General features: G+C 45.0%; 2 protein-coding genes and 1 non-coding gene across 3 annotated transcripts; all 3 read left to right on the top strand.

The window, feature by feature from the left end:
* The first annotated feature begins 27,742 nt into the window (after positions 1 to 27,742).
* Positions 27,743 to 27,813, top strand: trnag-ccc (transfer RNA glycine (anticodon CCC)). The gene has a single exon. It is a non-coding gene; the product is annotated as a tRNA-Gly (tRNA).
* A 13,618-nt stretch (positions 27,814 to 41,431) lies between these two features.
* Positions 41,432 to 109,094, top strand: fbxw10 (F-box and WD repeat domain containing 10). The gene is made up of 14 exons (XM_078225982.1): positions 41,432 to 42,081; positions 55,467 to 55,628; positions 64,210 to 64,413; positions 69,833 to 69,960; positions 80,882 to 80,992; positions 84,212 to 84,315; positions 86,128 to 86,331; positions 86,448 to 86,569; positions 91,000 to 91,148; positions 94,191 to 94,333; positions 97,592 to 97,750; positions 102,555 to 102,832; positions 103,675 to 103,877; positions 108,917 to 109,094. Exons 1-14 carry the CDS (start codon positions 41,538 to 41,540, stop codon positions 108,980 to 108,982), a joined length of 2,577 nt encoding a protein of 858 aa, XP_078082108.1. The 5' UTR covers positions 41,432 to 41,537; the 3' UTR covers positions 108,983 to 109,094.
* Positions 109,095 to 121,057: 11,963 nt separating this feature from the next.
* On the top strand, positions 121,058 to 143,223 carry LOC144501583 (Golgi apparatus membrane protein TVP23 homolog B-like). Its single transcript, XM_078225446.1, has 7 exons — positions 121,058 to 121,156; positions 121,564 to 121,646; positions 131,069 to 131,213; positions 133,596 to 133,685; positions 137,780 to 137,911; positions 138,558 to 138,686; positions 142,497 to 143,223. The coding sequence occupies exons 1-7, from the start codon at positions 121,145 to 121,147 to the stop codon at positions 142,527 to 142,529; spliced, it is 624 nt and encodes a 207-aa protein (XP_078081572.1). The 5' UTR covers positions 121,058 to 121,144; the 3' UTR covers positions 142,530 to 143,223.
* The last annotated feature ends 956 nt before the right edge of the window (positions 143,224 to 144,179 follow it).

Genomic DNA, 144,179 nt, shown 5'->3' with positions numbered 1-144,179 from the left:
CACGGGTGATTCACAGGGGGGTTTGCACGCACATTCGCGCGCCCACACGTGTCTCCCAGTGCCGGATTTCCAGCGGCGTCTGCTCTGTATCGGAAATCGGCAGGGAGGCACAAAGACCATTTAAATGGTTATTTGAATATAATTTATATGAGATTAGTGGGCCCAAGACTGAAGTCTCTGGGTCCGCTACCTCTCCCCGCCCCCTCCCCCCCTCCCCCAGAGTGATTCACTCCAGTGGGGATTACACCAGCTCGCCACTAATGGGGAAATAGCAGCCCAACCCCGCTGGAGTGAAAGAAAGGCAATCAAGGCCCCCCAGAGGGTCAGGCAGCAGGGCAGTAGGAGGGGAGGGGGGTGTGCCGCCTGGGCATTGGCATCCTGGCAGGGCCCAGGGAAGCACTGATTTCAGCCTCTCCAGCGAAGATAGGCCTCACCCCCTGAAGTTTAATGATATTCACGCTGGTGGCCTCTGAAATGCGCAGAGTGTAGGAGATTCTTCTCTGAACTCCTACTGAAAAAAACCAGCGTGAATTACTCCAATTTTCACGTCAATTCGACACTTTGAATTTTTTTGGGAGAATTCCACCCTCCATGTTCCCACCCCGACCATGGCACTTAGACTCAAAATGGGAGAACTCCGCCCCCTAACCCGCAGCAACTCTGAGGGAGGTAGAAGGTAGAGGCAGTCTAACGAAAATGCTTTCTTTATCTTTAATTGCTCATTCTCACACTAGCTAGGCAAACAGGATCAGCATTCAAAAAACTGTCTCTTAGGTTTAATCGCATTAATTTGTTAACGTGCTCAGAAGGCACAATGATACACTCACTGGTAATACTTGGCTGCTGTCTTATTTTAATACAGATCCATCTTTGATAGAATTGGTATAATATCCATGTATTCTTAGGTAAAATTCCGCAAACCAGGCTTATAAAGCAGGTAAAATACATAAAATATCAGAGAACAAGGAATACTCAAGATCAAACAAAAGAAAGCAACTGGCAATATCAAGAAAGATTACGGGGCAGGATCTAAATTAGTAGAATAACAATCAAATTTTTGCTGTAGCATTGAGCTTGATAAGAAAAGATGTTACTTTGTAGTTAATTGAATTCGAATGAAAGTAGCATTCAGTGTAATGTTATTTAAAGGATTTATTTCCCATGTGTTGCCTCTGATTGCAAATGGCATTTAATGTTCAAGGCAAGTTATGTATTCGATGTTACTTAAACTTAATGTACACCTACCAGATTAAATTAATGCAACTGTCTACTACAGTTGATGCTTCTGTCACATCTCTGGCAGACACATTCCGCTGGTAAGCATGATTCACATGACAGTAGTTGTAACTGTAGTCATATCAGTGCCTTTGTATCTCAGAACAAGTGAGCAATTTCTATTAGTATGACAGGAAATATTTTACCCTCAGAATGTTCTCATGTGCGTGTAAATTGATGATGTTTTAATTCATAGGCCTGAATTGTTATGGTGGCAGGGGTTTCACCCCCCCCCCCCCCCCCCGCAATTTGGAGATTCAGCGGGGAACACAGCCCCACCAACCCGACAGACCCACTGCCATTTAACACTCTGCCCGAGATTCTCTGGCCTCCCTTCGGCACTTTTCTCGGCAGCGGGAGGCGGCATGCCGTCACTCCGTCTCTCCTCATTCTGTCCCTCCTCACTCTGTCCATCCTCACCCCATCACACCTCATTCTGTCTCTCCTCACTCAGTCTCTCCTCATTCAGTCTCTCTCTCACTCTGTCTGTCCTCACTCTGTTACCGCCCCTTCTCTCACTGTCACTTTTCCCTATGCAGGCGCTGTTTCTATTTTTCATGGGCATTGAATTTGTGTTATTCCCTTGCTTTCTACAATCTGCATATGCTTTAATTGATTTTGCGTTTCTTGCCTTTGTTAGTGTCGCTCTTTTATTTGCCTACTGAAACCTTCATTCCTTTAGCTGAAATTCTCTTACACTCTCGCTTTCTCTCCTGCCACGAGTTTCACCATTAAAATTTCTGCTTTTTAAAAATATTGCCAGCAGTTCTAGATATTAATGTTTTATTTTTCCTCAGTTAAGATTTAACCATTTTAAATTGCTTTGGCCACCAATGCAAATCATTACCCCAGGTTGTGACCAGCAATGGCGACACATGTGCCTTATCCTGGGTGATTGGACTGACTAATACTTGTTCTGGTCACTTAAGCATTGAGACAGTCCATGGTTCACATCGACATTGGGAGCGTTAGTATCAGAATGAATTGCCTCGATTGTTCTTGTCTTGCTCTCAATAGACCTCCCGAACTAACTGGCCTTGAATGTGGCTTCAGGCTCTTATTTGGAAGTCCTGAACACAGGAAGTAGATGGGCTGTCGCTCCAAATTTCTGCTCATTCAATGATTTGCCAGTGCCTGGCAATTGAACCTGCAATCTCCTCTTCCTCTGCCATTCCAACGATTAACCGTGTGGATCTTCAGAGAGAAAACCTGAGACAGGATAACAAATTAAACAACTTTTACAGATGCGCCATAGAAAGCATCCTTTCCGGATGTATCACAGCTTGATATGGCTCCTGATCTGACCAAGACTGCAAGAAACTACAAAGGGTTGTGAACGTAGCCCAGTCCATCACTCAAACCAGCCCCCCCATCTATTGACTCCGTCTAAACTTCCCGCTGCCTCAGAAAAGCAGCCAGCATATTCATGGAAGCATAGAATCTCTACAGTGCAGAAGGAGGCCATTCGGCCCATCGCGCCCGCACCGACAACAATCCCACCCAGACCCTATCCCTGTAACCCCAAATATTTACCCTACTAATCCCCCTGACACCATGGGACAATTTACCATGGCCAATCCACCTAACCTGCACATCTTTGGACTGTGGGAGGAAACTGGAGCACCCGGAGGAAACCCACACAGACACAGGGAGAATGTGCAAACTCCACACAGACAGTGACCCAAGCTGGGAATCGAACCTGGGTCCCTGGCGCTGTGATGCAGCAGTGCTAACCACTGTGCCACCATGCCACCTGATCACACACCCCGGACATACTCTCTTCCACCTTCCACGTGGGCATATTGGTTTTTGGTGCGAACTGGTTCTGAAAAAAGGATTTACGTCTATGGGGCATGTTGCTTAAATTAGAACTACAGAGATTGCTAGCTGTTAAGAATTATACTCACTAAAAGACAAAAAAAAAGAATTATACTTTGTCATGTTTAAGTATTTTAATTAGTAAAAGTTATGCTAATTATTTTTGTTACATTCTGTGTTCTTAAAAATAAAGTTTGTTTTAATAAAAGCCCTTCCTAGTGGGTCAATTGAATTATACCTGGAACGAAACACCTAATGTTCACACTAATGTCAAAATCAAAGAAAAAGTTAGGATCTGGGCTAACTTCATAATAAACCTTGGAGTTTCTGATCTGGTCCCTAACAACTGACAGGAGTCTATATTAATCCTTTCAGTGACAAGGCATTTACAGTTTGCGGAACAATCTTTTGAAATCTTCTGATTTAAATCTCCTGATCTTTTGATGGGGCGGCACATGGTGGCACAATTCCAGCCTCAGTCACTGTCTGTGTGGCGTTTGCACATTCTCCCCATGTCTGTGTGGGTTTCCTTTGGGTGCTCCAGGTTCCTCCCATAGTCCAAAGATGTGTGTGTTAGGTTGATTAGCCATGCTAAATTAACCCAACGTCAAGGGGATTAGCAGGGTAAATATGGGTTATGGGGATCGGGCCTGTGGGGGTGGGGGATTGTGGTCGGTACAGATTCAATGGGCTGAATGGCCTCCTTCTGCGCTGTAGGGATTCTATGATTCTATGATGTTGATAACTAATACTTTACATACATTTTTAACATCGAATATTAATATTGTTCAAATATTGACTGTGAGTAGAAATGAAAAAAATGCAGAAAGATCCCTGTTGTGATATGAAGAAAAAGGCACAAAATTTGATAGCTCCCATCAGTATTTGAATCATCCTTTTGAACATGGGTGAAAGATTTCTAATGAGACAAATTGAGATGACCTGGAAAGAAATAGATTTTAAAAACCTGTGATTTCTGAGGGGACAAAAATGAACATTCCTCTTCATGTTTATACATGTGGTTATGTCCATTGACTACCGACTCAGCATTTTAACTAATCATTTAGTTAGCTGCAAACAGTAAGTTAAAGATGACAATAAAAAGGGAAGAGAATTCAAGGAGCAGGAAATAGCCATTTGACTCGATAAGTTGTACCGTTTTAGATTGAATTCACTCACCTCCTCAGCAAATCTTTCAACCACTTCTGTCTCCAGAAGCAAACCCATTAACGTCATAATTCCACTTCTTTCATTGGTATTCATTAATGGTCTATTCTAGGTTTCTGGAAAAAAGTTCTACTTGACTCATTTCTTACTCTTGGAGTTGAATTATCCTGTCCCGCCTCTCCACGGGAATCATAGCGGGCGAGACACGGACCATGCAAAGGTCGGTTGACCTCAGGCAGGATTTTCCGGCCTAGGGGCGAGCACAGCAGGAAAATCCAGCCCTTGATTTGCATTTGCTTAAAACCTCTGTGCAGTTATCCTAGTATTTGTGACCTTTACTCAAGTGACAATGTTCCTGGATAAGCTTTGTTCATAGCATTGACTTGGATAAGGAATAGGAGCAGGAGTAGATCGTATGGCCTGTGAGGCTGCTCAGCCATTCAATACAGTCATGGCTGATCTTGGGTATCAACTCCCCCACTTGCCTGCACACTTCTCATCTTCCTTGGTTCCCCGAGGGACCCAAGATCTGCCCATCCTCACCTTAAATGCACTCAATAATGGAGCGTCCACAACACTCTGCCAGAGAATTCCAAAGACACACAACCCTCCGAGTGAAGAAATTTCTCCTCATCCCAGTCCTAGATGATTGGCCTCTTTTCCTGAGACTGTGCCCCATGTTTTAGATTCCCCAGCTATGGGAAACAACCTCTCAGTAATTGCCCTGTCAAACCACTTTGGAATCTTGTATGAGTTCACCTCTCGTTCTTCTAAACTCCAGAAAACATTTCCTCAGCCCCTCATCACAGAACAACCCTTTCATCCCTGGGAACAAGTGATGCAACCACTGAACAACAGGCTTGTCTGGCCATTTCAGCAGCTTTGAGTGGGTTGCGTTTTCCAGCACCTTTTGAACTTGGAGCACATTGGAAAATTGGCATGCCAAACTGAGGGGCAGGTTAAAGTGACTGTGTGCTCCCGATTCCACACTCTCAATCAAATAGACATCTTGCCCAAGGACTCAATTCAAACTGATAACATTGCTGTGCAGGAGAAGCCAATTGCGGTCGACAAATAACACGACATAAATAAAATAAATAGATTTGAACTTTAGTTACTTGTTGAGAGTTTAGCATCAGAACAGTGATTGCTGATGCCACGATCCTTGTAGAGACCAATAACTTCTTAAAAAGGGATGAATTTCCCAAATGACCAACAAAAATAACTGTTGGACAAGATGGTAACTTTTAAGACTTTTACTGTATCAAACAAACTAGAATCAACTTAGATCAAACATTAATTAACAAGCAAATAATGCGCCAAACTAAAGAAAATGTCCTTTCCCACTCATTTATAACTGCTTTCACTGTGCATCACACTCCTGCCAGTTCTGTAGCATTACAAGAACAAGTCCAATGTTACTTGCAGATCTCTAGCAGCCTCACCTCTCCCTGCCATACCAGGTCAATTTCCAGTGTTCTATGGAAGTAGTTTGACTCAGCCTTAGTCTTCCAGATTTGATTTTCATGAGCAGGGCCCACCTTGGTGACTCCGTATTCCAAAAATCTTAGAATGTTCCATCAGTTCTATACCCTTCCTTTTGAAGAAAAATAACCTCTCACATGCAGTCCTGCTTGGTTGTTACCCACAAACAATACTATTCTACCCATCACAACGGTAGCTTTGTCTCTCTTTTTCTCTCTCAGTGACTCCAACAGAAGCTGTCCCTTTACTGTGGAAAGGTGTCAAAGCCGTCACTTAATTTCTAGAGGTTTCTTTTTGAGTTTCACCCCCATAGCGACAAGATTACATGGGCCTGTTTCTAAGTGGGGTGCTTCTGTAACTCCCAATTTCACATTAAGTTAAAGAAGGCAGTAAGCCTTGCGTTTGTTACACAGAGTCAAAAAGCATTATTTGTACATTTGGCGCTCAACTGTCCGGGCTCGTTTGACTTTATGGTTCTCTCCAGCGAGGAAAACACCTGCTCCCCATGAAGCGGGAACAGTCGTGTTGGCCTTGTCGGTGGAACCAAAGACCATTCAGGCCTCCGGGGAGGCCGAGTGCCAAGGCAGTGCCAGACTGGCGGTGCCACCATGGCACTTTGGCAACGCCAGCCTGTGGGGGAGTAGCCAATGGGGGTGGGGCCTGTGTGGGGAGGGGGGCCGCTGCCACTCTGCACGTGATCGGTGGGGGAGGGAGGGGGCGCTGCTATCAGTGAGGGAGGGATGTGGTCCGTGATCGGTGAGGGAGGGGGGGATTGCCGTGATTGGTGAGGGAAGGGGGGGGCCGCAATCGGTCCGGGCAGCTGCGGGGGGGGGGGTTGGCGGGGGTTACATCTTGGCTCTTGGACCATGGGCCCCTGCAATTGCAAGGAGGGGCTAGTTGAGGCTGCCTGCAGTAGCAAGGGTCTGACAGCTCTCTGTCTGTCTGCCAGACCCCTGCTACTGCTAATGCGCCTATGCAGCATCAAAGGTCTGCACATGCACAATATCTCCCTCTACAGGCTGTCCGGTGAGTTAAGCCCCACCCGTAGCCTCTTTGGTCAGAAACAGGCTAGTCCAAAATTTCAGAGATAGACTGCATAAGATTGGACCTGAAAACTCGCCCAAAAACCAGATCTGGAACTCTCCCAGTTTCACGCCTGCCTGACACTTAGATAAAATCTTGTAAAATTCTGCCCTAAGAGGCAATTTAGCATGGCCCATCCACCTAAGCTGCATATCTTTGGGCTGTGGGAGGAAACCGGAGCACCCGGAGGAAACCCACGCAGACGTGGGAAGAACATGCAAACTCCACACACAGACAGTCACCCGAGGCCAGAATCAAACCCGGGTCCCTGGCGCTGGTAGGCAGCAGTGCTAACCACTGTGCCACTGTGCCGCCCTCAGATATTTGTCTATTTTTATCTTTCATTTGTTGACACCTCTCATGGATTTAAAGTGCTTCAGTTAATGAATTATTCAGTATCAGTCCACAATTTCAGAACATCCATTGCTAACAACATGTGGTGAACCATCGTTGGTTACCACTGGGGGTTGTTATTATGTTACTGTTGGGCTAGGGTGTTGTCGCTGTGGGGGTTGTACAATGTTGTTGGGTTAGGGTGTTTACCTGTTATAAGTGTTATCATGGCACACCCGGTGGGGCCCCGCCTCCGGTGGCGAGGTATAAGACCCTCTGCTCCGGCAGGACCCCTTCAGTCTGAACTGGTGTATTCGTGTTAGTAGTTCCATTGTTAGACAATAAAAGCCTTCAATACCGAAGCCTTGTTCCACGTGCTTGATTGTCGCGCATCAATTTTATTGTCTAACAGAAAACTCTCAGCTGTACAAAAAAGAGTATGGAACAGATCTTGAAACCAGATCGTCTGGCGCTGGACCCACGTGCGGTCGGTGCCGCTAACACCTTCGACCACTGGTGGAAGTGTTTCGAAGACTACCTGGCTGCCTCTGTAGCTATTACTACAGACAGTGACAAACTCCAAGTCCTCCACGCAAGGGTAAGCGACACGATTTATCTCGCGATTCGTGCGGCTCCCACTTACCCGAGGGCCGTCGATCTCCTGAAGAAACGATACACGAAACCACCCAACGAGATACACGCTCGTTACCTCCTCGCTACACGACATCGGCAGTCGGGCGAAACCATGGAGGACTACGCCAATGAGCTCCTGCAGCTTGCCAGGGGTTGCGATTGTAAAGACGTATCAGCCGAACAATATATGTACGACCTCGCCCGAGACGCGTTCGTAGCAGGGGTAGGGTCCTCGTACATCAGGCTGAAATTGCTGGAAAAGGGGAACCTCGACTTGACCCAAGCAATGGAGATGGCTGAGATGCTGGAAGCGGCATCGAAAAGCTTGGCGCTGTACCCCGAGGACCACGTGCAGTCAACGTGGTTGGAGCAAGCTCAGCTCCCTCCTCGCCCCGCAAACCCGCGCTCCCAGATCGATCCGACGACGGCGGGAGCTCCAGGTGGCCAGCGATGCTATTTTTGCGGTGGGGCCAAGCATCCACGGCAACAGTGTCCGGCAAGAACGGCTATCTGCAGCCAGTGCGGTAAAAAAGGCCACTACGGTAAAGTCTGCAGGTCGAAGTCTAAAAACGGCAGTGCAGCTTGTAACCCTCCAGAACGGAGACAATCTCCTTCGGCGTCGCAGTACCCACGAGGTCCGACCACGTGCGAACCCAGGACGGCGCCATCGTGGCTGACGGAGGAGGAAGAAGACCACCAGGAGTCGCTGCGTTTGGCGCCCTCGCCCACGTGCGATTCATGGGGGCAGCCATCATGGTCCACGACGACTAGGAGCGACCAGCAGGGGTCCTCAGCATCAACATCGGCGGCATGCAGTGACGCCCAGGGGCCAACGGTGGCGTCGATCTCCCTGGACCAGACTAAGCACCACAGGCTTGAGAATTCAATGATGGATATAAAGGTAAATGGTTGAACTGTGAATTGTCTGTTTGACAGTGGGAGCACCGAAAGTTTCATACACCCTGAAACTGCTAAAAGGTGTGGACTCCGGGTTCTCCCTGCCAAGCAGACAATTTCCATGGCATCACGGTCCCGGTCTGTACCGATCCAAGGACGATGTATGGTAACTCTTGAGGTACAGGGCACAATTTACGAGCAATACAGGCTCCTTGTGTTACCTCACCTTTGTGCGCCAATTCTCCTCGGACTAAATTTTATGGTCCACATGAAGAGTGTGATCCTACAGTACGGTGGGCCACTCCCTTCACTGGCAGTAGGGAATCAGCCGCAGCCTCCAAATTGCCCAAAGCGCCCCGCATGCAATCTTTCCACTCTGAAAATCACTACACCATCCCTATTTAAGAATCTGGTACCAGGCTGCAAGCCCATCGCTACTAAAAGTAGGCGTTACAGCGCTGAGGACCGGATCTTTATTAGATCTGAGGTTCAGCGGCTCCTCAAGGAAGGGATCATACAGGCCAGTGCTAGTCCGTGGAGAGCGCAGGTCGTGGTAGTCAAAAGCGGGAACAAACCTCGGATGGTCATTGACTACAGTCAGACCATTAATCGTTATACGCAGCTGGATGCGTATCCTCTCCCGCGCATTTCTGATATGGTCAATCAGATTGCGCAGTACCGAGTGTTCTCTACCATAGACCTTAAGACCGCCTACCATCAGCTCCCCATCCGCCCAGAGGACCGACAATACACGGCTTTTGAGGCGGATGGTCGTCTATACCAATTCCTCAGGGTTCCATTTGGTGTCACCAATGGGGTCTCGGTCTTCCAGCGTGCTATGGACCGAATGGTGGACCAGAACGGGTTGCGGGCTACCTTCCCGTACCTGGATAACGTCACCATCTGCGGCCATGACCAGCAGGACCATGACACGAATCTCCAACACTTTCTGCGCACCGCATCTCGCCTGAACCTGACCTATAACAGGGAGAAGTGTGTATTCCGTACGCGCAGGTTAGCCATCCTCGGATACGTGGTGGAAAACGGGGTCATTGGCCCTGATCCAGACCGTATGCGCCCCCTCACTGAACTTCCCTTGCCCGCTAGCACGAAAGCACTGAGGAGATGCCTCGGGTTATTTTCGTACTATGCGCAGTGGGTCCCCAACTACGCAGACAAAGCTCGTCCGCTCATCAAGTCCACGACCTTCCCACTTACGCCGGAGGCCCAATTGGCCTTCAAGGCTTTGAAAAGCGACATCTCGAAAGCCACGATGCACGCGGTGGATGAATCCATCCCTTTCCAGGTGGAGAGTGATGCATCTGATTTCGCCCTAGCCGCCACACTAAACCAGGCAGGCAGGCCCGTCGCGTTCTTTTCCCGCACCCTTCAAGGCCCCGAAATTCGGCACTCAGCGGTGGAGAAGGAGGCTCAGGCCATTGTGGAGGCAGTCAGACACTGGCGCCATTACCTGGCGGGGAAGCGGTTCACCCTGATCACGGATCAACGATCCGTGGCGTTTATGTTCAGCAACACGCAGAGGGGCAAGATCAAGAACGATAAGATCTTGCGGTGGAGAATTGAGCTCTCCACCTATAATTACGATATTATGTATCGTCCAGGGAAGCTCAATGAGCCCTCGGATGCCCTCTCGCGCGGAACATGCGCCATCATGCAGGAGGACCGCTTGAAGGCCCTCCACAATGACCTGTGTCATCCTGGAGTCACCAGACTCTACCATTTCGTCAAAGCCCGCAACCTGCCCTACTCGGTGGAGGATGTCAGGTCAGTGACGAGAAGCTGTCGGATTTGCGCAGAATGCAAACCACACTTTTATCGACCAGACCGGGCACAATTGGTCAAGGCCACTCGCCCTTTTGAGAGGCTGAGTGTGGATTTTAAGGGCCCCCTTCCCTCAACGGACCGGAACGTCTATTTCCTCAACATAATAGACGAGTACTCCCGGTTCCCGTTTGTTGTCCCCTGTGCGGACACGTCGACTGCCACCGTCATCAAGGCATTCAGTGAGCTTTTTACCCTGTTCGGGTACCCCTGCTACATTCATAGCGACAGGGGCTCATCGTTCATGAGCAACGACTTGAGGCAATTCCTGCTCTCATTCGGGATTGCCTCTAGTAGAACCACGAGCTACAACCCTAGGGGTAACGGACAGGTGGAAAGGGAGAATGCTACAGTCTGGAAGGCTGTCCTACTGGCACTGAAATCCAGGGGCCTTCCAGTCTCCCGTTGGCAGGAGTTCCTTCCAAATGCGCTCCATTCTATCCGCTCCCTCCTGTGTACGGCAACCAATGCTACTCCCCACGAGAGGATGTTCTCATTCCCTCGGAAGTCGTCCTCGGGGATCTCGTTACCAGCCTGGTTGACGTACCCAGGACCCGTCCTTCTGCGGCGACATGTGAGGGCTCGCAGGTCCGACCCCTTGGTCGAACCGGTCCAACTCCTCCACGCCAACCCTCAGTATGCCTATGTGGCATATCCTGACGGGCGAGAGGACACTGTCTCCATTAGAGACCTGGCGCCCGCAGGGGACGTAGCAACTCCTGTCGCTCCTATTCCCCCTGTCACGAATCCACTACTCCTCATTGCTTCCCCAGACGTGGCGCGGTCAGCACCGGGACCAGTGCATAACAGTTCTACTCCCATGTACAGCTTGCCTGAGACTCGGAGATCGGCGCCACCACCGAAGGTTCCAGGATCCCCTGCACCATCGCCTCACCAGGGCCAACCGGCCCGGGAGTCCTTGAGGGGACAGCCGGACGTTGTTTTGGAGAGAACGCCACCGCAAGCACCTGCTCCGGTTTCGCAACCGGTGTTGAGGAGATCACAGCGTCGGTGCGGTCCTCCAGACCGTCTGGACTTGTGAATTCTGTACATATGACCTGTTTTTTTTTTGCACCCCGCCGCCTTTTGTTTTTAAAGGAGGGGTGAATGTGGTGAACCATCGTTGGTTACCACTGAGGGTTGTTATTATGTTACTGTTGGGCTAGGGTGTTGTCTCTGTGGGGGTTGTACAATGTTGTTGGGTTAGGGTGTTTACCTGTTATAAGTGTTATCATGGCACATCCCGGTGGGGCCCCGCCTCCGGTGGCGAGGTATAAGACCCTCTGCTCCGGCAGGACCCCTTCAGTCTGAACTGGTGTATTCGTGTTAGTAGTTCCATTGTTAGACAATAAAAGCCTTCAATACCGAAGCCTTGTTCCACGTGCTTGATTGTCGCGCATCACAACAACCAGGACAGAAGAACTGATTTCAACAGAGGGTAAACCAGGCTGGGGTGGAACCAAGTTTGTTAATGTTCCGACAGGCGAATTCGGTCACAATCGCATGTTCCCTCTAAATTCTGTTTGCTCTCCATGGCTGCTTTCTTGCGCTTCATGGATCCTTTCTGACTGACAAGCAGCTGAGTATGTGCACACCTTAAAGGAAACTTTGCCTGTGAGGGGCCTGTTTGCTCTCAGTGTGGTACAGTTCTGATTGGTGACAGCTCAGAACGAAGAACGAAGCCTTACCTTACATAATGAAAGTAATTTGAAGCGTGTGTTTTCCGTGATTGATGCTATTAACTGGACACTTCCCACAGCACAGTATTTGAGCTACAATTATTAACTGTTCCATAAAGGGTGATGAATATCAGGATGACTGGTTTCAATTTTTAATTAATTTATTAAATGATTTTAGAAGTGTGATTTTGTAATCAGATTTCTGATTAGAAATTCTAAAATATCTTCACACTCCTTTGATCTGATTTTGGAGCTATTTTGGATCTTGTTATACATGTATGAGATGAAAAGTGTTTCACACGCGGCAATGAATTGCGGCTGGTATTTTACTGTAACTAGTATGCAGGTACAGCAGGTAATAGGAAGGCAAATGGAATCTTGGCATTTATTGCTAAAGGAATAGAATATAAAAGTAGTGAAGTGTTGCTGCTACTGTGCGAAGCATTAGTGAGATGGTACTTAGAATATTGTGTACAGTTTTGGTCCCCTTACTTGAGAAGGGGTGTAGTTGTATTGGGGGCAGTTCAGAGGAGGTTCACTAAATTGATTCCAGAGATGAGGGGTTTGTCATACGAAGAGAGATTGGGCAATTTTGGGCCTATACTCCCTGGAGTTTAGAAGTAAGAGGAAATCTAATTGAGGTGCACGAGATGATAAGGGGGGTTGACAAAGTAGACGTGGAGAGGATCATAGAATCACTACAGTGCATCAAGTCTGCACCGACCACAATCCCACCCAGGCCCTATTCCTGTAACCCCACATATTTACCCTGCTAATCCCCCTGACACTGGGGTCAATTTAGCAGGGCCAATCAACCTAATCCATACATCTTTAGACTGTGGAAGGAAACTGGAGCACCCGGAGGAAACCCACACAGACATAGAGGAGAATGTGCAAACTCCACACAGACAGTGACCTGAGGCCGGAATTGAACCCGGGTCCCTGTCGCTGTGAGGCAGCAGTGCTAACCACTGTGCCACCATGTCACCCCTCTTGTAGGTCAATCTAGGACAAGGGGTCATAGTTTTAAGATGAAGGGTAGCAGAGTTAAAACAGGGCGGGATTTTCCAGCGGCACTTGCCCCAAGACCAGAAATCCTGTTGGAGGTCAACAGGCCTTTGCATGGTCTGCCCTGCCCGCTACCATTCCCGTGGGGGTGGGACAGGAAAATTCCACCCCTCTTCTCTCAAAAGGTCGTGAGTCTGTAGAATTCACTACCCCAGAGTGCCTTGGATGGTGGGACTTTTAGTAAATTTAAGGAAGAGGTGACAGATTTTTAATTAGTAAGGGATTGAAGGGCTATGGCGAATGGGCAGGTAAGTGGAGTTTTGGCTGAGATGAGATCAGCCATGATTGTATTAAAAGGTAGAACAGGTTTGCGGGGCTGAATTGCCTACTCCTGCTCCTGGTTCTAATGATACCTTCTTGCTCACTGGTACAAGTAACAATTGAGTTTAAAATGAAGGGAGCTTGGATCAATCTGGATGTAGATGAACTGCACTTAAACCAATGCCATTTGGCAGATCCATCTGTAAAGACCTCATTGGTGACGTCATCAGATTGAATACTCCTCATTGAGATTGTTTGCCGAGCGATGTGTTTCCAAAAATTACATCAACAAGTGCAAGGATTTCAATTCTCTTCCACTTGCACCCTGAAAAAAAGCCATTTATTTTGTATTTTGCAATCGATGACTGCAGCTCCAACAACACTCAAGAAGATTAACACTTTCCAGGAAACAGAGGCCCACTTGACTGGCACCCCATCTGCAAACATTCACTCTCTCCACCATCGATGCACACACAGTGTATACCATCTACAAGATGCATTGCAGAAATTCACCAAGGGTCCTCAGACAGCATCTGGCAAATCCACGACCGCTACTATCTAGAAGGACAAAGGCAACACAGACATGAAAACAACTCCACCTGTAAGTTCCCCTCCAAGTCACTCATTATCCTGACTTGGAAAGATATCGCCATTCCTTTACTATCGCTGGGTAAAAATCCCAGAACTCCCTCCCTATCAGCCCAGTGGGTGCACCTACACCCCATGTTCTGCAACGGTTCAAGAAGGCAGCTCACCATTACTTTCTCAAGGGCAACTAGGGATGGGCAATAAATGCTGGCCTAACCAGTGATGCCCACATCCATAAATGTTTTTTTTTAAAAACAAGAATTTGAATTTATATAGTGGTTTTAACATAATAAAATACTCCAAAGTATTTCACAGGAGCATTATCAAAGAAAATCTGATATTGAGGCTCATCAGAAGATATTAGGGCAGGTGACCAAAAGTTTAGTCAAAGGGGCATCTCAAGCCACAAAATCAAGGTAGAAAGGAAGAAAGATTTAGGAAGGTTTAGGTCTTGGCAACTGAAGGCATGGCCTCCAAAGGTGAAGTGATTAAAATCAGGGATGTTCAAAAGGCCACATTGGGAGCACTGATATCTTGGAGGATTTGTGGTTCTGGAGGCAATATCAGGGATTTGGGGGACGGAGGTGAAGCCATTAGGAATTTAAAACCTGATGCATAGCTTAACTTAGAATAGGTCGGCGAGTAGAGGGGTGATAAGTAAACGGGGAGTTAGGATACGGGCAGCAGAGTTTGGGTGCTACGATGTTTAGAGAGGGTTGGAACCTGTTGAATAGTCAAGCCTAGGTGTAACCAAGCTATAAATGAGGATTTCAGCAGCAGATGTGCTGAGTGAGACAGGGGTGAAGTTGGGGAATGTTTGGCAAATGGAAATGGATGATCTAAGTGATGGTGTGGATATGTGATGGGAAGATTATCTTGAGTCAAATATGACGCTGCAAACAGGTTGGTTCGGCCTTGGACAATAACCAGGGAGAGGAATGGAGTTAGTCGTTAGGGAATGGAGCTTTGAACCAAGGACCGAGGACAATGGCTGCGGCCATCCCAACATTCAGTTTTCAGACATTTCTGCTCAACCAGTACTGCATGTCTGACAAGCAGCGCGATCATTTAGACACAACGGCAGCTTTGAGAGAGGTGATGGTGAAGTAGAGGTGGCTGCCATCAGGATTGGTGTGAAAACTGATGCTGTGATGGGATAATGTTTAGAGGGGCTGCAAGTAGATGAGAAATAGGAGGGAGTCAAAGATAGATCCTTGGGGGACACCGAAGGTAATGGTGTGGAAGCAAGAAGAGCAGTCATTGCTAGTGAATTCCTTGGCCGTACTTTGGGGGTTTAGAATGGAAGCAGGAGGCTGCACAATGCAGAATGGAAACGCACAGTTCATTTTCTGAATGTAAAAGCTAGCTTTTGAGGGTTGGGTGTGAGAAAAAGGATTAGGAATGAGCGTACCATCATCTTCAATAATTTCAGTGCTGCCACTGGCTACAGCCTCTGTCAGGGCCACTTGAATCGATGGACAGGAACATCTCTTCATGGGAATGAAGACAAACAGGCGCACCTTTCCCTTGGTTGATCAGGCTATGTGGCACCTTGTCTTACAAGAAAGAGGAAAGTGTGTCGGAGACTATGGGTGTAATGTGTTTGGGTGATATAGGTGTCATGGTTGAATAAGTGGCCAGTATGTGCAAGCTGTGAGGTGTGGGTGTGGGCGGCATGATGGCACAGTGGTTAGCACTGCTGCCTCGCAGCGCCAAGGACTTGTGTTCAATTCTCGGCTTGGGTTCACTGTCCGTGTGGAGTTTGCACATTCTCCCCATGTCTGTGTGGGTTTCCTCTGGGTGCTTCGGCTTCTTCCCACACTCCAAAGATGTGCGGGTTAGGTAGATTGGCCATGCTAAATTGCCCCTTAGTGTCAGGGGGACTAGCTAGAGTGAAATGTATGGAGTTATGAGGATAGGGTCTGAGTGGGATTGTGGTCGGTGCAGACTTGATGGGCCGAATGGCCTCCTTCTGCACTGTAGGATTCTATGATCCATAAAATATGTGGCAGTGGTAACTGTTTTCTGAGGATTTGCCTGGAGTGTCTCCAGCAGACAGATTACATCTCTCTCCTTTGCACCTCATTGATCAAGGCCTCCAGTGCGGTGTTGGTAAATCTTGGAGCCTGCTCACTGCCATGCTGTACCATTATTCAGCATTGTTCTTTCTGACACTCCTCTTTACAATCAGTTTGAACAACAGATCCAGCCAGAATGCATCTCCCCCTTTAAGTAGTGTAGGCTAGATTTATGTGGATCAAAATACTGCAAAATATTGGGAATCTGAGAAAGAAACAGAAAATTCTGGAAATATTCAGCAGGTCAGGCAGCAACTGTGGAGAGAGAAACTGAGTTAACATTTCAGGTCAATGATCCTTCATCAGCTTTAAGTTGTGCGAGCCTTTCGCAACATTGCAACATTTGCTCAGACGTACAGTCCCTCCGCAGTGAGCTTAATGCTGGATGCATTTCTTCAAGCATTCAAAGTAGCAGGCAGCATGAAGACTGCATGCTGTCCGAATCAGAAACAAGATCACACATTGTGATCCCGAAGCCTGCCCTTGTGCCTTGCTGAATACTGTGGCCAAGTGATTGGCAGCTGAGCATGACTCTCTCCCTCTCTCCATCGCAGCTGCACTCATCCTGGCAAATTCAGAACATAGCATCAATATCCAAACCCATTCCCACCTCCTGACTTGAAATTATGACTTCATACTAATCCAGGAGTCACTTAATGTGGAAAAGGCAACATTGACACAGGCAGATGCATACACATGCACAATAACCACTCTGAATTAGAGGAAAGCAACATTGCCTCAGTGACAGCTGCAATGATACACACTGATGCCAAAAATCCTGAACGATGGGTAGAAAATTAGAAAGATGGGATGCCAAAGACAAGTTAATGAATCTAGATCTGAACAACAAATAGGGACAAAAAAAAAACACTAAAGTTATCTCTCCACCTCTGAAAAATATAAAGAGGTTGCTAGATTCATTGATGATATAAAGCAGACACAGTTATGATGTGAAATGTAATACTGACAAATGCAAAGTATGGAAACATAATACATGACTTAATTAAAATATAAATGGAATTGAATCAGCTGTGGAGGACTCAGGAAGTGGTTCAACATATTAGTGGACATGTGAAGGTAAATGTCAAAGCTATTATAGCACTTGGGTGTAGATCCAGAAAAACAGAAGTCTCAGACTGCAAAATTATTGGTGAGGCCGTACAATGCACGGATCAGATTTACATTTCACAAAGATAATGTGCAGACCGAATTTAGGATAAAACAGCAAGTGTGGATATGGGGTAAAATAGTGAGTGAGGATATGGGGTAAAATAGTGAGTGTGGATATAGAGTAAAATAGCGAATGTGGATATGGGGTAAAATAGTGAGTGTGGATATGGGGTAAAATAGCGAGTGTGGTTATGGGATAAAACTGTGAGTGTGGATATGGGGTAAAACAGCGAGTGTGGATATGGGACCAAGCAGCGTGTGTGGATATGGGATAAAATAGCGAGTGTAGATATGGGATAAAACAGTGAGTGTGGATATGAGCTAAAACAGTGAGTGTGGATATGGGATCAAACAGTGAGTGTGGATATGAGCTAAAACAATGAGTGTGGATATGGGGAAAAACAGTGAGTGTGGATATGAGATCAAACAGCGAGTATGGGTATGGGATAAAACAGCAAGTGTGGATATGGGATAAAACAGTAAGTGTGGATATGGGATAAAACAGCGAGTGTGGATATGGGATCAAACAGCAAGTGTGGATATGAATAAAACAGTGAATGTGGATATTGGGTAAAACAGCGAGTGTGGATATGGGGTAAAACAGTGAGTGTGGATATGGAGTAAAATAGCGAGTGTGGATATGGGGTAAAACACTGAGTGTGGATATGGGATAAAACAGAGAATGTGGATATGAATAAAACAGTAAATGTGGATATGAAGTAAAACAGTGAGTGTGGATATGGGATAAAATAGCAAGTGTGGATATGAATAAAACAGTGAATGTGGATATTGGGTAAAACAGCGAATGTGGATATGGGGTAAAACAGTGAGTGTGGATATGGGGTAAAACAGCGAGTGTGGATATGGGATCAAACAGCGAGTGTGGATATGGGATAAACAGTGAGTGTGGATATGGGATAAAACAATGAGTGTGGATATGGAGTAAAACAGCGAATGTGGATATGGGATCAAACAGCGAGTGAGGATATGGGATCAAGCAGCGTGTATGGATATGGGATCAAACAGTGAGTTAGATATGGGATCAAACAGCGAGTGTGGATATGGGGTAAAACAGTGAGTGTGGATATGGAATCAAACAGTGAGTGTGAATATGGGGTAAAACAGCAAGTGTGGATATGGGGTAAAACAGTGAGTGTGGATATGGGATCAAACAGTGAGTGTAGAAATGGGATAAAACAGCGAGTGTGGATATGGGATCAAACAGCAAGTGTGGATATGGGGTAAAACAGTGAGTGTGGATATGGGATCAAACAGTGAATGTGAATATGGGGTAAAACAGCAAGTGTGGATATGGGGTAAAACAGTGAGTGTGGATATGGGATCAAACAGTGAATGTGAATATGGGGTAAAACAGCAAGTGTGGATATGGGGTAAAACAGCAAGTGTGGATATGGGGTAAAACAGTGAGTGTGGATATGGGATAACAAAGCGAGTGTGAACATTTTGTCACCTTTGAAGTTTCTCAGGTTCTTTCTCTCCCACTGTGCTGTTGATTTTCAGCTGACCCCAAGTTACATCTGTTAAATCTCACTTGTCTGTGGATTAAAAATCTCGCCTATTTCACAATGCTGCACCTCTTGTTGAATAGATTGCAATCGATCTCACCAACCTGTTTTTTTGGTTATCTGACACACACATTACAATGCTGTGACAGCAGGAACTCTGATTTAGACAGAGATGCTGTAGGGTAGATGAGGCATGCTACTGCCAGGGAGGAATGCAGAGCCACCTGAAGCGGTGGTTTCTCAAGACCTCCGCGGGCAGCAGAACCTTGGAATGAAAACAGAAAATAGCCAGCGTTTCAGCCTGCCAACGTGGAGAGAGAAAGAGTTAATGTTTCAGGTTGTAATACGTCAGCAGGCCTGACTGGAAAGGAACAGTATTTATTGTTAAACACTAAATTAAGCCATTGCACCGTGGTGGACACGCACATGCGTGCATGTGCACACGCACACACACATGCACACACACATGCGCGCATACACGTGCACACACATACACATGCACGTGCACACGCACATGCACACACACATGCGCGCGTGCACACATACACACACGCACGCGCGCGCGCACACATACACACGCACATCCCAGCCGGAACACAGTTCTACAGACCCTACCCGATGTCTACATTATAAAAGGTTCAGGTGATGAGTTCCACCACTGCCTGTTACCAAGGGAACTCATATTAAACGAGCTCCACAGGAAGATCAATTAGTGATTTCCCATGGAACTCATGGGTGTTATCACACAGGCTGATGAAATTCCGTTGGCATCTCCAGCATTTTCTGTTGTTTTCCTGTCAGATTCCAGCATCCACAGTATTTTGCTATTGTATTAGCATCTCAGGCTGTGGCGGGGGAATTGTAACTGGTTACCTTGCAGTGACAACAGCCAACCAATTTCCAATCATCAGCTGGGCTGAGCTTCCATTGTGCAGGGTAGTGTTAGCCCTGGGCTGGTGGGCTGGGAGATGGGGAATCCAGGAAAATAATGGGAAGCAGGGGTGGGTCGGTTCCCCAGTGCAGTCCCACCACCAAGGGATTTTCCCCGCAGCAAGACCAACGACGGATTGGGCAAGCAGCCTATGTAAATATAAAACTCTATCAGGGGCAATTTTCCTCAATTGCTGGCATTTTGATGGTAATGGAATAGCACACTGCCTCATGCTGGAGTCACCAGCTTCATGGAGGTGGGTCACGAAGGCAGGAGGGGCGGGGCGGGGGGGGGGGCGGTCGCGGTGGTCAATGGAGCTGAAGGCTGCTCCCTCCCAGAAAGGGGGCTATAAGAAGGAAAAGACCAACCCTCGATGCCCCAGTGGGCCATCCGTAGGGCCTCCCTATTTGGCCCCTCAGAATTTGAATTTAAAAACTATCTCCCCGAGGAAGCCTCCATGTTAAAGTGTTTTCTCAATCTCTGACTTGCCTCAGCAATACTTACCTCTCCTGCTGGGGCTGCTGAGGCTCCAGATCTGCTGGCCCTCCGATTTGGTTGCTCACATCTACACCTTGCCCTTTGTCAATAAGTAGACGGGCCAGAGGGAATAGCTAAGCCAGCCTGTCTATCGACAAGTGTGGGTCAGGAACCCCATTTCATTCCGACATTAGAAGTTTCAAGGCCGGGGTAAAATCCTGCCTAACGTGTACATAAGGCCCAGGGAAGAATTTCTCACATTCCTGCCCTGTTGGAACTCCTGCAGCTGTCAGCTCATCTGAAAGTCAGAAATTAATATCGCAACCTTTTATCGGTGAGGTTCTGATAAGAATGTATCGGATTTGGGAGCAAGGATTCTTAAAGGTTATCAGTGCATTACAAAGCTCACACACGTCCCTGGTGTTAAGAACTCATTGCAGGAGAGTCAAACCAAGACAGTTCACAATATTAAAGCAGACAAATCTTGCAGATAAATTCATGGGGTGGTTCAACCAGTGTGACAGGTTGCGGTTGCCCTGGGCAACTGCATGTGAGTTGAGCTGATTCAGGTTATAGCCCTTTCACTTGACATTAGAAACACGTGTCATATTTATGCACACTATATGTGTGCATATCAAGTGTTTAAGAACAAGCCTTGCAGCTGAAGAAAGATATCCTTAGAGTACAGACGAGCTGAGTGTTGATGGTTATGAGTTGACATCAAGCCTGCCGGGGATTCAGGAGATGTTTCGGGCCCTCGGACATATCATCGATACTGTTTGGAAACAGCAATCAACAAAGGCAGCAGAATAAAGGTAAAATACTGTGGATGCTGGAATCTGAAACAAGAACAGAAAATGCTGGAAAGTTTCAGCAGGCCTGACAGCATCTGTGGAGAGAGAATAGAGCCAATATTTTGAATCAGAATGACCCTTCGTTGGCTCTATTCTCTCTCCAAAGCTGCTGTCAAAGGCATTAGAATGTTGAACTTCAACTGCACAGTCAAAACATTTGAATACAAGTCTTATGAGTTAAACCCAGGCCCTGTCTGCCCTCTCTGGGGTATGAAAGATCCCGTGGCAGAGGGCAGCATCCAGTGTGTCATGGATCTCTCAATAAATATCACATAAACAGATGTTCCGGTTATTTTCACATTGCTGTTTCTGGGAGCTTGCTGTGCGTGGATTGGCTGCTGCATTTCCTGCATGACAATAGTGCCTAAACTCCTCAATTGGCTTCAGAGTTCTTGGGGTCTTCTGAGGGCATGAAAAATGCTATATAAATTTAAGTGGCACAGTGGTTAGCATTGCTGCCTCACAGTGCCAGAGACCCGGGTTCAAGTCCAGCCTTGGGTGAGTGTCTGTGGAGTTTGCACATTCTCCCCGTGTTTGCGTGAGTTTTCTTCATGTGCTCCAGTTTCCTCTCACCATCCAAAGATGTGCAGGTACGGTTGATTGGCCATGCTATATTGACTCCAGTGTCAGGGGGATTAGCAGGGTAAATGTGTGGATTTATGGGAATAGGGCCTGGGTGGGATTCTGGTTAATATAGACTCGATGGGCCGAATGGCCTCCTTATGTACTGTAAGGATTCTAGGACCTGTTATATGGCCCACTTGATTTTTCTTTCCACTGATCTGAGTGGAATCCACTCCATTAATTGTCTGACTGGGCTTTCAATCTGTGAGATTGGTGTTGATTTTAATTTTCACTGCCTCCAATGTTGAAATTACTTGTTTCCCGGAGTAGCATGTGCAGGGGAATTTGGTTCATTGACGGCAACAATCAGAATTGGACCGAAATCTTCTTGCAACCAAGTGGGCTCCATGACCCAGAGGCGACCGGCGCAGAGACCATGTTGAGTGAATTCATCTATCGACATGATGGCGGACAGGCAATGGCTAATATTTGAGGAACAAATGCATGCATTGCAACAGTTTTACATTCCTTTCTGGTGCAAAAACCCAACGGGAAACGCGGCACAATCATGGCTAACAAAAGAAGTTGAGGATAGTGTTAGATCCAAAGGGGAATCAAATGAAGTTGCTACAAACGTGGCAAGCACAAGGATTGGGATCAATTTAGAATTCAATAAAGAAGGCCAAAAGGATTGATCAAGAGGGGAAACATAGAGTATGAGTGTAAACTTGCGAGGAACATCGAAGTAGACTGTAAGAGTTCTGTAAACATATAAAAAGAAAATGATTGGTGAAAACAAATGTTCACAGTCCAAAAGAGGAAAATTTATAGTAGAGAACAAGGGAATGGCAGAGTAATTGAACAATTACTTTAGTTCTGTCTTCACTGAAAAAGACACAAATAACTTCCCAGAAATGCTAGGGAAGCAAGTGTCTCGTGAGAAGGGAGAAATGAAGGTAATTAGTGTTAGTAAAGAAAAGCATTGGGGAAATTAATAGGACTCATAGCCGATAAATCTCCAGGGGCTGATGATCTACATTCTAGGGTATTACTGCAGGTGCACAAGGCCTTGGTGAGACCATGCCTGGAGTATTGTTTACGGTATTGGTATCCTTATCAAAGAAAGCATCTACTTGTCAGGAAGTGCATGATTCCTGGGATGGCAGGATCGATGTAGAACATAGAACATAGAACAGTACAGCACAGAACAGGCCCTTCAGCCCACGATGTTGTGCCGAGCTTTATCTGAAACCAAGATCAAGCTATCCCACTCCCTATCATCCTGGTGTGCTCCATGTGCCTATCCAATAACTGCTTAAATGTTCCTAAAGTGTCTGACTCCACTATCACTGCAGGCAGTCCATTCCACACCCCAACCACTCTCTGCGTAAAGAACCTACCTCTGATATCCTTCCTATATCTCCCACCACGAACCCTATAGTTATGCCCCCTTGTAATAGCTCCATCCACCCGAGGAAATAGTCTTTGAACGTTCACTCTATCTATCCCCTTCATCATTTTATAAACCTCTATTAAGTCTCCCCTCAGCCTCCTCCACTCCAGAGAGAACAGCCCTAGCTCCCTCAACCTTTCCTCATAAGACCTACCCTCCAAACCAAGCAGCATCCTGGTAAATCTCCTCTGCACTCTCTCCAGCGCTTCCACATCCTTCTTATAGTGAGGTGACCAGAACTGCACACAATATTCCAAATGTGGTCTCACCAAGGTCCTGTACAGTTGCAGCATAACCCCACAGCTCTTAAACTCCAACCCCCTGTTAATAAAAGCTAACACACTATAGGCCTCCTCATATGTATGAGGAGATATTGGGTCAACTAGGCCTGTATTCACTTGAATCGAGAAGAATGAGAGGGGATCTCATTGAAACATACAAAATCATGACAAGGCTGGACAGACTGGATTCAGGGATGATGTTTCCCTGGCTGGAGTGTCAAACACAGTAAGGAGTCTAACAACACCAGGTTAAAGTCCAACAGGTTTATTTGGTAGCAAACGCTTATTTGGTAACAAAAAGTGTCAAAAACAAGGGGTGACAGTCTCACGATACGGGGTAGGCCATTTAGGACTGAGATGAGGAGAAATGTCTTCACTCAGAGGGTGATGAGCCGGTGGAATTCTCTGTCATTGAAGAAACTGTTCCAGAATCTCCAGAATTTTGGAAGATGACAACCAACGTATTGACTATTTCCATGGCCATCTCCTTTAGTGCCCTGGGATGTGGATTTTCAAGCCCTGGGGACTAAATCAGCTTTCAGTCCCATTAATTTCTCCAGCACTGTTTTTCTAGTAATATTATTTTCCTTCAATTCCTCCTTCTCACTAGACCCTTGATTCCTTCACATTTCTGGTAAGTTATTTTTGTCTTCCTCTGTGAAGACAGAACTAAAGGAGTTATTTAGTTGCTCTGCCATTTCCATGTTCTCTATTATAAATTTTCCTGTTTCAGACAGTAAGGGACCTACATTTGTCTTCACTAATCTTTTTTTATATGTACTTACAGTTTTTACAGTCTACTTTTATGTTACTTGCAAGTTTATTCTCATACCCTATTTTTCTCGTCTTAATTTCTTGGTTCTTCTTTGCTGAATTCTAAATTGCTCCCAATCCTCAGGCTTACTGTTTTTTCTAGCAGCTTTATATGGCTCCTCTTTGGATCTAATACTATTCCTAATTTATGTTGTAAGGCATAGTTAGGCCACATTTCTTGCTGCGTTTTTGCACTAGAAAGGAATGCACTCATTTATTCCTTAAAAATTAGTCAATCCGTAGCCACTGTCATGTCTTTTAATGAAGTTCTCCAATCTATCTTCGCTACCTCACACCTCATACCTTTATAGTTTCCTTTGTATAGATTTAGGAGCCTAATTCCAAATTGAACTTCTTTACTTTCCATCCTAATGAAGAATTCTATAATGTTATGGTCACTGTTCCCTAAAGGACCCCGCACAATATCAATTAACCTCTTCTCATTGTGTAATGCCAAAGCGAGGATAACATGTTCCCTAGTTGGTTCCTCAACTTACTGGTCGAAAAAAACCATCTTGTGCACACTCCAGGAATTTGTCTGCCACAGACAGTACTGTTGCTAATTTGGTTTGCCCAAATCTTTTTGTCGATCAAAGTCATCCATGATTACTGTAGCACCCATGTTACATGTATCTCTAATTTCCAGCTTAATGCCACTCTCTTCCTTACCACTATTGTTTGACTATAGACAAATCTCACTAATATTTTCAACCCCTTGTTGCTTCTTAGCTCCACTGATTCTACATCTAGATTTTCTGAGCCAAAAACCTCTCATTATTGCACTGAATTCATCCTTAACTAAAAACACCATCCCACCTCCTCTCCATTTCTGCCTGCCCTTCCTAAATATTGAATACCCTATGGTGTTCAGTTTCCAGCTTTAGTCTCCCTGCAGCCAGGTCTCCGTAATCACAATACGTTGTACTCATGCATACCAGTTTGTGCTGGTAATTCATCTAGCTTATTGTAAATTCTCCGTACATTCAGATACAGTGGGCGGAATCTTCCCAAAGAAATTCGAAGGGCGCAATCTTACAACTTTTTGCACCTGTCAATAGGGGTGGTGAAGTTATAAGATTGCATGAGAAGCTATAACATGGGTGGCATAGTGTCACAGTGGTTAGCATTGCTGCTGTGCATCAGCAGGAGACTTCCTGGAGGAGGAGGGTGACAAGGCTGATGCCCTGGGAAGGAGGGGGCCCAGGAGTAAGGCAGAGAAGGAGCTGGGAGATGGAGGACAGGTGGCAGGTGGCAGGCAATGGGCGGCAAGGGTCCGGCAGGGCAGAGAGGCTAGGGAGGCCCTCATCGCCACAAGGTTCTCCGACTCGGGGGCGTGCAGTCACCAGCTGCAAACCCCACTCCCTCCACCCCCTCCCCACAGTAGCCTGTAACCCTCCTCTCTCCCCGGGAGCTTGCAACCCAACCCCCCTTCCCCCCACAATCCACCCCCCCCCCCCGCCATGGGTTCTATTGACATTACACCAGGGTGATGGGTCTGAGTTGGCCATGTTAGTGAGTTACTCGTCCAGGCTGAAGGGTGATGATGACTCGCTGTGCGGCACTCTGTGATGCTGCCCTGATGCAAAACAACTCTGACTCCTACCAGTTCTCTGACTGCACACTGGCAGCTGGCCCCACGTCTGGGTGGGGGTTGGGGGCACGACCATCCAATACAGTGCCCCGGGGTGCATGGAGAGCTGCTGGGAGATGGGGGGGTGGTCCCAGGGTCCAGTGGGCGCTGGGATACCATGTCAGATTGTGTGACATAGTGGCTCTACAGAACACCCACTGCTGGTGCAGTTTGGCATGAGCACTTGGAATCCCATGCCAGTCAGGGTTCTGGCACAGGCACTGGGATATGGGCCTGAAGGGCCTCTCCAGTGCAAAATGATGCTTGGAGCCCCTCTGGGTCTGGTCATGATACGTGGTGGTAGGTGAATCACTGACTGCTTACTCACAGCTGTGGGGTGCAATACTATTTATTGGTGAAACTAACAGTGCCATAACATTAAGTGGTGATATTTAACAGTGCAATATAACACGTGTGCGTGATTCTAAACACTGCCCATATCCCTAAAACTAACTCATACAACCCTTCACCCTTACTCTCTTGGTGACCCTAAAACTTCATCATCTTTTGTGGCCTATCGCTATGTCGAGGAATCTCCCAGGATGTACATCAGAGGTGGAAGAGGTCAGCTACATTCCGTGCCTGTGGCCTGTGATGCCCTTGGCGGGCATCCCCTGAGGGGCCGGGACCTGGAGAGTCCCGGCTGACTTCCCTGTGTGACGGACGTCTCTGCACAGGATCAACAGTCAGTTCCGAAGATTCATATTGGACTTGAAACGTGAACTGTTTTTCTCTCCAAAGATGCTGGCAGGTTTGCTGAGTGTTTCCAGTACTTTCTGCGTTGTTTTGAAATATTCTATCAATAGTCTTGTCTGTCTTATTCCCATATATCCCTTTTCCTCCCATAATAATATTTGTTAAAAAAACAGGAAAGAGCTTTCACCATCCAGCTGGAACTCTTGTATCTTTCTGCACAGACACTGCCCGGGGGCCCTGAAGAATTTCCTACACTTTCTGTTTTGAATCAGATGATTTTGCAGCATGCGGAGGCTCCACTCAGTGCTGGGTGTTTGGACATGGTCTCTGCCTCAGTCACTCGCTCCAGCCCTGGAATGGGTGGACTCAGCTTGGGTCACTGTCTGTGTGGCGTCTACATGTTCTCCCCGTGTCTGCGTGGGTTTCCTCCGGCTGCTCCGGTTTCCTCCCACATCCCGAAAGATGGGCTGATTAGGTGCATTGGCCATGCTAAATTCTCCCTCAGTGTGCCCAAACAGGCGCCGGAGTGTGGCGACTAGGGGATTTTCACATTGCAGCGTGAATGTAAGCCTACTTGTGACACTAATAAACAAAATAAAAGTACAAATGTTTTTTCAGATATTCTATGGATAAAGATGTGCGGGTTGAGGTGATTGGTCATACTAAATTGCCCTAGCAGGGTAAATACGTGGCATTGCGGGGATAGGGGCTGGGTGGGATTGTTGTCGGGGCAGCCTCGATGGGCTGAAAGGCCTCTTTCTACACTGTAGTGATTCTATGACTCTATATTTTCTGGTTAGGTGCATTGGCCACGCTGAGTTCTCCCTCAGTAGTACCTGAACAGGCGCCGCCGGAGTGTGGCGACTGGGGGATTTTCACAGTAACTTCATTGCTGTGTTAATGTAAACCTACTTGTGACAACAGTAAAATAAAGTTTAATCACTGTGAGCTGGAATGTTGCTGTGCTGGAGCACAGTGAGAAGTCTGACAACACCAGGTCAAAGGTTTATTTGGCAGCACAAAGCCAGCACTGGAGCATTGGGCAGAGTGTGGACAATGCTGAATGATGTGTGTCTGTGACAGCAGTGACGCTGGCTGCTCAGAGCGCTGATACAGGCTGCAGTTAGCGCTGTGTTCAGAGCGCCGCTGGTGTAGTGGTATCATGCAAGATTCCCATTCTTGCGACCCGGGTTCGATTCCCGGGCGGCGCACTCTCTTTTTATATTCCGTCCTCTTGCCCAGATTCAATCCGGATTTTTTTGTTTTTGGGGGGCGGGGTGCGGTGCGGTTTTGTTAGAAAATATTTTTTTTAATGTGGCACTTTCGTCTCAGTAAAACAGATTTTATTTCTTGTTTTTTTAAAAAAAACTCGCAAGCAGAGCGAAAGGGATTGAGCATCGAGGCCGCTCCCCGCTCCCGGACCTCAGCCCGAGCCGCAGCCGCGGGAAGGCCGCCGGAGCCCGGGGAGCGGGGTCCGGGGAGCGGAACAGCTCCGGAGGGAATCTGTCGTCAACAAGGCAGCAAACACTGCGGGGATTAGAGACATCACTCCCTCAATCCCTGTTACTCTGTATCCCTGATACTCTATCTAATACTCTATATCCCTGATACTCTATCTCTAACACTATGCATCTGTTACTCTATATCCCTGTTACTCTGCATCCCTGATACTCTATCTAATACTCTATATCCCTGATACTCTATCTCTAATACTATGCATCTGTTACTCTATATCCCTGTTACTCTGCAGCCCTGATATTCTATCTCTAACACTATGCATCTGTTACTCCATATCCTTGTTACTCTGCAGCCCTGATACTCTATCTAATATTCTATATCCCTGATACTCTATCTCTAATACTATGCATCTGTTACTCTATATCCATGTTACTCTGTATTTCTGATACTCTATCTCTACTATCTGTTCCTCTATATCCCTGTGAGTCTGCATCCCTAATACTCTTATCTAATACTCTGTATCTCTGTTACTCTATCTCTAATACCAAGCATCTGTTACTCTTTATCCCTGTTACTCTTTATCACGAGCTTTCAAAGCACTGCTCCTTCAGGGTGAGTCCATCAGGAGACTGACCTGATGAAGGAGCAGCGATCTGAAAGCTCGTGATACCAAATAAATCTGTTGGACTCTTTGTCTATCTTACTCTTTATCTATGTTGCTCTTTATATGTATTACTGTATGTGTTACTCTATATCTCAGTTCCTCTGTCTCCATCACATCTGTTCCGATGATGCCCCTTTCCAAAATGGCACTGCTGATATGTCTTCCTTCTTCCTTAATCGTGATTTCCCACCCCTGTGGTTGACAGAGCTATCAACTGTGTCCGACTCATCTCCCACCCCGCTGCTCCCACCCCCTCCTCTCCCTCCCAGAACCAGGATAAGGTCCCTCTTGTCCTCATTTTTTACCCCATCAGCCTTCGCATTCAAAGGATCATCCTCTGCCATTTCTGCCAACTCCAGCATGATGCTACCACCAAACACATCTTCTCTTCATTCTCCCTGTCAGCATTCCACAGGGACCATTCCCTCCGGGAAACCCTGGTCCACTCCTCTTATCACACCCAACACCACACCCTCTGCCCATGGCACCTTCCCATACAATCACAAGGTGCAACACCTGCCCCTTTACCTCCTCCCTGCTCACCATCCAATGGCCTAAGCACTCATTTCAGGTGACACAGCACTTCACGTGCATCTCCTTTAATCTGGCCTATTACACTCTACATCGGGGAGACCAAATTCAGACCTTCCTGTCGCTTGCCATTCTAACATTCCAACACACCATCCAGTTCTCACGTCTATATGCATCTACATATGCGTCCTTGGCCTGTTACAACATGAAGCCCAACGAAAACTGGAGGAACAGCATCCCATCTTCCAATTAGGCATTTTACAACCTTCCTGAGTTAACACTGAGTTCAACAATTTGTAGAAACTCTCTCCTCCACCGTCATCCCATTTCCATTTATTTTATTTAATTTCCTTTTATCACATTTATTCAATTATTTAAAAAAAAAATTATTTTCATTTCTTCCATTGTTTCATTTTTTCACCTTTTTAAAAATCTCGCTTTCCATCTTTTTTCCTCCACCACTGTCTCCCCTCCCCCCAACTCACTAGGGACATCTGTTACATGTCTCGGTTTGGCCCTTGATACTCTGCTTACCTTTGCTCAGCAAATTACACATTCTGATCTCTTAATGGCCGCCATCAGCAGCCTTCTTAGCCATGATCACCACCATTTACATTTGTTAATGCCCCCCCCCCCCCCCCCCCACCACACCCACCCACCCCCTCATCCTAACAGAATAAATGGCATCTTATATTCTATTGTCTTCAGGTCTGCCGATCAGTCATCCAGATTTGAAACGCTAGACCTATTCTCCATGATTGCTATCTGATCTGCTGAGATTTTCCAGTGTTTCTGGTTTTGTGTCAGATTCCAGCATCTGCAGTAATGGCAGAGAACATAAGAACATAAGAAATAGGAGCAGGAGTAGGCCACCTAGCCCCTCGAGCCTGCCCCGCCATTCAATAAGATCATGGCTGATCTGAAGTGGATCAGTTCCACTTACCCGCCTGATCCCTATAACCCCTAATTCCCTTACCGATCAGGAATCCATCTATCCGTGATTTAAACATATTCAACGAGGAAGCCTCCACCACTTCAGCAGGCAGAGAATTCCAGAGATTCACCACCCTCTGAGAGGAGAAGTTCCTCCTCAACTCTGTCCTAAATTGACCCCCCTTTATTTTGAGGCTGTGCCCTCTAGTTCTAGCTTCCTTTCTAAGTGGAAAGAATCTCTCCACCTCTGCCCTATCCAGCCCCTTCATTATCTTATAGGTCTCTATAAGATCCCCCCTCAGCCTTCTAAATTCCAACGAATACAAACCAAATCTGCTCAGTCTCTCCTCATAATCAACACCCCTCATCAACCTGGTGAACCTTCTCTGCACTCCCTCCAAGGCCAATATATCATTCCGCAAATAAGGGGACCAATACTGCACACAGTATTCCAGCTGCGGCCTCACCAATGCCCTGTACAGATGCAGCAAGACATCTCTGCTTTTATATTCTATCCCCCTTGCGATATAGGCCAACATCCCATTTGCCTTCTTGATCACCTGTTGCACCTGCAGACTGGGTTTTTGCGTCTCATGCACAAGGACCCCCAGATCCCTTTGCACAGTAGCATGTTGTAAGTTTTTTCCATTTAGATAATAATCTAATTTGCTATTATTTCCTCCAAAGTGAATAACCTCGCATTTGTCAACGTTATACTCCATCTGCCAGATCCTCGCCCACTCACTCAGCCTGTCCAAATCTCTCTGCAGATCTTCTACACCCTCCACACGATTCACTTTTCCACTTATCTTTGTGTCGTCTGCAAACTTTATTACCCTACACTCAGTCCCCTCCTCCAGACCGTCTATATAAATGGTAAATAGTTGAGGCCCCAGTACCGATCCCTGCGGCACGCCACTAGTTACCATCTGCCAACCAGAAAAGCACCCATTTATTCCGACTCTCTGCTTCCTGTCGGATAGCCAATCCCCAATCCACGCTAACACCCTACCCCCAACTCCGTGTGACCCAATCTTCTTCAGCAACCTTTTGTGAGGCACCTTATCAAACGCCTTTTGGAAATCCAAAAACACCGCATCCACCGGTTCCCCTCTGTCAACCGCACTAGTCACATCTTCATAAAAATCCAACAAGTTCGTCAAGCACGACTTTCCCCTCATGAATCCATGCTGCGTCTGCTTAACCGAACCATTCTTATCCAGATGGCCTGCTATTTCTTCTTTAATGATGGATTCCAGCATTTTCCCAACTACAGACGTTAAGCTAACCGGCCTGTAGTTAACCGCCTTTTGTCTATTTCCTTTTTTAAACAGCGGCGTAACATTAGCCATTTTCCAATCCGCCGGCACTATGCCAGAATCCAACGAATTTTGATAAATAACCACTAACGCATCCACTATTACCTCTGACATTTCTTTCAGTACCCTGGGATGCATTCCATCCAGGCACGGGGACTTGTCCACCTTCAGTCCCGTCAGTCTACCAAGCACTGCCTCCCTGGTAACATTAATTGTATTGAGTACCTCTCCTCCTACCAAACCTCTATCGTTAATGTTCGGTAAACTATTTGTGTCTTCAACCATGAAGACCGACACAAAAAACTTATTTAAAGTTTCAGCCATTTCCTCATTTCCCACTATTAAATCCCCCCTCTCATCCTCCAAGGGTCCAACATTCACTCTTGCCACTCTATTCCTTTTTATATATTTGTAAAAGCTTTTACTATCATTTTTTTATATTTAGAGCTAGCCTAGCTTCATAACCTATCTTTCCTTTCTTTATCGCTTTCTTAGTCGTTCTTTGTTGTTTCTTAAAGTTTTCCCAATCTTCCGATTCTCCACTATTTTTGGCCACTCTGTATGCATCGGTCTTTAATTTAATACTCTCCTTAATTTCCTTCGTTATCCACGGCTGGTTATCCCTTTTCTGATGTGGAGATGCCGGCGTTGGACTGGGGTAAACACAGTAAGAAGTTTAACAACACCAGGTTAAAGTCCAACAGGTTTATTTGGTAGCAAAAGCCACACACTTTTCCTTTTCCCTTTTCTTACAGTCCTTCTTTATCACCGGAATATATTGTTGCTGAGTACTGAAAAGGATCTCCTTAAAAATCCTCCACTGTTCCTCAGCTGTCCTACCTACCAGTCTGCTCTCCCAGTCCACCTTAGCCAATTCAGCCCTCATCCTATCGTACTTCCCTCTGTTCAAACAGAGGGCACTGGTATGGGACACTACTTTCTCCTCTTCCATTTGTATCAGAAATTCGACCATATGATGATCCTTTGAATGCAAAGGCTGATGGGTTAAAAATTGAGGACAAGGGAGACCCTATCCTGGTTCTGGGAGGGAGAGGAGAGGATGGGAGCAGTGGGCTGGGAGATGAGTCGCACATAGTTGATAGCTCTGTCACTTTGTATCTCTAATACACTGTCTCTGATACTCTTTATCCATGTTACTTTATATCTATGTTGCTTTGCATCTCTAATACTCTGTATTTGTTACCCTGCCTGTTACTCTATATCTCTGTTTCTCTCTATCTCTGTTCTCTGCATCTGTTACTCTATACCTCTGTTCTCTGTATCTATGTTGCTCTTCACCTGTTACTCTCCATCCCTGTTACTCTGTATCTATATTACTCTGTACCTTTGTTCTCTGTATCTATGTTACTCTGTATCTGTTACTCTCCATCCCTGTTACTCTGAATCTATGTTACTCTGTATCTCTGTTCTCTGTATGCTGTTACTCTGCCCCTGTTACTCTGTCCCAGTTACCCTGTACCTCTGTAACTTTGTATCTCTGCTATTCTGACTGTACCGATTATTCTGTATCTCTGTTACTCTGCAACAAGGTGACAATATAAACAGATGCATTGTTCACTACATTCATCAGAGGCCTCGGATTTTACCAGTGAGATGCAAAGCACCAGTGTCCGTTCTGTCAATTTTCTGATTGGTGATTCTTCCAACAATTCATATATGTGTGTGTGTGTGTGTTAGCTATATATAGAGACAAAGCACCTTTAACAAGAAACATTGTGACACATATAGGTGAAAGGAAATGGATATGGAAACGGTAAATGAACGATGATCAGCAATGACTTAAAATGGTCTAAATAATAGGTTTTGATAGTTTATTCAAAGGATATGGAGCAAATTCCAGAGAGTAGGATTGAAGTGACCGAAGGCTCTGTCAAAATTGGTGGGTAAAAGGACAAAGGGAGGCACAAAGATCCTAAGAGGAGTATTAGACATAAGTGCAGGGGCTAGAGGGTTGGAGGAGATTGCAGAGATAGGTTGGGGCTTAGAGAATATGGAATTAGCTTTGTCAGTGAATTCACAGTCACTGAATTGTACAGCACAAAAGGAGGTCATTTGGCTTGTGTCTGCACCAGATCTCTGAGTGAGCAATGCACCTAGTAACAATACCCCACAAACTCTCTGCAATCTTGTACGTGATATCTAATAACAAAGCCAAGATAATGTTATGATTTATTGCAAAGGGCAATTTAGTACAAGAGTAGGGAGGTTATGCTTCAGTTACACAGGGTATTGGTGAGATCACATTTGAAGTATTATGTACATTATTGGTCTCCTTATTTAAGGAACGATGTGAATGTGTTGGAGGCAGTTCAGAGGTTTACTAGATTAATACCTCATGAGGAAAGGCTGGATGGGCTAGGCTTGTACCTGCTGGAGTTTAGAAGAGTAAGAGGTGACTTGATTGAAACATATAAGATCCTGAGGAGACTTGACAGGGTGGATGTGGCGAGGATGCTTCCTTGTATGGGAGAATCTAGAACAAGGGGCCATTGTTTAAAAATAAGGGGTTGCCCATCTAAGACGGAGATAAGGAGAGTTTGTTTCTCTCTGAGGATTAAGAAATTATAAAACTCTCTTCCTCACAAGGATGCCACACTCCTGCTGCAGTGAAGACGGAGAATTTGGCGCTCAGCCAAATCTCTGTTCACTACAGTGGGGTGGGAAAATCCTGCCGGCATGAATGTTGGTAACATTCCGGCCAGAGTTTTTGAATATCTTTAAGGCAGAAGTAGATTGATTCTTAATAAGCAAGAGAGCAAAAGGTTATTGGAGGTAGGCAGGAATGTGAATTTGAGGTCAAAATTAGATCAGCCATGATCTTATTGATTGTCAGAGCAGGCTTGAAGGTGGAATGGCCTATTCCTCCTCCTAATTCGCATGCTTGTATATTTACAGACAGTAATCCAAATGCCTCGATTGAACCTGCCTCCACCACAGGCAGCACATTCCAGATTTTAACCACTCGCTGCATGAAAAGGTTTACCTTAATCTCTCCATTCCCCCTTTTGCCAGTTGCCTTGAATCTTTCTCCTCTCGTTCTCGATCATTCCACTACTGGAAACAGTTTCTCCCTATTTATCCAGGCCCCTTGTGACTTTGAGCATCTCTGCCAAATCTCTTCTCAACCTTCTCTTCTCCAAGGAAAACAGTCCCAAGTTCTCCCATCTTTCTACAAAACAGAAACTCCTCATCCCTGATACAATTCTCATGAATCTTTTTGGATTGGATGTACAAATCTTATAACTCTGCTTAATTTCCTACAGCATCCTGTTATCTAAAGTTAGATTGCTCTACTTGACCTTAACCTGACCAATGAAGTGACACTTCCGAGACATGACATTAATATTTTATGGACAAATTCTGGTTGACCTGGTTGGGCTGGTAACTCTACTAAATGAGCTTGTTGAACAAAGTAACTTCATTGTAGTGTAAATGTAAGCCAACTTGTGACTAATAAATAAACTTTACTTTACTTCAACTGGAGTTCATCTCTATTGCTGCTAAAATAAATGAGAAAATGACAAAATTAACTCTGGTTTCTAAGAAATTGAAAATGTCTGTTACAGTTTTGTACTTTAACCTGGTGTTGTGAGACTTCTTACTATAGTTTTGTACTGACACCCCCGGGTCATCAATGCCTGAACGTCACTTAATAAAAGCAAATTACTGTGGATGCTGGAATCTGAAACCGAAGGAGAAAATGCTGGAAAATCTCAGCAGGTCTGGCAGCATCTGTAAGGAGAGAAAAGAGCTGACGTTTCGAGTCCAGATGACCCTTTGTCAAAGCTAAAAGGCATAGAAAGTGGGAGATATTTATACTGCAGGGTGAGGGAATGAAAGATGAGTCATAGCCACAGGAACCAGGGGAAAAGACTGCTAATAGCTGTCCACAGAGAGAATAAAAGGTGTGAATGGCCAAACGGCAGAGGAGCTAAAATGAATATGTTGAAGTGGTGGGGGGAGGTGGAGGAAAATGGATGGGACAGAGGTAAGATTAGAAAAGGAGAAGCAAAGGGGGAGAAAAGGTAAGGGAAGGGGAAGACAGTAGGGAGAAAGAGTGGGGTGGGGAAGAAAAATGAAGAAAGACAATAAAGAAATAAAAGGTAGAGAACAGTAAAAAATTAAATAATTAAAAATGTACTTAAACAGGGTAAGTTGGTTAAGTTTTTTTTTATAGCATTAAGTACATACTCAAATACCTTTTCTCTACACAAATGATAGTTTATTATGTAGGCATAATCCCAGATCTGGTATTACAAAATGTTGTCCAAGCAAATACATCTGAGGACTCCCAGTCTGCTACACTGAAACTGGAATGTTCTTTATGCTATAATCCCAGCTGATGTTAATAATGGGAAAATCATATCCCAGGGTGAAACCTGACTTGATAGATGCCAACTTGTTTTTAGAAACCGTGGAGGAAAGCTACTGAACAAATTCACAGGAGTCTGCTGATTAACTTTTAGCATAAGGGATAAAATATTTATTAAACAAGAAAGAAAATGAATGATATTGCACCAGACAAAAATGTTGGAAAGTTCTCAATACCAACGCAAGAACACATTTCAATTTCACACTTCCTTTCTCCCTTAATACCTTCACAGACACATAAACCAGTGAAGAGTTACCACTAGCTTGACACAAAGGCTACTTGGGATGAGCACAGTTGCAAACTTGACACAAAGGCTACTTGGGACTAGCACAGTTGCAAACAGTTTTCTTGCAGTGAATTCTTGAGGATTCACTTGGCTTCTCATCCAACTTGTATCTCTCCCAGAAACCACACTCCAAAATCACTATTCCTTCAACGACAGAACAAGCAAAATGATTTCCTTAAACTCAGTCTTCCAGTGGCACCTCAGCTGAACTGATCACTTTACTGAGTTCTATACCTGACTATGCAGCTGCCCACTGTCTCAGCAGTCTTATTGGGTGAAACTTTCCCGTCCGCCCACCATGGAATTGTAGTGAGCTTGGGTGGACCTTGCAAAGGTCCCTTGACCTTAGGCGGGAATTTCTGGCCTTGGTGGCGAGCGCGAGCGACCGGAAAATCCGACGCATTATTTTACTTAAGAGTGAGCTTAAAATTCCTGTCCTCTCTCACATATTGAATTCTTCTTTTTTCCTGTCTTTTTTCTGGGTCGGTGACACTTGGTCACTGTTGCGAGGCAAAAGTAAAGCTTTTTCTCCAGAGCCACAAAATCTTTAACCCCTTTCAACCTAAGTCCTTAACTTCACAGGTTGTAAAATCTCATGAAAATGTATATATACAAGCAAACTGTAAAGAGACCTTTCAGTCAGGGGTCTATCCAGACTCCAAGACTCAAAATCTAAATGAAATTGAAACCATTTTACTTTTCTTAACGCACACCTACGCACACACACATACTTAATTTAAAAATTATAAATTATACATTGTTCATAACATTTAAGATAAATACTTTTAAAAATAAGATTAACACTCTAGTTTCTAGAAACTAATGGGGGGGCGGGGGGGGGGGGCGGTGCGATTCTCCCAAAAACTTATAAGTGTCGAATTTGTGTGAAAACTGGAGTAAATCACCCTATTTTTTTCAGTGGGAGTTTCAAAATGAATCTCCCACACTCTGTGCACTGCAGAGAGCACTAGCGTGATTCACTCCAGAAACCAGTGGATAGGGCCTATTCCCCGCCTGAGAGGCCGGCAGCATAGCGCTGAGTGAGCCACTGCATGAACCGATCTGTCAGCGCTGAGATAGGCGCATGTGCAGTGACCCCTGTCTGCCGGTCTCCCGATTGCTGGTCAGCTCGATTGCTGGCCAGTCCCGGGACCCCCGCATTGCTGGCCCTCTCACCCCCCCCCCCCCCCCCCCCGCCATGGCCTGATTGCTGGTCCCCCGAACATGTCTGGGCCAGCCTCGACCGCCTCCCGCCCCTCTCCCTGCCTGCCTTGATTTCCCCGCCCCCCCCCATCCCTGCCCCCTCACCACTGGCAGTCCCAAACCACCCCCTGCAGTGTCGACCTCCCCCCCACCGCAGCCCTGATCTGCCCCAGCAGGCTGCCTTCCCCCCCGCCCCCCGACCTAAGTGGCCAGCCCCAATCGCAGGTCTCCCTCCCTCCCCCACCAATCCCGACTGCAGAGTGGTATGGGGGCCCCGATCACTCCCAGAGGCTCCGTCCCTCCATCAGGCCCTACTCCTCATTAGGCCCCTCCCCCTTGACATTGGCCTATGACCAGTGGGCGGTGCCAAGGCGTCCCCTGGGCACTGACATTTTGCCCCTTGGGCAATGCCAGGGGCCCAGGTTGGCACTGAGAAGGTGGCAATGTCCAGGGTGCACCCCCTCACAGTCCTCGATTGTCCCCCCTTCACTCCAGTGGGGCCGGGCCGCAAGCTCCCCATTAATGGGGAGCTACAGTAAATCCCGCAGGAGTGAACCTCTCTCATGGGGGGTGGAGAGGCGACGCTCGTGGACACGGAGACTTCAGTCCCGGGCCTGCTAATTATATTTAACTCATATTAAAATCAGGGTCCGAATATATAATACAGCTCCAGCGCGGAAATCCGGTGCTGGGAGACGCGCTCAGGTCTGGATGCCCAGCGCGAATTGCGTGAATCAGGCGGCGCTAGAATCTCCCGGCCCACTGCGCTAAATTAGCAGCACAGCGGGATGGGAGGATCACACTCGTGATATCCCTCAGTTTTGTAGTGGGACTCTGGTATAAAACATCAAATAAAAAATACATTTTCAGAGTCATCAGTATCTTCAACAAAGGATTAAAAGAATTGGATACCATTTTAATACTAAAATTCAAAAAAGCATTCAGAGAGTAGTTGGAATGTGGAACTTGTCACTCCTCGGAGCAGTTGAGGTGCCTCTCGCAGACAGACACTGAAGAGGAAGTGAGATACGCACCTGAAGGGGAAAGAAATCAGATATGTATGACGTGGTTTTATATATATATATGCATATGGATATAAATATATAAATTAAATAGGGTGGAAGGAGTTTTCTTTTATTCATTCATGGGTGTGGACATTGCTGGCTAGGCCAGCATTTATTGCCCATCCTTAATCGCCCTTGAGAGGGTGAGTGGTCTTCTTGAGCTGCTGAGTCCATGTGGTGTAGGCACACCCACAGTGCTGTTAGTGAGGGAGTTCCGCTGAATATAAACAGCAGGAGGGACCTATTAAGATGAATGTTCTGAATTTCTGATGTAAATACCTTGTAACATGCTGTATTTTAAAGGAATAAATATGTACCTGAAAATCCTATTGGTCCAAGCCAGCTCATGGAGAGCAATCCAATGATTCCCTGCTCTATCCCAGTGGTCTGGAAGGTTGTTTCCCTCAAGTGCCCATTCGCTTTCCTTTCAAAATTGTTCATTGTCCCCGCTCTGGATGACAGTGTTTTCCAGCTTATTACCAACTGCTCTATTTTTAAAAAAACACCTTCCTCATATCACTACTGCATCACAATCAAAATCTACAATCGCAAATTGTTCACGCTTTTATCCTGAAGCCGTGCCATCCCCAGCCCTGGGATTCCTGCACCACGAGGAAACATTTCATAGAACCTGATGCGCGATTAAATCACTCGGGAGGCTAGATTGTACCCGGGAAATAAAGGCTTTTATTACTGACAAGAATGGAGCACACTATATACAATACAATCCCAGACTAAAGGGTCACCAGGCAGTGCAGTGACCTTTATACTTCCCCTGGTAGGCGGAGCCAACTGGAGTGTACCACAGAACAATATCAACAGGTAGAACAGCCCAACCCTAACACCAACAGTAACTACAGTAACATATCTACAAACACCCATAGTTCTGACCATCCATGGCTCAGCACTCATAGTGGTAACCAACTATGGTTCACCACAGAACCCCTACAGAAGGAGGCCATTCGGCCCACTGAGTCTGCACCGACTCTGACAGAGTATCTTACCCAGCTCCTCTCCCTCACCCTATCCTCACACACACACTTACCATGCCCAATCCACCTAACCTTTACATCTTTGAATTGTGGGAGGAACCCAGAGCACCTGGAAGAAACCCACGCAGGCACGGGGAGAAGGTGCAAACTCCACGCAGCCACCCATCGACAGCGGCGGGACCAGAGAATCCCACCACTGGCAAACAACGCGCCACCTCCCGCCGGTGGGAAACACACGGCTGGGAGGCCGGAGAATCTCACCCAAAGTTTTTCCTCAAATCCACTGGAAATCTACTGCCCCTGACCTTAAATGATGCCACCCTGTCCCCCTTGTTACTGACCCATATACTGGGAGGGGGAGGAATTTTCTTCCTATCTGCCCTATCTATGCCCTTCATAATGTTGTACAGTGCCCACCTTAGACCATAAGACCATAAGACATAGGAGCGGAAGTAAGGCCATTCGGCCCATCGAGTCCACTCCACCATTCAATCATGGTTGATTTCAACTCCATTTACCCGCTCTCTCCCCATAGCCCTTAATTCCTCGAGAAATCAAGAATTTATCAATTTCTGTCTTGAAGACACTTAACGTCTCGGCCTCCACAGCCCTCTGTGGCAATGAATTCCACAGACCTACCACTCTCTGGCTGAAGAAATTTCTCCTCATCTCTGTTCTAAAGTGACTCCCTTTTATTCTAAGGCTGTGCCCCCGCGTCCTAGTCTCCCCTGCTAATGGAAACAACTTCCCTACGTCCATCCTATCTAAGCCGTTCATTATCTTGTAAGTTTCTATTAGATCTCCCCTCAACCTCCTAAACTCCAATGAATACAATCCCACGATCCTCAGACGTTCATCGTATGTCAGGCCTACCATTCCCGGGATCATCCGTGTGAATCTCCGCTGGACCCGCTCCAGTGCCAGTATGTCCTTCCTGAGGTGTGGGGCCCAAAATTGCTCACAGTACTCCAAATGGGGCCTAACCAGTGCTTTATAAAGCCTCAGAAGTACATCCCTGCTTTTGTATTCCAAGCCTCTTGAGATAAATGACAACATTACATTTGCTTTCTTAATTACGGACTCAACCTGCAAGTTTACCTTTAGAGAATCCTGGACTAGGACTCCCAAGTCCCTTTGCACTTTAGCATTATGAATTTTGTCACCATTTAGAAAATAGTCCATGCCTCTATTCTTTTTTCCAAAGTGCAAGACCTCGCACTTGCCCACGTTGAATTTCATCAGCCACTTCTTGGACCACTCTCCTAAACTGTCTAAATCTTTCTGCAGCCTCCCCACCTCCTCAATACTACCTGCCCCTCCACCTATCTTTGTATCATCGGCAAACTTGGCCAGAATGCTCCCAGTCCCGTCATCTAGATCGTTAATATATAAAGAGAACAGCTGTGGCCCCAACACTGAACCCTGCGGGACACCACTTGTCACCGGTTGCCATTCTGAGAAAGAACCTTTTATCCCAACTCTCTGCCTTCTGTCTGACAGCCAATCGTCAATCCATGTTAGTACCTTGCCTCGTTGTAGGCCCAGGTACCAAGGGGGGGGGGGGGGCGTTGGGGGGAAGTTTCTTCCTATCTACCCTCTTTATGCCCTTCATAATGTTGTACAGAGCCCACCTTGTTATTGACCCAGCTCCTAAGGGGGAAGTGGGGGGGGGGGGGGGGGGGGGGGTAGTTTCTCCCTATCTACCCTCTCTGTGCCCTTTAATAAATGTTATACAGAGCCCACCTTGTTATAGAACCAGCTACCAAGGTGGGGGTGGGGGGAAGTTTCTTCCTATCTACCCTCGCTGTGTCCTTTAATAAATGTTGTACAGATGGAATTCTACCTGTTGGAATGAGATCTCTGATTCTAAGGATAGTGACGCCAGTCACTTGCTGAGGCAGAGAGTTGCGTGGACGGAATGTCCCGCTGCCCAGCAACGGGTGGAAACACATTGGAGAGAGAATCCAAGTAGAAGAAACAAAAAAACAACTCTTTAAGAACTGGTCATTTTCCTTTCAGAGGGGAAAGAACCTCTTTAAGGACTGACTGCTGCCCTTTCAGAGGGTGTGAGAGTGAATTGGAGCTGCCCTGAATGAGGATGTATGATCTGGACGCGGTGGGTGAGGTTGTTGAGTTTAACATCCATGTTGCTGTGAAGCAGACATGCCTGAGTGCCGAGTGCCCGGTGCCCCGCTGCGGCCAGTGCTCCACCTGCAGCCTGCAGGACCGCCTGGCTTCCACCAAGCAGTGGTTCCTGCGGGCCGGGGACCTGGCCAAGCAGCACTTCCTGATGGGCTTGATCCGCAGGATCGCCAGCCTGGACCTGTTGCTGCAGCTGCAGCGGCTGCTGCTGCCCACCCTCAGCAAGGACTTCACCTATGTCCGCTCCACTGCCAACCCCAGCCTGCGGCAGGACTTCAGCACCCTCAGCTCCAACCGCTCCCTCACCAAGCCGGCCCTGCGCCGCTCCATCGCCGCCACCTGGGACTGGTTCGCCGGCAGCAGACACTGGGTCAAAACCAACTACCTGCTGGCCTTGCTCCAACTCTGCGACATCTCACTGCTCCACAACATTGGCACCCTGATCCGAACATTCATAGTCAGCCAGAGAGTTACAGACATCCAACAAATCAAAGGTATGAATTACCCAGAAAAAAACCCCCAGTATCCTTATTTCCCTGTTTTACTGCTTCCTCCCCCCCTCTCTGGGTAACCAGCTATAGGAATTTGCCAAAACTCTTGAACTGTGCCATATCCCAATGTCATGATGCCGGCGTTGGACTGGGGTAAACACAGTAAGAAGTTTAACAACACCAGGTTAAAGTCCAACAGGTTTATTTGGTGGCAAAAGCTTTTGCTACCAAATAAACCTGTTGGACTTTAACCTGGTGTTGTTAAACTTCTTACTGTGTATATCCCAATGTCCACAGTGTTCCGCAATGTTCGGTGTAAGGGGCAGTGTGTGGGAAAACCATATCTGGAATAAGGGAAAATTAAGCCTCCAAGTAATCCAAAGTAGGATAAAGTTAACGTTAGTTAAGTTAAGATGTGGCAGGGCAGCTCAGTCATGTGGAATGCACGTCCTGTAATACGTGTGAAATCATGGACACTCCTGGTGTCCTAGACTACCACGTGTGCAGAAAGCGGTGCCAGCTGCAGAAACTTGGGCCGGAACTTTCTGGCTGCTCACTCTGGGATCAGACGGCACATTCCCGCCGTAGGTTTCCTGGCGGCGTGGTGGCAGGGCCAGCGGACAATGGATGCACTGCCTCGCTCCTCGAGAAAGACTTTGTAGGGAGGCCAGAGAATCCCGCCATTGAGCTCTGGGTTTCAGAGTTCGAGCGGTGGTTGGAGTCACTGTGGTGCATTCGCGAGGCTGAGAGCTGTTGCAAAATTAGTGTTTGTAACATTATAGAAAAAGTGTAAGATGCTCAGAGTTGTAAAACTGCATGGTCTGGTTAAAAGGAAAAAGAGATGCAGGTGCAAATGCAAGTACACAGAGAGCATAGAGTGAAACATTGTATCGAGAGGCTAGGTGGTAGTGTTGCTAAGACAACAGGCTGTTTTTGAAGTTTGCCCAATTAGTTTAAACTAGACATTTGAATAACAGCAGCCTATCAGATTTGAATTTGATGTTTTGGTAACCTGTAAACCAATCCTATTATGGGCTTGTTGCTATGTCATCAGGGGTATAACAGCCAGCTCCCAGCTCCAGAGATCTAGCCAGCAACTGCTTCTGCCACAGCTCTCAGCTCATAGCTTGAGAGAGAGAGAGATGCAGCCAGTTACTCCCCCTTCCTAACAGAGCTACGTGATAGCACATTCAGAGAGGTGGTCACATCGCAGCTCAAGGGCCTGGAGGCAGGGAGGGAATGGGTGACCACCAGGCAGTGGATGAGAACTAGGCAGGTAGTACAGGAGTCCCTCGGGATCCTGCTCAGGAATAGGCTTTCTGTTTTGGAAGTTGGTGAGGGCGCTAGTTCCTCAGTGGAGTGCAGTCAGAGCCAGGTTTGTGGCACCACAAGCAGCTTAGATGTACAGGAGGAGAGGAAGAAGAAGGGAAGAGCAATAGTGACAGGGGATTCATTAGTTAGGGTAACAGACCGGCGTTTCTGTAGACGTAGACATGATTTGATTTGATTTATTATTGTCACATGTATTGGGATACAGTGAGGAGTATTGTTTTTTGTGCACTATACAGACAAAACATACCGTTCATAGGGTACATAGGGGAGAAAGAAAGGAGAGGGCTCAGAATATAGTGTTGTAGTCATTGCTAGGGTATAGAGAAAGATCGGCCTATTCAAAACTCCAGGATGGTATGTTGCCTCCCTGCTGTCACGAGCAGCTGCAGGATATTCTTCTTGGGGAGGGTGAACAGCCAAGGACTGTGGTCCACATTGTGACAAATGACTTAGGTAGGAAGGAGGATGGGGTTCTGCAATTGAAATTTAGGGAGCTGGTTAGAAAACTTTAACCTGGTGTTGTGAGACTTCTTACTGTAGAAAACTAGCAAGCAGGACTTTAAACGCAGTAATCTCTGGGTTACTCCCAATGCCAGGACAAGTACGAGTACAGGAATAGGAAGAGAAGGCAGATGAATGCATGGCTGGAAAGATGGTGAAGGAGGGAGGGTTCGAGATACTTAGGACGCTAGGACTGGGGGGCGGGGATGGCATCTATACAAGCTGGACAAGTTGCATCTGATCAGACCTGGGACTGAGTTCTTTGCAAGGCATTTTGCTAATGCTGTTGGGAGGGTTTTAAACTAACTGGCAGGGGTGTGGGAACCAAGGGGAAATATTAGAGAGGAATATGAGGATGCACAAAATATTGGGAGAGACAGAAAGCGCTAGTCTAGAGAAAAGTAAGTTATTAGGTGAAGTCGGAGTAAGGGAGAAAGTAATGTCTAAATCAGGGTTACTGTGCATGTATGCGAATGCACAGGGTACAGTAAATAAGATTGGGGAGTTACAGGCATAGATTGTGTTGTGAAAATATGATGTTGTGGTGATAACAGAGACCTGGCCCAGGGAAGAGCAGGATTGGGTGTTAAATATTCCTGGGTACAAGGTGTTCAGAAAAGATAGGAAAGGAGGAGGGGTGGCAGCATTGGTCAGAGCATTGCAGTATTGGAGAAAGAGGATGTCCCAGAGGGTTCACGAACAGAATCAATTTGGCTCGAGCTAAGGAACAAAATCAGTGCAATTACATTGCTCGGTGTAGTCTACAGACTGACAACTAGTGAGAAGGATGTAGAAGAACAAATCAGCAGGGAAATTACAGAGAGATGCAAACATTATAGAGTAGTTATAATGGAGGACTTTATTTACCTGAATGTAGACTGGGACAGTGTTAGTGTAAAGTGTGGAGAGGGCAAAAGTTTCTAGACTGTGTTCAAGGCAATTTTTGACAGCAGTATGTGTCTAGCCCAACAAGAAAGGATGCACTGTCGGACCGGGTTCTTGGAAATGAGGTGGGCCAAGTAGATCAAATATCATACATCCAAGGATATTGAAAGAAGTGAGAATGGAAATTGCAGGGGGCTGGCCATAATCTTCCAGTCTCCCCTAGACTCAGCGGAGGTACCAGAGTCCTGGAGAATTGCAATTGTTACATCCTTGTTCAAAAAAGGTTGTAATCCCAGCAATTACAGGCTAGTCATCTTAAATCAGTGGTGGCAAGCTTCTTGAAACAATCATTCAGGATAGAATTAGTAGCTACATTGCTAAAGGGGGATTGATTAATATATGGTAGGCCCATTCAAAACTGCAGGATGGTATGTTGCCTCCCTGGTGTCACAGAGCAACTGCAGAATATTCTTCTTGGGGAGGGTGAACAGCCAAGGACTGTGATCCACATTGGGACAAAGAGTCAGCATGGATTTCGAAAGGGGAAGTCATGTTTCGCTGACTTGTTGGAGTTTTTTGAGGAGATAACAGAAATCCTTGATGAGAGTAGTGCTGTTGATGTGGTGTACATGGACTTTCAGAAGGCATTCAATACAGTGCCAAACAACAGGCTTGTGAGAAAACTTATAATTCATGGAATAAAAGGGACAGTAGCAATTTGGATACAAAACTTGGCTAAATAATAGGAAGAAGTTTAACAACACCAGGTTAAAGTCCAACAGGTTTATTTGGTAGCAAAAGCCACACAAGCTTTCCGAAAGCTTGTGTGGCTTTTGCTACCAAATAAACCTGTTGGACTTTAACCTGGTGTTGTTAAACTTCTTACTGTGTTTACCCCAGTCCAACGCCGGCATCTCCACATCATAAATAATAGGAAGCAGGGAGTAACGGCATTTTTTGGGATGCAGGAAGGTTTGTAATGGGTTCTTTACATTTCCTGATGTACATTAATGATCTAGATCTTGGTGTGCAGGAGACAATCTGAAAGTTTTTGAATAATACAAAATTTCCAAGTATTTTAAACTGAAGAGGACAGTGCAGAACTTCAAAGGGATATAGGCAAGGTGATGGAGTGGGCAGGAAAGTGGCAGATGAAGTTTAGTGCAGAGAAGTATGAGGTGATGCATTTTAGTAAGATGAACATGGAGAGTCAATATAAAGTAAGGAATAAATTCTTAAAGGGGTGTAAGAGCAGAGGGACCTGGCTGTATATCTGCATAGATCATTGAAGGTGGCAGGACAGATGGAGAGAGTAGTTAATAAAGCATATAGTATTCTGGGCTTTATTAATAGGAGCATAGAGTACAAGAGCAAGGAGGCTATTCTGAACTTATACAAGACACTAGTTAGACCTCAGCTGGAATATTGTGTACAGTTCTGGGCACCACACTATAGGTAGAACGTGAACGCATTGGAGAGATTGCAGAAGAGGTTTACAGGAATGGTTCTCGGGAACTTTCAGTCAAGAGGATAACTTGGAGAGGTTGGAACTGTTCTCTTTGCAGAGACGAAGGCTTAGAGATTTGATGGAAATGCGCCAAATCATGAGGGGGATAGACAGAGCAGCTAGGGAGAAACTGATCCCGCTCATAAAAAGATTGAGAACCTGAGGGTATAGATTTAAGGTGATTTGCGAAAGAAGCAAATATATGATGTGAGAAAAAAAGCCTTTTTACGCAACAATTGATTCGGGTCTGGAATGTGCTGCCTGGCTGTGTGGTGGAGGCAAATTCAATTGAGGCATTCAAGAGGGTATTCGATGATTATTTGAGTATATACAATGTGCAGGAGTACGGGGAAAAGGCAGGGGAATAGCACTAAGTCATAATATTCCTTTGGAGAGCCGGTGCAGGCGCCATAGACCAAAAGGCCTCCTCCTGCGCTGTAAAAATTTTGTGATTCTGTGATTCCCAAAGATAGCGAATCACAAAGGACACTGGTTAAGTCGCTCTGTGTTGAAGCATAGTCCCAAATAGCCTGTAATTAAAAAAAAACAGAAAATGCTGGGAACACTCAGGAGATCCAGTGGCATCTGTGGAGAGAGAAACTTTTCAGGTCAGTGATCTTTCAGGTCACAGATGCTACCTGACCTGTTGTGTATTTCCAGCATTTTCAGTTTTTCTTTCAGCTATCCAGCATTTACAATATGCACCGTTTATAAAACCAGAATAATCTGTAGCATTTTAAAATAAAACACATTTGTTGGAGCTTCATTCATTTTACCAATCAGCACCTGTAAAACTGGCAGAGTTTGAGTTTCTTTTGGTCTTGTTTCTGTGTTCATTCTTTCTCTTGTTTTGGACAGTTCCTTCTTCCATTTAGCTATGGTTGGTTATTCACTGTCCATGTCTTCTCTTTGTTAATCCCTGTGCCACCCCATACACAATACAATCTGATCGATAGGGCTGTTTGCAGTTCTGAGCATCCTATTATTAAGCAGGAAATTAGAGCTAATAGGAATTCTGTAGCAAAAATTGCCTTGCAGCGTTCTTGATTTAAAGAGTGGTTTAAAAATGAGGGCATTTTTCGAGGAATGGAGGAGATTAAGAGATGCGGGTAGGGTGGGGTTGAATTTCCGAAACAGTTTAATGTTTTGATTGGGTAAATAGTGAGGGCTTGTTTCCCATTTTGGTTGGCAAATCAGGAGCACAAACTTCGAATTATTAAAAAGAATGAGATAATACATTAAGACCATAAGACCATAAGACATAGGAGCGGAAGTAAGGCCATTCGGCCCATCGAGTCCACTCCACCATTCAATCATGGTTGATTTCAACTCCATTTACCCGCTCTCTCCCCATAGCCCTTAATTCCTCGAGAAATCAAGAATTTATCAATTTCTGTCTTGAAGACGCTCAACGTCTCGGCCTCCACAGCCCTCTGTGGCAATGAATTCCACAGACCCACCACTCTCTGGCTGAAGAAATTTCTCCTCATCTCTGTTCTAAAGTGACTCCCTTTTATTCTAAGGCTGTGCCCCCGCGTCCTAGTCTCCCCTGTTAATGGAAACAACTTCCCTACGTCCATCCTATCTAAGCCGTTCATTATCTTGTAAGTTTCTATCAGATCTCCCCTCAACCTCCTAAACTCCAATGAATATAATCCCACGATCCTCAGACGTTCATCGTATGTCAGGCCTACCATTCCTGGGATCATCCGTGTGAATCTCCGCTGGACCCGCTCCAGTGCCAGTATGTCCTTCCTGAGGTGTGGGGCCCAAAATTGCTCACAGTACTCCAAATGGGGCCTAACCAGTGCTTTATAAAGCCTCAGAAGTACATCCCTGCTTTTGTATTCCAAGCCTCTTGAGATAAATGACAACATTACATTTGCTTTCCTAATTACGGACTCAACCTGCAAGTTTACCTTTAGAGAATCCTGGACTAGGACTCCCAAGTCCCTTTGCACTTTAGCATTATGAATTTTGTCACCGTTTAGAAAATAGTCCATGCCTCTATTCTTTTTTCCAAAGTGTACGACCTCGCACTTGCCCACGTTGAATTTCATCAGCCACTTCTTGGACCACTCTCCTAAACTGTCTAAATCTTTCTGCAGCCTCCCCACCTCCTCAATACTACCTGCCCCTCCACCTATCTTTGTATCATCGGCAAACTTGGCCAGAATGCTCCCAGTCCCGTCATCTAGATCGTTAATATATAAAGAGAACATTGAAGATGTTTTCATACAGAGGGTTATTAGAACATGGACTGCGCTACCACAAATGCCTTTGGGGGCAGAAGCAATATTATAATTTAATAGGACACTTGATAAATATTTGAAAGGGAAAGAAATGTCAAAGAATACAGGAAACAAACAGGGAAATGGGATTTAAGTGGACGGTTCCAGTTGAAGACCAGAGACTCTGTGCAGACTCTGTCAGTGCAGATATCTCATTCTGCCGTTATTCCTAGGATTCTAGGTAAAATGAAGTACCGTCAATTCCAGGTTCTAAATTTCCTTTTGTATCATTACATATTGTTTGTTTACTGAAAGCCCCAGTTACCCAGAGTGCATAGATTGCTGCTCTGTGCTTTAATACAAGAGTTGGTTGCTATGGTACTCATATCACATTCTGATCTCGCAAATTATGTGCGCCTGCAGAGGTTTGGTACAATGGTAAAATTTACAATGGTAAACTCCAAACACCTTAAAACGATGCAAGTTAATGAATCAGGAAGGGACTCTGCACAGTCCAAAAGTCTTATTTTGTTAATGAACCTCGACAGACACAACAGGAGGCCTGTGATTACAGTTCCATTCATCCTAGTCGTTGAGTTGATTTATATTGTGTGCAAGCATTCAGTGTGGGGCTGATTAGGACAATGTATTGTATACTGTACTGCACGATGCTGAATAGCATCGTGACAAAACATTAAATTAGAAAGGACACATTCATAGCTTCTCAGTCCGTTTGGTGTTTCTCAGTTTAATACAAATGAGTTATGAGAGAGATTGTTCGCATATGTTCTCTGTAAGTAAGGAAACCATGAAAGATACCCTTTACATGACAGAGATTGGGACAATATCTGGGAATGTTTTATGAGGGGATTTTGTGGTCAATATATGAAAAGCCTGTAAAGGGATCACCTTGACCCCGGATCGTTCTGACTGAAATACATTCAGCGATGCGTGAACATTCAACTACAATGCTCACATAATTATATCTCTGTCAAATAAATGTGACCGAGACATCATTCTGATGTTCGCATTACTAGATCTTCGATATGCTTGCCTAATTATTGGCAAGTTTTAATGCCTTCTGGTCTAATCTCCCTATAAGGTGCCAGTATAATACATATTCTAATTACACTTGGACCTGCTGATGTGTAAAGATGGGAAAGATGTGCACTTGCCAGATATTTTCAGACATGTTACACTAAGTGCTTCTTCTTTTGTTTCTTTACACGTAGGAAGGTAATTTTGAACTCTGCTGCGGAGCACAGATGTGACGCTCTGGATATTGTATTGGAGAGACATTGTCATCTTAAATTGTAATGTATTTCTGAGCCCTAGTCTGAAGCTGGTTTGAAACATTCCCTGACTAAACGATAGTCGAACTCCGACTGTCCTGAACCTATGTTTATTCCACACCAATTTGAGTTCATAACCTTAAAGGAATACAGATGCAGTCCATCACATTGTGAAAACCCCTGGCATTTGAAAACAAATCCATCATGAACAGCCCATGAGTGATCTGTGCTGGCGTGGGAGTAAGCTAAGTTTAAACATGGTTATCGGGAAAACATTCAACCTTTTATGTTTTTATTATCACTCTCAGTTTGAGCATTTTATAATCCTCTATGGGTGGCACGGTGGCACAGTGGTTAGCACTGTTGCCTTACAGTGCCAAGGACCCGGGTTCGATTCTAGCCTTGGGTGACTGTCTGTGTGGAGTTTGCACGTTCTCCCTGTGTCTGCGTGGGTTTCCTGTGGGTGCTCCGGTTTCCTCCCATACTCCAAAGATGTGCAGGTTAGGAGGGTTGACCAGAGTTAATTGTCCCAAGATGTGTAGGTTAGGGCGATTAGCGGAATAAATACATAAGGTTACGGGGATAGGGCCTGGATAAGATGCTCCGGGGGAAGAGTTGGTGTGGAATCAATGGGCTGAATGGCCACATTCTGCACTGTAGTGATTCTATGATTCAATATTAAGCTTGTTGTAAAATATGGTAGCTAAAAAAATAAAGAATTATTTTGACTTTGCTTTATTTTGGTTTTTTTGGTAACTGTTGTTTACTGCCAGTTTTTGAGCTATGGCTTTTTGACAATAATGATTGGTGGTTTTCATTCCTGCTTGCTACTTGTTGATCGACATGGTGGCCACTTGTTGAGATTTAATGATACAAAATGGGAGCCCATCAGGTGAAAAGATAGCACAGAAATTTGCTTGATGACTTGCATGATCTGTTTCAGGACACTGAGTAATGGACATGTGACCTACAGTAAAAAATTGTGTCGATCAATAGAATTTTGTTTGTCATTCTATTTATTAATGATTTATATATGTGTGGATGCAGGTAGGTGGAGTTACTGTGGTGATTGTCCCTTTAAGGGCAACACAGCAGAAGAGGTTCACCTGGCTTGAGGGACAAAAGTGGGTAATCACCCCAGGGAGTTGGAGCCTTCATTTGGGCAGAATTGTTGAAGACATGAAGACATATCGGCACTGTGTCAGCTGGCGGGCTGCTCCAGGGCAGCCAGGGTGCTGTTCAGTGGTGGGGGGGGACTGGGGGAGGGAGGGACTGAGGGAGGGGGGTAGTGGTTGCTGTTGGCCTCTGTATGGCTTTTCCTTTGTGCTCCTGACGAAGTCTGTGAGTGTGCATCATTACAGTGACGCTCCCTTCAATAAACTTGTTCCCTGATCAAATCTCAGTTGAGATTTCATTTTCAGATAATCTTGAATGCTGACTTAGCAATTACAGCAAATACAGATACAATCTGTTATGGCATCGGGTTCCAAATGCAGCTACCTGGTCTGTGGGAGTTGGTGAAATGATTACATTTCTTTCTTTTACCAGCAGATTCCTGCGTGCTCTGTCTGTTACTGTATCCATTATAAAACAGCTTGTGTCATGATAGCAGCATTTTCCTTTTGCCATTTTGGAAGGGAGGTTCTTTCGGAGAATGTTATCATGTATTGCGGGTCTTGGAATCAAGTTTGAAAGTTTAACAGGTCTCCCAGTGCCTTGGAATCCTTACAGAAAAGGCGGCACGGTGGCACAGTGGTTAACATTGCTGCCTCATGGCGCCAGGGACCCAGGTTCGATTCCCGTCTTGGGTCACTGTCTACGCGGAGTCTGCATGTCCTCCCCGTGTCTGTGTTGGTTTCCTCCGGGTGCTCCGGTTTCCACCCACAGTCCGAAAAACATGCTGGTTAGGTGGATTGGACATGCTAAATTGTCCCTTAGTGTCAAGGGAACTAGCTAGGGTAATTGCATGGTGTTATGGGGATAGGACCTTGGTGGGATTGTGGTCAGTGCAAACTCAATAGGCCGAATGGCCTTCTTCTGCACTGTAGCATTCTAGATTCTAAGATAAGCTGTCCGTCAGCGGCAGTGCCCATTAACATCTTTTTTATAGGCTATTTGGTAAGATTCGCCCCCTTTAGTGTAGTTCAATTAAATCAGCGGTTTGTGGGTTTTATAGAATGCTTGTGAGAAAGGGTTGTGAGGGTGTTTGTGGTTTGAAGTACTTTTGCCTCTGCTAATTGTTAATTATGTACGGAACGCTCGGCAGTCAGATAATTCGATAACAAAAGCAAAATACTGTGGATGCTGGAAATCTGAAATAAAATCTTAAAGTGCTGGAAACACTCAGCTGGTCAGGCAGCATCTGAAATAATTAGATCGTGGTCCGTCAGTGACTTCACTCATTCCGTCTCTGTTTGCTCCTACCTCTATGCAATTGAATTTGAGACCAGTTCTCGATTCCACGTGACCTTCTTGAATGAAGCTGGGAAGAAGTGGGAGATGAAATGTCTGCCTCAGGTGGCTGGAAAGTGCTTTGCTGATTGGGTTTGGAATAGTCTAAAGATGTGCGGGTTAGGTTGATTGGCTGTGCTAAAATTGCCCCTTAGTGTCCTGAGATGCGTAGGTTAGAGGGATTAGCAGGTAAATGTGTAGGGATAAGGGGGTAGGGCCTGGGTGGGATTGTGGTCGGTGCAGACTCGATGGGCCAGATGGCCTCTTTCTGCACTGTAGGGTTTCTATGATTCTATGCATTTATATTCATTAGTGTAATTCCTGTAGGGATAGGGATGTTTCTCTGGAGCATGACAGAAAGCTGGTGAAGTGTCAATACTTCCACTGAAATTTTAAAACATTACTTTTCACATGCTCAAGATATATTCTAATCCTTGACAGAAGAACAGTTTTCATATTTATTCACTAATACAATGAAGTAAAAATGGAATAACGTATACAAACTACAAACAAATAGAGGGTAGGAGCAAAGGATAATAAGGGGAACTAAAGTTTTAGAGATGATATTTTATTTATTGCTGTCACAAGTAGGCTTACATTAACACTGCAATGAAGTTACTGTGAAAATCCCCTATCGCCACACCCCGGCACCTGTTCGGGTACACTGAGAGAGAATTTAACATGGCCAATGCACCTAACCAGCACGTCTTTCGGGCTGTGGGAGGAAACCGGAGCACCCGGAGGAAACCTACGCAGACATGGGAAGGAGAACATGCAGACTCCGCACAGCCAGTGACCCAAGCCAGGAATCGAACCCAGGTCCCTGGCTCTGTGAGTCAGCTGTGCTAACCACTGTGTCACCATGTCGCCAGGCAGGGGAGAGCAAAGATGAGAATGACCTAGACATTATTTTCTAGGCATGTTTGAGATATTGCTGCTTCAGATCCATTCTCTCTCCAGCTTCATATTTTTATCTTTAGAAAACTGTGAATAATTAATTAGATTTAAGGTTATAATCATCTGCATAAGGAAACAGAAGAACAAGTCAAGCTTTGGGGAATTCATGTTTAGTTAACTACAGAATGATCAGCATGATAATCAGTCTGGACATGTCTGCCAGTCGAAGGAAGTTCCTAAAGTGGTCTTAAATCCTGACTAGTCATAACCTTGACTGGGAAAATACTGTGCAAACATTTTGGACCTTTTCATATACCAGTCTTTAAACTATTTTCCTTTGGATGACAGTGGAACCAGTACTTGTGCACTCTAGATTCTAAGATAAGCTGTCAGTCAGTGGCAGTGCCCATTAACATCTTTTTTATAGGCTATTTGGTAAGATTCGCCCCCTTTAGTGTGGTTCAATTAAGTCAGTGGTTTGTGGGTTTTATAGAATGCTTGTGAGAAAGGGTTGTGAGGGTGTTTGTAGTTTGAAGTACTTTTGCCTCTAACCTTCCTTTAAGTTTTAATCAGCATTTCTCCTTAACAAACGGAAAGTAGTGCAGGAGCAGGTCTAATTTTTGTGTCAACCTAGATTTTGTGCTTAAGCCTTTGTACAGTGCTTTGAACGCAATACCATCTAATCCTGAGTGCTACCAATGAGTCACAGCCAGGTCATTTTAAATTGTTTTGGAAACATGATACTGGAAATTACTGGAAAATTATTTTCACAGCATGAATATAATACCGCTCTACCAAATGTTTGTATCATCTCACGCGAATGCTTTGTGTGAATTTCTGGTCATACTCACTGCCATCGTGGTTGAGAGTGTGCATTATAGAATCCTACACTGCAGAAGGAGATCATTTGGCCCATCGAGTCTGCACCCGACCACAATCCCACCCAGGGCCTATCCCCATAACCCCGTGCATTGTAGCACATCTGCCTATTAGCCTGATTTGATGCTGCCATCACTCGCAAGAGCTGCCATAAACTGAACACTCACTCTTCCATTGGCATTTCTATTGCTGTCAACTTGAAGAACTAAGTGAGCAAGGGCATGGAACAACAAAGGCAAGTTTCTCTTCAAGTCCCAAATGACTCTGACCAGGAAACAATTCATAATTCTTTCATTGCTGTTGTGTCATAATCCTGGAACTCCTTCTCTAACAGCACTGTGTCATAGAGTCGTTCAGCACAGAAACAGGTCCTTCGGCCCATCATGTCTATGTCGACCATTGAGTACCAATCCATACAAATCCCAATTACCAGCACTGTAATCTCAGCCTACTATGCCGTGGCAATTTAAGTGCTCACCCCAAATGTGACTTAAATGTTGCGAGAATACCTGCCTCCACCACCCTCTCAGGCAGCACGTTCCATATTTCCACCACCCTCTGGGTGAAAACATTTTTCCTCAGATCCCCTCAAAACCATTTACCCCTCACCTTAAACCTATGCCCTCCAGTCTTAGACACCTCTGTCATGGGGAAAAGATTCTCATGATCTAACCTATCTATGTCTCTCATAATTTTGTATACCTCTATCAGATCCTGCACTGTCGCAGATGTTTTCTTTCAGATGAGAGGTTAAACTGAGGCCACAGCTGCCTTAGAACCGTAGAATCCCTACGGTGCAGAACAATTTGACCCATCTAACCTGCACCAACTCCCCGAAGGTCATCTTACCCAGACCCGCCCTATCCCCATAGCCCTGTGCATTTACCAAGGCTAATCCACCCAACCTACACATCTTGGGACACCAAGGGGCAACTTAGCACCCAGCTAACCTGCACATCTTTGGAATGTGGGAGGAAACCCATGCAGACATGGGGAGAACGTGTAAACTCCACACAGAGAATCGCCCAAGGCTGGAATTGAACCCAGGTCCCTGGTGCTGTGAAGCAGCAGTGCTAACCAGTGTACCACTGTGCCGCCCCTTCCCTCCTGGGCGCATGTAACACATTCTATGGCACTAATTGAAGAAGAGCAAGGAGTTATCCCAGAGTCCTGCCTAATATTTATCCCTCAGCTATCACCATTGAATCAAAGAAACACACATTTTAGCTGCTGGTTATCACATTGCTTACCTGTACAATCTGCAAATTGCAAACTAGCTCCTGCCTTTCCTACATTGCAAGAAGTCTCACGACACCAGGTTAAAGTCCAACAGGTTTATTTGGTAGCAAATGTTTCCTACATTTTCCTACATTGCTACAGGAACTGCACATAAAGCCATGCTTCATGTTTCAGGTGTGGATGAGGATGTCAGCTCATTGCAAGGATCATATTATACCTTTCGGACGGAGGAACATTCTGAACTTGAGCTGCTGAGCGAGATCTGGCCTGAATATACAATTGTCTCACCTGATATACTTCCAGCAAGCCTGCTCTTTCACCCAGAAAATCATGCTGGTAAGAAACTTTCAATGGGGTGAGACTTTAACAAAGATGGTGGATCCCAATGTGTTCCAATATGTGAGATTGTTTTCCACAGACTGACCAGAGATTTCTCTTCAGTAAAGAGTGAAGAATTGTGCTTTTAATGACTTTCAAAATGAGTTTAGTGTTTGGCAGTTTTACCATTGAATTTAGGATTCAGAAAGTAGTGGTGTAATCTAGTCCCTGGCATAATGGCAGCAACCATTTACCGGTTGGAAACCTAACTCCTGATTTACATACCTCCGTGGTTGCTCCCATAGGAGTAATAGAGTTTCACAGCTCAGATGGAGGCCCTTCAGCCCATTATGCTTGTGCCAGCCGTCACACATCTATCTATTCTAATTCCATTTTCCAGCACTTGGTCTGTAGCCTTGTATGCTATGGTGTTACAGGTACTCATCTCAATGCTTCTTAAATGTTGTGAGGGTTCCCGCCTCTATCACCCTTTCAGACAGTGAGTTCCAGATTCCCACCATCCACTGGCTGAAAATGTTTTTTCTCAAATCCCCTCTAAATCTCTTGTCCCTTACCCTAAATCTATGCCCCCTGGTTATTGACCCCTCTACTCAAAGGAAAAGTTTCTTCCGATCTACGTCCCTCATAATTTTGTACACTTCAATCAGGCTTCCCCCTCAGCCTTCTCTGCCCTAAGGAATACAACCCCAGTCTAGCCAGTCTCTCTACATAGTGGAAACACTCCAGATCTGGCAATCGCCTTTGCACCTTCTTTATCTGATCAAACCAATCGGTGCCTGCCACTGGCTTCCTGGCCAATCAGGGAGGTTAGGTGGGATGAGCAGCAATGAAGGATCGATATTCAGAGGAATCCCAACAGGCCCTGTTGGGCTGTAAGAGGTTACTGTTGGGAGGAAAACATCCAGTGTGAGAGAAATGGGCGTGGTGTGAAAAAGCTGCTCCTCACTTTGCAGACTCACCCTTGCCGCTAACGATTCTAATGATGAGGGCATAGAGAAAACCCATCGACTTCGAGGATGACAAGAGGAAGTCAGTGAGACTCATCAAACAAAGATGGCATCAACTGAGGCAGTGAGCAGTGGGAGTGTGATAGGAGGATCGGCATTCAGTTCTGGAAAAGATTCATTGATCTGATGAGTCATAGAGTCATAGAGGTTTACAACAAGGAAACAGGCCCTTCGGCACAACTTGTCTATGCCGCCCAGTTTTTATCACTAAGCTAGATCCAATTGTCCGCATTTGGCCCATATCCCTCTATACCCATCTTACCCATGTAATTATCTCAATGCTTTTTAAAAGACAAAATTGTATCTGCTTCTACTACTGTCACTAGCAGCTCATTCCAGACACTCACCACCCTCTGAGTGAAAAAATTGCCCCCCTGGACCCTTTTGTATCTCTCCCCTCTCACTTTAAACCTATGCCCTCTAGTTTTAGACTCCCCTACCTTTGGGAAAAGATGTTGACTATCTACTTATCTATGCCCCCCATTATTTTATAGACCTGTATAAGATCACCTCTAAGCCTCCTACGCTCCAGGGAAAATAGGTCTCAGTCTATCCAGCCTCTCTTTATAACTCAAACCATCAAGTCCCGGTAGCATCCTAGTAAATCTTTTCTGCACTCTTTCTAGTTTAATAATATCCTTTCTATAATAGGGTGACCAGAACTGTACACAGTATTCCAAGTGTGACCTTACCAATGTCTTGTACAACTTCAACAAGATGTCCCAACTCCTGTATTCAATGTTCTGACCAATGAAACCAAGCATGCCGAATGTCTTCTTCACCATCCTGTCCACCTGTGACTCCACTTTCAAGGAGCTATGAACCTGTACCCCTAGATCTCTTTGTTCTATAACTCTTCCCAACACCATATGATTAACTGAATCGGTCCTGGGCCGATTCGATCTCATATCTCATCACCTCATATTTATCTAAATTAAACTCCATCTGCCATTCGTCAGCCCACTGGCCCAATTGATCAAGATCCGTTGCAGTCCTAGATAACCTTCTTCACTGTCCACTATGCCACCAATCTTGGTGTCATCTGCAAACTTACTAACCATGCCTCCTAAATTCTCATCCTAATCATTAATATAAGTAACAAATAACAGTGGACCCAGCACCGATCCCTGAGGCACACCGCTGGTCACAGGCCTACAGTTTGAAAAACAACCCTCTACAACCACCCTCTGTCTTCTGTCATCAAGCCAATTTTGTATCCAATTGGCTACCTCACCCTGGATCCCTTGACATTTAACCTTATGCAACAACCTACCATGCGGTACCTTGTCAAAGGCCTTGCTAAAGTCCATGTAGACAACATCAGCTGCACTGCCCTCATCTACCAGCAAGGTGAGTGTCCTGCAACTCTCAGCCGGAGGCCATTCCTCTTTCACCTCCCGAGCAGTCTTCTCAGCGACACACCTTGCTGTCATGCCCATCCCTTTCCCTCCGCCTCTGCCTCAAACCTCAGTCTCAACAGACAACACTTACACTCGGCTGAAACTCTTGCTCCCAATCCTGTCAGTCACCCCCCTCAAATGTCGATGTGCCATCCTCGCCAATCAGTTCATTTCTCCCTGTCGTAATTGTTTGCCTTTTCCTGTTGGGGGGGAAAGGGAGGCCACGGCTCCAGGAAGGGGCAGTGAACTGGGGGTGGAGCTCCAGGCATTGCACCCTGATGTCGATGAAGGAGAAGGTCTGAGATCTGCAGAATGTCAGCTGTAACGGCCGTTCCGATGGAGAGATGGGGGAGAGGGGGGGGGGGGGGGGGGGTGGGGTAGCCCAGAGACTTCAGGATATTGGATATCATCCTGCCACTTGGCACTTAACTGTTACTCATGTTGCATTGATGTAATCAATACATTACTTGTCATGGTCTGCACAATGTCACTAGGAAACTTGGTTTCACCGTCCTCTGCACTCATGTTTTCCATCTCCCACGGGGGTATTGCTGGAGCTAAAGTACAGGGACGAAACATTGAGGAGGACCAGCACTCTGAGGACACAGTATGCACCCTCCACTCTCCAAATGCACACTAATCAATGGATCCAGTTCCTCAGTTAGGTAGGGTGGGTGGGCCATGGTGAACAGGAGTAGGTGCTGGCAGTAGGGACAGCAGTGGAGAGGCCCCCCTCAGAGGGCACAGGTTATGCTGAGCTTGCTGATCCTGGGCCTCGGTGATCAACCTCCAAATGGATATTTGTGGAGCAATAGGGGATGCGTGTGCATTATCAGAATTTCCTGAACATTGCACACCCCTTGCACAGAAAATACAGGAACCCATCTGCAGCATGAGTGCAGTGATGTCTCAGGTAATCGTTAAGGAAAGAATGGCCACCCTCAGGGTTAGTCGTATACAGCAGGCCAACAAGTGCATGATGGTCCACGTCAATAATGTCCACCTATGGCTGACACTTTACAAAGCATCAATTGAAACATCACATTCACATATCGCCCAGTACTCCCCCACTCTTGGTTAGCAGGGAAGTGGGGGTGGCTCTGAGAGGGAAGATAGAGAAAGGGATAATGGTATTGGGGGCTCTTCCCAAGGTGGCACCACTTCATGGCACCTACCCTTGCCCCCTTTGACAGAGCCACACATGCTGTGTCCTACCCCAGTGACCGAGCCTATACCAACACACTGACAGGTTGGGGCCCTCGCAGGCTCCAAAATCCGGAGGACGTCTGACATGGCCACCTCATGTGTCCAGGCATGGGAACGAGCTGCCTCTCGCCTTCCTGAAGCTACATGGCACCATGTGGAAGTAAGGAGAAATATGAGGAAAAAATTCTTGTTTGCACAAGTTGAACCACTTGAGTGCTTATTACATGGCTAGAGTGACATTGGTCTTTATTTAAATGAAATAATGGGTTTTTGTGAATTTATTAGAGTTAGAGTGGGCCTACTCATTAAGGTGTCCACTTTGTTGGATCCAGTTAGCCAAGTGCTGGTGATTGGCATCAGCTGCATTAATGAGGAGGTTAGGCTGTGAATGTGATGGTTGGATATCTGTCGGTAGGGAGGAGGTTTCTTGCTGGAAGGTGGAGAATGCATGGGGGTTTGCACTGGGGTCTTGATGGGATGATTTCAATGCTGCAAGTGGAATGTACCTGGACGAGGTACATGCTTAGATCATAGAATCCCTACAGGAGGCCATTCTGCCCATTCAGTTTACACTGACCACAATCCCGCCCAGAACCTATTCCCGCAACTCCACATATTTACCCTACTAATCCCCTGCCACTAGGGTCAATTTAGCATGGCCAATCCACCTAACCCACACATCTTTGGACGGTGGGAGGAAACTGGAGCACCCGGAGGAAACCTACACAGACACGGGGAGAATGTTCAAACTCCACACAATGACCTGAGGCCAGAATTGAACCCGGGTCCCCGGTGCTGTGAGGCAGCAGTGCTCATCACCATAAGACCATAAGACCATAAGACATAGGAGCGGAAGTAAGGCCATTCGGCCCATCGAGTCCACTCCACCATTCAATCATGGTTGATTTCAACTCCATTTACCCGCTCTCTCCCCATAGCCCTTAATTCCTCGAGAAATCAAGAATTTATCAATTTCTGTCTTGAAGACGCTCAACGTCTCGGCCTCCACAGCCCTCTGTGGCAATGAATTCCACAGACCCACCACTCTCTGGCTGAAGAAATTTCTCCTCATCTCTGTTCTAAAGTGACTCCCTTTTATTCTAAGGCTGTGCCCCCGCGTCCTAGTCTCCCCTGTTAATGGAAACAACTTCCCTACGTCCATCCTATCTAAGCCGTTCATTATCTTGTAAGTTTCTATCAGATCTCCCCTCAACCTCCTAAACTCCAATGAATATAATCCCACGATCCTCAGACGTTCATCGTATGTCAGGCCTACCATTCCTGGGATCATCCGTGTGAATCTCCGCTGGACCCGCTCCAGTGCCAGTATGTCCTTCCTGAGGTGTGGGGCCCAAAATTGCTCACAGTACTCCAAATGGGGCCTAACCAGTGCTTTATAAAGCCTCAGAAGTACATCCCTGCTTTTGTATTCCAAGCCTCTTGAGATAAATGACAGCATTACATTTGCTTTCTTAATTACGGACTCAACCTGCAAGTTTACCTTTAGAGAATCCTGGACTAGGACTCCCAAGTCCCTTTGCACTTTAGCATTATGAATTTTGTCACCGTTTAGAAAATAGTCCATGCCTCTATTCTTTTTTCCAAAGTGTACGACCTCGCACTTGCCCACGTTGAATTTCATCAGCCACTTCTTGGACCACTCTCCTAAACTGTCTAAATCTTTCTGCAGCCTCCCCACCTCCTCAATACTACCTGCCCCTCCACCTATCTTTGTATCATCGGCAAACTTGGCCAGAATGCTCCCAGTCCCGTCATCTAGATCGTTAATATATAAAGAGAACAGCTGTGGCCCCAACACTGAACCCTGCGGGACACCACTTGTCACCGGTTGCCATTCTGAGAAAGAACCTTTTATCCCAACTCTCTGCCTTCTGTCTGACAGCCAATCGTCAATCCATGTTAGTACCTTGCCTCGAATACCATGGGCCCTTATTTTACTCAGCAGTCTCCCGTGAGGCACCTTGTCAAAGGCCTTTTGGAAGTCAAGATAGATAACATCCATTGGCTCTCCTTGGTCTAACCTATTTGTTATCTCTTCAAAGAACTCTAACAGGTTTGTCAGGCACGACCTCCCCTTACTAAATCCATGCTGACTTGTCTTAATCCGACCCTGCACTTCCAAGAATTTAGAAATCTCATCCTTAACGATGGATTCTAGAATTTTGCCAACAACTGAGGTTAGGCTAATTGGCCTATAATTTTCCATCTTTTTTCTTGTTCCCTTCTTGAACAGTGGGGTTACAACAGCGATTTTCCAATCCTCTGGGACTTTCCCTGACTCCAGTGACTTTTGAAAGATCATAACTAACGCCTCCACTATTTCTTCAGCTATCTCCTTTAGAACTCTAGGATGTAGCCCATCTGGGCCCGGAGATTTATCAATTTTCAGACCTTTTAGTTTCTCTAGCACTTTCTCCTTTGTGATGGCAACCATATTCAACTCTGCACTCTGCACTGTGCCACTGTGCCACTGTGCCACCGTGCTGCCCGTGGGCTCCTTGAGCAGGTACCAAGAGCACTTCAGGATCTTCCTGCTTCTCCGAGGATACCTTAATCAGCTCCAGTTCTCTATCTGGAAGCTGCACGTGACAGCAACTGGAGTGTCTCTCACCGTAGTTGTGGCTGCTGCACCATCTCCTCTTAGGTCCAACCAACCTCTGAATGTATAGGCCCCGTGTCACAGGGAATAAGGTGAGATGATCCTTGGAGATATCCAAGCCATTTGCAATTTGATGCATAAAGTTTCTGTCCACACAAAATCTGCAAGTTGAAGCTGAACAAACAGCTCCTGTTAATGGCAACCTTTCACTGCGACTGGCCACAAGCTGCTTGGTTTCACCCTTCATGCTGTCCGTGTCGGGTCAGTTTCACTCGACTGTGGCTTCCAGCTTTGCACTCAGCGTCTCTGACCAGGTGAATGGCACCCCTACGCAAAGTGGGATTTTATACTTACAAGAATTCTTAATGGCCTTTTTTAAATACTTCCATAAGGTATGATGTTTAGTGTGACACCTAGTGTGTGACTAAAGTCCTAAAGTGGGCAGAATTTTGTGAAGCGTTGCTAGTCTTGGCTGCCGGCTGAAGAGCCAGTGAATGACTTGCACTGCTGCTTGGTAAGGCCCTCTCGGGAAGGTCCTCTCGGGAAGCCCTCTTGGGATGGCCTGCTCTGGAAGGCCTGCTTGGGAGGTCCTCTCGGGAAGCCCTCTTGGGAAGCCCTCTTGGGAAGGCCTGCTCAGGAAGCCCTCTCCGAGGAAGGCCCTCTCGGGGAAGGTCTTCTCGGAAAGGCTCTCTTTGGAAGGCCCGCTGAATGACATGTCAATCAGGCAGTGGAGGACAGCAGCAGGCCTTCTCTTGCAAGGGGGCGAAAGTTTCACTGAATGAGAGCTGCCAGCCAATCAGAGGCCAGCAGCTCTTGTGCTCTGCAGCATCACTGGGGAGGCTACGTCTGCTGCCAGAAGTGCAGATACTGGAGTCTTAGAATCGTGGAGCGACCCAGATTGCAGATAAGTAAAGGAGGGGATGATTCTGTGATCACAGGGGGAGGGGTGTAGGGAGAGTTAGCAGCAAGGGCATTAAGTAAGCTCCATCCTTCTCAATGTTGAGGCCCTCGATTAGGCACTGTGTCTTTGATTGGCTGCATGGTTTTAGCTGAGATGCGACCCTTAAGTGGTCATTAAATTAACTTCTCAAGGCCTCAATAGGAAGGGTGGCCTTCTCGCCAGAACTTAATTCTGGCTGAGGCAGAAAGGTGGCAGGTTTCCGGTACGCCACCATCTCCCCCTAATTTCATACCCTTTCTGCCTCCAAGCTCACCACCAGCAAGAGGAGGAGATTTCGCCCAATATGCTGTTGTAATTCAAGTCAGAAACTCCAAGGTTTTTTATGAAGTCAGCCTAGACCATAGGTTTTTCACTTTGAACTTTGGCGTGGGTAAGCATAAGATGTTTCACTCCAGGTATGATACAGTGACCCATTAGGGAACTTGAATCAAATAAAGTTTATTTAAGAATATAGTTCACATATAATAAGACAATCATCACTAACTTTTACCAGTTATAAACTATAAAAAAAACATAATATTGTATATACCTTAACAGCTAAATGTACTGTTCCAACCAAACAAACCCCTACACACATACCCTTGTTCTAGATTTAGCACAGAAAATAAGTATGCTCACGTGATGCTAGACTTTGCAGCTTTCCAACCCCTGCTGTGGTTTACTCCTTTGGATGTTGAGTTGAAAACACTGAGTCCTTCAGGCCCTGGAACTTTCAGTGCACCCCGAGAGATAGAGGTACTCTTTGCCTCTAGCTACTAGCTAACCAGCCACCAGAAAAGTTAAATTTCCAATGCCAGGGAGTGAGACAGAAACACACTATCTGCAGTCTGGAGTCCTAACAGCTTCTGCCAAACCGAAAATGAACCCTTGGATTTCTCTATGAAGGAACCACCTGACCTTGACCTGTCAATCAGCCTTTCCCCGACAATCCAAAAGGGTCGCAAAACTCCAGGACATTGCATTAGGCCCAGATTACAAATAAGCATTGCTACAATTATCCTGCTACAGCAACCATAAAAGATAGCCGTACAGACAGTGTGGCAACAAACACAAAAGGCCGGGCCCTCTTAAAGGAAGTGCAGAGAAACATGATTAAAATACATTTCTTAAAGGCACAGTCGCGTCCCAACGTGGATAAACTTTAATGTTGTATCTATAGTTAACTCGTTATCTGTATTCATATTAAATGGAAAATATTAATTTTCTACTCAAAGTGCTTGTTTCGATCTAACTGTTGGCAATAGTTAGCAGCTGGGACTAAAAGATTTGAATAAAATTGTACGACTGAAATAACTTAGAAGCTTGTTGCAATTTACAGCATGAAATCTTACTGTCAGTACAAGCTGGCTTTTCACAAATGATTCATAGATTTTTTTATTTGCAGCTTCAGGAGCTAATGTTCAGCCAAAGACTGATAGCACGAAGAAGAAGAAATCCTCATCATGGAAAAAACGGAGTGATATCTACGCTGAAATTGATCAACCATCTTCGATATTCATAACTTCATCCTTCGAGGCTACCTCAGGGGTCGCTCATCATAAGGACTTTCTCCACTGTCTACCCATCCACCTATCAAAATATATACTTAGTGAGGGCTAATTCTCTTTCAGGCTAAACCTCTGTTGGATTGTTGGGCTTGGGAGTTGTGCATGCAGTAAGGAAACAATAATTTCACAGAATTAAGTTTTGATTGTGGGCTCACTGCCTTTTCAAGATGGAGCCCATTGCAACACCGTACAAACATTCGCCACAAAGTCCAAGCCAACGCCTTTTTCCATGGGTTGGTCTTTGCAAACTAAAGCACACAACTCTGGGGAGAGAAACAAGAGTTAATGGGTGGGATTTTCCGTCCGCACTTGCCCCGAAACCGGAAAATCCCACCGGAAGTCAACGGGCCTTTCCACAGTCCGCCCGTCGCCCGCTACGATTCCCATGGCGAGCGGAACGGGAAAATTCACCCCAATGTTTCAAGTTGAATACTAATCTTCTTCAAAATCTCTGAGCCATGTCCTACATCACGTCAACAACTTCCAGTTTCCTGACCCTATCCAGCTACTCTTCACTGTGGATGTTCAATCCCTCTACACCTCCATCCCCCACCAGGGCAGTCTGAGGGATCTCCACTTCTCCCTTGAGCAGAGGCCTGAGCAATCCCCATCCATCACTAGCCTCCTGGGCCTGGCTGAACCCGTTCTCTCACTCAACAATTTCCCCTTCAACTTGTCTCATTTCCTGCAAATAAAAGGTGTGGCTATGGATACCCACATGAGCCCCAATTATGCACGTCTTTTTGTGGGATATGTGGAACATTCATTGTTCCGGTCCTGCTCAGACTCCGCCCCATAACTCTTTTTCCATCACATCAATGACTGTATTGGTGCTACTTCATGCTCTCGTCTGGACCTGGAAACATTTATCGATTTTGTTTCCAAGTTCCACCCCTCACCAACCTTCACTTGTCCATCTCCAAAACTTCCCTTCCATTTCTTGACTTCTCTGTCTCCATTTTTGGTGATAGACAGTTTGTCAATATTTGTTACAAGCCAACTGACTTCCACAGCTACCTCGACTACAGCTCCTCACATCATGCTTCCTGTATGGACTCAGTTCCATTCTCCCAGTTCCTCTGTCTCCATTGCATCTGTTCCAATGATGCCACCTTCCACAACGGCACTTTTTCCAGAGCCAAGGTGTTCCCCCCCACTGTGGTTGCCAGGGCACTCGACTGTGTCTGACCCATCTCCTGCAAGTCTACCCTCACCCCTTCCCCTCCCCTCCCCGATTGGGCCTGCTTTGTCCTCACTCTCCACCCCACCAGCCTTTGCATTCAAGAGATCATTCTCTGCCAATTCCCCCAACTCCCCCTCCCCCCCTCCCCCCAACCCTTCCCCTAGCCAGCAGTACATTAGGACCGTTTCCTCCGTGACACACTGGTCCACTCCTACATCACCCTCAACACCTGATCCCCTTCTCACAGCACCTTCCCATGCAATCACACATCTGCCCCTTTACCTCCTCCCTCTTCACTGTCCAAGACCCCAAACACTCCTTTCAGGTAAAGCAATGTGCTACTTACATCTCCTTCAATTTAGTCTACTGTATTCCCTGCTCCCAATGTGGCCTCCACACTGTGGAGACAAAATGCAGACTGGGTGACTGCTTTGTGGAACATCTTCGCTTAATCCAGAAGTATGACCCCAACCTTCCTGTCGCTTGTCACTCCAACTCACCATCTTACACTCATGCCCACATGTCCGTCCTTGGCCTTTTGAAGCCCAACACAAACTGAAGGAGCAGCACCTCATTTTCTGATTACAACCTTGTTTTGCTTTCACATAGTGCTGAACCTTGTTCTGTTATTAACGCATTCTGCTATCTCACCTTTGTGCCACTATTAACACCTCTTCTAGTCTTTAACATTACCATTAACACTCCCTTTGTCTTGTGTCCATGACATCTTTGTCAAATCTCTCCTGAGCTCCAACCTATCCCTGACCCACTATTTTTCTCCATCCCTTTTTTAAAACAGTTTTCTACCTCTCTTCAGATCTAAAGAGTGATATGGATTCGAAATGTTAACGCTGTTTCTCTCTTGATAGATGTTGCTAGACCTGCTGAGTTTTTCCAGCATTTCCTGTTTTTACTTCAGATTTCCAGCATCCGCGGTATTTTGCTTTTATCTGAGTCATATTTGACATTAACTCTGTTTCTGTCTCTCCGGGTGCTGCCAGATCTGCCGAACATTTCTGACATTTTCTGTTTTAATTTCAGGATGGTCTCTCCAGCGTTTGGGATATTTTGCTTTTATTTTAGTTTGTAATGCTGACTGGCTGGCCAAATTAAATCAAAGCAGCAGCTGCTGACTATGAAATTGCCAGTGCGAACCTCTCCATGGGCTGATTTCATGCAGGCTGGCAGTGTTATCATTATTTAATGTGGTCTTGGAAAATACGTAAATCAGATTAGGATTTGCTGACAGTTAAAAGCGGAATGTATCAGCAGAAAAAAGAACTCACAAAATCTCTGTCCAAAGACTAAAACAAGAGCAAAATGTTGTGGGATGCTGAAGATCTGAAATCCGATTTCCAAATAGACCGTGTTTACATTGAATCCCTACAATCCAGAAGGAAGTTGTTCAGCCCATCGAGTCTGCACTGACTCTCCGACTGGCCCAGGCCCACCCAGGCCCTATCCCCGCAACCCCACACATTTGCCCCACTATCCCCCTGACACCAAGGGGGGCAATTTAGCATGGTCAATCCACCTAATCTGCACATCTTTGGACTGTGGGAGGAAACCCACTTAGACACGAGGAGAACGGGCAAACTCCACACAGTCATTGGAGGCTGGAGTTGAACCCGGGTCCCCGGCGCTGTGAGGCAGCAGTGATTACCACCGTGCCACCGTGCCGCCCAAGTTGTCTGTCCCTGTATTCGCCCATTACCCAAATCACCACTGCTGCACGTTCTTCATTGCAGTTGTTGCTTCTGAATCTGGTTCATTTAAAGCTTCTCAATTTTTAATGAGGTGGTGTGACCATGTAGGACACCTGGAGGCAACTCTGATGATGACAGAATCATTACACAGTTGACACCAATAATTGCTTCCCAGCCAGCCGACTCAATTCTGCTCACTTATTTCCAAAACTTACTTCATTTGCCAGTTTAGATCATTAGACCAGCCATGATCTGATTGAATGGCGGAGCAGGCGCGAAGGGCTGAATATGCCTACTTCTGCTCCTAATTCCGATGTTCCAATGTTTGATAAATTATTTAACCTCAGCCTTGTACAAAGTATAGGGCCCTGTGCCCCACTAGAGGAAGAAACTTCTGTCCAAAATACACAGGTGAAGAGAGGGTGCGCCAACCTTCACAGTTGAGGTTCACAAAAGGGGTGTGTTGAGTAGTTGAGGTGAATCATATAATCCCTACAGCTCAGAAGGAGGCCATTCAACCCATCAAGTCTGCTCCAAAAGAACATCTTACATTTGTCCACACCCCAATCCATAACCTTGTGCATTTACCATGGCCAATCCACCTAACCTGCACATCTACACAGGGGCAGTATGGTGCCAGGGACCCGACTTCAATTCCGGCCTTGGGTCACTGTATGAGGCGTTTGCACATTCTCCCTGTGTCTGCGTGGGTTTTCTCCGCATGCTCTGGTTTCCTCCCATAGTCCAAAGATGTGCAGGTTGGGTGGATTGGCCGTGCTAGATTGCCCCTTAGTGTCAGAGGGATTAGCAGGGTAAATATGTGGGGTTACGGGGATAAGGCTTGGGTGGAATTGTGATCGGTGCAGACTCGATGGGCCAAATGGCCTCCTTCTGCGCTGTAGGGATTCTATGATTCTATTCTATAATCTTTGGACACTAAGCGCCAATTATCGTGGCCAATCCGCCTAACCTGCACAACATCTTTAAGGGGAAGCTAGATCAGTACATGAGGGATGAAGATTAGAAAGAGTAGGGTGTGAGGAGGTTTATGTGGAGCATTAACACTGGCATAGTCTAGTTGGCCCAGATGACCTGTTTCTGTGTTTTATGTTCAATCTAATTCCAGATAAAAATTAGCAACTGCATTTTCTTATAAAGAATGTGCTTTCTTCAGGTCACTGTTTATTCTTCTCACAGTCAGGCTCCTGCCACTTTTCTGGATATGATTTGATATCAATTCTGCCCACTCTCTCAATTAAACACTCTTCTTCTATGCCTCTACTGGCCCAACTACAGAGGAAGACAGCTCCACAACAGAGAACAAGGAATGTGAATACCGGTAAAAGTGGAAGGGAGCATTATACCTCCCAACACAATAGTGTTACCATGGCTACAACAGTCTAATATCATTATTCAGTCATGAATCATCAGGGAGGGTAGATCTTCATCACTGTTCACCTTCAGTGCGCTGATATTGAGGGGAAAATAGAAGGATAGTGACAGAGGCTTATATCTATATGAAGTTCATCATAGAATCCCTACAGTGCAGAAGGAGGCCATTTGGCCCATTGAGACTGCACTGACTCTCACCCAGGCCCTCTTCCCCCGCCCTAATCCCCATAACCCCACTCATTTACCATGGCTAATCCATTTAACCTACATATCTTAGAACATTAAGGGTCAATTTAGCATGGCCAATCCACCTAACCAGCACATCTTTGGAGTGTGGAAGGAAACCGGAGCACCCGGAGGAAACGCACACAGACATGGGGAGAACGTGCAAACTCCACACAGACAGTGACCCAAGCTGGCAATCGAACCCGGATCCCTGGCGCTGTGAGGCAGCAGTTTGCAGGCCCATTAGACCCAGTTCATAGTTTAAAACCGATAGGACGTTTAGATTTGGATAAATTACAATCCAAATTACTGTAGACGCTGGAAATCGGAGATAGAAGCTGAACATGGAGGTGCGGTGGTTAGCACTGCTGCCTCACAGTGCCAGGGACCCGGGTCACAGTTCCAGCCTCAGGTCACTGTCTGGAGTTTGCATGTTCTCCCCCTGTCTGCGTAGGTTTCCTCCGGGTGCTCCGGTTTCCTCCCACAGTCCAAAGATGTGCTGGTTAGGTGGATTGGCCATGCTAAATTGCCCCTTAGTGTCCCAAGATATGTAGGTTAAATGGATTAGCCAAGGTAAATGAGTGGGGTTATGGGAGGGCAGGGGGAGAGGGCCTGGGTGAGAGTCGGTGCAGTCTCAATGGGCCAAATGGCCTCCTTCTGCACTGTAGGGATTCTATGATGAACTTCATATAGATATAAGCCTCTGTCACTATCCTTCTATTTTCCCCTCAATTTCAGCACACTAAAGGTAAACAGTGATGAAGATCTACCCTCCCTGACGATTCATGACTGAATAATGATATTAGGAAATCTTCAGCAGGTCTGGCTGCAGCTGTGGAGAGAAGCAGAACATCTTAGGTCAATGGCCTTTCTTAGGAACAGTACAATCCCACAACTGGTTCCTTCTCTCAGTTTAAAAATCTCTTATGAATTAAATACTTTATTCCCCATTAGGTTTCCTGGATGAAAGATCGCTCACAAACTCAATGCATGTGTCGCGATACTGGTCCTGCTTGGGAAGGGAGATCACACGGGATAAACTGGCCCTCCAATGCATTTTTGATGAAGTCGTAAAGTTACAGGTACCGCTTGCAGTATTCTTTATGTACCGTCAGATATATTTAACACTAAAATTCCTGACAGCCGGCCCCAATGTTGCTTTATTAAAAATGTTATTGCATTTCGTAACTCGATTTGTTAAATCAAAGCTGGTCTTTCCTGCGTGGGAGGGGAATTGAGGTACTGCATCCAAGAAGAATGAGATATTAATTTCATAAATATCCTTTTTGGTTATTGGTTATAAGGCGTCTTGAGATAACTGAGATACTTGAGGACTTGACTGCACTGTTCTCCCGCCAGGATCGAGTGAACACTCGGCAGAAATGTTTGAAAAAGTCCGCTGCTTATCTCAAGTGACCCAGTAACATTAAAGCACAATTATCTGCATTGTGCAATGTTACTGGATCAGATTAATTCTGAATTTGGTTTTGATATGAGGTTGAAGTGAACTGAAATTTGAACTTTAAAATGTTCGAATTAGAATGCTCAGTTTGAGCCAGACCATGATTGTGAACGTAATGTAATTGTCTGAAATGTCATTGGAAGCAATTTAACAGATTGGAAACCTTGGGGCAAATTCTAATTACCGTAAGATCTAGTCCTGTGCAAGCTGCAAAGACTTGGGAAACTGAAGTCCCCCTGCTGAACTACCATGAAAATCACAGAGCAAAAATAGATTCGGGTGGTATTTTGCTTTTGCTCATTTACCCTGCTCCCTGCATTTGCCCCTGTGTGTTTCCTTTGCATTGTGCTGTGGAGAAAGGGGCAGAGATGAAGCATGCAAGACCCACAGGAGCAGAATTAGGCCATTCGGCCCATCGAGTCTGCTCTGCCATTCAATCATGGCTGATAAGTTTCTCAATCCCACGCTCCCGCCTCTTCCCCGTAACCTTTTATCCCCTTACCGATCAAGAACCTATCCATCTCTGTCTTAAATGTACTCAATGTGTGGAGCTCAGCCATTTTATTTGCCTATAAGCCACACACTCTTTGCAGTACTGCTTCATAAATATAGGCAATATATATCAGAAGATATAATGTTATGTTTTTAAATGGAGGTTAACATTTTTAGTGAAAAATTCTGTGTTTATTTTTGTTGGTGGGGATGATAATGATCGCAGTACGTACACTGTGTTCATGAGGATCATTTTGTTTTACACCTCGCTTACCTCACACAGTTGCCTCTGATAGCAAATAGATGAGATTTACAAACCAGTACCAAGGAAAGCCAGGCAGCGAAACCCACAGTGGGAGGGGAACTTTGTCATGTGTGCCTCCGAGTGGGAGAATAAAAACGGGGTCGCAAAGAGAAATGCCAGTGGTTGCATCAGGTCGAGTTTAATTCTGGCCTGAGCTCTTCAGACCAACATTTTTTTGTTTTTGCAACTATGACCTGTGCAGAACCTTTCTTGACACCAAAAATAATCCACAGTCAGAAAGTGGCTGATGTGCATTGGATTGTGTGCACGCTGTTCTTTCAGAGTTGCAATCACAACAAGCACCCATTGCATCTTTCCTAAAAATAGTTTGACTATTTCTCCTAAATCTGCCCTGCAAAATATATAGGACAGTTTTGGTGCCTTGGAAGCTGCTTCCAAGTGGAATTGAATAGAATAGAGCCTGAGGACATAATGAGGCCAGAAGCACTTGTTCATCCAACAAACCAACAAATTATTAAATTTGTCTCTTGTCAGCAGTGAGTTGGAGAATAGAAAATATAGAATAATGGGTTACTGCGTTGTTCAATCACATGCGACACCTGGATTTGTATCTAACTCTGAGAATTAAGAGTAGGCCATCAAACCTGCTCTGCTATTCAGTTAGATTGCGACTGAACATCTATATCAACTCCACTTCCCTGCCCAATCCCACAATCCAGTGATACCCATAGCATCCAAGATCTACCTTTCTCAGTCTTGGGTAAATCAACAAAGCATTCAGAGCTCTCCAGGGTACAGAATGCCAAAGATTCGCAAACTCCTGAATGAAGAAATGTCTCCTTCATCTCAATCCTAAGCTGATCCCTTATCCTGAGACCATGACCCCTACTTCTAGACTCTCCAAGCAAGGGGGCCAGCTTCGCTGAATCTACCCTGTCAAACCACTAAGAACTTTATATGTTTCAATGAGATCAGCTCACAATCCTCTAAACTCCAAAGATTGTTGGCTGGAATTCCCCGGCCATTCACACCAGCGGCATTCTCTGATCCCGCTGGCAGTGCACCCCCTACCTGGGGATTTCCTGGCAGCATGGGGTGGCACCGGTGGGAAATCCCATTGACAGCGGCGGGACCAGAGAATCCCGCCACCAGCGAACGACACACTACCTCCCGCCGCCGAGAACCACGCGGCTGGAGAATTTTGTCCATGGGTTCAAGCCAAATTATTCTCTGATAAACATGAATAATTTGTGCACAAGAATTGTGCTGTAGATTTGCAGTACTGAAGCTAGGTAACTTAGGAGTTTTACTCTGCTGCTGGCTGTACCAAAATTGACCAGAGAGTGCTTGATGCTAACACTGTGTACTAGAAGAGGAAATATATTCTATTTGCATCGATATCCTTCATCTTAAAGAGTTGACAATATTTTATATGTTATACAGGGATATCAGAAAAGAGCCCATGATTGATATCCCCAATTTTTACCGAGTAGATTAAAAAAACTTGCAGAGGAATGATAGGAGGTGTATGCAAATTTGAAGAGAGGAGGAAACTGTGTTTATCAACTACTTACACCTCAAGGACTGCAGCGGTTCAAGAAGGCAGCTCACCACCACCTTCTCTTGGACAATTAGTGATGGGCAATAAATGCTGACCAAGCCAGCAAAGTCCGCATTCCAAGAATGAACTAAAAAAAACCCAGCAGATTGAGAAGGAGTGGAGAAGACCTCTTGACTTAGCAATGTTCATCCTCCAGTACTCTTAACTCCTCCTTTTTCCCTCCTATTTTCAAACCAACATTGCAAATATTTCCCGCCTCATTTACCCATAAACTAGCTTCTTGTCAAAAAGCTACTTCCAAAAAAGAAGCACAAAATCACAATGAGATAGTGATTGTTATGGAGAAATCAGAGTGTCAGTAGATGAATATTGATAGGTCAAGTGGCCCTTTTCTAATCCTTCTTGCTCTGCTGTTGATAAGCACAGTTTGCACTGAGTCTCTTCAGTAGTGAAAGCCCATAAGAGTTGCGTTCAGCTTAGACCATAAGATTTAGGAGCAGAACTAGGCCATTCAGTTCCACCATTCAATCATGGCTGATAAGTTTCTCAACCCCATTCTCCCACCTTTTCCCTGTAACCTTTGATCCCCTTACCAATTGAGAACCTATCTATCTCTGTCTGAAATATACTCAATGACCTGGCCTCCACAGTCTTCCGTGGTAATGAATTGCATTGATTCACCACCCCCTGGCTGAAGAAACTCTTCCTCATCTCGGTTCCAAAGGGTTATCCCTTTACTCTGAGGCTGTGCCCTCAGATACTAGTCTCGCCTACTAATGGAAGCTTCTTCCATTCCTCTGCATGTTCCTTTTTAACTAGTTGGTAGAAATTGGGGATATTGTTCCGGCGCTTTTTCTCAAGCTCCAGAGCATCCCCAGTGGCTGGTTACATCATTTTCATTTCTAATTTTAAAAGGATCAATTACAAACCTGTGAATTCTTGGGAAAAGTGTGGAAATGTGGGAGAAAACACAATTCCATTATTTTTGATAAAAAAGCAAAACACTGCGGATGCTGGAAGTCTGAAACAAAAAGCAGAAAATGCTGGAAAACCTAATGAAGAAAAGTCATGTGGATGCGGAACATTCACTCTGTTTCTCTCTCCACAAATGCTCCCTGACCTGCTGAGTTTTTCCAGCGTTTTCTGTTTCTATTCCATTTCTGTTTGAGGTAATTGGCTCTTTTCATGAGAGGCAGCAAAAAGCATCTTTTTTTTTGTATATAATTGTCTTTTACCATATAAAAAAATGAAAGAAAATAGGCCAGAAAACAAAGATGGAGACAGTGCAAAAGATAAAGAAGGAAATGAAAGAAAAAAGCCCCAAACCAAAACGTAAAGGCAAAGGAGAGGAAGGCAGAAAGCATAAGAGAAAGGAAATGGAGACAAGCCTAGAAGCATGCGTCAGGCAACTAGAGAGTAAAAAAGTACACTTAACTAAGAAAACATCCAAGAAGAATGACACAAAAATAGTACAGGTATTTATGAGAACTGATCTCTTAGAATGTTAACTATCCAATTATCTATAGATAAAGAGTTTGTATTTAGCGGACGTCAGGTTTGTTTCACAGTTAAAGCCATCAAATGGCCACATTTTAGATGCTGTTTCAAGTCGTCCTAATCCTTTCCAAGCGTTTAATTATTTAAAGGATTTGTGCACGAACCTCTTGACTGTGTCACGCTACTGATAACTCTCATGTTAAAAGAGGATTGCCAAAGGGGGCAGTGACAAGCTGCGTAGAGCTATTTACATTTTTTTAATGGAGTGAACTGAGCAGGGGGCAGATAGCACCAGTTAGAAATTTCCTGCTACTATGCACAACCTCTTTCCACCTCTGAAATGTTTCTCGCATAAATATAAACCATTCCACCAAGTGTCGCACAGAATCTGAGGCTGAGCTGGCGCCAAAGTGTCGAGAAGTCATTTGGTTTCTGGGACCCACCCTGATTGATTCACTCAGGCCGATGTTGAAATCTGAGTGACGGTGTGAGTTTGGTTTCTCTGTGAATGGCCACATCCAGCCACTTTGTCCGCTTGCATGGTTCCGATGTCTATTGTGTCCTCAAACTCATTTTCATCTCCCAGATTATGGATCTTTTCACTTTATTTCTTTCCCATTTCTCCATTGCTTTGTCTCTGTAACTCCTTTACTGATTTCATTCTTTGTCCTGCACATCTTTTCCCAGTGATTGGACTTTCCACAGGATCAATATGTGGGATATTTCCTTCCATGTTTTTCTCTCCATGTGGCATACATTCTTCTCTTGTTGTTTCACTGCATCAACCCTGCTGCCTTTGTCTTAACACTACTGAAGGCTAGTTGCTTGGATAGCCAGTATCTCCATCACATGGCTTTGAGTGGTATGGCAGAATCAACACCATGTAATATTGTGAGCTTTTCCTGTCCAATCTCAATTTTTAGTGCACTAGAGTGTGCAGGGCCTCAATGAGCTGAACTAACAAACTTTCACCCATTTCTTTGCATTTACACTTATTGGCCTCGGTTTTGCATTAAGAAATTGTCAACAGGCTCACCTGGTTCCTGCCCCAAGCTTTGAAATTCATATTGCTGGATTCGAATGATTTAACTTTGGCTGAATATGAGTGCTGAATTTCTCAAAATTTTTCTGGGTTTTAACTGTCGTCCTCACTGATCTCCCAGCTATTAACTAAGTCTAAACTTTTCTTTCTCGCCCACAAGACCATGTAGCTGACCCTTTCCGCATCACTAGTGCCTTTTAGAAAACTACTTAATGTCAATCTGTACTTTTGTTTAGACTTCTCAAATTCCCCTATGACATCCTCAGCCTCACAATTCTTCCTGAGCTGGAATTGAAAAATGTGTGAAAATGATTGTGGAAGTGGCCATTTCATATTCACATAATTCTGAGTGTTCCTTTCTGGCACTAATTCAGATTGATTTATCTGATTCCAATTCAATCTTTATTTTGTTTAAAACGTTTGGTTGTTACTGACAGACGTCTGCTGCCACCATGTTGCGCCTTGTGGTTCCCAGAAGTTTGAAATAAATACTCCAATGCTCTATCGATCGTATTTCTCAGATCATACCATGTCTTTGGGGCATCAGATATTGGTGCTCGGTACCCTGACTGTAGTACAACAATGAGTGATGTGGCAATCTGGATACCTTATGTATACATACACATGAACATATAGTTCCTAAATCATACTGGAGTGATAACACAATATAACACTCAAGTTACTGATTCCATATCACGGGTTGAGCAAAGATGGAATAGATTTCAGAATACATTTGAGTTTTTTTTTATTCATTCATGGGGCATGGGTGTCGCTGGCTGGCCAGCATTTATTACCCATCCCTAATCTCCTGAGGGCAGTTGAGAGTCAACCACATTTCTGTGGCCCTGGAGTCACATGTAGGCCAGATTGAGTAAGAATGGCAGATTTCCTTCCCTAATTCAGATTTCCTTCACCACATTAGTGAACCAGATGGGTTTTTTCCGACAATCGACAATGGTTCCATAGTCATCAGTAGATTCTTAATTCCAGATATTTTTTACTGAATTCAAATTTCACCACCTGCCGTGGCGGGATTCGAACCCGGGTCCCCAGAACATTATCTTGGGTCTCTGGATTATTAGGCCAATGACAATTCCACTATGCCATTGCCTCCTCATAGAATGGTGAGGAAAAAGCTGGAAAGGACAAAAAAAGATAAGTTCAGAGTTTTATTTGAGAGTGTCATACGTGACTGCCTTATTTAATGACATAGACCTCCCTCTGTGCCCCTTTGTTACAGCACTAGAGACTTTAATTAGAGTTCAATTATGGTATAATTAAAACCCAGATTAGAATAAAAAGAATTGTTTTATATCCAGCACTCGTACTTAAAAATTTTAAAAACCGTTAAGTGAGAAATCCAGCTGAAATACTGGAAGAAGTCTCACATCAGGTTAAAGTCCAACAGGTTTATTTGGAATCACGAGCTTTCAGAGCACTACTCCTTCTTCAGGTGAGTGGAGAAGGAGCAGTGCTCCGAAACCTCGTGATTCCAAATAAACCTATTGGACTTTAACCTGGTGTTGTGAGATTTCTTATTGTGCCCACCCCAGTCCAATGCCAGCATCTTCATATCGTAAAATATAGGAAGCATCTGATTTCTATTTGCTGGTATTTAACCTCGAGATTTAAAGCAGATAAATTAAGAAGTGGCCAGGTATAAAAAGAAATGTAGACTTCTGGACTAAGACAATGTGAAATAAATAAGGTTTTAAGCTTTGCAATAATGCTGTTTGCACGTTCGCTAGACATTTAACTATGGCAGCTAATCCTCTATTTTGTTTTCGAAACAGTAAACACTTCTACCTCCTCAAATATATTTAATTCAATTTACCATTATTTTGGGATTGGAGGATCAAGCCAAGTTGACCTCTATCTGTGTAAAGATAGGGGGGACGATTTTCCCCAAAAAGAAACGGGCGGGAAAACAGGAAACTTTCCCACCCGTCTTTTGGGCGCACCTAGTCAGGTGAGTTTCCAGCACTCACAGAGTCTGCTGGGGGATTCATACCAGTGGGGGGAGGGGGCCGAAACCCGCCTGAGAGGCTGGCATCAGCAAGCTGAGTGGGCAAGAGTTGGTCTGCCACTAGGGAGATCGGAGCATGTGTACTGGCCTCCCCATCACCGGCCTCCTGATCACTGACCTCCCAATGGCTTTCTTGACCCCTCCCCACCAATCACTGGCCCCCCCACCCTACGCCACCATGGCCAGCCCCGGTTGCCCCCCCCCTCCCCCCCCCGCCTTCTCCCACTCCCACCAATCGCTGTGGCATATTGCACAGTGCCCCCACCCCCCCACCACAGATTGGTCCGCTCCTGGTCTGGCCACGCCCCCAGAAGGCCACACCCACTCAGGCCCCACCCCATTGGCACTGCTCACTGCCCGGTGGGCAGTGTCAGGGTGCCAGGCAGCCACTGCCCAAGGAGCACCCCTCTTTGCCCCTGATCTCCCGGAGGGGGAGAGGGCGCCTCAATGGCCTCTACCCCCACTAGTGAGGACATCACACCTGGTCCCTATGGATGGGGACCAGCTTTAATCCCCGCTTGCGGGAACCTCCCGTGGCAGGGTAGGAAACATAAGCGAGCCTGGACAATACCATCCCAGGCTCACGAATAATATTGAAAGTTGAAATTAAATATGGTAATCAGCCTCACATTGTCTTCTGGCAAGAGGCCGAAAAAGCTGGTTCGGGAAAATGGCCCGGGAAAAGCTGACATTTTCCGGCCCACTGTACTCCTCGAGCAGTGCAGCGGGTCTGGAAAATCGCACCCCTGTTTTCAGTGTAAGTGTTCGCAACAAGTTAATGAAGTTACATTCAAAAAAGCAAAAGAAAAGTAACTCCCTGTGATTCAAACAGATGAATTCAGTTGCTGAGTAACCGTTTTTACAAATCACATTGAGCAGCGCTGATAGAAAGTAGTAATTATTTTTTAGGAAAGAAGTATGGAACAGTTGGAATTGTTTCATTATGACTTGCTACACACATTTTTAATAATGGAGTTATTTTTAACACGACAAAATATTCCCTTGCATTACTGATATATTTGAATTCTGTGATATTAATTCTGCAACATTATCTACTTGTGTGATCACTTTGTTTTTCACTTCTCGGGTGGGATTTACTAGCCCTTCCCGCCGGCGGGATCTTACGGTCCTGCCTGAAGGTGATCCCCTGCGGTGGCTTCCCAACAGTGGGACGGGCAAGCCACACAAAATGCCTTAGATATCGGCAGGACTGGAAGATCCGTCGGCAGCCAATGGTGAGCTGCCCCTGCCTTGGGAAAATATGCCGTGGGGGGATTGGAAAATCCCACCCATAGTTTGCCTGAAGCCAATGAATTAATTTAAATCACCTTAATCCCTTTCAAATCATTTGCTTGTTGAATAGGTTAATTTTAAATATAAAACCAGCTAACTAACCACTGCTCTCAAAACATATAGATAGAAAAACATAGGAGCGGAAGTAGGCCATTCAGCCCATCCAGTATGTTCTGCCATTTAATAAGGTCACGTCAGTTCTGTTTGTTTTTCGAATTCCACATTCCCATTTACCCCTGATAACCTTTGATTCTCTTGCCGAACAAGAATCTATCTACCTCTGCCTTAAAAATATTCAGCGACCCCACTTAGAACATAAGAACATGAGAACTAGGAGCAGGAGTAGGCCATCTGGCCCCTCGAACCTGCTCCGCCATTCAATAAAATTATGGCTGATCTTTACGTGGACTCAGCTCCACTTACCCGCCCACTCACCATAGCCCTTAATTCCTTTACTGTTCAAAAATTTACCTATCCTTGCCTTAAAAACATTCAATCAGGTAGCCTCAACTGCTTCACTGGGCAGGGAATTCCACAGGTTCACAACCCTTTGTGTGAAGAAGTTCCTCCTCAACTCAGTCCTAAATCTGCTTCCTCTTATTTTGAGGCCATGCCCCCTAGTTCTAGTTTCACCCGCCAGTGGAAACAACTTCCCTGCTTCTATCTTATCTATTTCCTTCATAATCTTATATGTTTCTATAAGATCTCCCCTCATTCTTCTGAATTCCAATGAGTATAACCCCAGTCTGCTCCGTCTCTCCTCTCCAATCCTCTCCACTCCGGAATCAACCTAGTGAATCTCCTCTGCACCCCCTCCAGTGCCAATATATCCTTTCTCAAGTAAGGAGACCAAAACTGTACACAGTACTCCAGGTGTGGCCTCACTAGCACCTTATACAGCTGCAACATAACCTCCCTGTTTTTAAACTCCATCTCTCTAGCAATGAAGGATAAAATTCAATTTGCCTTCTTAATTACCTGCTGCACCTGCAAACCAACTTTTTGTGATTCATGCACAGGGTCCTCTGCACAGCAGCATGCTGCAATTTTTTACCATTTAAATAATAATCCATTTTACTGTTATCCCTACCAAAATAGATGACCTCACATTTACTTCCACCACCTTCTGAGGCAGAGAGTTCCAAAGTCGCACAACCCCCAATTTTAAATCAGTGCCCTCTGAAATGATTTTAAAGAGTCATCATTAAACAGGTGATGCCAAATAAAGCTAATTTTCAAAAATAATAGTTAGGGTCAGGAATTGATGTATACTATCTAGTTTAATATTGTTATTTAACAAAAGGCTGTAGTTGGTATGCAGACAATATGGCGGCACATTGTGGTGAGATGCAGGTCAGTGCGCTTCCCATTGACAAATGTCTGAGCTGGAGGAAACACTGGGCAGAATTCTCCCATCCTGGGACGAGGCTCCTTAGCAGGGACGGGAACATGGAATGTTTCCCACTCCGGAGGCCGAAGGGGAAAACAAGCCACATCTTCCAGCCCCGACATCATTAATTGCGCACCCATGGGGGTTTTGCATTGTGTTCCGTGGCGGGGCAGGCCTGGACAGTGCATAGTTCACCGTCCTCTCTGGGCGCCATATTGAAAAGGTGCCCAACCTCACTGCCCCGCTATTGAAGAAAGCAGGTGGACCTCCTGAAAATGAAGATAGATCTCCGGGAACGCTCTGAGGCTGGAAGATAGACTTCCCCTTGCATGGTCACCGAGACTGGAAGGTCTACCTGAGAATGCACACCCCCCCCCGCCCCAACCAAATGCTCTCCCCTCCCCTCCTGCCCGCACCCCATCTGCTGCGGTGTTCTGTGGTTCACCCTGAACTTCAGAAGCAGCCCCAGGGATTGTTCAGGTGAGTCCCCACATCTGCACACCATGTTGTTCCAGATGTGCTTCGCACCGGTGTGTTTTTGACCCACTGATCAAGAGTTTTCAGACAATAAGGGGAAAGATCAGGGAGTGGTCTGAGCTTGTCTCTAACCTCCCAGTGTTTGGCTACAAAACGTTAGTGATAAGAATATGGGACGGATTATTTTCCAGCTCTGGTGCAGAACTAAAACGAAAGTTTAACAAAAAAAGTAAAAGAAATGATTAATACGTAAGTTAAAAATAGAACATGCTTTAATTACTCAGTAAAATCCTGACCTTCTGAAAAGATAGGCGAATGTTTCAGTCTCAAATGTCCTGGAACAAGCTTTTTCTGTAAAACATCCAACTATCTTTCCAGGGGCTGGTGAATCTGTTGGCTATTTCCAGACTCGCCTGTTATTGTTGCAGATTTTTGTCTCAGCAAGATATAAATTGAGGAAATGATACATTTTAAAGCAATGTATATTTGTTTTTACAGGGAACAGCACCTCACAATGCAAATGTCACATATGCAAGCATCAGTCAGATTCCCATACCGAGAATAGATGAGAAGGGATTCACCATACCGGCCCAAAGTTCAACAAAAAGGGTATTTAGTTGCGCAGTAACGCGTGACAACAATGACGTTTATTTGCCTAAATTACAAGTGGTAAAGGATGAAATAGATATGTAAGCAATGAAGTTTTGTTTCCTGTGTCAATATGACTGGCTAGAATGAACCTGGAGAAACTTACTTCTCAATAATGTTTCTCTTTCCTGAAATTAATAAGAGTGAAGGGGGCAGCGGCACGGTGGCACAGTGGTTAGCACAGCTCCCTCACAGCGCCACAGACCCAGGTTCCATTCTGGACTCGGGTGACCGTGTGGAGTTTGCACGTTCTCTCCGTGTCTGCGTGGGTTTCCTCCCACACTCCAAATTTGTGCAGGTTAAGTGGATTGGCCATGCTAAATTACCCCTTAGTGTCCCAGGTTGTGTAGATTAGGGGGATTAGTGGGGAAATACGTGGGGTTAGGGTGGGCCTGGGTGAGATACTGAGTCGGTGCAGACTCGATGGGCCGAATGACCTCCTTCTGCAGGGCAGGGATTCTAAGATTCTGTGAATGCTGAGCAATAAAGCTCCTTTTGAAGATCAGTCATGCTTTGCTAAAAAAAAGGTTTGACCCAGAAACTGGCATTAATGTGAATCCATAGCTAATTTTTAAACAGCTTTGCATTGCATTTATGGATAGGCTGGTAGAGGATTGGAGATTAAAGTAGTTAAATCAGGAGGTGTTCAGTCATACCCAGTGTTTTATTCCAGTCACTGGCAGCCATCCTTTGTAAACAGAAGACGGAGTGATTGCAGTTGATCAGTTTGATAGGATTGTCTGTGCAATCAAAAAAACTCCCGATCTATCAGTTTGGTAATTAAATATAAAATCTAAACTCCTACAGTTTTTAATTCAGATACAGCTGGAATATCAGTCAACATGCAGGGCGGTTTAAAAATGTTTAGTTAGCTGTATACATCCACCCTTTTACTGCTTCTGATAGTATGATACACATGTGAGGCTGAATAATTCACTGTGCCTGTGGAGTTAGCAGCTGAAGGGATTTTTTTTTGCTACCTCAGTTGATCCACCATTGTCAATTTAAAGGAACTATGACCACACATTTAAATCTTACCTCATTAGCCGGGAAGCAAGCCTCATTTTACAATAGCGAAAAAAAGAGAATGTTATGATTAAGGTGTTTTATTTTATAAATTAATAATATCATTATTATTTGGCTCTTTGCCATTTATGTTTCATTTCAAGACACCAAACAGTACATAGGACATAGAACAGTACAGCACAGGAACAGGCCCTTGGGCCCACAATGTTGTGCTGAACATGAAGTCAAATTAAACTAATCCCTGCTGCCTGCCCCTGGTCCATATCACTCTATTCACTGCATATTCATGTGTTTATCTGAAAGTCCCTTAAACATCCCTATCGTATCTGCCTGCACCACCACCCCTGGCAGCATATTCCAGCCACCTACCACTCTCTATGTAAAAACCTTTCCCCTCACATCGTCTTTGAATTTTCCCCCTCTCACCTTAAATTGTAAGTTGACACTGGCAGACCGTTAAGGATGCTGTTTAGAAACGTGTAAATAAGCAGGCTGTCTTTGATGACTTGACCTCTGTCATTCCATGTAGTCAGATCACCACCTGGTGGTCAGCTATCACAGTAAGAGTTTTAACAACACCAGGTTAAAGTTCAACAGGTTTATTTGGTAGCAAATGCCATTAGCTTTCGGAGCGCTGCTCCTTCGTCAGATGGAGTGGACATCTGCTCCCAGATTTCCACTCTATCTGACGAAGGAGCAGCGCTCCGAAAGCTAATGGCATTTGCTACCAAATAAACCTGTTGGACTTTAACCTGGTGTTGTTAAAACTCTTACAGTGTTTACCCCAGTCCAACGCCGGCATCTCCACATCATCAGCTATCACAGCAGCTTATGATCAGATCCATAGAGTGAAGCATAGGCTGGGATTTTATGCCCCGACGCACCCTACCTCACCCACTGCCCCTCCCCCCCCCCCCGCCCCACCCCCACCCACCTCCACCCCCACCACTATGGTAGGATTTCCAGCAGTGGAGGCAGCTCGCATCACCCATAGGATCTTCCAGTCCTGCTGAAGTCTGCCGTGTTTAGTCCGGCTTGCTCACCTGGTCACTGGGGAATCCATTGCGGGAGTTGCGGGGGGTCAGCGGGACTGGAAAATCCTGCTGGCAGGAAGGGCTGGAAAATCCAGCCCATTAAAAATAGGAGCAGGGGATCCAGCTGGCTCCACCATTCAACATGATCATTGATCCGAAACTGAACTGGACTAGCCATATAAACACAGTGGCTCCAATAGCAAGTTAGAGACTAGGAATTCTGCAGTGAGTAACTAGCCTCCTATCCATCATCCAGAAGTCACAAGTCAGGAGTGTGATGGAACACTCTCCCCTTGCCTGGATGAGTGTAACTCCAACGAAATGCAAGAAACTCAACACCATAAAGGACAAAGCTGCCCGCTTGATTGCTACTCCTTCGACAAACATTCACTCTCTCCACCACTGAGACACAGTGGCAGCAGTGTGTACCATCCACAAGACGCACTGCAGGAACTCAACAAGGTTCCTTAGGCAGCACCTTCCAAACCCACAACCACTCCCATCTAAAAAGACAAGGGCAGCAGATACATGGGAACACCACATCTGCAAGTTCCCCTACCAGTCACTCACCATGCCGACTTGGAAATATAGCACTGTGCCTTCATGGTCTTTCAGAATGTGGAAGGAAACTGGAGCACCCCGGAGGAAACCCACGCAGACACGGGGAGAATGTGCAAACTCCACACAGACAGTGACCCAAGCCGGGAATCGAACCCAGATCCCTGGTGCTGTGACGCAGCAGTGCTAACCACTGTGCCACCGTGCTGCCCACTGTTTATACAAGGGGAGACGATTTCAATCCTATATCCAGCCCAGGACACGGTCGCTGGGTGAAAATCCTGGAGCTCACTCCCTAACAGCACTGTGGGTGTACCTACACCGCAGGGACTGCAGCGATTCAAGAAGGCAGCTCACCCACCACCTTCTGAAGGGCAGTCAAGGATGGGAGATAAATATTGACCCAGCCAGCGACATCCTCATCTGGGAATGAATAGAAAAAAGGCTATGAAAGGTTAAATGGTAAACTGCTCCTCATCAATGTTATATCTATATCTGAAGAACCGAAATGGAATCTGATACTTTAATACATTATTGAATATGCTGATGTGTTTAATTTTAGATTGGTTTAGGAGCATCATATTCTGGTATCCATACAGACATGGTACAGATGGAGGAGAGAAATGTTTTCTGTGGTCCTTACAATATAAAAGTCATCAAACAACAGTATGTAATAAACTATATCAAATGTAAACATTTCTTCTCAGTTATGATTCTTTTGATAATTTTGGTCCCATCAGTTGCAGCAAAAAATAAAACACGGAATCCTTTGTGCATCATTAGAGTTAAAGAATGATTTGTAAGTTTATATTTAAGTGTTCAGGCTCTAAATATTTAAAGTTTATTTATTAGTGTCACAAGTAGGCTTACATTAACACTGCAATGAAGTTACTGTGAAAATCCCCTCGTCGCCACATTCCAACACCTGTTTGGGTACACTGAGGGAGAATTTAGCATGGCCAATGCACCTAACCAGCATGTTTTTCAGAATGTGGGAGGAAACCGGAGCACCCGGAGGAAACCCACGCAGACACGGGGAGAACGTGCAAACTCCACGCAGACAGTGACCCAAGCCGGGAATCGAACCCAGATCCCTGGCGCTGTGACGCAGCAGTGCTAACCACTGTGCCACCGTGCTGCCCACTGTTTATACGAGGGGAGACGATTTCAATCCTATATCCAGCCCAGGACTACTTTGCTGGAATGGCAGAAATCCAGTTACCAGGCTGAAGGTGGGAGCAATGCCACATCAGCTGCTGGCAGGACCTGTGGGGGCACATTCCCGTCAAGGTCAATTCATTGGAAGGTAACTGACCTCCAAGAGCTGCTGGACCAATCAGAGGACTGACCGCTCAACAGGGCCACTAATGGCAGCAGCCATTGCTGTTGGTGCGGCGAGGACTCCCCGATGGCAGGGTGCCCTCAGAGAGGGTCGGGGGTTGCTGAGGCTCTACAAGCAGGCCCTGATGTAGGAGGTGGGGTCTGCGGTGTGCCTGTGGTGCTATTGCTGTGGGGGGTGCCCATTGCTCATAGGGTCGTTTTTGTGTGCTGTGGAGCATCCAGAAAGGAGATCCCCCTCCCACTCTCCCAACAAATGCTGGAAGGCTACCAGGTTTCACTGGACCATCTCCCTACACCATAGCAAGACTCCCCCACTGAATGGGCAAAACGTCAGCTGAGGTGAGAAGTGGCCCTTAGTTGGTTGTTAAGTGGCTCAATTAGCCTCCTGGCTGGCAGCCAATTGGCCAACTTTCCTGCCACTGGCAAAATGGTCCAATGAGCCCGAAAGTTCCAACTTTATTCCTTATTTATTATCGATCATTTGGGTCATTGTGTCTTTTGGAAGTCTTTTTAATTTAGTTTGAATCACTTTCATAGAATCAATTTGGCCCATTGAACCTCCACTGACAACAGTCCCACCCAGGCCCTATCCCCGTAACCCCATGTATTTACCCTGCTAATCCTCTGACACTAAGGGGCAATTGAACATTGCCAATCCACCTAACCTGCACATCTTTGGAGTGTGGGAGGAAACCGGAGCACCTGGAGGAAACCCATACAGACACGGGGAGAACGTGCAAACTCCACGCAGATAGTGACCCGAGGCTGGAATTGAACCCGGGTCCCTGGCGCTGTGAGGCAGCAGTGCTAACCACTGTGCCACAATGCCACCTTTCTCTTTCCTTTAGCTTCTTCTTACTTATGCTTCACTTTTCCCCAATTAGAGCTGTGGGTTTGCCTCGCGTATCTACTGGGCCTCAGTGGCGTTGCCACTCGCCTTAAGCAATGCCTGCCTTCTAATCGAATGATGACACAGGACCAAGAATTAAGAAAGGAATGTCAATGGGCCAGTTTAACTCCTGGGGATAGTAGTTGGGTCATTTGAGGCGGGGGACTCTCACGGAAAAGCAAGATAAGAGGAGATGATAACAAACTGTGAGAGCTGATGTCTGACCTTCCTTGCCTTCTGTTACTCAGCACAGACGCCAGCAGGGTCATCCACTACAGCGGTGGACATCTGATAGCCGTGGGCTCATCAGACAGAAGAATCAAATTTTTGGATTCCTATCGTTCCAAAGACATCACTCTTACGTTGCACGGACACGCTGGACGCATCAAGTCGCTGTTTCTGTGCGAGGAAAGCGGTTTTTTACTCAGTGGCAGTTACGACCTCAGCATCAGGTTGGAGTGGGAATATATTCCTTTCATATCTTTTAGTAATTGCTTTGCTCCCGAGAACAAAGTATGACTAATTACACCACACAAAACAATCTACTTTTCTTTAAAAACAATTTTAGACGGTGGGATCTGAAGACTGCGTTATGCATGAACATCTACCGCGGTCACATGGGAATTATTACCTGTCTTGACCGTTATGAGAACATATTTGCATCAGCGGGAATGGATTGTCAGGTCAAAGGTGAGAAAAACTGCGGGTGTAATTTGAACATGTTCCTCTAGGTGCAAATCTGGTGCAATCTCCATTTACCATCCCACCCAATGGCACACTCTTTAGACATGAGTGCGAACAAAAATTGGACAGGGTTTTAAAACCAGCTTTGCCTCACAATCTCACCGGCCTCCTGACCCACAGCTTCGAGTAAAATTGCTCCTTACAGGTGTATCTTAAAAAAAACAAGCCATTCATCCACGGGTTTTAACAAAGAATTCCTCCCAGTGCATTAACTTTGATGTTCACCAGGTTCATCCCTGGAATGAGAGGACTTTCCGATGAGGAGAGATTGAGTTGGTTGGGACTATACTCTCTGGAGTTCAGAAGAATGAGAGGTGACCTGTTTGAAACATGTAAGATTCTGGGAGGGTTTGAATCCGGATGGGGTGCAGGAGCCTGTGTCCTCCTCTGATGAGGAGGATGGTGAGGAGGAGGCTAAGGAAACAGGACATCATCGTTTGGTGCCTGTGCCAGGGGTCAGATCTCTTCCCACCATGTGGTGATCAGACCCCCCCGCCTTGCGGTTCACAGGAGGTCACTGTCCTACTTGTAGCTCAGCACCCAGTCTCGCTGACTCTGAACCCTGATGTTCTTTTTAAAAGTTTTCACAGAGGGTGAAGAATAATTAAATTGTTTCCGGGAATGGAGGCACTGCCATAGGAGGTTGTATTCCTTGGAATTCAGAAGAATCAAAGGTGAGGAATCGGGCTGGGCATGGCAGTAAAATTCCAGCCTATAAGTAGCTGGAAAAGGTTGCATCAAAGTTAGCAAACTTAAGAACGGGAGATAGATGACCAGGTGGAGGAGGGGGAAGCAGTTTTTTTACATTGAGACAAAGATGTATGGAATATAAAAAAAGGGGTTAAGATGGAGGAATCTAAAGTTGTTGAACTCAACGTTGAGTCCTGAAGACTAATGTGCCTAACCAGCAGACTAGATGCTGCTCCTTTAGCTTCTGCTGGACTACCCTGGAGCAATCCAACATGCCAAGGATGGAGAGGTGGGCATGAGAGCAAGGTGCTGACTTAAAATGGTAAGCGACAGGGAGGTTGGGGTCATTGGCACTGAGCGAAGGTGTTCCACAAAGCGGTCGCCCAGATTGCGTTTACTCTCCCCAGTGTAGAGGAGACCGCACTGGGAGCACCAAATATAGTAAACCAAATTGAAGGAGATGCAAGTGAATCACTGCTTAACTTAAAAGGAGCATTTAGGGTCTTGTATTGTGAGAAGGGAGGAGATAAAGGGGCAAGTGTTGCACCTTCTGCGATTGCCAAGGGAGGTGCCATGGGAAAGGGATGGGGAGTTGGGTGCAATGGAGGAGTGGACCAGGATGTCACAGAGGGAGCAGTCCCTGTGGAATGCTGACCGATCATCTATCTCTTGTTAAGTTTGCTACACTTTTGTTGCAATCCCTTCCAGTATAACTTCTAACAAGGTTTCTCTTTCTCTCAGTTCAGACAAAGAGCCAAAGGGATTATAATAGGTCTTCAGAGGCAGAAGTCCCTTCACTAAAATCCCTTTATTTACAAACTCTAATAGCGGTACACAGAGTGCTATCAGTTAGCAGTCTGTCTTCAGGGGTGTCAGAGGAACTGACACTCCAGTTCAGTACAAGGCAAAGACTCCCTGATTGGCCCATCAATTGGATCCTTAATCAGGGAGTTCATACTCCAATAGGCCAACCTCAATGGGCTGATTGAAGTCATTACAGGGACTTAAAACATTAACTCTGTTTTTCTCCCTACAGATGCTGCCAGATCTGCTGAGTTTTTCCAGCATTTTCTGTTTGGTTCAGATTCCAGCATCCGCATTATTTTATTTATTTGAGATATAATGAGATTTGTTCTGAGATTACAAAATGTGATATTTGTACCCTGTGTTTATGTTCCTGGCACTGACAAGAATTATATCACCAATTAAGTTAAATAGAATAAACTTTGGGAGAGTCTGCTGCAAGTGGTATACATGATGTGGAGATGCCAGCATTGGCCTGGGGTAAACACAGTAAGAAATCTCAACACCAGGTTAAAGTCCAACAGGTTGGACTTTAACCTGGTGTTGTGAGACTTCTTACTTTGCAAGTGGTATACGCAGTCCACACCTGCACTGAAATTGCTTTCACCTGAACCTTTATCTCTGACCAGAATTATTTGGCCATATGATTCATGGAAACATTTATTATAGACCATAAGACTGAAAGAACTAGTAACAGGAGTAGGCCATTCAGCCCTTTGAACCCGCCCCGCCATTTAATAAGATCATGGCTTATCTAACACTCAGTAAGTCCACTTCCTTGCCTCATAAATTCCTGATAAATGCGAAGTGATGCATTTTGGTGGGAATAATGTAGGGAGGAGCTACACGATAAATGGAAGAACCATAAAGGGTGTAGAGACGCAGAGGGACCTGGGTGTGCAAGTCCACAGATCTTTGAAGGTGACGTCACAGGTGGAGAAGGTGGTGAAGAAGGCATATGGCATGCTTGCCTTTATAGGACGGGGCATAGAGTATAAGAGTTGGGGTCTGATGTTGCAGATGTATAGAACGTTGGTTCGGCCGCATTTGGAATACTGCGTCCAGTTCTGGTCGCCACACTACCAGAAGGACGTGGAGGCTTTGGAGAGAGTACAGAGGAGGTTTACCAGGATGTTGCCTGGTATGGAGGGGCTTGGTTATGAGGAGAGATTGGGGAAACTGGGGTTGTTCTCCTTGGAAAGACGGAGGATGAGGGGAGACTTAATAGAGGTGTATAAAATTATGAAAGGCATAGATAGGGTGAACGGTGGGAAGCTTTTCCCCGAGTCGGTGGTGACGTTCACGAGGGGTCATAGGTTTAAGGTGAAGGGGGGGAGGTTTAACACAGATATCAGAAGGACATATTTTACACAGAGGGTGGTGGGGGCCTGGAATGTGTTGCCGGGCAAGGTGGTGGAGGCGGACACACTGGGAACGTTTAAGACTTATCTAGACAGCTATATGAACGGAGTGGGAATGGAGGGATACAAAAGAGTGGTCTAGTTTGGACCAGGGAGCGGCGCGGGCTAATTGTTCCTTGTTTCTCGTTTCAAGGCTTCATTCTATGATCATCTTGCTGGTGCCAGTACAGAGCGAGACTGCGGATAGTTGGGAACCTGTCTCGGGGGCAGGGAATCCATATGGTGTTCGTGGAAGTGGAAATGACTAGGGTTGGGAAGCATTTTCCGATCAGGGCCAGTGTGATCTCCTGGACTCGTTTCGATTGCCTCAGGGGGTCGGAGAGGAATTTCCCAGATTTTTTTTCCCCATATTGGCCCTGGGGTTTTCACTCTGGGTTTTCGCCTCTCCCTGGAGATCACATGGTCTGGAATGGGGGGGTAGGGGTGAGTTAATAGGTTGTGATGAACAAAGCATCGTAGCTGTGAGGGACAGCTCGGTGGATAGGATATTGGTATGTAGATAGGCTGGAAAATTGGGCGGGGATCCTGGATTCAGGATTCAATCCTGGACCGGGGAGCGGCGCGGGCTTGGAGGGCCGAAGGGCCTGTTCCTGTGCTGTATTGTTCTTTGTTCATCTCCATATTCTTTAATTCCCCGACTGATTAAAAACCTATTGATCTCAGGAAATGTTCAAGGACTCGACCTCGAGGTAAAGAATTCCAAAAATCCTGGGGTAAAGAATTCCAAAGATTCACCAGAGAAGAAATTCTTTCTCACATCCATCTTAAATGAGCACCCCCTTATTCTGCGACTGTGCCCTCTGGCCCCACACTCTCCCATGAGTGGAAACAGCCTCCCAATATTGACCTTGTCTAACCCCCTAAGAATCTTTTATGTTCCAATCATATCCCCTCTCATTCTTCTGAGGCTCGCAGGACGGAATTCTCCGCTGGCCTCCGTTGGCGGGATTTTACGAGCCTCGCCCGAGCGAGGTGGTAAACTCCCGGCCACAGTCTCTAACAGATTTTCCCTCCTTCTCAGCTCTGATTAAGAGCCAGACAGGCTCGGAACGTTAAACCTGTTTGTCTCGCCCCCACGGATGCTGCCAGACCTGCTTGAGATTTTCCAGCATTCTCTGTTTCTCTGCGGGACGCTGCCAGCCTCTTTAGCTAGAATAGCGAATTGAATTTCAGCGGGATTCACGCTGGGGCGCTCTGCAGGGCACAGAGTTTCATTTTGAAACTCCCGCTGAAAAAACCAGCGGGATTTACTCCAATTTTTACACAAATTCAACACTTAGAATTTTTGGGGGGAGAATCCCCCCCCCCCCTCCCCCCCCCGACCCCCCTCCCCAATCCCCCGCCTGTTTTGGAGTAGTGCATTTTCCGATGAAATCTTGTTTGTCAAGCTTCGCTGGAGGTTGTAAATATTTGCTCATTGATAATTAATGAACTTTGAGTCTCTTTTTGTTTTGCCATTAGTGTGGGACATTTACAAAGGAAAATGTATTTGCAGCTTCAGGCATGAAAAACCCATTCAGTCTGTGGCTCTCGGTGAGAATTACGTGGTGAGTGGATGTGAAAAAGGACTGGTTCAGGTCTGGAGCATCGAGCCTCCTTCATTAGTCAAGGTATTCAGAGCGGAATGGTGTGTGACGTTACTAAATATACCAATCACTAATCCTTACATCCCTTTCTTCTTCAGTGTCCTGTCCTCCCCAGTGAGAAAGCATAGTGCTGGTGGAACACGAGGGGAGAGGGATTAATGCATGGAACTGGGGAAGTATCAGAAATGACATCAACTTATTCTCACCCTGATCTCATAGAATCAGAGAATCCCTAGAGTGCAGAAGGAGGCCATTCAGCCCATCGAGCCTGCACCAACAACAATCTCACCCAGGCCCTATCCCCGTAACCCAACTTATTTACTCTGCTAATCGCCATGACACTAAGGGGCATTAACATGGCTAATCCACTTTACGCGCACACCTTTGGAGTGTGGGAGGAAACCCACGCAGACAGGGAGAGAATGTGCAAACTCCACACAGACATTCACCTGAGGCCAGAATTGAACCCAGGTCCCTGGTGCTGTGAGGCAGCAGTGCTAACCACTGTGCCACCGTACGCCCATAAATCTGCCGTAGCCAAGGAACAACAGGGATCAACTATCAAACATGGGACATCCCGACCTAACTAACCATCTTCAAGGACAATATATTCCAAACCTTCACCCTCAATAAGTGCTCAGTCAGATCTCTGCTTTGCTTAACTTTCCTGCCAATGAATAACCTCATGTCAATGCTGGAGTGCCGCTTAAATGTACATAACCACATAAGATCCTCAAGGTGTGCATCTGGAGATAACAGGTAAAGTTTTAAAGTTTATTTATTAGTGTCAAAAGCAGGCTTACATTAACACTGCAATGAAGTTACTGTGAAATTCCCTAGTCGCCGCACTCCGGCACCTGTTTGGATACACTGAGGGAGAATTTAGCACGCCAATGCACTTAACCAGCACATCTTTCAGACTGTGGGAGGAAACTGGAGCACCCAGAGGAAACCCATGCAGACATGGGGAGAATGTGCAAACTCCACACAGACAGTGACCCAAGCCGGGAATCGAACCCGGTTCCACTGTGCTACCATGCCACTGAACAGAGCATTCACAGCAGACTTTCTGGCAAGCCGGTCGTTACACTGACATTGGTATATCATAGAATCCACTTGTCATTGGTTAATGAGGCTCCTCTCTGCTTCAGGAAGGACCTCGGTTACTCAGAGAACAGCCCAAACAAAATGTTGGCAGCACAGGTGGTACATTTACCACCTCCATTTTAACACCAGGTTCTGCTGGTTGAGGGGAGTTAAAATCTCTCCTACTGTATTGGAAAGTGAATCAGTTGCGAGAGGACAAAAGGTCATCGATCTGAACATTCGGCTGGATTCTGTCGCTGAAGTCCTGCCTCTGGGGCAAAAGCGGGAGGTGACCCTGCCTCAGCCAGTGGCAAGACCCAGGAAGCCATATTTCCAATGAATTGGCCACCATTGAGCCTGCCCCCGCAGGAGCTGCTGGCTCAATCAGAGGAGCAGGAGCTCAGCAGCCTCAGTAGCGCCATCGCGAGTGATGGCCATTGCAAAGGTTGCAGTTGCAGCGTGAGGACGCATCAAGTGGCTGGTGGTGCCCCCCCCCCTCCTCCATCCTGCACCCCTCCTCTCGACATGGGTAAAAAAGCCCATGGAGGAGGCAAGAGGCCCTTAATTGGCCATGTTAGTAGCTCATGGGCTCCCGGTGTCCGGCACGTCTGCCAGATTTCTTGCCTGGTGCCAGATCCCCCAAGCTTCCAGCTTGTCGGCACGGGGCTGGTTCAATTCTGTCCATTGACTCTATTTTCTGTCTCTACAGTTTCTGCCCGACCTGCTGAGCATTTCCTGTTTTTAATAATAGATGACAGCTTTGCGTATTCCTTTAGGTTTGAACTTACAAAATCCTCCACAAATAGCCACAACACAATTCAGAATAAAAGAGTAAAAATGATCATCTAGAATCATAGAATCATACAACTGCTATAGCGCAGAAGGAGGCCATTTAGCTCATCACAGTGGCATAAGAACATAAGAACATAAGAAATAGGAGCAGGAGTAGGCCACCTAGCCCCTCGAGCCTGCCCCGCCATTCAATAAGATCATGGCTGATCTGAAGTGGATCAGTTCCACTTACCCGCCTGATCCCTATAACCCCTAATTCCCTTACTGATCAGGAATCCATCTATCCGTGATTTAAACATATTCAACGAAGTAGCCTCCACCACTTCAGCGGGCAGAGAATTCCAGAGATTCACCACCCTCTGAGAGAAGAAGTTCCTCCTCAACTCTGTCCTAAACTGACCCCCCTTTATTTTGAGGCTGTGCCCTCTAGTTCTAGCTTCCTTTCTAAGTGGAAAGAATCTCTCCACCTCTACCCTATCCAGCCCCTTCATTATCTTATAGGTCTCTATAAGATCCCCCCTCAGCCTTCTAAATTCCAACGAGTACAACGAGCATGGTGGTTAGCACTGCTGCCTCACAGTGCTAGGGACCAGAGTTCGATTCCCGGCTTGGTTCACTGTCTGTGCGGAGTCTGCACGTTCTCCCTGTGTCTGCATGGGGTTTCCCCGGGAGCTCCAGTTTCCTCCCACAGTCCAAAAGATGTGCAGGTTAGGTGCATTGGCCATGCTAAATCCTCCCTCAGTGTACCCAAACAGTCGCCGGAGTCTGCCGACTGGGGGATTTTCACAGTAACTTCATTGCGGTGTTAACGTAAAACAACTTGTGACACTAATAAATAAACTTTACAAACAAAATCTTTGGAGTGTGGGAGGAAACCGGAGCACCCAGAGGAAACCCATGCGGACACGGGGAGAACAAGCAAACTCCGCACAGACAGTGAACCGAGGCCGGGATTGAACCTGGAACTCTGGCGCTGTGAAGTAGCAATGTTAACCACTGTGCCATCGTGCCGCCCACAACGGCACAGAAATAGAGTCCAATGTTGTGACGTGATCAAGCTGGGATGTCGACATTCTGCTCTCTTCACTGTGTCATGTCTGTTTCGATTTGCTCTGTGCCACTTTGGCAGAGTTGATGTGGTCAAACTGTTTTCTTTCAGCTGATGAATTTCCTGCTTTAATCATTCAGGTTCTGACTGGTCACATAGCCTCAGTCACAAGTCTGACTGCTGACCAATGGCATTTGATCAGTGGAAGCAAAGATAAAAGTGCTAAGGCCTGGAGCATGATTGGAAAATTTAGTGAATGTTTAATGACTTTCAGGCATCCACAGTAAGTAACTGGATAGGAAATAAGACATCAGTAATGTATAATTATTCTAAACTCGAACGTTAAAAATAACCTTCCTCAAAAAAGATGAAAAACAAATTTGCCAATTTTTCTCCATGTCGAATACATTAGGTTTGGTTTCTATTTTTATGACTCTTCAAACTTCTACACTCAGAGGCCGGTGTCACTTTACCAGATTCCATTTATTTACAAATTTAATGCCGCTTCTAATAGTGCGTCCGGTACAAAGTCAGAATCCAGAGTGTCAGTACCCCTGGCACTCCCCAATATATACAGAATCATAGATTCTACAGAGCAGAAAGAGGCCATTTGGCCCTTCGAGCTTGCACCGAACACAATCCCATCCAGGTTCTATTCCCGTAACCCCACATATTTACCCTCCTGGTCCCCCTTACACTCAGGGGCAATTTATCTTGGCAAATCAACCGAACCTGCAAATCTTTGGACTGTGGGAGGAAACCCACGCAGACACGGGGAGAACATGCAAACTCCACACAGGCAGTGACCCAAGGCCGGAATCAAACCCGGGTCCCTGGTGCGGTGAGGCAACAGTGCTGTCACCGTGGCGCAAGTAAGATTCCCTGATTGGGCAGGCAATCATTATCTCAATCAGGGAGCTCATACTCCAAGAGGCCAACCTCATGGGCCTCGTTGAGGTCATTATAAACACAACATGACAATTTTTCCATCTTTAAGTGTCTTTTGGTTTTTTCTTCAATTTGCTTCTCGAATTAAAGTTTTTAATGGACACATGGGTTTCAGAGCAAGCGTTTCCTATAACTTGAACAAACCTGATTGTGAATGCACTATTTTTAATTCATTTGTGGGACATGGGCGTCGCTGGTTGGCCAGCATTTATTGCCCATCCCTAGTTGCCTGAGGGAAGTTGAGAGTCAACCACATTGCTGTGGCTCTGGAGTCACATGTAGGCCAGACCAGGTAAGGACAGCAGATTTCCTTCCCTAAAGGGGCATTGGTGAACCAGATGTGTTTTCCCGACAATCAACAATGGTTTCATGGTCATCAGTAGATTCTTAATTCCAGATATTTTTTATTGAATTCAAATTCCATCACCTGCCATGGGTTTCAGAGCAAGCGTTTCCTCTAACTTGAACAAACCTGATTGTGGATGCACTATTTTTTATTCATTCGTGGGATATGGGTGTCGCTGGCTGGTCAGCATTTATTGCCCATCCTTAGTTGCCCTGGAGGGTTTTGAACCCGGGTCCCCAGAATATTAGCTGAGTTTCTAGATTAATAGTCTTGCGATAATAGAATCATAGAATCTCTACAGTGCAGAAGGAGGCCATTCGGCCCTTCGAGCCTGCGTCGGCAACAACCCCACCCAGGCCCTATCCAGTAACCCCATGTATTTACCAGCTAATCCCAGGACACTAAGGGGCAATTTCGAATGACCAATCAGCCTAACCTGCACATCTTTGGATAGGCCATTGCCTCCCCTTGTTAGGCCTTAATTAACACATTTGGTTCCCTGCCAATTTGGAAATGGGGTGATTCTTCAAAAGGAAAACTAGGGCCGGAATTTTAACGACATGCCCGGGGGCGGGCGAGGCTCGGAGAATGGCATTCTCTGTTGGCCTTGGGCGAGATCGTGCGAAACTCGGGCGGATGTGCTGGTAAAATTCCGCCCTAGATGTTCTTGTTGAACATGCGTGAATCCTGCTCAGAGCTGTTTAAATGTGATTTTGTATGCAACAATCTTAATTGCGTTTGTGAACCAAATATTTATACGTTTGCCTGAAAACCCTACTCCATGGAATCATATGGGACAAAAACAAGTTCCTGAAACAATATTGGATTTATTCTGAATTCTGGCGATCAATCAAATAAAAAGCTTTGTTTTTAATTTGTTACTTGTTGGCAATTATTCAGTGTTCAGTAACACCGCTCCCCTTTATCTGTGCTAGGCGAGTTACTCTCAGGCCGGGCAATTGAACCAACAATAAAAATGATTTTAATATCTTTGGATTAGAAAATTGAGAAACAAGACTCAACCAGATTTCTTCCTTCTGATCACCAAAATGTGATTGCTGGTTGAGGACTGGTTGAGACTGAGCAGTGATACATTCCTTGAGGGAAAAGTACCTTCCAAACTCTCCATTCAAACTCTTGCATATCAAAAAAAATCATTTCGAAGAGTCATAGAGGTCCGTACAGAAAAAGGCCCTTCGGCCCATCAGTTCTGTGCAGGTAAAAGACAAACCACCCAACTATTCTAATACCATTTTCCAGCACTTGCTCCATAGCCTTGTACGCCTTGGCATCGCTAAGTGCACATCTAAATACTTCTTGAATGTTATGAGGGTCTCTGCCTCCACCAGCCTTTCAGGCAGTGAGAAAGTTCTTCCTCACATCCCCTCTAAATCTCCTGTCCCTTACCTTAAATCTATGCCCCCTGGTCATTGATCCCTCCACCAAGGGGAAAAGTTTCTTCCTGCCTACCCTATCTATGTTCCTCACAATCTTATACATCTTAATCATGCCCCCTCCTCAGTCTCCTCTGCTCTGAGGAAAACAACTCCAGTCTACCCAATCTCTTTTCATAACTAAAACTCTCCAGTCCAGGCAGCATCCTGGTAAATCTCTTCTGCACCCTTTCCAGTTCTATCACCTCCCCCCTACAATGTGGATTCCAGAACTGCACACAATACTCTAACTGTGGCCTAACCAACATTTCATATTGTTAACAAAGAAGCCCATGGACCCCATTGCAGCCTAAATTAGCGCCTTTGGAACAAAGAGAATTACATCTTGGGGTGGAGTTGAAGCAATAAATTAGAAAGATACCAATAACATTTAAGATATTTCTCTCGAACTATTTTTCATGTTACATTAATTGATTTAGGAGATCTTGTGGTGCAGTGGGTGTTGCCCTGCCTCTGAGCCAGAAGCTCTGGGTTGATTCCCACCGTAAGAAGTCTCACAACACTAGGTTAAAGTCCAACAGGTTTCCAACCTGTTGGACTTTAACCTGGTGTTGTGAGACTTCTTACAGTGTTCACCCCAGTCCAACACCGGCATCTCCACATCATTGATTCCCACCCCCAGGACTTGATGGCCAAGAAAGGTGATCGGTTGGATTTCTGCTTCAAGTTGTTAGTGTTTTAAAATCTCACTCAAACTATTGCCCTTTGGGGTTGAAATGATCCCTTTTGTTTTAATGTACTCGAAACTTTAAGACGATGATAAAATCCAGTTTCTCGTGATGTTCTCCCACAGGGAAGTGCTGTGTGTGAAATTGCTTTATCTGCGCGTGATCAGTGGATGCAGCGATGGAAAGATCCGAATTTTCGACTTATGCAATGGGAGCTGTCTAAGAGTAATGAGAGCCAATGGCCGAGGAGATTCAGTGTTATCCTTACACCTTGCTGGAAATACGTACGTATGTAGTGAACTGTTAGAAACTTCACAAATTACTTTGAATTGAATTGATTTATCATTATCAAATGTATTAGGATAGAGTGAAAAGTATTGTTTCTTGAGTGCTATACAGACAAAGCATATCGTTCATAGAGTACATAGGAAAGAAGGAAAGGATAGGAGGCAGCATATAGTGTTGCAGGTACCAATAGGGTGAGGAGAAAGATCAGCTTAATATATGATAGCCTGGTGGCAGCAGGGGAGAAGCTGTTCTTAAATCCGTTGGTATGTGTTCTCAGACTTTTGTAACTTTTTCCCAACTGAAGAAGGTGGAAGAGAGAATGTCGGGGGTTCGTGAGGTTCTTGATTATGCTGGTTGATTTCCCGAAGAAGTGGAAGTGTAGACGGGGTCAATGGATGGGAGGCTGGTTTGCGTGATGGACTGGGCTACGTTCACAACCCTTTGTTGTTTCTTGCAGGTCTTTGCTTGCCTCTCAAATAATTAGAAATTGTCATCTTAGAACATCTTAAAAGAAAGATTAGCATTTATAGAGCTCCCTTTATGACCACAGGACATTGCAAAACACTTTACAGCCAATCAAGTCATGGTGGAAACATGGCAGGATATTTACACATAGCAAGTTCCCACAAGCAGCTGTGCAATAAAGACCAAATAATCTTTTTTTAATGTTGATTGAGGGAAAGTATTGACCAGAATCTCATCTAAAAGGCCCTATGGGACCTTTCATGTTCATTTGAGTGGTTAGGCTTTGGTTTAACATCTCCTCCAACAGTAAGGACATCCCCTTAGCACTGAACGGGAGTGTCAACCCTGATTGTTATGCTAAAGTCTTGGAATGGGACTGGAACTCACAACCTTTGGAAGGAAAGGCGAGTGTGCTACCAACTGACCATAGCTGATGCTGGCATTGTAAAGGTAAAGTCGCCATAGTCCCAGTTGATCAGAGGCAAAACAGGTGGTGAATTAACCTGAGGATCACCATACCTCAGGCGAGGGGCAAGTTTGAGAAGGTGGGGTCTTCATGAATAACCTCAGCCGGTATGGGAATTGAACCCACGCTGTTGGCATCACTATGTATCACTAACCATCTGTTCAGCCAACTGATCTAAACGACAGTGCCGAACATGGGGCACGAACCCACAACCCTGAGATTAAGAGTCTCACGTGCCACTGAGCTAGCCGGACTGACATTGTATTTCAAAAGAGATGGCCCGACACTCTGCTATTTTCAAAATCAAGTTAAGCAACTGCATGTCTAACGAGTGTAGAATAGTTTAATGTTTTGTCGGAATGCTGTAAAGATAATCCCCCAACTGTTACCAATCTTCCTTCTACAAACCTCTCTAACACCAGCTTTCATCGGCCTAAACAAAAAGTCGGCCAAACTTTAGTAATTTGATTTTCTGCCCCCATTAAAGGTGTTAATTTTTGAATTGCAGTTCCTTTGTATTTTTTAATTTACTGTGATCTCCTCAGGTTTACTATTTTGCATTAGAATCATAGAATCCTACAGTGCAGAAGGAGGCCATTCGACCCATTGAGTCTGCACCGACCACAATCCCACCCAGGCCCTATCCCCATAACTCCATGCATTTACCCTGCTATTCGCCCTGACACTAAGGGGCAACTTAGCATGGCCAATCCACCTAACCCGCACATCTTTAGACTGTGGGAGGAAACCGGAGCACCCGGAGGAAACCCACGCAGACACGGGAAAAATGTGCAAACTCCACACAGACAGTGACCCAAGCCAGGAATCGAACTGGGGCTCCTGGCGCTGTGAGGCAGCAGTGCTAACCCATTAATTTGCCGCCCATTAATTTTCCAAATAATTGGAATAATCCCAGCACATAATTAATATAGCCGCACACTGAGCAATATTATCCTTTAAAAACAGCGATTGATTAGAGGCTATACATAAAGCTGTATATACTTCCATGTATGACTTCCTTTTCATTTATAGCCAAAGAACCTAAAACACATCTTTCACCAATATATACAAAATTTCCTTTAAGGTACCACAGTTCTCCAGGGAGTAAGGAATTTACTATTGATGCAATGTGATTTGCCAATTAACTTCCAGTGACCAGCTGAAGTGTTCATGTTTTTAAGAGTTTCACTATAACAAACAAACTAAAATCACTATTGACTAAACATTACTTAGAAGACAACTAATACACTAAACCATAGGAAAGGCACTTTCCCAATTACCTGGACAATAACTGAAAACCTTTTATACATTATTTTTGTTTTATTTACGGGTTGTGGGTGTCACTGCCAGAGCCAGCATTTATTGCCCCTCCCTAACTGCCTCCTTTTCAGAGGACACTTGAGAGTCAGGTAAGGATGGCAGATTTCCTTCCCTAAAGGGAATAAGTGGGTTTTCACGACAATTGACAATGGTTTCACAGTCATCATTAGACCTTTTAATTCCAGATTCTTACTGAATTCAGATTTCACCAGCTGCTGTGGTATTTGAACCCAAGTCCCCAGATGTTGCCCTGGATCTCTGGATTACTAGTCCAGTGACAATACTGCTACACCACTGCCTCCCCGTAATGCCTCACTCTCAGCAGATATGTAGCTTTGCAGTTAAAGTTCCAAACTCCTCTCAGCTTCCATCAGGATCCCTGAGTTTTTGAATGTCCTTTTAAAAATCTCTTCAGTCTCCTGAATAGTATCAATCAGACTCCCAGTCTGGAATTGTACTGGCTCGCTCGCCCCGATTCCGGGTGCGGGCGAAGCTCGGAGAACAGCATTCTCCATTGGCCTCGGGTAGGGATCGTATGAACCTCGGTTGGACGTGCTGGTAAAATACTGCCCCCAGTGGCAAGGCTGGAGACTCTTTGGTCTTTCAATCTCCACAAGTCTAGCCTCTTCAAAAGGCAATCCATTCTCATCATCATTCTGTTTCACATAAAAACAGTTTTTTTCCCCCCTCTTCTTCACACAACAGCAACTTTTTTTTTGGCCTTCCTCTCCAGGTCTCTCTGTCTGTCTGAGTCTGAAAGTCTATGTCCAGCCAGACCAGCTGCCCCTCTTTTGTGTCAAGGTGTGAAAACTGATGCTTGAGTCTCTGACTTTCAATATGTGTTATTTTCAATAACAACCAACTCACATGGGCCTGTCTCCCAGGTGGAGCTCAATACCCGAACATGTGCCGGACTATGGTGACTAGGGGAATTTCACAGTAACTTCATTGCAGTGTTAATGTAAGCCTTTCTTGTGACTAATAACTAAATAAACAAACAATGTTCACCATTTCCCCACGCCAAGCCATTTTGTTTTATCTTAAATTAAAGAAGACAGTTTAAAACATGACCACCTTATAAAGTCTTGCATTTGTAACAGACAAGAATCAGAAGCCTGAGAAAAGTGAAGGTGGTAATTTTAACCTCCTACAATGGGAGGGAGAGTGGCTGAAGCCAACCTGCCTCCAACACACACATTTCCAGTTTTAATGGAGACAGATTGAGAGATGAGTGACTAACCTACAGACATGGGTTTGTGATTTAAATACATTAGTGAGGCTTGTCAGCCTCAAATTTTCCATCATCTTAAAACATTATACATCTTATACATCTTATAACTGGACATGACAGAGTAATGGTGATCCAGCTTTAGAAATACCCGAGGTTAATAACTGGAATGTGTGCCTTTATTAAACTGTATATACTTGCTCGTATGTCACCATTTGGATGTTGAAAATAGGAGTTATAAGATGAGTAGGAAAGGGAAGACAGGTAAAATTGTTTGTGTTTGTAACTTGTGCGAGGATCATTATTGGAATGTAGCTACAACTAAGACTTGAGTGGGTTTTTTTTCTTATATTCATTGATGGGATGTGGACGTCTCTGGCTGGGGCAACATTTATTGCCCATCCCTAATTGCCCCTGAGGTGATGGTGGTGGTGAGATGTTTCTTTTGAACCGCTGCAATCCCTGAGGTGTAGGTACACCCACAGTGCAGTTAGGGAGGGAGTTCCAGGATTTTGACCCAGTGACAGTGAAGGAACGGCGGTATATTTCCAAGTCAAGATGGTGAATGACTTGGAGGGGAACTTGCAGGTGGTGGTGCTCCCATCTGCTGCCCTCATCCTTCCAGATGGTAGAGATTGTGGGTTTGGAAGTTGCTGTCAAAGGAGATTTGGTAAGCATTTTGACTGCATTTTGTGGATGGCACACACTGCTACCACTGTGCATTGGTAATGAGTGAACTTTGTCCTGGATGGTGTCAAGTTTCGTGAGTACTGTTGGAGTTGCACTCATCCAGGCAAGTGGAGAGTATTCCATCACGTTTTTGACTTGTGCCTTGTAATGGTGGACAGGTTTTAGGGAGTCAGGTGGTGAGTTACTCTGCACAGAATTCCCAGCCTGCTCTTGTAGCCATGGTATTTTTATGGCTGGTCCAATTCAGTTTTCGGTCACTGGTAACCTCGAGGATGTTGATAGTGGGGGTTCAGGGATAGCAATGCCATTGAACATCATGGGTAGATGTTAAGATTCTCTCTGGCTGGAGATAGTCATTGCCTGGTGCATGTGTGGGGCAAATGTTACGTGCTACTTATCAGCCCAAGCCTGAATGTTGTCCAAATCTTGCTACTTGAAGACAATTCAGTGTCTGGGGAATGGTAAATGGTAGTGGATACCCATCAATGTGTTGACTAAGCGCTGAGCTGTCAGCAGTCTACACGTTAAGCATCCATATTAGCCACACATAGTTTGGAGGCGTGATAGAGAAAGTTATTTTGTTTTGTGTCTCTGGTATGACCCCCACAGATTCCCCTCTTTTCTTATTTAGGATGATAATAAACACTGTGTCCAATGTGGTGAACTTTCATTTTGAGGCGGTGACATGGGATTACACAGTTGCAGGACCATTTGAAAGTATAGCACTACAGGACAAATTCAAAATGGCACCACTGAAGAAGCAACCCTATAGCTATATCCGTGCTCAGCGCATGAGAAGAATCGGTTCAACCAATGAAAAGATCTACCATAGACATGAGAAACCTGAAGAAGAGAGTCTGTTCCACCATGCACGCTTCCTGTCAACCAGGTGCATGGAGGCAGCACGGAGTAAGTATTTTCAGAAACAAATCTACAACAATTGTTTATGCAGTTGTAAAGGTTTTCTTTATAGAATCATAGAATCCCTACAGTACAGGAGGAGGCCATTTGGCCCATCGAGTCTGTACCAATCACAATCTCACCCAGACCCTATTCCCGTAACCCCACATATTTACCCAGCTAATCCCCCTGACACTAATAGGCAATTTAGCATGGCCAATCGACCTAACCCACACATCTTTGGACTGTGGGAGGAAACCGGAGCACCCGGAGGAAACCCACGCAGACACGGGGAGAATGTGCAGACTCCACACAGACAATGACCCGAGGCTGGAATTAAAGCTGGGTCCCTGACGCTGTGAGGCAGCAGTGCTGACCACTGTGCCACCTTTCTCTTTTCTTCAGCCTCTTCTTTCTTATGCTTCACTTTTCCCCAATTAGAGATGTGGGTTTGTCACTCGGAGCTACTGGGCCTCAGTGGCATTGCCACTCACCTTAAGCAATGCCTGCCTTCTAATCGAAGGATGACACAGGACCAAGAATTAAGAAAGAAATGTCGATGGGCCAGTTTAACTCCTGGTAGTTAGGTCATTTGAGGCAGGAGACTCTCACGGAAAAGCAAGATAAGAGATGATGACAAACTGTGAGAGCTGATGTCTGATCTTTCTTGTCTGACCTTTCCGTGCCACCGTGTCGCCCCACGTGGAGTGATGGGATTAACTTGCTGTGATTCCCTGTGCATCAAAAGCATAATGCAGTTAAGCAAAGATAAACGTAAAAATAACTGAACAACATAACTTTACAGATGGTTCCGTGCAGATCTCATTTTCCTTTCTGTTTCTGTTTGGAAGGGATTCAATCGCAGTCAAAACATCGGTATCAAAGTGCGCCGCAGATCTACTTGCAGTCAGAATTACCTTCAAAGCCACCCTCAGCATCCTCAAGGAGCCCAGAGATGTTCAGTCAAGGCAGTCTAAGGACAGATGCCACATCCAGGATGTTGTATGGTGAGATGGCTCATAGGCCAGGTTTCATTTCCTTGTGCTGTGAATTGGTATGTGAGTTATGTTTGGTTTTGAATAAAATACCTTTTAGCAGGAGCTATGAAACTAATTATTGTGTGAGCTGCTGTGACAATGTTCTCTCCTCTCATCTGAGAACTGGGGTCTGTCACTCCATTCTCCGACTCACCCTTATGCGGATATTTTTCACTTGTCTTCTCTAAAAGTTGGGAAGGGTTTTATTCCATCCTGTTATTGTTCAGATGAACAGGAACTTTTCACATCCTCTCAGATCACTGTAAGATACAGAAGAGTATTTGTGGCTTTGTTGGTAACACAAAGTGTGCGGATAGATACGGAGGCTCCTATAAACCTGGACAGCTCTTTCTACTCAAATCATAAAGATAGAATGAGGGTCTTGAGGGGCTGAAGTTTGGAAATCTTGAGGCTGAAAAAGCTGGGAGGAGAGAGGTGGATGGCTGTTGCCCAGTTGATCAAGTTATACCAAAACCATAGAATCCCGACAGTGCAGAAGGAGGCCATTCGGCCCATTGAGTCTGCACCGACTCTTTGAGAGACTATCTTACCCAGCCTCAACTATCAATTCAGGCAGCGATTTCCAGATACCTACCATCCTCTGGGTGAAAATGTTTTTGCTCAGGTCCCCACTAATCCTTTTACCAATCATCTTAAATCTGTGCCCTCCTGGCAATTGATCCCTCAGCCAGGGGAACAAGTCATTCTTGTCTACCCTTGATTCTGATCACACCCAGTGTGGGACTTGTTAGTGTTAACGCTCCAGTTTTCCCTTGTTTTGATAATAAACAAATGTTGCAGAGACAACCCTGTGCAGGCATCCACAGTGCAAATAAAATCATTTCCATTAAAATGATGGGGCTAAATTATGTGATAAGAATGGTGAGATAGGCCTATTTATATCTGAATCTATATTATTATAACTGTATGCACTTCCTGTAAACTTTTCCCAACCGAAATTTATGTTTCTAATGGAAACTGCCTATTTAGAATAGTCAGTGGGTAGCCTCTCGCCTCTGAGGGAGAAGGTTGGGTTCAAGTTCACTCCAGACGGTGATACTGAACCTCCCCTCAGTCCCAAGTTGAACTTATCTGGGTCCCCCGTGTCCTCAGTGCTGCCCCCTCTGCAACTGACATCAAGAAGGTGAGGGTGACTTGAGTGCTCACCTCAGATATCCCCTTCTGGGGAAGTCCCAGAGAGAGCGCTCACAAGAGGCATGGCAATGTATTAAAATGAGGTTCCCGGGCTCACAAGGCGTGTTTCATGTTACTCCCGCCAATGAGGGGGGTTGAAAATCAAAAATCGTGATCTTGCCGGCAAGATTTGCGTGCTCTGATTCTGTCCAGATTTTGTGCCTGCATTGGCGATCCCATGCCCAGCTAAGATTGCTCTCAAAGGCCAGAATTCTACCAACTTGTCCTCCATGGAATTGGAGCGGGCAAGGGTGCGACAACAGAAATCTCTGTTGACTTTGGGCGGGAATCCCTGGTCTCGTCTGAGCGAGGTCGTAAAGTCCCGCTCAGTGTCTTTTTTCTTTTATTTTAATGATCTTTCCTCCCACAACCAGTGGTACGAGCTGGTAAAATGGACTGGTGCACGTTCTGGTCGATTTGCCCATCACAGCAGAATCAGGAGTTTGAATTCCCCTCATATTTTATACGGGTAATATATAAATCAGAGCTAAATGGTATGGTGGTAAGCCTTGCTCCATCATCCCCAATTCTCAAACCTCATCTCATCTTTGTGAAAGTTTGTGCATCAGATTGTCCTTCCGTGGTGTAGTGGGAGATCGATTTGCAACATAAAAATTTTTTATCTGCAGTTTTCAGTTTCAGAATCACATTGTCTGGGATATTTGAAGATACTCCAAAGGTGTGCGGGTTAGGTGGATTGGCCATGCTAAATTGCCCCTTAGTGTCAGGGGGACTAGCAGGGTAAATACATGGGGTTACGGGCAGAGGGCCTGGGTGGGATTGTTGTCAGTGCAGGCTCGATGGGCTGAATGGTCTTCTTCTGCACTGTAGGATTTCTACGATTCTATGATGTAACCCCACTACAACACAATCATTTCCTGTTAAGAGATGTAGGGATTTGTTGAGAGTCAAGCATTTGAAGTTTTGGAAGGGTAGTGCAATTTTGTCAATATCCCACCATCAGAACTTTACTTCCTTGAAATAGGGCTCAGAAAGCTGGAATATTAACACAGATGAGATGAGAAGGATGAAACAAAGGCTGGTACTTTAAGCGCCCCGCTCGTTGGCTGGGAACTGGTGGAGGGGTGCATGAGATGAAGTGGTATGGTGGATGGGACATTGCGTAATGACCATGTAAGGGCCTCTTCCTGCTGCGAGTGAAACTTTGCAGCCTCCCTGTGGGCTTGAGGAGGGTGGACTCCCTTCTGATTGGGTACCGGGTGGACCATGGAGGGAATGCCTGCAGCAGTGGATGCACCCGAGAAGAGATCCACCCACCTTGCCAACGTGATCAACCCCTCTTCATTCCCCCACCTCCATCCCCCACCTGCCTGTTTGACCCCAGCTGTCCTCTCGCCCAGCTACCTATGTGCTGGAACTCTGCCACCCTGGCTGCTCTGGGCTTCAGCAGTCTCAGCATTGGCTACTTGGTGATGCCAATGGGACTGGAGAGCAGCTGGCTATCTGATTGGCCAGCAGCTAATGGGGGCAGGTGCCCGAGCAGGGATAGGCCCTGACCACAGTCCATCATTTCCCTGCAGATCATCCAAATCCAGGGCTGTGACTGTCCAGACAGTGGGAAAGGCCAGCACTGTCCTGCAAAATCCCAACCAGAGACTCCAAAGGGTTTGGATCTGAGACAGTGGGCGGCATGGTGGCACAGTGGTTACCACTGCTGCTTCACAGCGCCAGGGACCTGGGTTCGATTCCCGGCTTGGGTCACTGTCTGCGTGGAGTCACAGAGTCATAGGGGTTTACAGCATGGAAACAGGCCCTTCGGCCCAACTTGTCCATGCCGCCCTTATTTTTTTTAAAAACCCCTAAGCTAATCCCAATTGCCCGCATTTGGCCCATATCCCTCTATACCCATCGTACCCATGTAACTATCTAAATGCTTTTTAAAAGATAAAATTGTACCCGCCTCTACTACTACCTCTGGCAGCTTGTTCCAGACACTCACCACCCTCTGTGTGAAAAAAATGCCCCTCTGGACACTTTTGTATCTCTCCCCTCTCACCTTAAACCTATGCCCTCTAGTTTTAGATTCCCCTACCTTTGGGAAAAGATATTGACTATCTACCTTGTCTATGCCCCTCATTATTTTATAGACCTCTATAAGATCATCCCTCAGCCTCCTACGCTCCAGAGAAAAAAGTCCCAGTCTATTCAGCCTCTCATAACTCAATTCATCAAGTCCCGGTAGCATCCTAGTAAATCTTTTCTGCATTCTTTCTAATTTAATAATATCCTTTCTATAATAGGGTGACCAGAATTGCACACAGTATTCCAAGTGGCCTTACCAATGTCTTGTACAACTTCAAGACATTCCAACTCCTGTATTCAATGTTCTGACCAATGAAACCAAGCATGCCGAATGCCTTCTTCGCCACTCTGTCCACCTGTGACTCCACTTCAAGGAGCTATGAACATGTACCCCTAGATCTTTTTGTTCTGTAACTCTCCCCAACGCCCTGCCATTAACTGAGTAAGTCCTGCCCTGGTTCAATCTACCAAAATGCATTACCTCGCATTTGTCTAAATTAAACTCCATCTGCCATTCGTCAGCCCACTGGCCCAATTGATCAGGATCCCGCTGCAATTGGAGATAACCTTCCTCACTGTCCACCATGCCACCAATCTTGGTGTCATCTGCAAACTTACTAACCATGCCCCCTATATTCTCATCCAAATCATTAATATAAATGACAAATAACAGTGGGCCCAGCACTGATCTCTGAGGCACACCACTGGTCACAGGCCTCCAGTTTGAAAAACAATTCTCTACAACCATCCTCTGGCTTCTGTCAAGAAGCCAATTTTGTATCCATTTAGATACCTCACCCTGGATCCTGTGAGATTTAACTTTATGCAACAACCTACCATGCGGTACCTTGTCAAAGGCCTTGCCAAAGTCCATGTAGACAACATCAACTGCACTGCCCTCATCTACCTTCTTGGTTACCCCTTCAAAAAACTCAATTAAATTTGTGAGACATGATTTTCCACTCACAAAGCCATGCTGACTGTCCCTCGTCAGTCCTTGCATCTCTAAATGCCTGTAGATCCTGTCTCTCAAAATACCTTCCAACAATTTACCCACCACAGATGTGAAGCTCACTGGCCTGTAGTTCCCAGGCTTTTCCCTGCAGCCCTTTTTAAACAAAGGCACATTTGCCACTCCCCAATCTTCAGGCACCTCACCCGTGACTATTGATGATTCAAATATCTTGGCTAGCCTCCCACAACGTCCTGGGATATACCTCATCAGGTCCCGCAGATTTATCTATCTTGATGCGCTTTAAGACTTCCAGCACATCCTTCTCTGTAATATGTACACTCCTCAAGACATCAATATTTAATTCCCCAAGTTCCCTAACATCCATGCTTTTCTCAACAGTAAATACTGATGAGAAATATTCATTTAGGATCTCACCCATCTCTTGTGGATCCGCACATAGAGACCTTGTTGATCCTTAAGAGGCCCTACTCTCTCCCTTGTTACTCTTTTGCCCTTCATGTATTTGTAGAAGTTTGCACATTCTCCCTATGTCTGCGTGGGTTTCCTCCGGGTGCTCCGGTTTCCTCCCACAGTCCAAAGATGTGCCTGTTAGGTAGATTGGCCATGCTAAATTGCCCCTTAGCGTCGGGGGGGCTAGCTCGGGTAAATGCATCGGGTCATGGAGATAGGGCCTGGGTGGGATTGTGGTCGGTGCAGACTCGATGGGCTGAATGGCCTCCTTCTGCACTGAAGGATTCTATGATCTAAGATGGTGCAGGAATTCATTTACCCTAAATTCTCTTTTATATAAATAATTCTGATGCAATGCAACACCATGACAATTTACTTTTGACCTTCCTACAGGTAAAAGGACAGAATCCTTGTCAACAGCTGCTAAATTTCTGTCAGACAGTGAGCAGAGATCATTAAAGCGTATAAAAAGATATCGGCAGTACAGGGCGAAAACCCCCGAGCAGATTTACCTGACCGTCAATGCAATCAACAATTCCCTCAGATATGATGAAACATCCGTGAACACTCTCTACAACAATTCACTTTCGGATGACTGGGGTCGGTCCCTGTGCCCCCTTGAAGACACCTGGAAAACGCTCCCCACTGCAGCAAAGGATAAGTCCAGTGCCCAGCTCAGCAATGCTGGGGATGGAGTCGCATCAACAGACGACTGCATTGATGTCAAAACACTCATGACTCCTTATGATTCGAGAGGGCAAAGGTCTAAAATGTTGCTGAGTTTCAACAAGTGTTTCATAACAAAACCAATGATGAAACGATCAAAGTCAACGCTGGGCTTTGTAAACCCGATCAGGTTTACAGGCGGAAAGAACAGACCCCAATCTGCAGTTGAAGACAGGGCTAAGACGACAAGCTACGTATCCAGTTTGGGGCACCAAAACAAATCCCCACTGCTGCTAAGCTCAACAGCCATTTCCTCGTTCAATTCCAGATCGAAGCTTCAGCCAGCCGTTAGCCTGAATCCATATCGAAATAACAGTGGCTTCAGTCTTTTGACGTCAAAACAACTGAAGGAGCATGCGGAAAAAGTTGTCATGGAGCAAAGAAAAGAATATGAAAAGCACGTAGCGAAACAGAAGGCTTTGTTAAAGAAAGCTGAAAAAACTGAACTTGGGCCCCATTTGCGTAAATGAGCTGATGAAATCTCATGCTGGAAAGCAGCTCATATGTACAGTAATATATTGAGTATTGGTTTAATAAATCCTTTGCCTGCTGTACAGCTAATATTACCCATGTTTGTCTGGGGGAATTGTGTGTGTTCGGTTAGAATTTGAATGTGAATTAGACCCGATGTTACGGCTGTTCATGCCGGCGGGATTTTCCCATCCCGCTGCAGTGAACGGAGATTTGGCTGGACGCCAAATTCTCCGACTTCGCTGCAGCGGGAACGTGGCCGGAATGGCTGGTAAGGTCGCGTCCTTAGTGTTTGAAAGCAGGGCAACTTGCGTTGCAATCGAGAAGGCGATTGTCGGTGGGCTAACTGAGGTGACTGGTACTGCCTAAAGTTTAGACAATACAGGACACATGAGGCAGGTATCTCTATACAGACGTAACTTTATTTGAACCAGCAGCTGCCAGGAGACTATCGAAGGGTCAGGATAGCTCTGAGATAGAGCAGCCAGACCTGTCCGATGAAATCCTGGCAGCTGCTGGTTTAAATAAAGTTATGTCTTTATTCAGAGATACCTGCCTCGTGAGTCTTGTATTGTCTAAACTTTAGGCAGTACCGGTCACCTCAGTTACCCCATGTAATAAGTCTTTGGAGGCAGAAACCCCATCACCAAAATCCCTTTATTTACAATTCCAACAGCAGTACACAGAGTGCTATCAGTCAGCAGTCTACATTCGGGAGTGCCAGAGGAACTGACACTCCCGGTTAAATACAAGGAAAGGACTCCCTGACTGGCCCATCAATTGACTCCTTAATCAGGGAGTTTATATCCCAATAGGCCAACCTCAATGGCCGGACTGAAGTCATTACAGTCCACCAACAGTCTTTCTGGCGACAAGGAAAGGATAGACTCACCGGACTCTTGAAGGCGTGTGGGATGTGCCTCCTAAGGGTGAGTTTTACATTACCACCCAAGTCAGTTAGAAGGAGAAACGCATCAAGTTGTCGGATCCATAAGTTGACCGATCCGAACAGTCATTTGGGGGTCGCAAAGGAAGTGTCACTGAGTAAAGAAACTGCACTTAAAACGGGAGCATGATGACGTAATTTTGATGCTTGCCTGTGAGCCAAGCTTTAAAGCCGCGCAGTAGGGAGAAAAATGTGAAATTGTTGAGTGCATTTAATCCAAAATAAAATTCTAACAGGACCAGACAGGGTAGATGCAGGGAGGATGTTCCCGATGGTTGGGGAATCCAGAACCAGGGGTCACAGTCTGAGGATTCAGGGCAGACCATTTAGGACGGAGGTGAGGAGACATTTCTTCACCCAAAGAGTGGTGAGTCTGTGGAATTCATTACCACAGGAAGTAGTTGATGCCAAAACATTGGATGTATTCAAGAGACGGCTGGATATAGCACTTGGGGCGAATGGAATCAAAGGTTAAGGGGAAAAAGCAGGATTAGGCTATTGAGTTGGACGATCAGTCATGATCGTAATGAATGGTGGAGCAGGTTCAATGGGCCGAATGGCCTCCTCCTGCTCCTATCTTCTATGTTTCTATGAAAGACCACGGATGGAATCCTGGTACTGTTGGTTTAGGAGAACCAAGAAGGTCGTGCATGAATAACGTAAGAGGCTAGAACCAATTGGAGGGGAGGGTGATGGTCAACCAAGGTGATAGGAGGCCCCTTGGGGGCAGGAGAGTGAAGCGTTTTTGAGTTATTGGGGAGGAACACTCAGTGAGAAGTCCCCAGTAAAGAAGAGTTTGGGGAAAAAGGTAGTTGTTATTGTTGCTCTCAGCAGGGGCTGAGGACTTAGAGAAATTCCCAGAAAGAAGTTTGAGGAATCAAAAAGAAAAATGAGTATAAATCAGACAGATGGACAAAATCAAGGGAGATGGAAAACTCGAAGCTTGTTTGCAGAGAGAGAGACAGAGAAAGAGAAAGAGTGATTGTACAGTCTAGAGCACCCTCGTGTGGACTTGTAGAGTATGGTAAGAGTTTTAACAACACCAGGTTAACGTCCAATAGGTCTATTTGGTAGCAAATACCATTAGCTTTCGGAGCGCTGCTCCTTCGTCAGATGGAGTGGAAATCTTCAGATCTTACTACAGCCGTAGTAAGATGGGATAGCCTGTTCCGGTCGCATCACTCTGTCCTAAAGTAAAATTATCTGGTAGAGGGAGGGGAATGACCTCTGTATCAACTGAGGAAGTGCCATCAGCGGCAACTGAGAAACAGATGTTCATGGATCAATTAGGCCCATTACGGCGCAATCACCAAAATTCAGCTTTTTGGGAAAGTGTGGATGAGTTAAGGGAAGTTCATCATCTGACTTTGGAAGACGTAAGAGTTTTAGTAAAGGGAAAGTTGGCTGGGCTGACATGGCAAATGTTACCGAAGCTTTAAAAAGGAGAGGTTGGATATTTGCGACAAATGATAGTGAGGATGAGAGATATGAGCAATTTAAATGGGCGATAGGGTGAGCCATAGTGAAGGGACACACTGTGAGGTAGGTCCATTCAAATGTCTTCTTAAGATAATAAGACTATAAGATATAGGAGCAGAATTAGGCCACTCGGCCCATCAAGTCTGCTCCACCATTTAATCATGGCTGATATTTTTCTCATCCCCATTCTCTTGCCTTTTCCCCATAACCCCTGATTCCCTTATTAATCAAGAACCTATCTATCTCTGTCTTAAAGACACTCAATGACCCGGCCTCCACGGCCTTCTGCGGCAAAGAGTTCCACAGATTCACCACTCTCTGGCTGAAGAAATTCCTCCTCATCTCTGTTTTAAGGGATTATCCCTTTAGCCTGAGGTTGTGCCTTCTGGTTCTAGTTTTTCCTACTAGTGGAAACATCCTCTCCACGTCCACTCTATCCAGGCTGCGCAGTATCCTGTAAGTTTCAATAAGATCCCCCCTCATCCTTCTAAACTCCAACGAGTACAGACCCAGAGTCCTCAACCGTTCCTCATGCGACAAGCTCTTCATCCCAGGGATCATTCTTGTGAACTTCCTCTGGACCCTTTCCAAGGCCAGCACATCCTTCCTGAGATATGGGGCCCAAAACTGTTCATAGTACTTCAAATGGGGTCTGGTCAGAGCCTTATACAGCCTCAGAAGTACATCCCCCCTCCTGTATTCTAGCCCTCTTCTTCCCTGCTGCCATCAGACTATTGAATGGACCTACCTCGCACTAAGTTGATCTTTCTCTACACCCTAGCTATGACTGTAACACTACATTCTGCACTCTCTCCTTCTCTATGAACAGTATGCTTTGGCTGTATAGCGCGCAAGAAACAATACTTTTCATTGTATACTAATACATGTGACAATAAGAAATCAAATTAAATAATTGGGTTAAGGTAACCTTAGTTAAACAGGACCCCAAAGAATCTGTAGAAGAATATGTAGAAAGGAAATTCAGGGCTTATGTAGATAACGGAGGGATTGAAAACCCCTGATATGTTTCTGGGTATGCTCAAAGGGACGTTTAGTCTAGTTTTGGCTCAAATTGTAGATAAGGGTATTCCAATGCGAAATAATTTTTGGGATGTTATGAATTGGGCTATGAAAACAGAATCCAATCATCAGAAAAATCTCAAAATGATCCAGTACAGGTTGATCAGTCACAACCCGGAACTCTTAAAATGTGCTTTGCGTGTGGAAAGAAAGGACATATTGCCCAGGATTGTCATGGCAGACCCACAGGAAATAATCAGAGTAACAAAAGGCAATGCAGCTATTGCCATAAGATAGGTCATGATATGAAAGATTGTTGGGAGAAAGGAGGGAGCAGAGAAGGACAGGGTCCCAACAGGGCAAATTCATGCCCCCAAGTTCAACCCCAAAGCCTCGCGGGAATGCAACAACAGCCACAGACAGTATTTCCACATGACAGCAGCCAAATTGCAGAAGTTGTTGGGTCAGAAATGATTAGTAGCTCTTGAGACTACAGGTAGAGATCTCCGAATGTATGTAGAAGCAGTATTAGGAGGCCAAGCCTGCATCATGTTGGGAGATACATGGGGCATCTGTATCTATAACATTTAAATTTGCCGACAACTGATCAGACCATACGGTTGCAAGGAGTAACTAGGGAAATTAAGAATGTGTTATAGAGTGAACCTACTATACTGGAGATTGAGGGTAAAGAGGAACAGGTCCAGATTTGGATATGTTCAACAGAGGAAGAAAGTATTTTAGAAATAGACCTGTCAGAACAATTGAGAGCTATAATCGACACCAAGGCAGGTAACACAAGATGGTGTAGGTCGTACAAGTGAAATGAATGGGGTTAGAAGAAAGGTTGCACAATCTCTGGAGTAGTGAGACTCCAACAAAATTGGGAAAGTGGAAGGATATGGGAAAATTTGGCTGCACAATACTCCCAGGTTTGGCCCGATAACGATTCCTGGGCAAGTTCATCCTCCACATAGGTAATATCCTCTCAAACCTGAAATGATGGAGGCAGTTAAAAACATCATTGTAAATTTCGAAAAACAACGGGTAAGTAACAAAACCTCTTCTGAGACTAATTCACCTGTTTGGACAGTAAGGAAGCCAGATGGCAGTTATTGATTAACTATCGATTACACAGCTCTGAATCACTACACGACTCAAGAGCACCCCATTGTGGCGAATCTTGGTAGCACCTTGAACACAACTGGAATAGAGCAGACAATATTTACAGGCACTAGACCTAGCTAATGGATTTTGGTCAATTTCTGTAGCTGAGGAACACCAATATAGATTTGTATTTACAACTGGGAATCAGCAATACACTTGGACCCGTCTGTCACAGGGATTCCCTAACAGTCCAGCGATTTTTCAGAAATACATGGCACAGATAATAGAACCTTCAGAATGTGCAATATTTAGATGACATTTTGATAACATCAGACAGTTCAATAACACATTGCTTAGCCGTACACAGAGTGATTCAAGCAATTCAGGTCTTAAGTTCAATCCCAGCAAAGCTCAGTTGGGACAGGAACAGGTGACATACCTAGGACATGTTATATCCCAAGGTAAAAAAGAGATTCCAGAAAATCTAAAGAAAGCTATGCGAAATGTGCAAAGACCACTTACCGTAAAAGGGGTAAGACATTTGTTAGGGCTTTTTAACTATTGCAGGAATTTTGTGGAAGATTATGCAGCATTTGTAAAACCTTTACAGGATTTGATTAAAGGAGGAAGGGCTAGCAGTGAAAGAATAGAATAGGGAGAGAAAGAAACACTTTTTTTCTGATTTAAAACAAGCTATGGTAAAAGCTCCTGCATGAGGATTACCAGACCTCACTAAACTGTTTCACATTTTTTTATCAGGAAAATGATGGAATGTAAGCTGCAGTGGTAACCCAACAACATGGTGACAGGTTAAGACGAATGGGGTACTAGTCTGCCCAACTAGATTCAGTTGCTAGATGTATGCATCGGTGTGTGAGAGCATGAGCATGCACCTCATGGCCAGTAAGTGTTTCAGAACCACTCACCTTGATGGGAAAAATAATTCTCCATCGTCCACACACGGTTGTCTAACTTTTAGAAGCAGGGAGATTAAAAGGAGTTTCTGATGGAAGATGGGCAAAATGGGAAACAAATCTCTTGCCAGGAGGCAGACATGTAGAAATTAGCAGAGATGTAAGGGAAAATCCTGGAGAAGGATTGACAATACAACGAACAGAGCATATAGCAGAAGTGGAGGTTTAACAGACAAACTACTCACAGGTGAAGGGGTGATTATCCTAAATGTAGATGGGGCTAGAAAATATGTTAATGGTGAATAGGTAAATGATGAGGGAACAGTGATTGCAGGAGAACGAAGCCCAGGGAGTAATTCAGCACAAGTAGCAGGGTTGTTAGCTTTCACTAAAGCTTTAGAATGGGGTATAGGAAACAAGTTAACATCTATACAGACAGCTGATACGCTTTTGGGGCATCACCAATGATACAAACACAAGTTTCCCCATATGTTTCACTTCTTATTTCAAGCAAAGACATTCTTTCTGATGTATGTTATGCATCGGTGGAGTGTAAATTACTCATTGCAATTGGTTATATTGTCTAATTGTTCTTATTCAAAATGGTCATCAAATTCTAAAGCAATCATTTCCCACTGGTCCAGTGGCTCTGAGGTAGTCACCACAGTGCAGTATTCACTGTAAGTGCACATCTTTAAGTGAGAAACCATGAATAAAAATGTTTTTAGGCAAAATATGTAACTAATCGGCTGTGCGGAGTTCAATTTTGTCAGCTTTGTTACCAAGGTAGAGCTATCAATGGATAAAAATATGATTTAATATATATTGAAATACTGTATAAAGTAAACACAATGAAGGAAAAATAGTTGAACTGCTGCTAATCTCTGTCTTTTCCAAGAGCATGCCAGCCAACCCAACATCTATTCACAGAGACTTCAGAGAAGACATCTGGTGGGATTTCCCCTCTGTCCTCCTCTGGTGGTGGAGGCAGCTTACCTTGGGCCACCGACGGGATCTTCCAGTCCCGGCAATGTCTATGGCATTTTACGTAACTCGTCCGTCCTGCCGTCGGGGGTGAAAGGTCACCTTTGGCGGGACTGGAAGATCCCACCAGCAGGAAGGGCTGGAAAATCTTACCCATGGAATTATAGAATGGTCATAGAACAGAAGGAGACCATTCAGCTCATTGTGTCTGTTCTGGCCTGTTCTAAAGGAGCAACTCACCTTGAGTCTGCCATTCCCCTGCTTTTTCCCTGTAGCCCTGCAAATATCTCCATTTCAGTTAATAATCGAATTCCTTTTCAGTAAATAATCCAATTCCTTTTTGAATGAACTCAATTGAACTTGCCTCCACCACACTCTCAGGCAGTGCATTCCAGATCCGAACCACTGGTCACATGATAATGTTTTGTCACATCTCCATTGCTTTCTTTACCAATGACCTTGAATTTGAACCCTCTGGTTCTCGATCTTTCCACTAATGGGAACAGTTTCTCTCTATCTACTCTGTCCTGACTCCACTCGTGAATTTGAACAACTCTATCAAACCTCCTCTCAACCTTTTCTTTTCTCTCTAAGGAAAACAGGTCCAACCTCTCCAAACTATTTACATAACTGAAATCCCCCCTCTCTGAATCCATGCTCGTGAATCTTTTCTGCATCTGCTCTAATGGCTTCACATCCTTCCTGATGCGCTGTACTGAGATCTGGACGCAATACTCCAGTTGAGGCTGAACCGGTGTTTTATGCAAGTTGAACATGACTTCCTCATTCATGTACTCTACGCCCCAACTGGCAAGGCCTAGGATGATGTATGCTATTCGAGTCATAGAGTCACAGAGTTTTACAGCACAGTTACAGGCCCTTCGGCCCATCAAGCACCTATCTATTCTAATCCCATTTTCCAGCACATGGTCCGTAGCCTTGTATGCTATGGTGTTTCAAATTCTCAACTAAATTCTTCCTAAATGTTGTGAGGGCTCCTGCCTCGATTATCTTTTCAGGAAGTGAATTCCGGATTCCCACAACCCTCCGGATGAAAAGGTTTTTCCTCAACACCACTCTGCTCTAAGGGAAACAACCCCAGTTTATCCAGCCTCTCTTCGTAGCAGGAACACTCCAGCCCCGGCGACATCCTGGTGAATCTCCTCTGCACCCTTTCCAGTGCAATCACATCAATAGTGTGGCAACCAGAACTGCCCACACTACACTAACTGTGGCCTAATGAGTGCTTAATACAGCTCCATCATAATCTCCCTGCTTTTACAATCTATGATGTGGAATAACCTTAAACCCATCAAAGCCCTGCTTCAGTGTAGAAGTATTGTGATTTCTTTTTGTTTCGGGCAGTTTCTTTGTCCCTTACAATCTATGCCACAGCTTTTCTGGTACCAGAAAGGGCAGGGTAGCTTTTGACATGTCCCTCACACCTTGACCAATCCAGAGCCTCTACTCTAACTGCAAGACTTGAATTAGGATTGTTGAATACTCATTACCCATTAACAGGCCCAGGCAGTGGGCGATCAGAGGATTCGTCTGACCTAACTGTCAGTCCCGCTACTGTGGCTAAATTCACGGCCGGGTGTCCCTGGAGAGGGATCACGCGGTGTCCACTGGCACCATCGAGGATGTCCATGCCCATTGGGGACCACAGGGACTGGGATGCCTTATTGACCCCTTTAATCACACTTTGGTTTAATATTTTACTCATCCTATATTTGAATGAGTCTGTAATACACCCCAATTTCACACAGGTTAGCATTTTTCAAGCATTTGGAACCCCAATGTTATCTAGTTGCACTTTAAGTTAATCAGCACTAAAGGTTAATAACTAGGAGCCAAGTTAAACCCATCAAAGCCCAGCTTCAATGTAGAAGTATTGTGATTTATTTTTGTTTCGGGCAGTTTCTTTGTCCCTCAGTTTGTTTAATCTATTTGATTTGATTTATTATTGTCACATGTATTAGTATACAGTGAAAAGTATTGTTTCTTGTGCGCTATACAGACAAAACATACCGTTCATAGAGAAAGAAAGGAGAGATACAGAGATAGGCATGTCAATTAACTGGACTGTTCTTTCCCAGATTCGAACAGGTTTTCGAGAAGCATTTAGTTATCAAGAAGCAGTTAGATATAGCATTCGGGGTGAAGGGGATCAAAGGATATGGGGGGGGGACAGAGGGATCAGGCTATAGAGATGGATGATCAGCAATGATCATAATGAATGATGGAGCAGGTTCAAAGGGCTGAATGGCCTGCTCCTGCTCCTATTTTTTATTGTTCTATGTCCTGAGTCTTGTGACTGCATCCATCCATGGATACAGAATGTAACGTTACAATCATAGTTAGGGTGTAGAGAAAGATCAACTTAATGCAAAGTAGGTCCATTTAAAAGTCTAATGGCAGCAGGGAAGAAGCTGTTTTTGAGTTGGTTGGTACGGGTCCTCAGACTTTTGTATCTTTTTCCCGACGGAAGAAGGTGGAAGAGAGAATGTCCGGGGTGCATGGGGTCCTTCATTATGCTGGTTGCTTTGCTGAGGCAGCGGGAAGTGTAGACAGTGTCAATAGATGGGAGGCTGGTTTGAGGGATGGACTAATTGTCTAATTAATCTAACTGTTTTTCAACAAATGCTGACTTGGATGGATATGGGCACAACAAGACTCAGGACATAGAACAACAGAAAATAGGAGCATGAGGAGGCCATTCAGCCCTTTGAACCTGTTGGAATCTGGGAAAGAACAGTCCAGTTAATTGACATGCCTATCTCTGGACTTAATACTGACTCTTTCCAACATTGATGCACTGTAGCTACAGTATGAACCATCTGCAGGATGCACTGCAGCAACTTGTTCCACAGTCTAATCATCTGATAGGTAGAAGAGCAGGATATTTATAATCATGGATTAGGAAGTCAATTTCCTTTAAAAGTGATATTGTGTAATAAAGATTTTCACTAATTTGATTGTTTAAGATTCCAATAATAACTAATTAGTATATCTTTACATTCAAAGGTTAGTATTAATACAAAGCGCAAAAATCTTGCATAAAACAAGGAAGGTAGGAAACCTGGACCCACTCCACAACAAGAGGAACCAGACTCGCTCCTTGAAGGAATCTCACTCTGCTTCATTCTGGTGTCAGCTTGACTGTCACAAGATTCAGACCAATTCCACATTCTAACCACAGCCGCCAAAGCAAAATCACAACAGCCGGACTGTGCTTTTACCTTTTACCTAATGAATAACCAAAGGTAACCCCCAATTCTCTGCAAACCACATTTGAGCATTAGATATTTGGATGAATCCATGACCCAGTCCCACCAATAGGAGCATCTGCCTGTCGAGCTCTCATTTAAAATGATGATGAAAAATCACCGCTACATTTTCCGCAGCATACTGCCTCTGACAGCACTGATCTTTACAAAGAACTCACCCAGAAATTTAAAATCACGGCGATAAAATCTTGTTTAAATATTTAAGAACCAGATTTTGCTGTAGAGATTCATGATTTTTCACTTGCAAGATTTCCAATTTCTGATCATACAAGCCAAATTAGTGAGAGCCAAAGATAAGTTTCAACAGAAAAACTGATAACCAAGCCTTATTAACTCAACTAAGTGAAGACAAAAGAATAAAAGATTTTTCTGGTGTACAATATTGCTACAATAAAGTTACTGAAAATTGAATGAATTAAGAATTGTCAGATAAATCAATCTATATAAATAATATTTTGTGAAAAATTAGGCATTTAGAAATCAAAATAAAAGCTCTCATTATTTTATTTTGATTTGTATTTATGTCACATGTAGTAGTACACAGTGAAAAGTATTGTTTCTTGCGCACTATACAAAGCATACCATACATAGGGAAGGAAACGAGAGAGTGCAGAATGTAGTGTTACAGTCATAGCTAGGGTGTTGAGAAAGATCAATTTAATGCGAGGTAGGTCATTCAAAACTCTGACAGCAGCAGGGAAGAAGCTGTTCTTGAGTTGGTTGGTACGTGACCTCAGACTTTGTATCTTTTTCCCGATGGAAGAAAGTTGAAGAGAGAATGTCCGGGGTGCGTGGGGTCCTTGATTATGCCGGCTGCTTTTCCAAGGCAGCGGGAAGTGTAGACAGAGTCAATGGGAGGGAGGCTGGTTTGCCCTCTTTTTAGGTCAAACCAAATAAACAAACTCAAATTAAGTCAGGACAAAGTAAAAGGGGCAGCTCCCCAAAAAGGAGGGGGAACAGCCCGAACAGAAATCAAAGTACAAAGGAAACTTAAAAACATCAAATTAAAATGTGATTATTAGGGTCGATAACGCACCCCAACCCCTGCGGTGCCCAGCGGGCGCAGAAGGCGTCAACCGCGCCCGTGGAGGGAGGCTGGTTTGCGCGATGGACTGGACTTTGTTCACAACCCTTTGTAGCTTCTTGTGGTTTTGGACAGAAGCAATGTACAAGCCAGCATGTTTTGGCCATTTATGAAGCAACAGCAAATAATTCCTGACTAGCTTTACTCTCTGAAGTGAGCACTAACAGCAGCCCCCATTCCGGCTCACACTTCTCACTCTATCTTTCCTCCAGCATTGAGGGAGCCGGCATCGCGCTTGCGCACTTAGCTGAGGGAGCCGGCATCGCGCTTGCGCACTTGGCTGAGAGAGCCGGCACCGCGCCTGCGCATTTGGCAGAGGGTGCTGGCATTACACATGCGCAGACAGTGGGAGACGGCATTGCGCCTGCGCACTTGGCTGACGGAGCCGGCCATGCGCCTGCGCACTGACAGGGTGAGCCAGACGCGCGCCTGCGCACTGACAGGGTGAGCCGGCCGCGCACCTGCGCACTGACCTCACTCCCCTCTCAGGCGCTGAGTGGTCACCCCCGGGCCGAAGAAGAGTAGGCGGGGCTTGAGGGGTCCTGAGGGTAAACAAGGGACACGTGGTCCGGAAGTGTTGTCAATGGCGGAGGGAAGAGAATGATGCGGCAGGTGAGGGAGAAATAGAGAGAGGGAGAGTGATACAGAGAGAGAGAGGGAGGGAGAGAGAGAGAGAGTGTGCCGGGGGAGGGAGGAATTCTTCAACAAAAGGCAGTGGCAGCAGAATCTTTGAATATTTTTAAGGCAGAGCTGGAAAGATTGTTCAGTAACCAGGGGGTGAAAGGTTACCAGGGGGTCAGGCAGAATGTGGAGTTGAGGTTACAATCAGACCCACTGTGATCTTATTGAATGGCGGAGCAGGGTCTGGGGGCCGAGATGCCTACTCTTCCTCTTGTTGTGGATTGTATGTTAGTGAGTGAGTGTTAGATGGGGAGAGGAATACTCCCTCCCCGGGTTACGCTGCTCTCTCACTCACTCCCCTCTCTCACTCACTCCCCTTTCCCTCTGTCTTTCTGCAGGAATCCAGTGATGAGGCGGAGGACGTGTCGCTCTTTGATGCTGATGAAGAGGTGTCGAGGAAACCCAGGAGGAGGCGGATCCGGTAATACTGGGGTCTGGGTGCAGCAAGGACCCAGGAGGCTGAGCTGGGAGTGGGGTGCTGTTGCTCTGGGCAACGTTGTGCTCTTTTGCAGGGGGTTTCACATTAGATTGATAGGTTGGTAGCTCTTTGGGAATTACAACTATAAGTGAGATCTCTAAGATTTTATCTCTGTGGGTGGGGGAGTTAGCTGGAAGGGCAAAGATTTAAAGTCAAAAGAACTCAGGTGAATCCAGATTTTTTTTTTAAAAAGTAAAATGTTAATTGGTTAAATGAGTCTCCTATTTAAGATGATGGTGAAGGTTTTTTTTTCTTTCGGAGGGCCATTAGTTTGTAGAACTCACTTCATCAGAGACCAGCGGAGGCTGAATCATTGAATATATTCAAGGTGGAGTTAGATTTTTGGTTGATATGGGTTATGAGGGACAGGAAGAAAACTGGAGTTGGAAGGCTACAGCTGTATTCTTGTATATGATGGAGCAGGCATGAGTGGCGAGGGGCTGAATGGCTGATTCCTGCTTTATTTCTGTCATGTCTGTGTGTTTAAAGTGGATGTGAGCCTCACGGAGATGAGAATGCAGTTTCCATGGGGCGAGAGGGGATTTGAATCTTTGGATCACTGGGGGGTGAGCCAGCCTCGGTGTCTGTTTTTCAATTGTCCTTGGCCTGTCTCTGGACTTGGAGGTGTTTATTTTCAGTCTCTTAAAATGATTTGTTAAAAATATGTCACGATTGGTCTGAAAGCAGGAACCGACCAAGCGAGTGAGGAGGAGGTCCAATGCTGAAAGGTCCTTTTTTAGTTTAGATTAGCCCCAGCCTTCGGGTCTGATATCTTAATTGGAAATCTTAATGCTTGCCCAGATCCAGAAAATCACCTACTTCCTCCTTTATTATGCGATTAGAGCCAAAGGGAATTTGCCAAATCAACATCCTGGATTGAAAAAAAAAGCTATATTTTTAGCTTCGTTCAATATGTTAGAAACAAAATTAATTTTCCAGGAAATACAATGGAATTTGATGATGAATAATTGGCCTTGGGTTAGCCAGAGACTTGCTGAGAATGAGCTAAGAAATGTGCATGCCTTATTGAAGCTGACATTGTTCTCTGCTTTTTTTAAAAGCTGTTACTCATTGTCAATGCATAGTTACCATGTTTGTTGAACATTTTGTGCGAAACTTGCTGATTGGAGTACATTGCGAATGAGGACTTTTATTTTTGGTTTCTATATGCCTAGCTTTTCAAAATTATTATACAGATTGATTTATCTGGCAATTCTTAATTCATTCAATTTTCAGTAACTTTATTGTAGCAATCTTTATTGTACACCCGAAAAATCTTTTATTCTTTTGTCTTCACTCAGTTGAGTTAATAAGACTTGCTTATCAGTTTTTGTTGAAACTTGTCTTTGGCTATCATTAATTTGGCTTGTTAGATCAGAAATTGGAAATCTTGCAAGTGAAAAGTAATGAAATAATGACTCTACAGCAGAATGTGGTTCTTAAATATTTAAACAAGGTTTTATCCCCATGATTTTAAATTTCTGGATAAGTCACCCACTGTGATGAGTGCTTGTAAATACACTAAAAAGTAGACTGCATTGGGATACCTTTGATTTTGTATAATGTTTGAAATGATACTTGAAACTTGTACATCTGATGTGCTAATGTAATTTTACAAGATGGAAATTTTAAATTTAATTTAATTTTTGTAAAGATCAGTGCTGTTAGAGGGAGCAGGCTGCGGAAAATGTAGCGGTGATTTTTCATCATTATTTTAAATGAGAGCTCTACAGGCAAATGCTCCTATTGGTGGGACTGGGTCTTGGACTCATCTAAATATCTAATGCTCAAATGTGGTTTGCAGAGAATTGGGGGTTACCTTTGGTTATTCATTAGGTTAAAGGTAAAAGCACAGTCCGGCTGTTGTGATTTTGCTTTGGGGGCTGTGGTTAGAATGTGAAATTGGTCTGAATCTTGTGACAGTCAAGCTGACACCAGAATGAAGCAGAGTGAGATTCCTTCAAGGAGCGAGTCTGGTTCCTCTTGTTGTGGAGTGGGTCCAGGTTTCCTACCTTCCTTGTTTTGATGCAAGATGTTTTGCGCTTTGTATTAATGCTAACCTTTGAATGTAAAGGTAATTATTGTAATCTTGAACAATCAAAATAGTGAATATCTTTATTACACAATATCACTTTTAAAGGAAACTGACTTTCTAATCCATGATTATAAATATCCTGCTCTTTTAAAGAGGAGGATTTAAACTAGTTTTGCAGGAAGTGTGGGAACCAAAGCAAAGGTGAATTAACTGAAGGGGAACAAGAGAGTAGGGCCAGTAAGACACACAGAGAAACAGCAGGTAGGGTGGGATTGCTAATCAGAGAGGGTCTGGTGGACTGAAGTGCATTTGTTTCAATGCGAGAAGTGTAACAGGTAAGGCAGATGAACTTAGAGCTTGGATTAGTACTTGGAACTAATGATATTGTTACTATTACAGAGACTTGGTTAAGGGAAGGACAGGATTGGCAGTTTAACATTCCAGGATACAGATGTTTCAGGTGGGATAGAGGAGGATGTAAAAGGGGTGGGGGAGTTGCACTACTGGTTAAGGAGAATATCACAGCTGTACTGCGGGAGGACACCTTGGAAAGCTCATACAGCGAGACAATATGGGTAGAGCTCAGGAATAGAAAGAGTGTAGTCACAATGTTGGGGATTTACTATAGGCAGCCTAACAGCCAGTGGGAGATAAAGGAACAGATATGTAGGCAGACTTTGACGAGGTATAAAAGTAACAGGGTTGTTGCAATGGGAGATTTTAACTTCCCCTATATTGACTGGGACTTGCTTAGTGCTGGGGGCGTGGATGGGACCGAGTTTGTAAGGAGCATCCAGGAGGGCTTCTTGAAACAGTATGCAGATAGTCCAACTAGGGAAGGGGCCACACTGGACCTGGTATTGGGGAATGAGCCCGGCCAGGTGGTCGACGTTTCAGTAGAGGAGCAGTTCGGGAACAGTGACCACAATTCAGTAAGCTTTAAGGTACTGATGGATAAAGATAAGTGTAGCCCTCAAGTTAAGGTGCTAAACTGGGGCAAGGCGAATTACAACAATATTAGGCAGGAACTGAAAAATGTAGATTGGGGGCAGATGTTTGAGGGCAAATCAACATCTGGCATGTGGGAGGCTTTCAAGTGTAAGTTGATAGGGATTCAGGACCGGCACATTCCTGTAAGGATGAAGGATAAGTGTGGCAAGTTTTGGGAACCTTGGATAATGAGAGATATTGTAAGCCTAGTCAAAGAGAAAAAGGAAGCATTTGTCAAAGCTAGGAGGCTGGGAACACACGAAGCAAGTGTGGAATACAAGGAAAGTAGAAAGAAACTTGAGTAAGGAGGTCTAAAAGGGGTAACGAAAAATCATTGGTCAGCAGGATTAAGGAAAATCCCAAGGCTTTTTATACATGTATAAAGAGCAAGAGGGTAGCCAGGGAGAGGGTTGGCCCACTCAAGGACAAGGGAGGGAATCTATTTGTGGAGCCAGAGGAAATGGGTGGGGTATTAAATGAGTACTTTGCATCAGTATTCACCAAAGAGAAGGATTTGGTGGATGATGAGTCTGGGAAAGGATGTGTAGACAGTTTGAGTCATGTTGAGATCAAAAAGGAAGAGGTATTGGGGTTCTTGAGAAACATTAAGCTAGACAAGTCCCTGATGGAATGTACCCCAAAATACTGAGAGAGGCAAGGGAGGAAATTGCTGGGGCCTTGAGAGAAATCTTTGTATCCTCACTGGCTACAGATGTGATCCCAGAGGATTGGCGAATAGCCAATGTTGTTCCTCTGTTTAAGAAGGGTAGCAAGAATAACCCAGGTAATTACAGGCCAGTGAGCCTTGCGTCAGTGTAGGGAAATTATTGGAGCGGATTCTTCGAGACAGGATTTACTCCCACTTAGAAATAAGTGGACGTATTAGTGAGAGGCAACATGGTTTTGTGAAGGGGAGGTCATGTCTCACTAACTTGATTGAGTTTTTCGAGGAAGTGACAAAGATGATTGATGAGGGTAGGGCAGTGGATGTTGTCTACATGGACTTCAGTAAGGCCTTTGACAAGATTCCTCATGGCAGACTGGTGCAGAAGGTGAAGTCGCATGGGATCAGAGGTGAGCTGGCAAGATGGATACAGAACTAGTCCGTCATAGAAGACAGAGGGTGGCAGTGGAAGGATGTGTTTCTGAATGGAGGGCTGTGACAAGTGGCATTCCTCAGGGATCAGTGCTGGGACTTTGCTGTTTGTAATATATATATAAATGATTTGGAGGAAAATGTAACTGGTTTGATTAGTAAGTTTGCAGACAACACAAAGGTTGGTGGATTTGCGGATCGCGATGAGGACCATCAGAGGATACAGCAGGATATAGATCGGTTGGAGGCTTGGGCGGAGAGAGGGCAGATGGAGTTTAATCCGGACAAATGTGAGATCATGCATTTTGAAAGGTCTAATACAGATGGGAAATGTACAGTAAATGGCACAACCCTTTAGAGTATTGATAGGCAGAGGGATCTGGGTGTACAGGTACACAGGTCACTGCAATTGACAAGCAGGTGGAGAAGGTAGTCAAGAAGGCATACGGCATGCTTACCTTCATCGGCTGGGGCATTGAGTTTAAAAATTGGCAAGTCATGTTGCAGCTTTATAGAACCTTAGTTAGGTCGCACTTGGAATATAGTGTTCAATTCTGGTTGCCACACTACCAGAAAAATGTGGAGGCTTTGGAGAGGGTACAGAAAAGATTTACCAGGATGTTGCCTGGTATGGAGGGCATTAGCTATGAGGAGAGATTGAAAAAACTTGGTTTGTTCTCACTGGAACGATGGGGGTTGAGGGGCGACCTGATAGAAGTCTACAAGATTATGAGGGGCATGGACAGAATGGATAGTAAGAAGCTTTTTCCCAGAGTGGAAGAGTCAATTGCTAGGGGGCATAGGTTTAAGGTGTGAGGGGCAAGGTTTAAAGGAGATGTACGAGGCAAGTCTTTTTACACAGAGGGTGGTGGGTGTCTGGAACCCGCTGCCAGGGGAGGTAGTGGAAGCAGATACAATAGTGAGTTTTAAGGGGCGTCTGGACAAATACATGAATAGAGGGACATGGTCCCCAGAAGTGTAGGGGGTTTTAGTTCAGACGGGCAGCATGGTCGGTGCAGGCTTGGAGGGCCGAAGGGCCTGTTCCTGTGCTGTAATTTTCTTTGTTCTTTGTTCTTTTACTGTTGGATGATTGGAAAGTTCTAAAGAAGCCTATTCTGGCAAAACCTGAAATTATACTTATGTTGCAACAGATCATGTGAAGCTGTAGAACAGGGTATCCTAAACTGAACCCAGTGGTTCTGTAGTGGACATTAGTGCTTTCGTGGTAGCTCAGGCCATCGTAAATGTCCAACCAGAGATGGTTTTCACACTGCGTTGGCTGTTGCTAGGCTGACTAGTGCATCTATCAGCAGCCAATGCACTGTGAAATCAGCCTCTTGAAGGCACAAGTTGCAAATAGCGCAAAAACAATCAATTATTTTGTCTTTTAACTTGTCAACACGATCTGAATGTTTCTCGGAGGTTCCATCAGTACTCTTGGGTGGTCAAAAGAGTTTTGTGGCTGGAAATGTTTGGGGAACCCTGCTGTTGGCACATTTTGAATAAAGTATTTTACTTGGAGCACTGTTTATGCTCCAGAGATTAGGGGCTGGATTTTAAATGTCATGTACTGGGAGGGTGCGTGCCTGATAATGTATGGGAAACCCAAAGCAAGTGCAGAGTGTCTGTCAGTGGCTTTTTAACTCAGTCACTGCACTGACTTAGTTTCATTTATCAGAACATTGAATACAGGAGTTGGGACATTTTATTGAAGTTGTACAAGACATTGGTAAGGCCACACTTGGAATACAGCACACAATTCTGGTCACCCGATTATAGAAAGGATATTATTAAACTAGAAAGAGTGCAGAAAAGATTTACTAGGATGCTACCGGGACTTGATATTTGAGTTATAAGGAGAGGCTGGTTAGACTGAGATCTTTTTTTTCCCTGGAGTGTAGGAGGCTTAGGGGTGATCTTATTGAGATCTATAAAATAATGAGGTGCATAGATAAGGTAGATAGTCAATATCTTTTCCCAAAGGTAGGAGTCTCTAAAACTAGAGGGCATAGGTTTAAGGTGAGAGGGGAGAGATAAAAAAGGGTCCAGATGGGCAATTTTTCACAGAGGGTGGTGAGTGTCTGGAATGAGCTGCCAGAGGTAGTAGCAGAGGCAGGTACAATTTTGTCTTTTAAAAAGCATTTAGACAGTTACATGGGTAAGATGGGTATAGAGGGATATGGACCAAATGCAGGCAATTGAGACTAGTTTAGTGGTTTAAAAAAGGGACAACCTGGACAAGTTGGGCCAAAGGGCCTGTTTCCATGCTGTAAACCTCTGTGACTCTATGACATGTTCTTGTCAATTTTCCTGACCAATTAGGTTTAGTCGGCATGATGATAACCCATGTGATCAACTCCAGGATTTAAAGGGATATCACAAACAACAAATGTAATGGGTTTTGAATCAGGGCATCAACACAAGGAAACTACAGCATGAAATGTACATGCACCAAGGTCACGCCACCCTGAATACGATGCTGGGACTTTAAGAGCTCCTGGAAAGATCCTGTTTCCTATCGACAGAATGGAAGAAGACTACCAAGACTGGCAGAAAGTAGTGGAGGAGGCAGCAGCCGGCATGTGCGATGCCACCCACCTGGATTTGATGCCTACAGTGGTCTAATGACCTAAGCAGGCTGTGAAAGGGAAATGCAGCAGCACATTCAGCTACATTATAATATCTGTAATATGTCAACCCCATCATGTTGCTTCTCAAACTGACTCCAGTGCATCATTCCTCACGCCAATGCACCTGGCAGCTGCACCAATCTTCTCTCTTTATCATTTCCTCACATCTCCATCTAGCCATCCACACTTTCTCTCATCATTATGCAGTGCCATGCCTTTCCCTCATGGTCAGTCTCAGCGGAGGGCACCGGGAGCCCGGGGCGGAGGATGCAGACATTCCAAGCTGTGCTTGGCTGAATGTAGAGAGCTGTTGGTGAAGAGGTTGCTCCTGGGTCAGCAGTGAAGGATGTGTGATGTACTGGCAGTTGTTTCAACTACACTGCACTTGCTTCCAGGGAAACTGGAGAAAGCCATCTCCAGCATCAGTGCAATGATGTTGCAGGCCTTTGTGATGTCTTCATCCAGGGGAAGAGTAACTGCCAAAATGGACCATTAAATGTAGCAATGGAATGAGTGCGTACAAGCCCCTCACTAATAGTTTGTACCCTATGAATATCACCTGTATGTAGGATGACTGATGTCCTAGTCTGGGCTATTTATCACCTCACTGATCTGCAATTATGTGGAGAAGGGCCGTGAGAGGGATGATAATTTAAAAAAAAAGGCAAGGGAGGGGGGGACTCTGTTCAGCTCCATTCCTCCTCTCTCCTTTCCCTCTCCCCCCCCCCCCCCCCCCCCCCCCCCCCCGCCCTCCTAATGCTACTACATGTCCTGATGGCCATGCACAGATGCAGGAGGAGCATTTCACAGAACCCGGATATACTCCAAAACCCAGAAAACATTGATGGAGAGCACATTAACAGTCCAAGCTGGGGTCTGCGCAGTCTGCCTCTGATTCAGCTGAAGTTCCAACATGAATAAGTACCAGTAATACGAATGTTGAAGTTTGAGAAGGTTTACATTTGAATGGGTACAATGTTAGAATATTAAGATTTTAGTTTCATTTTGAATCACATAAATACTTTTTGCGATGGCTCGGTGGGGTGAGTTTTTAAAAAAACTATGCTAAATGTTAAGCCCCCAGAATGAATTGTGAGAAATGGGGGAGCTGTGAAAAGGATGCAGGATTATTTGCAGCATTGCTTTCTGCTGGGGGAAGGTCGTTGATGGGAGTGTGGGGTGGCAGTGGGGGAGTAACTATCAGATAGGTGCACTTGTGGACTTCACAATAACAAGGACGCGTCAGGCAACATGAAGGCTATGTTACTATGTCTCTGCATTATCTGATAAAGGAGTTAGTGAGAATTAATAAGAGCCTCATAAAATCAGAAGGTAGACCCTGAAAACCAAGACATAGTCCTGGAGAAAATCTCCATAGAGAGCTCTGAAGTAGAAATATCCTGACCTCTGCTGCAGCTCGCTGAATTGCTGCTTTCACCTCGCTTCCACTGATGCCAGGAAGCTGGTGCCAACAGGTAAATTCCAAAATCTGTGATAATATTGCTGCAACTGAGTGACTAACAGATTGAAATTGTCAGCCCACTTCTCATAGAGTCATAGAGGTTTACAGCATGGAAGCAGGCCCTTCGGCCCAACTTGTCCATGCTGCCTTTTGTTTTAAACCCCTAAGCTAATCCCAATTGCCCGCATTTGCCCCATATCCCTCTATACCCATCTTACCCATGTAACTGTCTAAATGCTTTTTAAAGACAAAATTGTACCCTCCTCTACTACTACCTCTGGCAGCTTGTTCCAGACACTCACCACCCTCTGTGTGAAAAAATTGCCCCTCTGGACACTTTTGTATTTCTCCCCTCTCACCATAAACCTATGCCCTCTAGTTTTAGACTCCCCTACCTTTGGGAAAAGATATTGACTATCTAGCTGATCTGTGCCCCTCATTATTTTATAGACCTCTATAAGATCACCCCTCAGCCTCCTACACTCCAGAGAAAAAAGTCCCAGTCTATCCAACCTCTCCTTATAACTCAATCCATCAAGTCCCGTTAGCATCTAAGTAAATCTTTTCTGCACTCTTTCTAATTTAATAATATCCTTTCTATAATAGGGTGACCAGAATTGCACACAGTATTCCAAGTGTGGCCTTACCAATGTCTTGTACAACATCAACAAGACATTCCAACTCCTGTATTCAATGTTCTGACCGATGAAACCAAGCATGCCGAATGCCTTCTTCACCACTCTGTCCACCTGTGACTCCACTTTCAAGGAGCTATGAACATGTACCCTAGATCTCTTTGTTCTGTAACTCTCCCCAACGCCCTACCATTAACTCTGGGCTGTTTGCACACAGTGTAAAACATTGCAATTAAATGTGGGATTTGATGGGTAGGAGCCAGTCTCCTGACATGTTGCAGTTAACTCCCTTTTTCTATTTTCCATCTACACCCAAACAAACCCATGACCTTCTGCAGGTTAAAATTAAGCCTACGTGACACTCCTTTGCAGTATGTGAAACAGATAGTGTTGCACTATCGACAAAAGTTATTTTTCCAAAAAAATCTGCAGTTCAAACCCTCTCACAATATGCTATAGTTGTGGTAATGTATTGTTAGATATCAGTGGATTCATATTGTCTCTCTCCTTTTCAAAGGCATCCAGTGGCTTGTTTCTTCCACCTGTTTTTCCGAATTAGTGCAATAGTCGTCTACCTTCTCTGTGAGTTCCTGAGCAATAGCTTCATCGCCTGCTTCGTGACAATAATATTGCTTCTCTCATGTGACTTCTGGACTGTAAAAGTAAGTAACTTCTGGAGCACCTAATTTAGCCATTCAGTAAAGGAGAACTCTTCTGTTATACCGGAAATCCTGTAGCATATATATATACCACCACACATTCAGAGCTGTGTTCTAGCTAGATAAATAGAATCATAGAATCCCTGCAGTGTAGAAGGAGACCATTCAGCCCATTGAGTCTGTACTGACAATCACAGCAGACTCTCTTCCCGTAATGCCATGCATTTACCCTGCTAACCCCACTGACACTAAGGGGCAATTTAGCATGGGCAAGCAGCCTCACCTGCACTTTGGAGTGTGGGTGGAAACCGGAGCACCTGGAGGAAACCCACGCTGACATGGGGAGAATGTGCAAACTCCCACACACAGTCACCCGAGTCCAGAATCGATCCTTAGCGCTGCGAGGCAGCAGTGCTAACCACTGTGCCGCAACATATCTTTAAAAAGAATCTGTTCGGTGACAATTTCCTTTAGATATTGATAATGGCCGTTTGATAGAACATGACTGTTCTTTTTCATTGGTTTTAACCGCACAAAGCTGACAGTACCTCTCAGTCTTTTCTCTTTCCTCAGACGCTGTTGTCGCTAAAGCCCACTCATTATTAGTTCCAGTGACTCCCTGGCAACTCATTCCTCGATGATTTTCCTTTTATTCTGAGTTTCCTAATCTTTAATCTTCCCTTATGTTTGAATCTTAGCAAACATTTTGGCATCGTGGTGTTTACATTCAGTCCAGTGAGTTTTTGGTCTTGGTGACTAGCTCATGTTGATGGCCTTTAGTTTTCCTCTTCGCCACAAGTGACCATGTTCGCTCTGCATCCAAAACTACTGGTCATTTTTAAAGACCTCTCTTGGGTCGCCCTTCAGCCTTGTCTTTTGACCCTGCCTGCTCATCCTTACCTGATGGGCATAACCTCCCAGCAATGGTCCAGCACTTAGTGGTGATTTGCAACTCGTAGCGAATCTCTTTGCCGCTGCAAGTTGCTGTGATTTTGAATATAGCTTGCACTGTGAACTCATTATTTTTCCTGTGATATCTGAGCCATCATGATGTACAAATTTCCAGCCAGTGGAAGTATTGTGTTGGTCATTATTGAACCAGTCGAATGGATTAATAATGATGAGCATATTGTTAGCAGGTTATATAGGTGACAGGATTCTAATGTTCCCTTCAGTTGGACTCCAGCAAATGGTACAAGAACAGAAAATGTTTCTATTCTCTCCCCACTGATGCTGTCAGACATGCTGGGATTTTCCAGCATTTTCTGTTCTTGTTTCAGATTCCAGCACCCATAGTATTTTGCCTTTATTCCAGCAAATGGTACTTTAGCTATACAATTTTAATGTTGCTTTGAGAATTTAATGGCTCAGATTTTGCAATTGCAATGATGGCAAAACTGTCAACAACTTCTTGTGTCTGTACACACACTGCTAAAAACAGAAATGTAGAAGCTGCTGTCGGTGATTCCTCACTCCCCGAGATTTCAACTAAATTAATGTGAACGTCTTTTCTTTAATCTCACCCGGGCCCAAAGAAAATTCTTAACTGCTTGAATGAGAAGTAACTGGGTTTTTAACAGCATGTTAAGTTATAATTACTGCTGAACAATCTCTCTGGCCCTGACACACTACTTTTGTATCCGTGGCATTTCTTTGATCCATGATAAAGGTTTTGTGGAGCTTTGAATAAATATTAAAAAGTTTGTTTTGCAGTTTTGGTTTTTTCATTATTCCCGTGTGTAGGCCCAATCTTTATTTTGCTTTCTATAAAGTTATAAAATTTGAACGTGCAAACCTGCTTGTTACTTCCTGGTTTGCTGTCTGTGAGAATTCTACAGTGTGATTGGCTGCTTAACCTACATATTGTAGGTGCCAGGCAGCAGAAATCACCTATAGCTGGTGCCAAAGTGAAGTTAACTTGGGGAAAGGTGAAATCCCCATCACAGAGCTTGCAAGATCTGTGTGGGCAGTTTTTTTTTGAGATCACTGCTAAATACTGTCACTTTGCTGACCGCAAAGTCTGGGCCATATATCGGAAGTAACTGCTTTGCTGCAACCTGGCTGCTGTCCAGTATGAATGAGTCGAGTATTATTTATCTGTGTTGAACAGTAATGTAGATGTTCAAGTTATGTGCAGCCTTGTTAAAGGAGTGTGTGCCGCAGTTCTAATTGTTACCTGCTATCTGTAGTCAACTGTTATATCCACAGAAGGCTCCAAACCTTGCTGCTGCATATTTGAATTAATAACATGTTTTAACTCTTTATGAAGTCAGCCCTCAATGTATTTGAACTACACCCTTATGACGTGTATTGTGTGAATCACTATGCTGGTGCAACAAATGTTAATCCTCCATTTACACTTCACTGTTTCTATCTCTGGTCCAGAATATCACTGGTAGGCTACTGGTGGGGTTACGCTGGTGGAACCAGGTTGACGATGATGGAAAGAGCCATTGGGTCTTTGAGGCCAAGAAGGTATGGTTGACCAAAAGTTGTTCCTTTTTTTCAGATGAGACTAAAGCAGGCTGTGTATGTGTAGATCTGTAAAGTCAGTGGGTGTGCTAATCTGGAAAGCTGGTTGGTGAAGAATAATATTGGATTTAATCTTTACAAGAACACGAGATAGAAGTAGACCACAGGGTCTGTCGAACCTGCTCCTCCATTCAATACGATCATGGCTTATGAGTTTCATCTGTACTTTGCTACCCGCTTCATAACCTTATAGAAACATGTAAGATTATGAAGGGAATAGATAAGATAGAAGCAGGGAAGTTGTTTCCCCTGGCAGGTGAAACTAGAACTAGGGGGCATGGCCTCAAAATAAGGAGGAGCAGGTTTAGGACTGAGTTCTTCACCCAAAGGGTTGTGAATCTGTGGAATTCCCTGCCCAGTGAAGCAGTTGAGGCTACCTCATTGAATGTTTTTAAGGCAAGGATAGATACATTTTTGAACAGTAAAGGAATTAAGGGTAAGTGGAGCGGGTAAGTGGAGCTGAGTCCACGAAAAGATCAGCCATGATCTTATTGAATGGTGGAGTAGGCTTGAGAGGCCAGGTGGCCTACTCCTGCTCCTAGTTATGTTCTTATGTTCCCATAACCCTTAATTCTGTGAGGAATCAAAAATCTGTCTATCCCAGATTTAAAGATTTTTGATTTGATTTATTATTGTCACATGTATTAGCATACAGTGAAAAGTATTGTTTCTTGCGTGCTATACAGACAAAGCATACCATTTATAGAGAAGGAAATGAGAGTGCAGAATGTAGTGTTACAGTCACAGCTAGGGTGTAGAGAAAGAACAACTGAGTGTGAAGTAGGTCCATTCAAAAGTCTGACAGCCAGCGGGGAATAAGCTGTTCTTGAGTCGATGATGGAGCCATCACAACCTTCTTGGGTAGAGAATTCCGGAGATTCACAACTCCTTGAGTGAAAAGAATTCTCCTTGTCTCAATCCTAAAAGACTGGCCCTTTACCCTGAGACTGTTTTTCTGTGTCCAGGATTCCCCGAGCGGAGGAAATATCTCTGTGTCTACCCTGTCAAGCACTTTCAGAATCTTGAATATTTCAATGAGATTCCTTTTCATTCTTTTAAATTCCAGAGAATATAAGCTCAATTTACTCAGTCTCTCGTCATAGCACAGTCCCCTCGTTCCAGGGACCAATCCAGTGAACCTTCTTTGTACTACCTCAAATGCAAATATATCTTATCTTAAATGTGGGGTCCAAAACTACATATAGTATTCCAGATGTGGTCTGTACAACTGTAATAAGACTTCTTTATCGCAAGAAGGTTGGTGTACAAGAATAAAGGTAGACACATGCTGTTTGCCTTCCTGATTGCTTGCTGTGCACCTGCATGCTAACTCTCTGCATTACTTGTACAAGCACACCCAAATCTCTTCGAAGGTTCACATTTTCAAGTTTCACACCTTTTCAAAAATATCCTGCTTTCTGTTCTTATGACTGAAGTGAATAACCTCACGCTTCCCTCCATTACCATCTTGTTGCCCATTTACTTGACCTGTCTTTATTTCTTTGCAGACTCTCCTCAAAACTTACATTTCCACCTAACTTTGTATCATCGGCAAATGTAGGTTAATTACTTGGACAAAGAGAGAGTAATATATATAGATTGTAAATAGCTGAGGCCCCAGCACCAATCCTTGAAGCACTCCACTGTTGGCTACCTTCCTAGTTGAGAATGCCCCTTTATCCCTTCTCTTTGTTTCCTGTTGTCAACCAATCCTCTATCATGCTAATCTATCCCCCAACTCCATGAGACCTTATCTTGTCTTGCAGCTTGTTGTGTGACACCTTATCAAACGCATTTGAAAATCCATTTACTGGTTCCTCTTTATCCACCCTACTAGTTACTTCCTCAACTGAACTAATTAATTTGTGAAACAGAGTTTCCCTTTCTTAAAACCGTGGTTTTTGGCTGACCATGCCTCGATTTTCTAGGGGCATTATTCCAGCACTTTTCCAACAACTATTGTTGGGCTAATTGGCCTATAGCCCCCCATTGTCTTTCTCCCTTTCCTGGATAGCGGTGTCACATTAACTAAATTCTACGCTGCTGGGACTGTCCCAGACTAGGGAATTTGGGAAATCGTAGCCAGAGCATCTGTGCAGCTATCACTTTTGGAATCCTAGGATATTGACTATTTACTCCTGTGGATTTGTCAGATTTTAGTCTCTTGAGTGTCTCTAGTAGTTTTTGTCTGCGAATAATTTCCTCAATTTTTTCACTCCTCTTGGCACCTATGTTACCCTCTATTGGATATGAAACGTTGTGTCTTCTACTGTGAAGGCAGACACGCAATCTTTGTTTACTGTCTCCACCCATGTCCTCATTTGCCATTTGTCTCTGCTTGTAATGGGCTAACATCTACTTTAGTTACTCACTTCCTTTTTATATTTGTAAAAGCTCTTGCAATCTGTTTTCATATTCCTGGCTAGTTTGCTCTTGTATTCTATTTTTTTATTAACTTTTTGGTTGCCCTTTGCTGGTTTCTAAAATGTTCCCATACTTCAAACTTGCTACTATTCTTTGCAACCTTAAAAACCTCTTCTTTTAATCTTCCCTCAACCTGCTGAGAAAGTCCCAGATAGACCTTTCTTACTGAGTTTGTTTTTGACCAAATGCATTTTTGAACTTTCTTTAAATCTTTCCACTGTTTATTTAGAGCCACATCTTTCAGTCTATTTCCTGATTCAACCATAGCTAGCTCTCCACTCGTACCTGCAGAGAATTGCCTTTTAAGTTAAAGATTCATGTTGTGATTGGAATGTGTCACTTTCAAACCTGACATGGAATTCGATTGTATTATGATCACTATTTCCTGATGGATCTTTACTACTTTTACTAGATCTAAAGTAGTCATTTCCACAACATATTGCTTCAGAAAACCTTCTACAAACTCAGACTACCCGTGCCAATTTAATTGGTCCAGTCTTAATGAAGATTAAAGTCCCTCACAATTATCATATTTCACTTGTTCCAAACTCCAATAATTTATTGTCTTAACAGTAAGTTAAATTACAAACGTACACATACTAACAGCCACCCTCCATTACCGGTAATTTCAATAGATGTTTCTTTATATGTGCTCAAGTGAAATCCCAATTAATGTCCATTGCCTCGATGTAATTAAACACACAATTATTGGTTTTGGTTTGGTTTATTAATAGGGGGGTGTAATTTGGTGTCCATGTGGCTGGATGAGGAGGAATTTCTTCAGCCAGAGAGTGGTGAATCTGGAACCCTTTGCCGTAGAAGGCTGTGGAGGCCAGGTCATTTTAAGACGGAGATAATTAGGTTTTTGATTAATAAGGGGATCAGGGGTTATGGGGAAAAGGCAGGAGAATGGGGATGAGAAAAATATCAGCCATGATTGAATGGCGGAGCAGACTCGATGGGCCAATTGGCCTAATTCTGCCCCTATGTCTTCTGGCGACGCAGGCAGCAGGGAGGCGGCTTCAGAGTAGCTCTGACTGTAATTCCTTATTAATTTTTATTAACCTGTTGGACTTCAACCTGGTGTTGTTAAAACTCTTACTGTGTTTACCCCAGTCCAACGCCGGCATCTCCACATCATGTAATTCCTTATTGCAGAGTCTGATTTACCTGCAGGAAATGGGCACCACCTTGTTAAAAATGAACCAACGAGTATTGGGCAAAGGAAGTAGTTAAGATGCTTGGAGACATGCTGGTTAGGGTGCATTGGCCATGCTAAATTCTCCCTCCGTGTACCTGAACAGGCATTGGAGTGTGGCAACTGGGGGATTTGCAGTGTTAATATAAGCCTCATCATCAAAGGCAATCAATGTTGAAGAAAGTTGTTTTTCCTGAATAATCAAGAGAGGGTTGTTTTTTTACAAGTACATAAGTAATACCTGAAATATTTTTAAACTGATTACATAAATATTTATGGATAGTTGGAAACCTTTTTAATCAGGCTGGATCCAGATAATAGTTGTATTGAGTTTGAGTTCTGAGGGAAAGAGCAGAATATAAAGTTAACCTGTTCTAATTTTCAATGCTTTTTTTTCTCTGTGTGGTTTTTATAGCCTTCAAGTAAAGGGAAGAGAACCTCTTCCGAAGCAGAATCCAAAATCTTCTGGTTAGGATTAATCATCTGTCCCATTGTGTGGGTCATTTTTGTCTTCAGCACTTTCTTTTCCTTTAAGTTGAAATGGTTGGTAAGTACTTGACCTGCAACCTACGTGTAGTTTTGTGGTTTAGATTTTTCTCTCAAAATGTTGATCGTTTTTTAATATATTTGCATAAATGCTAACAATGTGGATAATTTTCTGTACCCTGAGAAATTGCAGTATCGAGAGGGGCGGCACAGTGATTAGCACCTGCTGCCTCACAGCGCCAGGGACCCGGGTTCAATTCCCGGCTTGGGTCACTGTCTGTGTTGACATTCTCCTCCTGTCTGCCTGAGTTTCCTCCGGGTGTTCTGGTTTCCTCCCACAGTCCGAAAGACATGCTGGTTAGGGTGCATTGGCCATGCTAAATTCTCCCTCCGTGTACCTGAACAGGCGTTGGAGTGTGGCAACTAGGGGATTTTCACAGTAACTTCATTGCAGTGTTAATATAAGCCTACTTGTGACACTAGTTTTTTTTTAAAAAAGGGTTGTTACCCTTGTATCATTTGAAATGTTGTTGTAAAAATTCATGCCAGTCTTGAAATAAATTTAAAACGGTGGGGATGGGGAGAGGATGACAATGGATTTTATTCCGCATGTAGTTTTGGTAAATCAGTGGTAAAAGGTGGATATTGTTTCAAATCCATTGGCTGTCTTTCCAATTGTTCTTACTGTTTTCCTTCCTTTGGAACAGGCCGTGGTTATTATGGGTGTTACACTTCAAGGATCTAATCTCTATGGATACATAAAATGTAAATTAGGAAGTGGAAAGAATCTAACTAGTATGGCCACCTCCTATCTGGGGCGCCAGTTCTTCAAGACGGTGAGTTAAATCTGAGACTCTTGTTATCCCATGAGACCAAAACAGAATTTAATGTTCTTCTTATGACTCTTCCTCCAAGCGCAAGAGGGAAGAAATGGATTATATACTTTGAGAGGGAGTGGAACAGAGTGGAATGTCAGTGACTGGTGGGAGCTCAGAGAGATTGCAACAAAGCTGTAGCAAAACTTAGGAGCAAGTGACAGATGGCCTGGAGTGGGAGAGGGGGTTTTTGTATTAAGGCAAAAAAATGTTTGGGATATATGAAAAGAAAAGGATAAGATGGTGGAGAGTGATCACGGTCTAACGTTCAGAGTCTGGAGGCCTGTAACCTGCCTAATCGGAAGATGAGGTGCTGCTGCTCCTATTTGCGTTGGGCTTCGCTGGAGCATTGCAGCAAGGCAAGGACGGGCATGAGAGCAAGGTGCTGAGTTCAAATGGCGAGGGACAGGAAGATTGAGGTCATGCTCGCGCGCAGAACGGTCACCCAGCCTGTGTTTAGCCTCCCCAAAATCAATTTCTGTTTTGTTTCCCTTTGTGCCTGTTGATAATGTTTGGCGCCGGGCTGGTGGCGGTGTTTGGCGCCGGGCTGGTGGCGGTGTTTGGCGCCGGGCTGGTGGCGGTGTTTGGCGCCGGGCTGGTGGCGGTGTTTGGCGCCGGGCTGGTGGCGGTGTTTGGCGCCGGGCTGGTGGCGGTGTTTGGCGCCGGGCTGGTGGCGGTGTTTGGCGCCGGGCTGGTGGCGGTGTTTGGCGCTGGGTTGTGGCTCCTTGGATGCTGTCAGTCACCTCTTAAGTGGTCAGTTTTCATTTTTTAATCCTCTGTGGGAGACGTCACGGCTGATCTGGATTGACTGCTGTGTTTTGAGATTTCATTCCAGATTTTCTCTTGTGCTCAGTGTCAAGCAGAATAAGTGGAAGCACTCGCTGCAAACAGTCCAGAGCATTGTTTTGGATGTGTTATCTGCCCAGAGAAAAGCTTCTCGATGTCGCAACAAAAACGTTAATTCTGTTTCTCTCTCCACAGGTGCTGCTGAGTTTTTCCAGCATTTTCTGTTTTCATTTTACATATCCCTAACGTTTACAGAGAACAGGCTGCTGTGTATGAATACATGTTGCTTCTAGCAAGCGTAAATGAGCCACATTACGGGCTTGATTGACATCTTTAATTCCTGAGTATTCTAATAGCCACACTATTAACCAATCTGGTCCATCCAGTTTTGCTGAGGTTAGTTTGAGCATCTCCAGTGCTGCCATCACTTAATTCAAAGCAGTGCAGGGACTGAGATGTCCAAGACCACATCACAGACAATACTTCTTACAGACAAGAACCAGATCCACGTTTACACATAGAGAGTGCATGGATTACAGCTGATGACTTTTTCACCGAAATCTACAGGGTTTTCATTTGGTGAAATGGTTTTGAGTTAAACCTCTCCTACTCCTGAATCAAGACCGTGACATTGGTCTGAGTGAAAGAACTCAAAATGAAAAGATGCCATTCAGACTACGCTCCACACCATTTTAGTGTTGATGTAATATGATTATAGACATGGCGATCAAGGGTTCAAATGATAATTTGTGGGTGGTATATTTAGATCTGTTTCTGTAACAGCAGCCCATTAATCTGGCAGTTACAGCATGTGGGTTGTTCTCTGCACCCATGGGAATGCACCAGGCCTGTTTAATCTACATAGACAAAGGTCAACTGACCTTGACTTGATTCAGCGTGATGAATAATGTCTTTGTGAGCTGACAGATCTGTACAGCCTCTATTGAAAATAATATGGAGCGTAGGCACTGATATCCTAATGAGGAAAAGATTCCAATAATTGATCCATTACGTTGCAAGTGATGCTGTCAGCGTAGGGCCGTCAGCACAATTTATCTGCAGCGCCCCGTGTAAGATTTCTCCGTTTAAAACCTTTCTGGTTTGCGTTTTGCTGCCTGACTGAGGGAGACTGAAACTGGCTGACAAGTGCCTGGCAGCTCCTGATAATAGTGCCAAAGAACAGTGCAGCACAGGAACAGACCCTTCGGCCCACCAAGCCTGTGCCGGCACACCATGCCTTTCTAAACTAAAGTGCCGATTGATATGTACAGAGGCATCATTTACGACAGGTTTCCTTCCTCTTAAAGAAGTAAGTATCAAGCTTTGCACGTTCCTATGGGGAAAATCTGCCCCCAAATGATGCCTCCAATCCGGGAGACATTATGTCGTCTTACGATCTATAGCAGCATGAATCTAACAAATAAATCCTATTTAATAATGTGTTTTGAATTTCTGGCAAATGTTTAATGCATAATTTGTGAGCCCTTCATCTTTGTGGCTGACTGCCTTTGATAGCTTATCATTTACTGTTTTCTCTCTCAAATTATACACCCACGAGCCTACAGCTTTGTCACTTTGTACAGAGAGAATTTGAAATGCAATTGTTTCTAATATTGAGTGGAGGTGTAAGCTATTAGTCATTTATAATGCACACTTGGTACAAAATACCCCCAGCCAGCATCCATATTTTGTTTTGATGAACTTTATTGTGCCACCAAATGAATGAAATAGGCAAAAAAAATCATTCAGCTCGTGCAGATGCTCCCAATATTGACATGATTTAAAACGGTGGATATTAATGTACCAACGAATGAGTTCCAGGCTGTAATCTGGTCTGCTGGTTCAGATAATGGTTGCGTACCTTGTAAATGCATTTACAGGGACCTGGGTGTGCAAGTCCACAGATCCTTGAAAGTGACGTCACAGGTGGAGAAGGTGGTGAAGAAGGCTTATGGCATGCTTGCCTTTATAGGACGGGGCATAGAGTATAAAAGTTGGGGTCTGATGTTGCAGATGTATAGAACGTTGGTTCGGCCGCATCTGGAATACTGCATCCAGTTCTGGTCGCCACACTACCAGAAGGACGTGGAGGCTTTGCAGAGAGTGCAGAGGAGGTTTACCAGGATGTTACCTGGTATGGAGGGGTTTAGTTATGAGGAGAGATTGGGTAAACTGGGGTTGTTCTCCCTGGAAAGACGGAGGATGAGGGGAGACTTAATAGAGGTGTATAAAATTATGAAAGGCATAGATAAGGTGAATGGTGGGAAGCTTTTCCCCAGGTCGGTGGTGACGTTCACGAGGGGTCATAGGTTCAAGGTGAAGGGGGGGGAGGTTTAACACAGATATCAGACGGACATATTTTACACAGAGGGTGGTGGGGGCCTGGAATGCGCTGCCAGGCAAGGTGGTGGAGGCGGACACACTGGGAACGTTTAAGACTTATCTAGACAGCCATATGAACGGAGTGGGAATGGAGGGATACAAAAGAATGGTCTAGTTTGGACCAGGGAGCGGCGCGGGCTTGGAGGGCCGAAGGGCCTGTTCCTGTGCTGTATTGTTGTTTGTTAAATTTCATTGAAATAGCTTTGCGATGTCATACAAAGAGACTGTAATGCTATTATCTAAGTCAGCGTGGTATTAAAAATATAGAGATAGCTACATTACAATGCATTTTTGGAAAACCAAGCAGAATATTTGAGCACAGTAATGAAAGCAAAATACTGTGGATGCTGGAGAGCTGGAATAAAAGCAGAAAATGCTGGATAAGCTCCGTGAGTCTGGCAGCATCTGTGGAGAGAGAAGCAGAGTTAACAGTTCGAATGCATATCGCACAGCTCTGAAAAGTCATACCAACTCGAAACGTTAACTCTGTTTTCTCTCTCACATGTGCCAGACCTGCTGAGTTAATCCAGCATTTTTTTATTTTGTGTAGACTATATTTAAGCTACCTGGCTGATGGAGTTCACTTCTTGTTTGACATCACAGGCACTGAAGAAAGAAGAGAACACAGAATCCTAAAAGGAGGACGGCATTGTGGAAAGAAACTTGAGATGTCTTTTTTTGTATTGTGAACTTTGGAACTCCTGTTGCTGAAAAATGGCAATTTTTACATTTGTTTTTCTCTCTTTAAGAATTGCTTTGGGGTAAAGAAAGATCGGATAAATTGCGATCATCTCATGATTTGTAGCTTTTACATTTTTTCTCCCCCCCCCCGTTAATTATGATCGGAAGCTGTCGTGGTTGGTTTTGATTTGAGCTGATTTAATTATCTCTGATTGAGCCTTTGAAGCAATATCTAATGTTTAGAACCATTCCAAATAGTTAAACTATGTCTGGGGGATGGGCAGGTGTGTATGAGGAAGGGAGAACGTCATCACTCCTTGGGGTAGGGGGGAAATCAAGGCTGATATTTAAAACTTTTATCATAAACACAATGATATTTTGGGAGGGGGGAACAAGGTTTAGAAATTGTGTGTGCTTTCTAATAAAATGCTAGTCTGAGAGATCTGAAGTGTTTGAGCTACTCTTTAAGGAGGAAATAATGTGGTTAAGAAAAGAACATCTTTTATAAATGCACAAATTTCCAATTTTTAAAGTTATAGCAATAAATTCATGTTTAAATGCATGACTCATCGTACACTAAATGGACAAAATTTACTTTTGTACAGACGCAATGTTTGTGGAGAGATTAAAACTGAATTTGGAAAACTTCTGACTGTGATTGACGCTATTACGATTGACCTGGTAAATAAAAGCTCTCGAAGGCTTAAGGTTGTGGAATTTCACCCGATCTGCAGGCTGAAAATGAGTACCAGACACTTTTGCCATGGTTCTGGTGCGATGCGTTTGAATGCCATGCAAAACCAAATGATCGCAGATGTTGGAAATCTGGACTGGAGAAAAGTTTGTAGTGGTGTTTCCCCCGGGGTCGCTATTGGGACCCTTGCTTTCCCTGATAGATATTGACTATCTAGATCTTGGTGAGCAGGGGGGAAATTTCAAAGTTTGCAGATATAACTAAACTTGGAAGTATGGGAAACCGTGAAGAGGACGGTGTAGAACTTGAGGACATTGATAAGTTGGTGGAATGGGCAGGTAGTTGAAGTTTAATGTGGAGAAGTGTAAGGTTTTGTATTTTGGGAGGAAGAGCATAGACAATACAAAATAAGGGGTAAAATTCTAAAGCGAGTGCAGGAGCTGAGTGACCTGGCTGTATATCTGCATAGATCATTGAAGTGGCATGACAAGTGGAAGGAGCAGTTAATAAAGCATATAGTATTTTGGGCTTTATGAATAGAGGCATAGAGTACAAGAGCAAGGAGGTTATGCTGAACTTAAACAAGTCATGAGTTAGATCTCAGCTGAAATATTGTCTACAGTTCAAGGCACCACACTAGGAAGGATGTGCATGTATTGGAACAAGTGCAGAAGAAGTCTACAAGAATGATTCTAGGAATGAGAAATTTCATTTATAAGGATAAATTGGAGAGATTGGGACTGTTGTCCTTGGAGAGAAGATTTGATAGAGATGTTCAAAATCATTAGGGAGCTGGACAGAGTAGATGGGGAGAAACTGTTCCCCCTTGTGAGGGGAATAGCTATGAGGAGAGAGTGAATAAACTGGGTTTGTTCTCCCTGGAAAGACTGAGGCTGAGGGATGACCTGATA

Source organism: Mustelus asterias, chromosome 12 (genome assembly GCF_964213995.1).
Source record: "Mustelus asterias chromosome 12, sMusAst1.hap1.1, whole genome shotgun sequence".
Lineage (NCBI taxonomy): Eukaryota > Metazoa > Chordata > Chondrichthyes > Carcharhiniformes > Triakidae > Mustelus > Mustelus asterias.
Note: the sequence above shows the minus strand (reverse complement) of the source record. Positions and strands in the feature narration are given on the sequence as shown.

What these genes read in the sequence shown, in the direction of transcription:
- fbxw10 (XM_078225982.1), top strand. Translation starts at nt 41,538, where the DNA reads ATGAGGATGTATGATCTGGACGCGGTGGGTGAGGTTGTTGAGTTTAAC. An exon ending in CCTATCAAAATATATACTTA is followed by an intron (nt 64,414 to 69,832) that starts GTGAGGGCTAAT and finishes ATTCCCCATTAG; the next exon opens with GTTTCCTGGATGAAAGATCG. An exon ending in AGTTACGACCTCAGCATCAG is followed by an intron (nt 86,332 to 86,447) that starts GTTGGAGTGGGA and finishes AAACAATTTTAG; the next exon opens with ACGGTGGGATCTGAAGACTG.
- LOC144501583 (XM_078225446.1), top strand. An exon ending in GTGACTTCTGGACTGTAAAA is followed by an intron (nt 131,214 to 133,595) that starts GTAAGTAACTTC and finishes TCTCTGGTCCAG; the next exon opens with AATATCACTGGTAGGCTACT. An exon ending in GGCGCCAGTTCTTCAAGACG is followed by an intron (nt 138,687 to 142,496) that starts GTGAGTTAAATC and finishes TTGACATCACAG; the next exon opens with GCACTGAAGAAAGAAGAGAA.